Here is a 109,394-nt window from a genome sequence, read left to right on the forward strand (position 1 = left end):
AAAAAAAGAAGAAGCTTTTAAAAAGAAGAACCAAAAGAAAAGCCATTCATGTAGGGTTTTTTCCCCTTTAAAAATAAAAAAGATATTAAAAATAATTGTCAAAGAAATATTTGGTTTATTTAAGATACAACCAAGAGTGAGGTGAAATTTGATACTCATTCAAATGGGAATTCAATTCTCATCCAAACTTTCAAAGTTTTCCTAACAAATTCAAATAATACTCCATATTCATATCTATATTTTTGAAAGAAGACTTGACAAAATATTTCTAAGTCAAAATTACCTTTTTACTGAGAAAATAGATATTTTTTAAATTTATTAAATTTGTTTGAATTTGAATTAATAATCAACTTTTTAGTTCTTTAAGGAAATAATTAATATATTAGGATCCAAATCTCGTTAGGCCTTAAAGACAAGTTTGATAATGTTTTTTTTTCCTAGTTTCTCATCTTTTTGTTCATTTTCTCTTTTTTAATGGATAGAAATAGAACTGGTAATTATTATTTTTTATTTATGTCATTTTAATTAAAAAAAGAAATAAAAATAGGTATTGTAACTATTTTTTGTTTCCCATTCCCTACCAATTTAAATAAAAATTAAATTTTAAAATTAAATAATCAAAATTTTTATCTTATATTTACTTTAAATATTTATTATGCATTTTATATGTCAAAAATGATAAAACAATATTTTTATTTATATTTTGAACAAAAAAAAAATAGGAACAATAAATAAGAAATAAGAAACTTTTGTTTACACAATTTTAAAAACATTTCTTAAAAATAAAAAGATGAGATACATTTGATTGGGTGATGTGAAAACATAAATTTGAAAACTATGAAAATAACTATATTTTTATTAAATCAGTTGTTTTCAAATTTATGTTTTCAGAAATATAGTTATTTTCATAGTTTTCAAATTTATGTTTGATAGTAAATTTAGAAATTGAATTTCAATTTGAAAATTTATTCAACAGGTTTAGTACTATATTTGAAAACTAAATTATCATTGCCAACTAAATATTTGGTTAAATATAAAATAATATTTATTGATTTATTAATATATATGTCATAAAATAGTAGAATTATTATGTCACAATATTATATATATATATATATATATATTTTTTTTTTTTTAAGTTTTAACAAGTTTCAAATTCAGGATTTAAAAACATTTAAAAAGTTATTTTCAAAATTTACACCATTTGAATCGCACAAAACAAATATGCAAAAAAAAAAGGAAAATTCACTTATTCTAGTTTTGCCTTTACATTTTTCAAAAATACTTAAAATAAAAAACAATAAATAAGCCATAAATATTTACTCTTCACCCACATAGGGTCCTAATATTTTAATCGATAATTCCGTCAATTATTTGTACTGTATTTAATTTAAAATATCTATTTTCGAGCTTAATGTTAAGGCGAATATCTTGTTATTTTAAAAATTAAAAAAATGTAGTGCTACCATGTTATTTTTTTTGTAAAAATATTAAATTAGTAGCATATTCAAATGATATTTTATTTCATTATATTATTGGGTTAGAGGCGTGGGGACACAGTCGGCAGAAAATTTTCACGTGTGTCGTATTTTGTAAAACCCACCATAAAACCCGTCAGGTCAAATTTCGTAGTCCACAACTCTGTTCCTCTTTAGGGCTTATTCGTTTTCTTCTTCTCTAGGGTTTTTCTCTGTTCAACGCCAAACTTTTCTCCCAAATTCTTGATTTCCTTGTCTTTAAAGACGGATGTGAGATCAAGATCACCCATTCTTCTGCCATCTTCGAGGACGGCTTGAGACGGGAAATGAATATGGAGGCTCGAGTTAGTGTGGTGGTCGAAGGAGGCCAGAAGGCTCTTAATTCTGCTCCCGGCGCCGTCGTCGACGGCGGCGCCAGGAAATACTTACAGCAACATACCCAGAACAAGCCGTCTTTGAACCAGCAGTCGCAGATTGGCACGGTGCAGCAGCTTCTTGCTGGTGGTATCGCCGGTGCCTTTAGCAAGACATGTACGGCGCCTCTTGCTCGCCTCACTATCCTCTTTCAGGTTTGCTCATTTCTTTATCGGTTTTCGTAGTTATTTTCAAGAAGATTTCTTTATGTACTCCTTGTTTATGGGTTGACCAGGGTTTTTTCTAATTTTGTATGTTGCGTCCGATTTCTTTAATTAAGGGTTGTTGGTGAGGAAAAATTTGGTATTAAATTGTTCTTAGGACTTGGCTTTACTTGACACGAGAAACTAGCCATTGTGTGGATACTGGGATTAACTTGATACACCAGTCTTCTTGTACTTCTATTTTATCTCTTGCTCTGTCCTGAATCAATCTAGTTTGTTGACGTTCTTGCATGATCTAACTTCACCAGGTGCAAGGTATGCACTCTGATGTTGCAGCATTGAAGAAAGCCAGCATATGGCATGAAGCTTCGCGAATTATCAATGAAGAGGGATTCCGAGCATTTTGGAAGGGCAATTTGGTCACAATTGCTCATCGCCTACCCTATTCTTCAGTCAATTTCTATGCTTATGAACGATACAAGAAGGTGAGCCATGGGTTCTATTAATTTTTTTTTCGCTTTGTGCTAATTGGTGTCGGAGCATTTCAATATTTTTATAATCGTCACTTGTCTTTTCCCTCCTCTTTGCAGTTTCTGCAGTCAATTGTTAGGGAAAGATATCAGGGTAATACCAGCGCAGATCTTTTTGTGCATTTTGTTGGTGGTGGTTTGGCTGGAATAACAGCTGCCTCTGTTACGTACCCACTGGACCTTGTTAGGACCAGACTTGCTGCACAGGTTAATTTCTGTTATTGTTGATGTCGCCGGTAGTGCATTGTTGCAATTATGATTATTCTTTACAAAGATTTTTTTATTGGATATTCATGATTCACATTTTTTTCTCCTCCATCTCATTGTTTTCTCTGTGTGTGTGTTTTATTGAAATTAGCTAGTTGTAGCATCCAATCCTTGTGTTATCTTTATTTTGTTTCTTTGTAATAACCCTTTTCTGTATTTGAACTTTACAGAGAGATACCATTTATTACAGAGGCATCGGGCATGCATTCCATACAATTTGCAGAGAAGAAGGTTTCTTTGGCTTGTATAAAGGACTTGGAGCTACCTTGTTGGTATGCAATTTTCTAGTTATACATGTATACCTACATATATTTGCTTTGTTCATTTGACTTAAACGACAACTTTAAACTATGTGGTGCAGGGTGTTGGACCAAGTATAGCCATCAGCTTTTCAGTTTACGAGAGCTTGAGATCATTCTGGCAATCTCGAAGGTAAAGACTTTGTGCTTAGTTATGTTTGGTCATACTATATTTAGAAGTCATGTACATTTTGGTTCTATACTTTTATGTTTTGGCATAATATCATTTGATTTGACACCAGGCCTCATGACTCCACTATAATGGTCAGTCTTGCTTGTGGTAGTCTTTCCGGCATAGCATCATCAACAGGTAAGTGTGGTTTCTTAAATTTTTTCTTATACCTACTCACTTGACTTGATATAGAATTTTGAGATAATTTGCATTGAATCAATCTGAAAAAATGTTCTTGCTGCAATAGTACAGTCTATACAATGCACACTTTTAACTGATATGCGTAATACAGTAGCTATTTTAGTTTACCTGCATTACTAGTGAACTAGTTTGTCTTTATGCCTGCTTTAATTTAATCTCATGATTATTTTAGCAACATTCCCTTTGGATCTCGTGAGAAGAAGGATGCAATTGGAAGGTGCTGGTGGTCGGGCCCGTGTTTATAACACTGGTTTACATGGAACATTTAAACACATTGTGAAGACAGAAGGTCTTAAAGGTTTGTACCGAGGGATTCTGCCAGAGTACTACAAGGTTGTACCAAGTGTAGGAATCGTCTTCATGACATACGAGACTCTGAAAACATTTCTATCACGAATGCCCCCCAGTTCATAGTTGCTTTCAAATGCCCAATTCTTCGATTTGAGTGCTTATTTGAGTCACTGTATTATTTCCAGCTTGTAGTATTCAACGAAGAACAAACTGAGATCCATAGAAATAGGTTACTGGTCAATAGGATAATACTTTAGAGTGGTCAATTTTTATTATTTTTTTGAGGAATTTTGTTGCAGTAAATTTTTGCTTTTACTTTTACTGAGGAGATTAATATTTTTATCTTGTACAGGAAGAGTTAACCAAAGAGTTGCCAGTTCTGATACCATTAAAGGTTGACATTGTATTCATTATCTCAAAGAGCTACATTGCCTTTATTATACTGATTATCATTCTTCGTTAAGAGTTGTCTTGTGTCTGCTTATTCATGCGTTTAAATTGTTCACTGAATGATGCTCAAAAGAAAAAAAAAGAGGTTCACTGATCTCCTGGCTCTGCTAAATTCTATCGTTTGAGAACATAAACTTGTTAGTATCATACGATCATTTGTATATAATGATTTAACTATGATTTGCTGAGGAACTTTTTTGGTGTATCGGAAGTGGTTCAATTTCTCTCATTCTCTTTAATATGCTGTCTGAATATCATCATCTATGTCCGAATATCATCATCTATGTCCAGAATCTAATCAGTATTTGAATCCAACACTTGATCGCCATGTTTTCATGCCTCCGTTGTGACTCGAACATGTCGATCTAGTTAGCGAATTATTTGCAAGAGTTAAGGCTTTTAACAAATCAGCACATGTTTTTTCAGTACACTTCCAGAGGCAAAAAAAGAAAATATTTGGAAGTCACTTATCTCATAATTGGTTAATACAAATGGTACCAACCAAATTCTTGTATTTTTTAGTTGTATAGCCTTATACCTCTATAATTAACCAATTCTTGTATATTTTTTTAGTTGTACAGCCTTATACCTCTATAATTTTGGAATCGCATAACATTGTATAATAAGTTTTTCTTTTCTTTTTCTATTTTCAGTATAACAAGTGGGGTGGAGCATTCACATGATATTTTGGTTAAAGATATATGCCAATTAATTAAACTGATATTCGTTGTTGATTTATGTGTCTTGCATCTCGGAGATTAGAAGTAGGAAAAAATTGAAGGTTTAGATGAGACATTTTTAAACTTTAGGTATATTAGACACAAAATTAAAAATTTCAGAACTATTAGACAATACATTTAAAAGTACAGTCTAACTTAATTATAAAATAATTTGTTAATACAACTGTAAGAATACGTAAGAATGTTTACCGTTTTATCAAAAAAAAAAAAAAAAAAGTCTTACACATAATTTTTGTTTAGAAATTTTTGGAAACTATTTTCAGAAAACAAATTGAAAATTACAAAAAAAGAAAAAAAAGAAAGAAAAAAAATCCAACTATTTTCGTTAATCGACTTCTTTAGCTATCGGAAAGGAAAGTTGGCTTGGAGAAAAAGGAAACCTATTCTGTAAATGATCCCTTAAAGCACCTTCGATTCTTGCTTTCTCTGCTTCAAACCATTTCGGCGAAACGAGTGACGACGCATACCTTTTCTTTCTTATTTTCTCTCCGTCAGGTATGTATTTCTCATCGCTAATTCCACTGACTGTTTTACGATGGACTATCTACTGAAAAATCTATGGATTCTTTTCGATTCTGAGCCGTCTTTACACTTTAGGGCCACAAATTTTGATTTCTGGAAATGAAAATTCACACATTCATCCCTTTCCATCATGCCCAATCCAAACGCGCTATAGTCCTACTGAATCAGTGAAAAGTTTTAGATTGTTGGTAATGGTGCATTTGGTCTGGGTCTATCCTTTTTTATCCTCTAATTTGGTCATCCATCATTTTCTCGCCCTGTATGCTTATATATATATATATATATTTTTTTTTTTTCGAACAAAAAAACTGTACGCTTACTCTGGGTAAGTTTATTCCGAGGTAGAATTAGGGGAAGAAACTACTGATCGTCATTTGTTCAGCTAAATCTTTTGTAAAAAGTAACTGAACAGATGTAGAAGATAGGCCGGGGGAGAGAAAAAGAGAGTGTTGGCAGCATTGCATCTCATTGGGGATGGGGAAGGGAACCAAAAGTAAGATACAAATCTTGGGAATATGTTTTTGATGAACACCACCCCAACAGTATAGGGCTTGTCACAATTGTACCAATGAATTTTCAATTTGAGCAATTATACCTTTTAAGTTGCTTTGGCGAAGAAATTGGCCCCTTTTGTTTCAACTGTAATTTGTTTTAAAGGTTCCACTTGTGAGCATACACGTGGGCTGATTCGTCTCCTTCCAAAAAATGTTAGGTGTCACCCTTTGCAAAGAACATGGGAAGTTAAAATGAGGAGGCTGAAATGTCGGTGTAGGGAGGTGGAAATGAAATAGAGATAGGGAGAGAGAAAATGCGGTATAGATATAGAAACAGAGAGAAGAGAGATGGATAGGGAGAGGTAAAGGTAGAGAGCGGTAGGGACATATAGAAATAAAAGAGACACTATGTTAGTTAGATTTATGAAGATAAAAGAGAAAATGCATTAAGAGAAGTGAAGGGGAGATGGAGAGAGAAACTGTGGTAGAAGATTGAAGTATATACACACACACATATATATTAATATATTGACTGGGATAGAGATTGAGAGATAAAAAGAGAAATTGTCTCTCTAATAATTTCTCGCTCTCTGGAAGTTACTCTCTTTTAACCTTTAATTCTGAGTCTATGTCTAGCATTTTTTTTGTTCTTTCTGATTCCCTTACTCGCTAACACAGTTTCTTTTTTATCTCTCTATCTCTGTCTATGAATCTCTCTTTCTTGGCCTCTCCATCTCTATCTATTTCAATCTCTCTACCACAGTTTTTCTCCATAAGAGATTTTGGCCTCCCTACACCCACATTTTGGCCTCCTCATCTAGTGCTCCCTCTTCGTGTAATCATATAAAAAGTGCGAGATCCTATCATTTTAGGAAGATGGAGACTCATTGGTACATTTGTCTTCTCACATGAGATAGTTTTAAACAGACACACTAGCAGTAATAATGGAAGGGGGCCAAATTATTCACTTATGCAACTTTTGAGGTGTAATTGCTCAAACAAAAAATCTGAGGGTGCAAATGTAACTTGTCTTATAGATCAGGAGTGGGTTTTTGAAAATTTTCCTAATTTTTTGAGAATACTCATATAGTGTCAACTTATTTGTCCCATGCCATGTTTGCCTCCCATCTTCTTATCCATGCCACTCAGATTGGGACCATCATCCCTTGCCAGATTATCTATCCTTAATTCTCTGTTCCTCTTCCACCTCTGCACAAACAGGATACAAATAATGTCTCGAAGGTATGATAGCCGAACAACGATCTTCTCTCCAGAAGGCCGTCTTTACCAAGTTGAATATGCAATGGAGGCAATTGGAAATGCCGGTTCTGCAATTGGGATATTATCTAAAGATGGGGTTGTCTTGGTAGGTGAAAAGAAGGTTACATCCAAACTCCTGCAGACCTCAACTTCCACTGAGAAGATGTACAAAATTGATGATCATGTTGCATGTGCTGTGGCTGGAATTATGTCCGACGCCAACATATTGATCAACACCGCAAGGGTTCAAGCCCAACGCTACACTTATGCTTACCAAGAGCCAATGCCTGTTGAGCAACTGGTTCAATCTCTCTGTGATACGAAGCAAGGCTACACGCAATTTGGTGGTCTACGCCCCTTTGGTGTTTCTTTTCTTTTTGCAGGATGGGATAAGAATTATGGCTTCCAACTTTACATGAGTGACCCGAGTGGAAACTATGGTGGTTGGAAGGCTGCTGCAATTGGTGCCAACAACCAGGCAGCACAGTCAATGCTTAAACAGGATTACAAGGATGATATCACTAGGGAAGAGGCCATCCAGCTAGCACTTAAGGTGCTTAGCAAAACCATGGACAGCACAAGTCTTACTTCTGACAAGCTTGAATTAGCTGAGGTTTTCCTCTCACCTGCTGGAAATGTCAAGTATCAAGTTTGCTCACCAGAGTCCCTAAGCAAGTTGTTGGTGAAGTCTGGTTTGACTCAACCAGCTGCTGAGGCTTCCTAGACTTTATTTTGGACGTAACACCTCCTTTTCGATGTTGCACTTGTGCTTGGCCTGGCATGTCTCATGGTCCTTCATATTACTTGAACTGAACAGCGGTGGTATGTTATGTTTGGGATTGACAGATTATCTTTATCATTTTAAAAGTTTTCTCCTGTCTTTTGTGTAACCGTGTTAGGAACACTGGTCATTGTCTCTACAATGCACAATTATCGAGTTATTTTATTGTGTTATCTCTGCCCTGTTGCTTGATGAGCACTGTAGGGAGAAGCTTCCTTTGTGATAAACGAATATGAGAGGAAGAAGCTGCCCCCCCTCCTAGGCATGGAGAAAGAGACAGAAGAAAATACTTGTGTAAATGGCAATACTTTTCCATTTACGTCTGTTGGAATAAGGAAGTTATCCAAAACTTGCTTTAATTAGAGATATTCTGGAAACTTGTCATGATCATGAAGCATTTTTCTTGAATTGGATACTATTTTAGCAGCGGAACTGAAGAGGATCTGATCCTTTGAAGTGACCTGTACCTGGCTCTCCGTGGCATCAAATTCGATCAACTCGTATGGTTTAAGTTAGGATAATTTGCAACCCGAGTAAATATCTCTAGTTCTACAGCGTCTTTAATGTTTATAAATCATCCGATCACAATATTTAGAAGCTATTGTTTTGGTAAGGCCGAGTTCTTGTTTATGCATGGTTGGTGATATTGACGATGGGACAAAGGCTGTGTTTTGGCATCTGAGCAATGATGGCAACCAGAGTCACAGACAACACACAGCAAGCAAGCAATCAGATAAAGAGGAGGCAAATTTGGTGCCTTTCTTTTTCAATGAGCATAAGAATAGAATAATGAAAGAGCCTTTTGTACTGTGTAATCAAAAGCTGATGGTGACCATCTATATCTATCCTTACGATATAATTGCGTCACCAATTCCTTCGCTTTGATTTAATCATTTTGGGATTTCCAGGTGGAAAAAGTATAAGAATCCCATATCATTAGACACCTTAATTTAAGCCCCTTTTTGGGTTCTCCAAATAAATTAATAAGCTTCTATATCACTCCTTTTGCTTTTTCTAGAACAGCGAATCACTCATATATACGTCTTTAATTAAATATCTTTAATTAAATAGAGATGTAACGATAACCTCGTCAGTCTTGTCTAATTATAGTAAAATATTTTTACCTTATTCAAATATCTCAACTATTTGAAACGGTTGATTTCATCACTTTTACCGAAACTTGCTCGACTCGAACCAATATGATTGAAAATTTACAATTTTTACCTTTTCAAAATTGGCAAAGCTAAGAAAGGAAAAGGAACAAAACATTAGGGGGATTCTTCTTGGAGACAACTAGGGAAAAAGAAGATGAAAAAGCAGTCAAGGGAAGAACAATGATTGTGTAAGAAAATTAAGAATGGCCCACATGATCATTCAATTGGGTAGCAAAGAACAAAAACAATCATCATTCTGTTTCAAGTTTCAGCAAGCAGCACCTTATCAATGGGTTTCCCACTCAATACATTGCAATATTAAACTAGAAAGATTCTTGGGGATCAATGGCCTCAAAAACCCTTATAAATTCTCATCATAATGCATAGAAGGCCTTCATACTTTTCTCTCCTCTATTTCAATCACTTGCTTTCCATTTTGTCATCATTCTTTGCTTTCTCTGGAGTTCTATAATGTTTGAGTTAGGATCGGGTAATCTGCATCCTGAGGTTTAGGGAGTTCATTAATCAGTTTGAGTGATTTTGTTTTGGTCATATATTGATCGCATGCTTACATCTTCCCTAGTCCTTGGGATGCAGATTATCTCTTCCTGATTGACAATTCAGGAGTTGGTTTGATCAATTTGTCTTTTGTTGTCTCCTTCAATTCCTTAATTTATGCAACTTTTCTCAAGGTACTTCTATGATCTTTGTCATTATTTAATAACTTTTGAAGGGCAGGAAAGTTTAATTATGGATAAGTTCTTTATACTAACCTATGTTTCGGAGGTAAGTTAATCAGCCCCATAACCACCTCTCAATCTTATCATGATTAAGGTTGTTTTTGTTGGTATGGAATGGATAAATTTATTATGAAACATTGAAATATTATTTCCTCAATGAGATCATGACTATATGCTAGTTTACGTTGGTCTGGTTTTGCTGATCAATTTTGTAATTTCCATTGGTTTGGTGGGTTTTCAGTTAAGTCATTGGCGTTTAGTTTTTCCAAAAGTTGATTTCTATGTTGGTTTTTCATTTTTCTTAACTTCTTATAATAAAATGTTTCAATAGGTCGATTTAGTTGGTTGTGTTTTTATGTTTGGCAGCTTTGGCTATGGTATCATGGTATCAATACATAACAAAATGATATAATTAACATAATTACAGAGATTATCATTTCTTTTAGTTTAACGTCACAGGATCAAAGCCAAGATGAACTAAGTTCAATGGTGATTGACACTTGTCTCTAATCAATAAGTTATGAGTTCGAATCTTCCTATTCCACTTATTATACTAAAAAACAGTATAAGAGCAAAAACATTACCACTTTCATATTCAACTTTTACGGTGTAATTCTTTTAGCAGCTATCTTTGTATATTTTTATCTCAAGCTAGAATTTTAGTCACTCTCGTGACTTTACTAGAACTTTGCCCTTAGATACATTTTGATTAGGGTAAGACTCAAAATTATTTAAATCAAATATGAAGTATACAATTGTTAATTGAAATTGAAATAATGAAATATATATGGTATGGACATTTCTAAAACAAATTTTCTAAAATTATATTACACGCTTCGCATTGAATTTAAGCCTTTTCATCACTTCTTAGATAAGCGGATTACCACTGGAAGGAGGAAATTACCTCTTCAAATCTTCATATCATGTCGAGGTGGAGCAGCTTGATTATTTCTGTTTGGGGAAGAGAATACCCTGGACACGTGGAGGACCCCTATTGGTGCTCCAAGATGACTCATGAGTCATGCCCAGCTCGGACGGCCGAGATCACCACCACTAGGGTTGACAGATGCTAAGTATGAGGGCCGAGGTGAACCTGGCCGAGGTCCGACCTACCGGGAAGCTCGGTGGGGGCCGATGTGAGCTACTGTCAGCGGCGTGATTATCGGGTATAACCGACGGTCCCGAGATTACCGGGTGTAACCGACGGTCCCGAGATTACCGGGTGTAACCGTCGCGAGATTAGCGGGACTACCACCCATAAGTAGAGGACTTCACTGCACGATCAGGTACGATGATTTCTGACCTCGAACTAAACTGTGAATCCGACCTATACTGACTTGATCGTCGGAGTGCTCACCTTTTTGTGCAGGTCCGCCCAAGTATTCAGATCGGTCTGGAGGCCGAGTTCGAGCTGCAATCTGAAATACATTGTGGTGCATATCCTTGCATAAACAATTTCAATATAAGTATATATGCTTTAACAGATTGATTAGGCTCAGATTGACATCACACATGCCACTCAATTAACATACTACTCTCTCAAAATCATATAATCCATAACATGTAATCTTCCTCATATTCTTCTATGAATTATTTTAATTTTTATTTATAATCAACCTTGTGATTGACAAGTTCATGATTACATACTCTGTCGGAACCTGATGAATATTAATATGGTATCAGAGTCCAAAAGCTCAAACGCCACAATCACTTATTCACGTTGAGACTTGAATATGTGTCCTTCATATTAATGAAGACCCTCTTCTTTACCAATATATCGAGCTACTTCACCTAATTAACCATGGTTAGATAGTTGCTTTAGCACACATCACTCTATAGTATCAGTTGAACCCCTTAAACAACTTAATTTTTTTACAAGCTATCAAACGATTGATATTTAAATTATTTTGACATGTATAATAACCCAGTATTATCATTAAACTTTAATGTAGAGTTTGGATTAGATTTTCTTTTTCATATATAAAATCTAATGTGCAGATCAAAATGTCTTTTTTTAGTGTCATTATTTAGAGCAAAAGTTGATCTTTATCTTTGGTGGAAAGTATATCCCCAATTGGACTAAATTATTTTTTTAGTCTTTAAAGGAAATTGGAGACCAAATCATTCCAGAAAGTAACTGACGTTCCTGTAAACCAACATTAGTGTTGGCTTTGATCCACATTTGAATATATACTTTATTCTTCTATATCTTCTAATTACAACTTGGATTCCTTTTTCTTATAATAATAATGTTATAAACAAAGATATGGTGTTGTTATTATTTTTTTAATTATTAATTTTCTTGAATCATATGCAATGTTTTAATGTCGAATATTATAATCTAGGTACATTATTGAAGAGATCAAACTAATGTGGCAGTTTTTTGTATTAATCATTCAAATGAGATGAAAAAAAAAGTAATTGAAAATTAGATAGGTTATGGGAAATATCGTCATATTGAAATTTATGCCCAACATTACGTACAAAAGTCAATTAAATTTAATTGCTTGAATGGATTTAATTCACAATGACATGAATTAGATAGGCCTAACTTGAATAGATATGATATGAAATTGTTTGCCTTAGGCATCGTCTTTACGACTTTGCTTTTAGTTTCATCCCAAAAGCTTTATACTAATGGAGATAATTGTCGATTATACTCTTCCCTAACCAATGTGAAACTTTTTTGTTTGCATTCCTCTTACTAACCCAACAATATTATCAATAAAAAAAATCGTAAGTTCAAATTCCTACCTCACATGTCGTTGCGAAAAAAAATTCTAAAATAGATAAAGATGACCCATGATGAAAGTCACAAGTTACTAATAGACTACCTTTTATTATTTCTCTAGTTTCTTTTTAAATTTAAAAAATGCACAATTGGGAAACATTCAAAGCTCTTATTCTTCTTTTGGCGTACCTACATTTATTTGGTAACATTTGAATGCTTTGCTGGTAATAACAGCCGTGACTATGTTATTTAAAATTTTGTTTAATTTTGAGCTCCAAACTTAAGATAAATATTTTTTTTAATTCAACGACATTTCAAGTGGGGATCTGAACCTTCAATATTTTAATTAAAGATTTTTGGTTTAGTCAGTTGAACTTAAATGGTTTATTTATTATATATTATATACATTCGGTGTTTATTCGAAAAATAATAAGTTAATATTTACAGAAGTTGATTCATCAGTGCTTCCCAAGGCTTAGTCGTTGCAACATAAAACAGCAAAAATATAGACTACTCATGAAACCATATTTGCCTACCACAACTCACAAGACAAAAAGTATAAGGATAGCTTATAGACTGTTTTGGTCTTTAAATTTATATCTCTACATTCATAAGGTTATATTTTAAAGTTATAAATTAAAAAGAAAACAGGTTGGTCTACGAGGAATCTAGTCAGTTTTAATTGATTTGATTGTTAAGATACTGGTACACATCATCAATTAACAAATCATATACAGCAAGTTCCATTGGACAGTTCGAAATTAAAATTACAGTACAATCTAGAAATGAATATCTGCACAAGAAAGAGTTTATTGGGATAAGTGACTAAAATTCCATTGGACTTGGGAGGAACAGATCCACAAAGGTTGCAAAATTAAATGACTGCATTAAAGATCCTCATCAACCCCATAAATAAATTTTATCCATCAACATGAATCAAGAAAAATAAAAAAATAAAGAGATAAAATCAGAAAAATAAAGATTTCTTTTTTTCCTGATAAAAATGAAAAATCTTTCCACAATCCAAACAAGAAAACGCAGAGTTTTCACGAACCCCTTTTTTCTATCCTAAAATTACCCAAAACCAAAGAGAGAATTTTTTTTTTTCGAAAATGTACAGGAAATTTGTAAATAAAGCTATCCATTTGGAAATTTAATTACCCATTTCGAGATCTGAGCAAGAAAATACTGAGTTCTTGACCTGGGCACTCGTCCGGGTTTATAAGATGAAACGATTCCGAGTCAGAACTCCCCACCACGTGCTCATAATTAGCTCTCATATACATCACCTCCTCCGAACCCGACCCGAATCCGGATGGAATAACGCCCGCCCCGACCGTCGTCGATTGCATAGTCTTGAGCATGAATCGGACCCGATCCCCGGCCTTTTTCCTCGCCGCGAACCCGAGTTTCCGGCCGTTGCAGGACATTCCCCAGACGGGTATCGAACGGAGCGGGCACAACCCGAGCTCGACCCGGCTGCACTCCAGGGCGATTCGGACGAGTCCGAATCGCATTTCGTTGACGAGTTGGTGCGTCAGAATCGGGAACTCGAGTAGAAGAAACGGCTTGGTCCGGAGGCGGTCGTGTTGGACGCAGAACCACACGTGCCCGCGCCGGTTGCCGAAGATTGTTCCGATGACCATGGATTTCGACGGGCGCGGTGCGGCCATGACGGCGGCGGCGGCGAACTTCGGCGTGGCGCTGTCGGGAGTGGTGGCCGGAGATCCTTGGGGGGAATCTTGGTCTTGGGTTGGATCGCATTTGGTGGCGGCGGTGGTTTCGATGTCGTCGCGAAGGGAGGTGCTTAGTCTTTTCTTGGGGGCGGCGGCGGAGGTGGCGGTGGCGGTTGCGCCGGCGGCGGGGGGAAAGAAACAAGGAAGAAGGAACCGACGTAGGGCGTCGATTTTGGCCATATTTTTCTTTTTTTTTTTTCCCTTTTGGCAGAAGAGAGAGGATCTGGGAGTTTTATATAAGGCTCTGATCGGAAATAACTTTTTTTTTTTTGGGAAAAAAGGAGTACAGTGTAGAAAATATATATATATATATATATATCTGACGCGGGAACTGAAATAGCCGTTGGGATTAAATTTTACTTGCTAGATAGCAACACTTGTTAACTCCTGAATGGTCCACGTCGCCATTGCCAGTGTGCTAGATTTGTTAGGTTTAAATCTGATTTTTTTTTAGTATGGTTTAAATCTGATTATACTATTGGTATATTCGATTTTCATATGTGTTATATTATATGTCAAAAAAAAAAAGATACGTGTTATTATATTTTGATACTAATTCAACTTTGAATACTGTTTGTTATTTTTGTTTTCAAATTTATTGGAGGGGGTGGATTACATTTATTTCTTAAACTGTTTTTAGATTTACAAATTTTCAATTTGAAATTTTAAAATGCATAAATATATTTGAAAATATAAAAGTTTTGATAAATATAATATTTTATATTATAAACTTATTTAGGAGATGAAATAAACATAAAATTTAGAGGTCAAAATGGAATTTAAATGGACTTTTATTTTTTATTTTTATCTTTTAAATTTGCTGATTTTGTGAATATATATATATATATATATATATATTCTTTTTGATTAGAAAACAGGTAAGTTGAGAGATTCGAATTCACGATCTCTTGGTCAAAGATAATTATCCGACTTCTAAAATTTTTTTCACTGATCATAAATGTTTTTATTTAATAAATTCACAGTTGTCAACATTATGTTATCATGGTTATTCATTAATCATTAAAACATTTATTTTATCCAATGACAGATCCTCTACTTTTCCACTCCCTTAAATCCTGTTTTAAAATTGAAAGTAGAACAGTAATTAAATATTATTTTCGTAAAAAATTCATGATGCAATCCATGAGTTTGTTGCTTCCATAAAGTTATATGTTTTTTTATATGAAAAATAATAATGATTAAAAAGTTATTTTATAATTGAAAAAATCAACATCCACTTATAATAATATATATAATCAATAAAATGATGAATCCTACGTGTCATTTATAGTAAGAGAAAAAGAAAAACGCAAATATAAACAAGTTTTTTTGTTCCTTAATTATAATTGACCACTCATCAATGATGTAATTTGCCTAAGTTGTTAACACTATATATATGGCTCGAACCGAGGACGGAAGAGATATAGAGAGGCAATACATCCACTACACCACTCACGAATCTTTTGAGTTAAAGCTACTAAATAATATATAATATAAACATTATACTTTTTTTTTCAGAAATAAACCGATCGGGTGGTTGTTTCTTGAAGAGACGACTAACGTTCAAATTTTAAAAAAAAATTACGTGGCGCCACGTCTAAATGGTCGTCTCAGAGACGACCAACGTTTTTTAAAACTACAATATTTTTAAAATAAGTTTCAAAATTTACAAAATTTTTAATATTTTTAATTAAACAACTATATTTTTAAAACAAGTTTCATTTACAACAATATTAAAAAAAAAATCCCAATTTTAGTCTAAACCCATTTTTATCCCACTTAAAAATCACCATCCATGGATTTATCGATTAAAAGCGATATTAAATTTTTTTAAAATCAAAATTTTAATTTGTCAAATAAGATTAATGAGAATGAGAAGGGAGGTGATTTTGGTACGATGTGAAATCACTTGCGCATGAAAAGTGATGAGAGGGTTGTTCGTTCTACCACTGACGCACGCTGTTAACATCGCACGCTGCTGTTATCGAACATGGTCGTTGCGGCAAGCCGTTGACGCCACTACTGTATGTCGTGCCGCCATCGCTAGATCTGTGGAACGCCGTCGCCGCTGAAGGGTTTAGCATCCTAGAAGGGTTGTTTGGTGATCCTCCTTTCGATTTGGGTTTGGGTTCGGTGTAGAATGGCGTATCAATCGGTTGTCATTCTCTTAACTCTTATAATTTCGAATCTCTCTCGGACAGTACCGATTATTGTTCAAGATTGGAAGCTCCTTTTGTTCTTACAAAATTAGAGTTGAAATACCATTGAACAGAAATCTTGGCTCTAGGATTATTGTCATTCTGATTATGATTTGTGTTGATTTTGTTGTATGTCTATTGTCTATATCAATCTCTCTCGCAGATGTGTTAATCTTACAAGTGGATATAGGTATTTTATAGATTGAACTAGTGTAAATTTTGTGTCTTTATTCTTTATTTTGATATTGTTCATTGCTGAAATTTATTAGGTAAATTTTCCTTTCTTAATCACCTCTAAAATTGGCTTAAAGATTCTGTTTAACCCCTATTTTAAAAGCTAAACGATTCTGTAAATTTATTAAAATTCAAAACACGCAATATAATGAAAGTAGAAAGGGAATGAGGGAAAAGCCTTCCCTTTCACCCATGTGACAATTCAACAATAAAACTAGAGTCCTGCTAAAGGTTTTTTTTGTCCATCCAAATGCAAAATATAATTTACATCACACAGTATATATATTAATTTATTAGTCTGAATAGTGAGGTCACCAAAATATATGAAGAATAATCGAAGACACAATTTAAGTCATATAAAAGTCGCTCTTCCTAATTCTAAGATACATTTCCAAAACTATGCTTATTCTTCCCAATCTGAATCAACTGTAAAAGAACAATACATCCAACACACTAGGAAAAAACTGCACACACCGAACAAACAACACAACAACAACAACAAAAAAATCCCTGAATAAAGACTAATCAAAACAATTGACAAGAATCAACTACTGTGTCACAACAAATTTGCAATAACGATTATAAATATTCTATCATCTACGACCCGTTCCTCATCTTCTAACTGCCTCTCGTGTGTCTGATCATGATCATCAACATCACTTTTGGGTAAGAAACCCGCGGCAAAGAAACGAAAATAGAAGAAATTCAAGGTCCCAATCACAGCAACCACGTAGAAGAAGTATTCAAGCCGGTTGTGATTAAGATCATTACCACCGATCCATGCAGTTTTTTTCCCGTCAATTGTAGTGCTTATTTTGCTGATGATTCCCACAAGAACCGAGCTGAGATAGCTGGCCAACGACAAGCTCAAGAAAAATATAGCTCCGGCCACCGTCCTCAGGCTCTCCGGCAAGTGTGTCGTGAGAAGCTCCATCACAGCAATGGCAGCAAAGGCTTCCGTCAGGCCCGACAAGGCGAATTCCGGTACGAGCGCCGTAACATGCAGCCGCGCAACAAATGAGCCATTGCCACCGCCAAGTCGCGGCGGAGCTTCTCGGTAATGCCGGACACGACCATGCAAACAACTGACATGACGATCCCGATCTCGATCCTCCGCTGCATTGAGATTCTCTTGTTCTGTCCGGTCTTCCGTTTCATCATTGCCACATACTTCTCGTAGACAAAAATCCAGATGGAGAGCGCAATCATGGGCGTGAGGTTCATCCATGCCGGCGGGATTTCGAAATGCCGCCCTAGAAATCTGTCCATTTGAATGGCTTGCAAAACCCCAAACGACCCCATTTGCTGCATTGCGATGAAACACGAAATTCCGGCCACCCAAACGGGGACGATCCCTATAACGCATTTGAGCTGCTCCACTTGTTGGACGCTGCACAATCTCCAGTGGCTGACGGAATTCCCGTGCTCGTCCAATTCGGCGACGGGATCAACGACGGTGGCTGCCTTATCAAACACTAAGAACCTGTTCGTGTGAGGAAGCTTGGTGGAATCCGGAATTGTGGGAGGTGGGTCGTGTAAGTTATTTTGGTTATTGGGTTTGGAGAGTTTGGACTTGCGACACGTGGCGATGATTACTTTCGCCATATCAGCAAAGACGCTCCCTTGTGGGGTCTTTCGGATGTAAGTGCCGCGACCGAGGAGGAAGATCAAATAGAGAGGACGAAGCAGGCAGTGGGAATGGCGAAGCCGGTGACCCAGCTGATGTTGGTTTGGATGTAGACGACCACGGTTAGGGCCACGATGAGCGCGATGGAGAAGAGGAAGTACCACCAGTTTAAGAAGCTTTCGAGCTTGGCTCGGCCCTTGTAGGTCGTGGTGTCGAACTGGTCGGCACCGAAGAGATGTTGCAGGGTCTTATTCCGCCGGCTCCGATCACTAGTAATCCAAGGCCGAGGTAGAGGAAGGCGAGTTGCCAAGGCTGCGGCTGTGGGCACTTAGCTTGGCTGTGGCTGCAGCTGGGAGGCCTTAGCTCAGGAAGACCAGCGCCTAGGGTCAACACTCCCATGCCCTATTATTAACATATTGGAATATTCAAAACCACGTGGAAAAAGTTCATTATTATCGGAACATTATACTCCTTTTTATTTATATAATAACAAAAACAAATTGATCCCACGTCATTTTTAATACGCGATGATAATGTCACAAGCAATGAATGAAATGGTCGACAAAATATGGTATTCTCTAATTCCATAAATTTTGTCCGACCATAACATTACAACAACACGATGCGAATGTCAAAGACACGGTTTTCTTTTTTTTTTCTTTGGAGTACACAAAACCCCTTTGCTTTTTTCACATTTCCCATTTACTCATTCCAACTCTCTCCACTTTGTACTTCTACTTCTACTCCAAATTAACCCAACACGTAATCTTTAATAATAATTAAAAGCTTATAAAAGTATAAAAATTTAACTATTATAAACTTATAATTTGATATTAAATGGATAGGGTTAAGAACCTGGAGAAAGTTTGATGATTTACTAGAAACGGTAAGACTTGTTAAAATTTTGTGAAGATGGGAACGTACGAAGAAGGATGCGATGGAGCCGAAGAGGAGAGTGTAAAACCTTCCCAAGTAAGCATCGGCAAGAAAAGCTCCGGCGATGGGAGCGAAATTGGTGGTGCCACCCAGATGTTGATCACATTAGCCGAAGCCACGTTGTCCAAATTGTACATCGTGTGCAAATACAATATCAAATTCGCCACCAAACTCATCGACGCCAATTTCTCAAACGTCTCATTTGCTATTATACAATAATAAACCAAAAACCAAATCACAAACCGAACAAAAACAAAAACAAACAAATTTAATTAAATTTATGTATTAATTAATTTACCAAGTATGAATCTCACGGCTCTCCATCCTCCTCCGACGGCTGCTTTTGAAGGAGCAACGGGTGGAGGATCCAAGGAAGAATGATCAATGGCGTCATTCTCCATATATGTTTCCCCTCTTTTCCCTCTATCTCTCATATCTTTTTTTTTTTTTCTTGTCTGAAACTTTGCAATGTTGTTTCTTCCTTCGCTTCATTTCAACACTCGCTTAGCTGCAGGTGGGTTCCTATTTTTAGGGTCTCTCTCGACAGGATCTCTCAGGCTGCCAAGTAGTAACGACTCAAATTTTACATAATTAATTTCCCTATTTTACAAAATGATCGAGAAAACATATATGATTGTAGATGAAGGGACTTCTAATAATAGGAATCATCCAGTACACGAGAGACAAAGTCGCCACCGCAAGATCTTTGAAAATTTTGCCCCTTTAAAACCATTGTTTCAGGGACAAAATGAAAACAAAGAGAGAAAAATTTCAACCCAAAATCCATGAGGATTATTCAACGTATAAAATAAATTATTTAAATCGAATGCTTGTTTATAAATGTCTGGGTGGTGTAGTTGGTTATCACGTTAGTCTCACACATTAGAGGGTCTCGGTTCAAACCCGGGCTTAGACATATTTTTAAATGATATTTGTTTTTATGGCGCTTCAGAAGTCAAAAGAAAATTTGGACGACCAGGGGTCAGAACTTGAGAAAATGTCAACGGAGCGACTTTTCCATAATCACGGTGGAATGATTTCAGAAATAATTCGATGTACGTGTGAAATACAAAAATGTTGAGTTTTCAATTCCCACACGCGTTGTTCAATCTCTATTATAAAAGGAAATCCAAACCCTCGAGTTCATGAAAAATTTTGCTTTCTAAAAAGGGAAAATTGATTGAAGATAAATATGGTTGATGCAGCGTTTATTATAATCCCAGTGGTCTTTTTTTCCGTTTGTATTGTTTTCACCGTGTTGAGTTTACTTTGCGGGTTGAGCGTTGGTGGCGGTACCAGCGGAGGCGGCGCTGATTTTGGTGGCGGCGGCGACCACGCAGGAGGAGGCCATGATCTCGAAGATGGAGGTGGCGGCGGTGGAGGTTATGATGGAGGTGGCGGTGGTGGAGATTATGATGGAGGTGGCGGAGGTGGAGGCGGCGGCGGCGGGGGAGGTTGTGATGGAGGCGGTGGCGGCGGCGCCTCTGCTTGTTGACGATCATCTTTTCTTGCAGTGTTGGTCGCGTATATATGTTAGGATTTAGGAATCAATTTCAAACTATTTGTGTTAGTAATTATTTTTATTGAAATAAATTTGTTTGTTTATTATTATTATTCTTTTTTATTGCTTCGTTTTACTTTCCACCAACAATATATCAATCCTTTTATTCTCTCGAATTCTTCGTTAAGGAAGAATTCAATAGAATTTATTATAACATTTTTTCTAAGATTTTAACGGTTTGCCTTGTCTTATCTACACAATAAAATATTCTAATATAAATATAGGTTTTTGTAATGTAATTTTGGGGAGGCCGATCGAATCAGACAATTCATATCGGACCTGACAGATTATGAATAGGAATTATTGACTTGAGCAGCTGAATTAAAGACGGCCTGAGAACCAATAAAAATAAAGAAATCAACTCAATTTGTGAGAGGGGTGAATTATCCATCTCGTGTTGCTTGGGTTATAGAGGTAACTAATTTGGCATTCTCAAGTAAACTTGGGGAGCACACTTGCGTGATGTTTTGGAGCAATATCACTTGCAAGTCGACAAGGTCTGGTCACAGGGAGGGCGCGACCACACTTGGGCCATGTAGGTGTGACGCGACTCTGGGAAGGGGGTGTGGCCAAATATGGATTGTTCATCTTTGCCTCCTCCAATCATATCTCCAACAATAATTCAATTTATTAAGATATATATTAATTTGAATATTTTGAGACGTACTTGAATTAAAAAAAAAAAAAGCATAGGTACAATAATCAAGTATACCTTGCATCAATTTCATTTCCCAAGTAATCATTGGTGCGTTAAAAGCTCACACAATATAGTATAAAAGTGTTAATATGATATATTACTATGTGTGTAAATATTTTTATTCTAAAAAAACTGTGAATGAGACGTTCCTTTCAATTTTGTTTAGAGCTAAAACAGTTTAGTAGAGCTAAAACAGTTTAGTAGAGCTAAAAGAGAGCCAAATTCCATGTGACAAAATTATGTGTGTTTATTAGCTCTAATTATTTTCAGGTCAAATAAAGAAGAGGTGAGATTCCGAATCTAATACTTTTTAAAAAGTTACTAAGGTCTTAATTAGTAGAAAAGTAAATCACGAATATTGTCTTTTATTTGCTGTGAGAGAGTAAGCTTATAAACATTATTGTTTCTTAATTATTTTCTGACTTTTTGAATTCTAAATGTTTGACAGTGATTCATATTTTATGTTTCTCTTTTTAGGAACGCTCTCAAAATTATAAATTTATAAAATTAGTTTCTTGTTTTCTTATTAACATTTCAGTTTTTCAAAATATAAAATAAAAATATTATTTTTTATTTTACTTCTATATTGTTTAATAAATATTTTAAAATTATCTAAAAAAATAAATATAACATTAAATTTTCAATATTTTATTCAAAAATAATTTTTAATGTAAAAATTTTGTCTTAATTTGTTTTGATAACAAAAGAAAGAATAATAATAAAAAAATAATGACTCAACATAATCTAATTTTTTCCCTATAAATAGGAAACAAGAAAGAAAGAAAAAAACATTACCAAATAGATCATCAGTGAGGTTGTAAAGTCGTAGAGTAAACCATTCAAAATTTAAACAATCAAATTCAAAGAATTATACAATTGTAGCATAAAGGTTCCTAATACTATTAATTCAAGTCACAGAAACAAAAATATTATTGCAAGATTTTGTTACATATGTTCGGGTGGTGCGGTTGGTTGTCACACTAGTCTCACACACTAGAGGTCTGCGGTCTGAGCACAGGCTCAGACAATACATTAAAAAAAAAATAATTTGTGAGTTCTGATCCAATTTAATTTGGTACAAACTTGATTTTTATTAAAAATTAATAAAGTTTTGAAAAGTTTTTACATTGTCTTTTGTATAATTAATGAATTTACAGAAAGTGAACAAATGTATTAAAATTGCGATATTTATTTAAATCTAAGGTTAAGTTTAGATGAGAATGGATTGGTCTATGATAAAAAGCTGAGTTGTTTTTCCTATATAATTTTCTTTAAAAGAAAGAGAGAGAGGAAAAAAAAAAGGCTTGAGAATTAGAACGGCGTCTCGGTGGTGTAATTAGTTGCCACGTGGCACGCGCTTAGTCTGCGCTGGAACTGGAAGTTTCCGGTCAAAATTTTTTTTTTTCCTTGTAATTTTTTGTGCGAAAACTTGGAGGAATATATTTTGAGAAGTTGAACACGCATCCTCCAAATAATAATAAATGCCGTTGTTAATTAACGTGTGGAATGCAAATATTTGGAACTTTCAATTTTTAAGCACACACACGTTACCCAATCAAATGTGTGGTGTGTGGGTGGCGTTCATTATAAAGGAAAGGAAATCCATATTGCAATGGAAGCTTGAAGTTGATAGCAATTTTTTGGAAAATTTACAAACCAATTTCAACGAAATCTTTCAATTTTTTATTCATTTCATATCAAAAATATGGTTGATGCACCGTTTATTATAATCCCAGTGGTTTTTGGTTGCGTTTTGATCGTTGCCCTTGTTTTGAGTTTGCTTTGCGGTGGGGGCAGAGCTGGTGGCAGATCCGGCGGAGGCGGCGCTCATTTTGGTGGCGCCGCCGGCCACCACGTAGGAGGAGGCCATCATTTCAGAGCTGGAGGACACGTTGGTGGCGGTGGCGCATGTGGCGGCGGTGGCGGTGGGGGCTCTGCCTGTTGATGACCGCCCTTGCAGTGGTAGCGGCATGTATATTATTAGGAATCAATCTCTCCTGTACAAGTGGAGAAAATTAGTAATTAATTTTGCGTAGGTATTCTTTTAAATTGTTGAATTTGTGTGTTATCTTATTATTATTAAGGTAAAATACATTTTTAGTTCAAATAGTTTTAAAAGGTCCATAGAATTAAATTTTCGTTAGTTATACAACTAACGGAATTGCTGACGTGACATGGTAAATTATATATTTATTATTTTAAAATTATATGATAATTTTTTTCTATTTTTATCTCATTTTCTCTCTCTTCCTCTTCTTTCCCCCTCTCTTCCCTCTCATTTTCATTTGTTTTTCCACTACTTTAATCTAGAAAAAAACAGAGTTTTCTTTGTAGTCATTCCTGATCAGAAGATCTCAAAGCATAAAATCATTTACATTCGTAATGCCAACATTACGAATGTGAAACTCCAAATCTTGGAACACGCCCATCAATCTCGCCGACAGGTAATTCACACTCCAACTGCACTCTCACCATGGTGCATTGGGCAGCAAAAAAATGCTTACCGCAAGTGTACAGGTCAAGTTTTAATAAAAGTGGTAAGTAATTACCGATATCGTCCACTGGATTGGGTTTCTAGTCACTCAAGTACTACGGATATTAATGTCCCATTTTATCTAGAGAAACAATTAGGAATTTCTTTTGACACACAAAATAAAATAACAAGCGAATAAGAAACTCTAAAGAAAGCTCTTATGGAGAACGAGTCCAAGGGAGTGATTTCACCCATTGAACCTACAAGCGGACAAATCAAACATGTCAAGATTGAATATGCAATTAATCTACAAGTCAAGAAATCAAAAATCATAACTGTCTCTCTCGAGCACAATTAATTCTCCCACTTATCAAGAAACCAATATCCTTATCGCGTTTCATTAACAATCAGTGGCTTAAGTCTAAGTCTTTTTAACAACCTCTAAGATAATTCTAAATCTCTCGATCTTAGAACTACCTCAGTAATGCATTCAGGTTCCAATCTAAACCACCTCTCTCGAGCGTAAGATTCAGATTTAGCAACAATTAATCCGTGATCAAGAGAGATTAAAAACATTAAGCAAATAAATGCACAAATAGATTAAAAACAAATCAATCAAGACAAATGTTAATAAATCCAACTCATAAATCCAACGGCTATGTCAAACCCTAGAACAAGAAGATTAGCTACTCATGTTCACGAAAATGTAATAAAATCTCACGAAGAGTTTCATAATAAATCTAGAAAAGATAAGAGAAAGGAGAGAAAGTAAAGTTGTAGTGTCGATTGACCGTCCCCGACTCAATCTCCACGATCACGAGCCTTCGAAAATCGTCTCCTCACCTTCTTGCCTCAAATCTCGAGCCAATCCTCTCCAAATTCCAATTCTCCCATGTGAGACACCCCCCCCCAAGTCCCCCAAAACGGCGCACTCATATTTCTCTTAAGTTAGGGCATCGCTATATAGCGTCATGGCGCCATTAGTGAGCACCATGGCGCTGTCCCAGATTTGTGACAGACGTGCAAGTTCGTAGCGCCATGGTGCTGCAATAGAGCGTTGCGACGCTGTCATCGCGAAAAAGGCTTAGGCTTCGTCTATAGGGTGCCATGGCGTTGTATCTAACGTGGCGTGGCATTGCTTCTTCGGGATTTTGCTACAAATTCTGACGTGCAGGCGCCATGGTGCTACATGATGGTGCTGCGGCACTGATGTGGCTTAATTAAACTCCTCTTTTCGCTCTAGTTTTCCCTCAATTGATTGCTTATGCTCCAACTCTTTCTAATAATTTGATCCTATAAAAACATCAGTTATGCATGTAAATAAGTTATAAATGACCGAAAATTATTAAATAATTTCCACCCGAATATCATTAAATGTGGTGTATAAAGTACACTATCACCACAGTGCCGCCATTACAACCACCACCACTACCGTAGAGGGAAGAGAGAGAGAGGGGGGGAGGAAATAAGGGTCACGACTGGAAAAGGAGAGAGAAGAGAGAGGGGAAACAAGAGGAGAGAGAGAGAAAATGAGATAAAAATATAAAAAATATAAAAAAATTATCATATAGTTTAAAAATAATAAATATATAATTTACCATACCACGTCAGCATTCCGTTAGTTTTACACTAACGAAAATTTAAATTTAGGGACCTTTAAGAACTATTTTTCAAGGTTAATGACCAAATTGTCACTTTTTGAAACACAGGGACCAAATTGAAATCTACATTAAAACTTAGGGCCTAAAAGTGTATCTTATCCTATTATTTATTATTTTCAATAAAAAATCTGAATGGTGCTTGTCTTTATTTCTTCACTATGGTGACAAAGAGAACGATTATGACATTTTTTTAGGATTTTAAACAAGGTTAGGAGAAATCTTCTTTTCGTCCTTTGTTTGAAACCAATATATTGTATTGAACTTTTGATTGCAAGATATAAAAGGAGTAGATATTATTAATCCCATTTAAGCATAGTTTAACTTGTTAAGATATAATAAATAGATCAACCATCAAAATATCGTGGATTCGAATCCCCACCCCACGTGTTATTGTATTAATAAATAAATGTTGCTGTACTAAAAGTAATCATATACTAATTAAAGATAAAAGAGAAATGTTTAGCTCCTGAAAATCTCCTCACCCGCATGACCAATCTTGACTTATCATTAAATGTTTGACAACTAAGAGAAAAAAAAAAAAACAAAGACTTTTCTTAAAAGAAAATGATGGAACTTTCCTTTTTCAATCTTGTTCTGAGGAATGAGGAGTTATGGAGTGTTCATGAGTTGGATTGGATTAGGTTCAAATACTTTTTTGACCCAATCCAATTGTTCGGGTTGTAAATTTATTCAACCCAAACAACCCTTATTAAATGAGAAATCCAACCCAACTTAACCAAATCATGAAATATTTTGATTGAGTTATTTTGGGTCATTCGGGTTACTTATTCAAATTATTGTATAATAAAAAAAAAGTAATGATAAGATGTTAAATATTTATTTATATATTGTCTAACTTGAATCAAGAGTCGCAGTCCGATTTTTATTTATACGGTGAAAAAGGTATACTAAAAGTGGTTGATCTAAAAGAGTAAAGTTTAAATATAACGTGAATAAAATAAAAATTTTAAAAATAAGGTAGATTTGAAAATTTCTTAAAACGCAGCAAAATTCCACGCGGAAAATTAATTACACATGTTCCGAACTTCGTTTTAAAAAATTCAAATAAATTGGATAATAAACTTGTGAACCTTAAATAAGATTATTATTATTTTTTCTTTTTTTGAAAAATCAAGTAAGATTATTATACCTCAAACCAATAGAATTATATTTCATGTTCATGTCTAACTAGCTAGCTATGCATTCAACTTTCTAGCCATCACCTTCTCAGGTTGAAAATTACTTACTTAAACCTATGCGATCAACATTTAAATATTGAAATGTTTCATGACTGAAATTTGATTTGAGAGATTTTGATCCAAGATTCAAAGGATACATACATATAAAATATATTTTTCATGTTCAGGTATTACCTTTATTGAGTAAGAATTAATAATCAATATAATTCACCTATATACAAGGATAAGAATGTATCTAATATATTATATGAGATTAACATATTTTTTAGTTTTCACGTACTCGAATTTTGTACTCTCTATTATCTTGTTCCCAACATCTGTAAAGTCTCACATCTTCGGATCAAGATTTGGAATCTAAATTAGGCACCTAGAGTGGTCATGATATTTCCTGTATGACATGGCCGTGTTATATCTATTAATATTCATGAATGTTCATCTTAAAGCCAATTGACAATGAGAGAAGTAGCTCATATCTATTATAAACCATTGTAAGGTTCATTTTCATAGTATCAGAACCCAAAATGCTCAAACGAGCAACCGATCAAAAAATGGGATCTGACCAAGATTGATGAGCCAAAAAAAGCTATGATCTTGAGGCGGCATGTTAAGGATCCCACATTGAAAAGAAAAGTCACATGAACTACTCTTCTCATTGCCAATTGGTTATAAGATGGAACCTCATGAATATTAATAATACAAACTTAACTTAAGTTATACTTTTGAGAGTGAAGACAATATATATCCTTTCAGTATGTTTTGTGTTCATTCTCTCTTGTTTCTTAGGAAAATATTCTATGGGTTTTATCCGACCTAGGATTGCTCTAAGTCGAGCACGGTTAATTTTAAATTAGTTTTTATGATCAAGTCATCGAAGAAGAAGGTATACCTTATTTATATAGATAATCAAATTTTCTAAATATTTCTTAACAATATATTTCCATTGATTCTCAAAATCCATCACTCATATATCACAACAATCTTATTCTCCATGCATGTCATATATATATATATATATTCCATGTTTCCTCGTTTCCACGAAGTAAACCCTATAAAGTCAAACTGTTGAATATATCAATATTCTCAAAAATAATCTTAATACTATATTTTTCCTCAAAGAACAAACATTTTGTTCCTTAGTTTATGACCAAGTAAAACCAATATTTGATTGGTCAACAAATTACCTTAACTTACAAGTTTCTACCTCTCAAATTTCCCAAGTCAACTGATCTCACCAGAAGTTTTATTTATTTATTTATTATAAAAAATGAGACTGAAAAACAGGGTTGGATCCACGGATAGTTTACAGTATTTCGAGACATTTAGAATTATTACTAAACAATAGATTCAAAGTTTTAAAATTTAAAAAATATGCATTAGCACAACAGATTAAGGGTGTCCGCGTGGATTCTTGCAATTATTTTTGTTTAAAAATTTCTAGTTATTATATATAGGAAAAATATATTTTTATACTTTTAATCTCCAAAGTTTAAGAAATAATTTTAAATAATACTTGAAAGAGCTCTGATAGTTAAATATTTATTGGACTATGATTACGTGGTAATTTTAAATTAGATGGTAAAAATATGTTAATTTTATATTATATTGGATTGATTCGACGGTTGAAATGGGATTAAATTATCTTCTCTCTTCTCCTTCTTCTCTCTGTACTCCTTCCTTCTTCTCCGGCGGACCTTGCCAATACCGTCCGACGACTCTCGCTTTGTCGATGCTGCCACCAACTGCTATCGACATCCACCGACAGACCGTTTCAGATATGGAGTTTGCTCCAGATCTGAAAGCTTCGAAGTCAAATATGGAACGAACGTTTAGCTGGTGACGTGGTAAACGACAAGTTGGCCGTCGGTGTAATTGGTGTTGGCGACGACGGCGTCGACGACGCTGGTGGTAAAATTGACCTGAGACCCAGAAGTGGTGACATTCAGGGGAAACTGGCGGGCGTTGCTGTTTCCGGCCTGGGTACGAAGAGGGTTGCTGACGGAATGAAATTGGGACATGGAAACGAAATTTGGGAGGACATGGAACTGAACCAGCTCAACTTTCTACTGGTCGGAGAGGGAATTGAGAGTTCCAGGTTTCAGATTGGCGAAGGCGTTGTCTGGAGGAGTAAACAGAGTGAGGCCCTGCCCTTGGTTGGAATTGTTGAGCTGATTATTGATTTGGTCGCTCTGTTGTACGCTTTTGAGGAGTTTATTGAAGGTTGTGAACTGGTCGGCCTTTACGAGGATGACCGTGATGTTGGTCGGACCGGCGGGGCCCGGCGGTTGAGTCGACAGAGCAGAAACAAAGGAACAGAGGAAGGCCAGAAAGGAGGGAATGGGGAGGAGCTTCTTCATGATTGGTTTTGATTTTGTTTTTGAGCCATCGGAGGGAGAGGAGAACGGAATCTAATAAGAATGATAATTTGAAGGAATTGAATTGGTTTGGTGGGAGGGAAGAGAGGGGATTTTGCTCGAGGAAGCAGAAAAAACAGAGCAGAAAGTGAAGGATGAAAGGTGGGGTTTTTGGTTTGGTGGGGATTGAAAAGTGCAAACATTTTGGTTTTGCACCTGATAAGTGCAAGGTCTGCCGGAGAAGAAGGAGGAAGGAGGGAAGAGAGAAAAAAAAGGAGAACGGAGAAGATAATATAAAATGTATTTTTGCCAAACGGTCAAATCAACCTAACATAATGTAAAATTAATATATTTTTACCATCTAATTTAAAATTATCACATAATCATACTCGCGTAAATATTTAACTGACACATAAACATTCTGTTAGGTCAACGATCAAAGGGTTTCAAGGACCATTTATAATCATTTCTTAAACTTTAGAGATTAAAAGTGTTCATTTTGATACTTTAGGAATCAAAAGTATATTTTCTCCCATATATAAATATTATTCAAAAAATATAATTATTTTTATTCATTTAAAATAGATAAAAATAAATTTCATTTTATATAAATATAAATATGTGAATTTTACAATATATGTATATATATTATTTTTATTCATAGTAAAAAATTCTTTATATAAATATGTTAATTTTTTTTTTAAAAAAAGAAAAGATATAAGTTGCCATTATATATAGGTCATTTTTTTTTCTATAAATTATTGTATCGATTTCTTTTTCTTTACAAATTATAAAATTTTTTAGATTCAATTGTTTTTTATATAATTTTTAAAAGGGAGAAAAATGAAAGTAAAAGAAAAAAACTTTAGAACACCAAAAAAACACAACTATTTGAAAGACTATGGGCCGCGGCTGACCCATGATTGATTTTGCATCTCACATTCCCCAAATCCATCAACCTTAATATTGTCAATGTCAACCAAATTGGATAAGATAATGATGTAGAATATTTTTAAAATGTATATATATATATATATTATTTTATGAGTTAATTTCGAAAGGACCAACCGATCGAACTGATACTGCTCTGTAGAAATTTCCCCATTAAAATTCTGCCATCTAGCACTTTATAAAATTGATAAACTTTATACACACCCGTTTTTTTCTCAAGTAGACTATGTTCATGTACGAGCCTCTAACCATTGAACAAACCCCTATTCCCATTGCGTTTTGCACGAAAAATGTCAGGTCATAACTAAAAACAGAAGGTCAAAAATTGTGTACAAAGGAAAACCAAAACTTTCAAAAGACTGAACTATTTGGGCTTACTTCAAACTTACCTATATAACGCAGGCGGCGCTGCACCTAATTTTCATAGAGATGGTTCGAGCAGCGTACATCGTGTCGCCCATTCTTGGGGTTTTTATTATTTCTTTTGTGATATTTCTATTGTGTTTGGTTTGCGGGAGGAAAGTTTCTAAGGAAAAAGCTACGAGTCGAAGTCGAAGTTATGTTGAAGATAGAAATCGAATTGGGATAGTTGTGGATGATGGGATCATCAGCAATATGGGAACAAGCAGCACGTTTTCGGGTGGTAATGGAGATGGGTATAGTGGTTGGGGTTGGGATTGGACTTTTAGTGGTGCAGGAGATACCTGCAACGACGGAGGAGGAGGCTGTGATGTCGGAGGTGGCGGTGGAGGTGATGGAGGCAATGATAATGGTGGAGGAGGAAATGGTGGTCTTAGTGGAGGAACAGGTGACATTGGAGGCGGAGGTGGTGGAGCGAGTTCTCATGACGGAGGTGGAGGCGGAGGGTTTTCTGACCACCCTGGTGGTGGAGGTGGAGATGGAGAAGCAAGTTATGATCATGACAAAACGAATCTTGATCACGATGGAGGTGGAGGTGGTGGTGCAGGTGGAGAAGCGAGTTATGATCACGAAAGAATGAGTCAGAATCACGATGGAGGTGGTGGTGGAGCAAGTCATGATCACGGAGGAGGTGGAAGTGGTGGTGGAGGTGGCGGTGGAGGTGGCGCAGTAAGTTATGATCACGGTGGAGGTGGAGGGGGTGGAGGATCATCTTTTTGGTGAGACCTCAATTCTAATCATTCACTTTGTTGGTTGTAGCATAAATTGTGATAATTCAATGTTGTAAGTTGGAAATGATTTAACAAAATAAGTTTTTGAAAGTAAGATACATTACAGCTATGATTATAAAGTTTAATTTATTTATTATTTGTGTGTACATATTTATTTTCATACTTTAGTAATGTGTTGTGGAGTAATAATATATATGTATGAAGATGTGCTATCTTCCCTTTGGCATTCAAAGAAAATCAAAAGGGCAATACGCCAATCTAGCTACAAAAGTTTGTAGCATGACTAAGAGGTAAGAGTCTTACAAAGTGAAAAACTCCAAGTATAAAACCAAATCAAACTTCTTGAAAATTGAACGAAAAGTTATTTGCATTTTGAATTGCCCTCCAATTGCTCAAGTCTTCGCAATCATAGCAAGTACCTTTTAGAATGAACTTCACAATGGGTCAATTCAAGTGTGAAACTTGATTTTATATTTGAACTCAATTTGAACATATCATATTAATAAAACTCATATTTCCTTGCAGATTATAAGATCGAACAATTGAGTATACAAAATTAAAAAAAAAAAAAAATCCAGGGAATAACTCCCTCCTAATTCTATTCTACCGGCTTCATTGCCCTAACTTTCATCAATAATCAATAGTGATTATAAAGCAATTTTACAATCGCCCAACAATCAGCTATATCGTTACCAAGCAATAAGAGATGAGAATTTCTAAAGCTGGGTGAAACCATTTCATGTGCCAAAGCTGCGATCACCAGCGTCTCCGAGTCCAGGAATTATGAACCTGCAAGCATCCATCGAATTAATCAACATTAACACCGTGTGTAACATTTGCCTCAAGATTCAAGCATATATGGTAATAATAACGAACCCTTTGTCATTAACCGTCGGGTCAATGATTCCGGTGTATACTTGTAGCCTGTAAGATCACAAACCCCTCAAAAGATTAGTGAAAGACTTTGGTTTTGTGTTAAAAATTGAATCAAATAGTATAGTGGTTACCCTGGAAACTTCTCACTCAGCTTTTGAAGGGCAGGAGGGGCAGCCACGGCAGATATCTGCGATATGGCAATTAAATGATTTCAGATAACAAAACTAGAGTTTGCATCTCGTATTTTTATACTACACATGAAAAAAGTCGGAAGAGGGATGCGAAATGACGAATGAATTATCACCACCGTATCACAAAGAACAAGTTAAACTGAATATGATTTTGTGAGAGTTATTTACATAAACATCAACAAGGTTGCACAATATTCCTTCCTGACTGCTGCTGCAGTGCAACTGTGCAAGCCATGATGCATTGAATTTTTTGGGCACACAATCACATATACAAATACAACTATTACTATAAAAACACGATAAAAGAAAAAACAAGAGATCGGCTAATTCCCATACCACTTTTATTTGCTTGTTGCCAATTCCACGTTCCTTTAGGAGGTCGAGAGCTGCCACTACTGTGCCACCTGAAATTTGATGTCGGCAAGAAAAACATATTAAAGAAGATAAAAGAACATGGCCATTCGTTGGCGCAAAATTAACTGTACGCACGTGAGATTTCTGTGGATGCGATAACATTCTCAAACAGTATGGTTCCTAGATGAGATTGACATCACAGGTATGACCAAGAAGTAAAGAAAGCGGAACAATTAATACTAGGACAACTGAACGGCAAAAAATAAAACGTTCAATTATTATACAGAACCTAATATTAGTTTTTGATCAATCAAACCACTGCCAAGTGCCAAACAATACAAAAAGGAAACAACATGAATTGGCCCAATAGTAAAATGGGATAAGCCGATCCACATTGCCATGAATTTTAACTCTGCCACTCATATATAACATTAAATATCCTATGAAAATTTCAACGTCAATTGTTAGGCTCAAGAAATTATCGAGTGAGATTAATGGAATGCATAAATTAGCCTAGGCACCTATGGTTATTGAAAGGAAACAAAAGGATTTCCATTAAATAGTAGAATACTAAACCTGTTGCAAGCATAGGATCGACCACAAAGATTCGAGAACCTTCTGCAAAATTTTCAGGTAACCTGCCAAAGCCACAGAACATGAATTCGTGAAGAGTTAAATATTAAGTATTAACTACTCGTATGAAATGAAAATCTTCATTATTCATCCAGAATTTTATTAGTGAAACAACGGGGGAAAGTTGAAAAAGCTTTGCATCACGGTTATAAAACAGAGATGACAGAAAGAAGTAAAATCTTGACTATACATGAAGAAAAGCATGGAAACCCCAGAAAAAATAGGTGCCAATAAGAAAGTTATATGTTATGTGACTAAGAAATCTTACTTATTAAGATATATAGTTGGTTGAAGAGTCTCCTCATCCCTGCTTATCCCTGAATTTGAAAGAAGAAGATAGTTAAACAAAGTTACAACATAAGTTTTTAGGGAAAAAAAGCGTATGTATTGATTGTGCTATGAATTAGTCCAACAACGTGAATGCTAGTAAATCCTTGACCATATCCAAAATTTTACATATATATATATAACACATAAGAAATCAGCTTTCGTTAATATTTAGAATCAACGTACACAGATGGTACAGTTTACTGTAGAGAACTTCAATGCGTGTAACTTCCCTTACCAAGATGGTACAGTTTTGTTGCAGGCAACACAGATGATGCGTGTTCTGCAAGAGCTAGACCAGCTCTGAGGATAGGAATTACCTGAAAAAGATAAAAGTAAAATGAACTTTCTAGCTTATTATTTAAGACATTCCCACCAAAATAAAATAGCAAAACTGTATCTTTTATTTATTTCTTAATAGTGTTGTTATCCTTGTAATTATTCTATTATATTTTTTGAGGTGGTTTGAAACAGCAACAAACTGAAAGACATTAATAAAATGTCCGAAGCCAGGAGAAGAATGGGTAAAAGAATCTAACCGCCACAGGCTCTCTTGGATCAATAAACTCAACTGAGGCAACACCCATGGGTGACTGTATCTCCCCTGTTACAGTAGGCTGATATAGATAGAAACACAGATGTGTAAATGGATTACAAATAAAAACTAAACAACCGAATGACATATTTATTCAATAAGACACATACAACCATAATATCAAACTGAAAACAGTAGAAATATTTCACAGCAAATTATACAAATTGCTGAAGAGTTGGTGTTCATTACAATTTTCAGGAACATCACAAGTAAGGATGCATCCAAAGGAGGGAAAAATCAGCTTCCGGGGTCAACAAGACACATGATGGAGCAAAGGATAGTTCTCAGATAGAAGAAATTGGCATGAAGAAACATCATATTACAATTTACAAATTCTGAAGCTTGTACCTTCTAGGTGTAAAGCATGTTTCTTTTTTTACTTCTAGTTTATACTATATTTTAAGGTAAAAGATGCTCTCCTCTTGAACGTTCCTGCACAATTATCTTAATTCATGTTAAAACATTGATGTGATTCAACTTTCTTATTAAAGACATGCCAAAAGTGAACTCTCAGATTTTAGTAAACAATCGTAAGTCAATTATTTGCATTTGTCTAAGCATTTAGTTCATGATTTCACTTGATAAACAGAAGCTTGAATACAATAGTCGAAGTAGTATCAGAACTAACCAACCAGTCCCTTGAAGCTTCATAAATAAGTAACCTCCCCAGCTCTGCCATAGCATTTTCTGCAATAAATAAAGCGTAAATCTCCAACACAGATTCTTGATGGCATCGGCAAAAAAAAAAGGTTCAATAGATAAAATAGCCCTCATAGTCCACAATACACAACTCAACTAACTTGATCATCCTACAGTTTTTCAATTGAAAACTTCACCTCAGGAGGAGGCTTTCTCATTGCTGTCCTCATAAATGAGAAAGGAATCCGATGCTTACTACTCCCAATTATGACTAAGCCTTACTAAAACAAACGCTCTAAGAAGAAGGGAAATTAAATCCAACCTCCGGGGCACATTCGCTATTAAGATACATTAAACAATACGACAAGATATCTTCCAGAATTGCAGGAATACTCACTAAAAATGGGACAAGGAGTTTGTTCATTCCTCAAAACTGAAACCCAGTGCTTGATCAACGGATGAGGTGGAACATAAACCTGTAAATCCACCGACTCCACATAATCAATTCAAATAAAAGTATATCGTTACGATCTCCTAAAATCCAATCAGTGCCACATTCTACAGCATTCTAATCAGCAGAATTTGATCAATACATTTCATCATACAAAGCCTCACATTGAGCAAACCGCCAAAACGTAAATTAAGATAAGAGCAAGCACTAACAAGCATTCTATCGTCTGAAACTGGCTTCGGCTCGGTGGCCATGTGAGCTTTCATGGCAACAAAGCTTCGGCGCCGGATTCTGGAATATGATAACTATTGGTAAAACAAACATTGGACATAAATGAGTAAAAGATTGGGAGAAGCGGCGGGAGCAAAAAAGGAAAGAGAGAGATTACGAATACCTTATAGGAATTGAAGGCAGAAGATGGAAAGAGAGGGAGTAATTGAGGAGAATTAGGGTTTTGGAGGGGAGAAGTGGGGCCAAAGCGCGGTGTTCCGGGAGAACACCGGTGAGGAAGATTTATGCGGCACGAACCCATTCGTGGAGTAAAGATTCGCGCGATCTTAGCGGAGAGACACACTCACTCAGATTCTTCGCTCCGCTTTTAGGAATAATAATTTGCTTCGTTGTAACAGTTACAGTCGTGGGCTGGACCCAATACTTTTTCGTTGGGCCGAAAATGATTCTAAGGCCCAATTATTTACCACATGCCTCGGGCCTGTCGTTCGGAAAAATTTCGGATTTTCTTTTTGGTATAGTAAATCACTTGTTTTAAATTTTAATATTACAAATATAGGGAAGATAATTGACATAAATCTCCTATCAATTATTTCTTTTACTTTCAACCATATTTGTCAGTATCTCGACATTTCCATCTATATTTTCGTATGTCTATATGTTTGATCTGTAAATCTACCTTTTCATATTATTGCAAAAAAATCGACGAAATATGAAAAAATATCTATAAATATCACTAGATATAATATTAATAATTGTTAACTTACCTAAAAAGTGTAAAATTTTTATTGGTTAATTTAAATATTTCTTATGAATTTTTTTATTTTTATAATCTTTTATAAAAATATTCATCGACATCAACATTTTATGGACATTTTAAGTATAAATTTAAACGGCAATGGGTGGAAATTTAGTTAGGGATGAATGGAAATTTAAATGCACTAATAAATGTATGTGCGGTTAAGAGTTTGAATATGGAAAGTTAAGTTAATTTATAAGTCTTCTATTATCAACAATCGTAAAAAGAGTTAATTCACCATTTTTTTAAAAATGTTATTTCTTCTTTTGATTCTGGATTTCAGTCGGTATATTGACCCATGGTCGAGATTTTATTTTATTTTATTTTTCTATTTTCTTCTTATTCTTTGTTCTAGTAGAAACAGAGTGAGTTGTGGTGAATAGAAAATACCTCATAGGTAAGTATGTGAATTGACATTTGAGGGAGAAAACGAATGTAACTCTAGATAAGAGGAGAGTGATGGAGGTTTATTAACCTCTTGTGTAGCTCTTAAAATTTTCGAGGTAAATTTTTAATTTTTCAAAAGCTTACATAGAAGTGGGGGTGAACATAAATTTCTCCTCGTTAGCCAGACACTGAAATTTAAGTCTCCAACTGATTTGTTTCTCTCTCTCTTTTTTTTTAATCTTCATGATCAGGAGAAAATAAAATTTCTTGGTGTGGAGAGGTTTCAACACGTCGACATTTCTATTGAAAAACCTCTTTTGTGACTATTCTTTTCGACTATAAACGATGGAGATATATAAAAAATGAGAAATTGGTAAATGCTGTTAGAAAAAAACAAAGTAAATTAATAATAAAAAAATGAATACATAAGCTAAATACAATAAGATATAAGACGAGATTCGACCACCTCCTACATATTGAAAACTTTCTGCTACAAAAAAAATTAAGAATACCCACCGCATTTCTATTGACATATCCATGTTTTCATGGGTTCGACATCGACATGAGGGATAAATGAACATTTCCATCATAGTACAAGAAAATCGACAAAATATGAAAAATATCAACAAAATGTCACTAATATATACATAATATTAATATTAGTTATTTATAACTCATTTAGAAATGAGAAAATGTTTATTTGTTAATTTAAATATTTTTTACGATTTTTTAATTTTTCTAACTTTTATAGAAATATTCATCGACATCAACATTTTATCCATATTTTTATGAAAATAATACCTCGACATTTCTATGGACATCGACATTTAACATGTTGGTTATAATTCAATGAGAGAACAATCAAGGAGAATTGACAATTTCTCAAGTTAAAAAAAAAAAGGAAAAAATGGCGAATTGACAAGAAAGTACTAATTGTAGTGGGACACGGCTCAATTTCCACTTTACAATTTTGTTATAATTACATTGTCTCGTCTCCATCAATTAATTGAGACCTACTATCGTAATTTCCAGAACCCAACCAGGTCAGAAAAACTTATTGCCCAAGATATATAATATAGATTTAGTCACACTTCTTTAAAATAAATGTCACAATTATCTTGGGTCCACATGTGACCAATAAATGTCACAATTATTTTTTTTATCTAAAAAATAAAGAACTCAAGATAAGAGAATAGAATAGAGTATCGAAGAAAATCAATGGAGAAAGCACACCAGCCCGTGAGTGATTGAGAATTTTTTAATTTTATGAATAAAAAAATTAACCAAATTATATATATATATATATATATATATATTATTGATATGGATGATTGAACCTCGCAAGAGAAGGAGCACATATCAATTACCTCTAAACTATATATTCATGTTGGCAACTTATTTATAGAATGTTATCTTTTATCGTATGATATGTTCTAAATCAAGTAAGGAATAGACTCATCGCATGACAGATTGGAGGATATTTTGTCTATATCACCTAAGAAAGATGGAGATGACAAATATACATTATTCATCCCTGTTCCCGCCCATACTAAAAAAAACCCTAACGAGGCTGCTATTCTAGAATTATTTTTTGTTTACAAGATATTGCTAGTGTGTTAATTACATTTGAGACTTATGACAATTTTAAATTGTGAATTGATTTGTTGTATTATGATTTTTTGATAATTTGTATTATGAATGATTTGAAGCAATGTCATGGAAGCTCTTCTTTGGAGTGTTTGGTTGGAGTGTAACAACTACATTTTCTCTAATATAATACATTGCAATTTTACACTCATCTTTGGGATGATTCTATAATTTAGCCTCTTCTTGGACATAAAAATCTCCTCTCTTTTGTAATTACCACCATTTCTTGAAGCACTTTTATTTAGTTTTTTTTTAATATTTCTCACATACTTCTCAATACGAAGCGGTATCATTTTCAAAAAATCAAAAATAAAAAAATTTGTATTATGAATTATGAAACGTTAGGAAATAACAATTTTCTTTTTCAAAGGAGATTTACCTTTAATTAATAACTTTCAATTTGAAATTCCTTATCCCACACTGAACCGATCCTCAAGAAAATAAACGAGAAACATTTCCCACACAGAACCGATCCTCCCGAGTTTCCAATGAAAAATCTATATCCCGCTCCCCACAAAATTTTGTGCAAGATTTCTCAAAAATAACTAATGAAACGGGAGATGGGGATGGAGAAGTCATCCTTATCTAGACCCGACATAACTCCGCTTATGAGTCATGGAAAGAAGACCAAGCTAGTAAAAGACGCGTCTAGGGTTTAGCAGCCCTTGCTATCAATACTAAAAGAATGACAAGTACTTGCCTTAAGGCTTGTGCTCTATCAATAAATGAAAGTAAAATAAAAGACCAAAGTCTTGGTCTTTACCAAGTCAACGAGATTTAGCCTTTAAAATCTCAAGGAACCCACTAATCAAATAACTCATACTCATAACCATGGCACCGTCAACTCTACTCTCGCCCCATTTCTCCCAAGCCCATCCAAACCACCCACTGACGCATCACTCCGACGGCCGGGATTACACCTGCCACGCCTGTAACACCTCGGGTTTCGGCGCCCGATTTCAGTGCCACGCCTGCCCCGTCGACATCCACGTGTACTGCGCCAATTGCCCGGACGAATTGATCTCATCATTCCTCCACAGCCACCCCCTGACTCTGGCGCCTAGTACGGAGCGTCGGATCTGCGACGTCTGCCGCGGACCCATCGGCGGCATGCTGTACCGGTGCCAGGACTGCGGCTTCGACGTGCACCCACTCTGCACCCAGCTCCCCGAGGAGGTCCGCCACGTCATAGACCACACCCATAAGCTGAAGCTCAAGAAAGTGCCGTCTGGAAATTGCGCTGTTTGCGGACTCGATTGCTCTTCTCTCTGGGTCTACGGCTGCGACGTTTGTGTAGTCAACACCAATATCCATCCACAATGCCTTCTGAAGCCGTACCGGAGTGACACGTTACCCGTCCCGCCGGCCGGCTCACGCGGGATAAAACATGCGCCGCCACCTCATTTTCCCGGTGGGTTTTTTGGGCCGTATGGTTATGGTAATTATGATCCTAATTCTATGAATCTGAATGGTTTTGGTTTTGGATATGGAGGCGGCGGCTATTCTCCTCACGCCCATGCTTCTCCTTGGGGATTTCCATATTATTACCATTTCGCTCCTCCTCCATCGCCGATTTATTATGGACATGTTCCAAGTACTCATCAACCACATCATGGTGGCCATGGCCATACACCGCTGTCCATTGGGGGATTAATGTTTGGGAGCTCCATGTTTTCTCTGGTGGAGAATTTAGCGGCAGGTGCTATTACTGAGTTTCTATTCGGGTCCGATTAATCATCTTTAATCCTTATCATGGCTTTTATGTGTTTAAATTATTGAAATTTCCCATGCCTGCTTACTGTTGTTCTTTCTTTTAATTTCCTCAGTTCCTTCTCATTGTGTTCATTAATGACCAAAAGCACCCTATAATTCAAATTTCCTTCTCTTTCTCTCTTTCCGCAAATAGAAGAATATGGTTCTAATTTATTTTAGCTTTTGTTAATTATTAGTTCGTATATAATTCCTGCCATAAATTGTGAAAGCGACATCATCACATTCTAGATAAAATTTACCACAACTTTGGAATACTTAATATACTAAAAAATTTTATTTGATATGTACCATTATAAAGTTCTGCTCAACTAATTTTTTTTTTTTTAATATCTCTTTCGACTAAAAGATGGAAGTTTAAATATTGCAACCTCACTTGTTGTTTGAATAAAAAAAAAAAGAAAAAAACTACCGTGTTCTATTTTACATGCATGTAGATACTAATATAATGTTCAAAATCTATCTTATTTTTTTTATTGTTAAAACCTCAGGTTATTGCCCCTCCACCCGGGGTTATATTTTTAATTGGGTTCCATGTGGCTTGAATTCAAGACTTCAAGAATATTCTTTGAGGTCCAAGCTATTTAAGTTATCCGTTTGGATCTTGTAACTTCCTCACTTACCATGTAAAAAAGATGACCTAAAATAAAAATAATTAAATCCAAAATAATAAGACAAAATTTATGATATATATATTTAGTAGATTCTAATAATAATATTATGAGTTACAAGTCTATTGAGAATAACGTAATGGAAAATACATGGAGTCATGTAGTATCACCTATTATATATATATATTTAGTTACAAGGAATATGAATATGGATGCACTTTCAAATAGATGAGTATACAAATAAATAATTAAAATCGTTTGTTCAACGTACATGCCAGCATAGCCAAAAAGAAATAAATCACTTTCTTTAAAAGAAATTATAATCCATTTGTTCAACACTAATAGCATTATAAAAAAAACACTAATAAGCGTTAAAAATGACGTCATCCAGATACAAGCTAAATTATTTACAAAGGATTGCATTGAAAATAAAAAGAATTAATTAAGTAATTAAAGGCATGGATTAAGAAAAGGATTACATTGAAAAAATATACATACAAAACTGAAATTATGTATTCAACAAACAACATTACATTTCAGAATGTTTCACAAAGTATTCCATATTTTTAAAATAAACTATTAAATCTAACCATACATAGAAACCACCAGCTCAATGCCACAACTCATACAGGAGTAGGGAAAAACTTTAGTAGTAAAGTTCACACAGTCATCCTATCTTTATAAATACCCAACACTATTTTTAATATAATGCGTGACAGTCCACGTAAAGAAAAGAATGTCCATATATACTTCCGTAATACTAATAATTTTTCCTTATGTCAACTATCGATCACATTTTAACACAAATTATATTAAGAATAAAAAATCAGAGACGACTAATAAAAATTAGGTTTCAAAAGTATATGGACATAGAAATTAAACATAAATTAATATATATAAAACCAAGTCAAAGTCTTTTTATGCAAATTGCAAGTCAACTAAAGAAGCACACTTCCAAAAACGCGTCTTTCTCCGCCTATATCCCACAACTCTCCGAAACCCCAACGAAAAAAGAAAGATCACACCGATGGCGCCGGTGCCAAAGAACACCAAATCCCATTTCACCCATCCCAACCACCCATTGCTCCACCACTCCGACGGCCAAGATTACTGCTGCGACGCCTGCAAGACCTCCGGTTCCGGTAGCCGGTTCCGATGCCACGCCTGCGATTTCAACCTTCACGAATACTGCGCCGACTGCCCCCAAAAACTGCCCTCATTCCTCCACCGCCACCCGCTCGCCCTTGTAGTCCGTAAGGCCCAAGGCGCGCGCCAAAATGACCGGATCTGCGACGTCTGCCGTGGCCACGTGGAGGGGCTGTTCTACCGGTGCAAGGACTGTGACTTCGACGTGCACCCACTTTGCACCCAATTGCCTAACCAACTCCGCCACGTCATCGACCCCAACCATTCGTTGAACCTCCACAAGCCGTCGTCTGCGAGCTGCGCCGTTTGTAAAATTGACTGTTCCTCTCTTTGGGTCTATGGGTGCGATGTTTGTAGACTCAATATCCATCTCGATTGCCTTTTGCAGCCCTACGGCTCGCCGTCGGATCCGTCGCCGGCTGCTCCACCGGCGAGTCGGTGTGCCTCACGTGGGATACCGTTTGCACCGCCGCCGCAGTGGGCAACCGGGCCACCTCCGTTTTCTTATGGGCATTTTGGTAATTTTGGGTATGGGTACGCCGCCCCTTACGGCGTTCCGGATTACCCATTTGGATTTCCTCATTATTACCATGGATCTATGTATGGTAATGCGAATATTCATCAGGGAAGTCAAGGTGGAAATGTAGTGGGGCCACCGCCGCCGCCGCCGTCGGCTAGTAGTGGGGGTAAGCTTGGAAAGTCAATGTTTGCTTTGGTCGGAAAATTGACTGTCGGTGTGATGTCTAGCTTTGTTTTTGGGAGCCCTTTTGGGGTTTTCTAGTTATGATGTTTCGCAATCGCAAATTGATTACTGTAGGGGAAGATCTTTGTCATTTCGTTTGCTTTGTTTTCTGGTTCTGTTACGACGCATATCTTAAAATTAAATGAAAGCTATGCGTCGTCCATGAATAAAAAAGTTGATTAATTAGATAAGGGTAAAATAGGTTAAGTTTCTAGTTGGTCCAAAGTCTAGAAAATTGAAAGTTTGACTTCAGACTTTTATAAAATGGTTCGAAAAGCTCTCTCTAGTTAAAATCACTACTAAAATATTTGCATCAACGTTGAGTTGGTCAATTTTAAGTGATCCATCACTCAAGCATTTTTTAATTGTGATTTTTTGTTTGGAGATATATGCGAAACTCACTACCTCTTGGTTAGAGATATATGTCAATTACCGTTGAACTACGTTCGTTTTAAAATTCAAAACTATGATTTTTTGCATAATGCAATTTACACATATGTTAGTGTTACTGTTACACGGTCAAATAATCAAATCAATAGGGAGTTCAATATACAAAATAAAATTGTAAAAAATTAATATTGATTGTTGAGATTGGATTACCAGCTGGAATGCATGGAAACGTACTTCCACAGTTCCACTCCCACATTTGGTTAGACATGAAGAATATGTTGAATATACAAGCAGAAAAAACTATATTGATAGGATAAAAGAAAGCAAAAAAAAAAAAAAAGAGTATTATTATGAGGGAGATCAGGGTGTATTACTGTATTAGCTATTAGTAGTGTAATTTGGAGTTCGAATTAATGGTGATCTGAGAAAGGGGAATATTAATAAGAGTGGACTTTGGTAAAATGGGAAGGGGAAGTGTTTTTAGGGTGTAATAATTAATGAGTTGTAATTATGTATAAATTAAAAGGGTTTAATTGAGTTGATATGTGAGGGTACATGCTTTGATATCATGACTTAGAAGAATAGAATGAGGTAAAGAATTTTCCTAAATAAAAATTATTATATATTAATAACTAATATATGTAAGGGTTGTTTCACAACAAAATTTTCACACAAATGTCCATTTAGATGAAAATTTTAACTTTAGATTTTTAGGATTTTGTGACGTTCGAGTAGGGAGAAGGGTACATGAATGAACCAATACCACATCCGATTAAGAGGGATCCTAAGATCATGGAAGAATGGTCAAGAAATATTTAAAAAAATTGATAGTCACTATATATACTAACAAAATACACCTTTTTCTTCGATAACTCCATTGTAAGAACTCCAAAATTATGGTTGGGTGACCTCCTAGTTGCTTTACTAGGAAGTATATGTGAGTAAAGACAAAGCATCCTCAAAAGGATTCTTGTTGGTTTGTAGACGGTGACGCAATTGAGTCGCAGAGGAATGCTGGGACGATTAGGATCGAATCCTGATTTGAATCCTGAGCCTGGGGTGTTACCATTTTCTTTTGTGACTATGTTACCCTTTTTTTAATTTCAACCATCCACATGTATTATGTTTTTCTTTACTGATACTTCCCGTGTATGTATGTGTGTTACATATATATATATATATATTTTTTTCCCAATAACACAAAACATTCTTATATTTATTAAAAATTTTATATTTCTAAATTTATTCTTGCTTAATTTTCGGGCAGTTCTTGTTTAAATTTTCTAGTGCATATTATTTTTTTTTCGACGTTTTATTATTATTATTTTCAATAGTATGATAAACATATAATACTCCAGAAGGTTATATAATATATTATTTTAATTGCTATTTAATAACCATTAAATTATATATAATATATTCCAATGATCATTATATAATATATTTTTCATTTTAATCTTCTAATATACAGTATGATAAAGATAAACAACTCTTCCAAAAGATTATATAATATATATTTTTCCTTGTTACATACAGAAGTGGAAGGTTATATAATATATAATTTTGTATTAAGCTTCAAGTATGATAATAGTATACTGTTAAGGGAAGAAAAATACAGAACGGACCAAGCGACAGAAGGGGAATTGTTGAAAACCGTCGGCCCGGGCCAACCGGGCCGACTTGTGGATGGCGCCGAGCACCAGGTCTCGACGCTGAGGTGTTCTCGGCCTTTGGCCAAGAACCCTAATTCGACTCCCCTCGATCCTTGTGCCCGCCTGATCTCGACCCTTAATCTGACATTAGATCCACGACGAAACACATGGGCCCAGAAGTCGAGATCTGATACTAGGGTTCAACTTCTGTAAACCCTAGGGAGATTAGGATTCAACTTCTATAAATAGGGAAGTAAGCCAAACTAGAGGTATGCCTAAACCCCCTACTCTCCTCCTACTCTCCTCACTAGACTTCTCCGATACTGACTTAAGCATCAGAGCCACGCATTAGAGCCCGTGTGGCCAAAGTCACAGCATGACACCACCTGGAACGGCGACTGACGACGAGATCGGCATCCTCCACGAGCGGTGCTTTGTTGCCAATGTTCGTCCATGATTAGCAGCGAGTAGATCGGTGTGGTGTTGCCGGCTGAGGGAGGTTGCCCATTCGAACTGATCAGAGTTTCTATTGTGGTTGGTATAACTTTTGTGGGAGGCGGAGCTCGAAGATCTGACCGAATCAAACGTTGTAGGAGAACGAGATGGAGGATACATATTACGTGGTGTTGCTGGTCGAGGGGAGTCGCTGTCGTCTGATGCTGCTTTCGTGGTGGTCGCCGACATTATTCTCGCTGGAGGAGGGATCGAGGAGGTGACGCCGGTTTTCTTTAGTGAGAGAAAAAGAGAGAGATTAGACTTTGATGGAGCGAGGGAGTGAGGGAGAGAGAGAGAGGGGTATGTGAGTTTTGAGAGAGGAAGAGATTGGGGTTTCATATTGAAACTAGGATAAAAATGATATATGGGACCATGGGAGGTGACCTAATTTTATTTTTTTAATATTTTTAATTTTTTAATTAATTCATTTATTAAATGGGTAGCTTGATAATATTTACATGTATCCTTCTCTATTTGGACAAATTTATAAATTAGTAAGATTTAAGCCATTTATGTAATTAGTTCCTTGAAAAAGTCTATATATATGTACTTATTATACTCATCTTTATTTTATTGTACCTTTGGACTGGTCCAGCCCATCCAATTTAAAAAATAAAAATTCATATTCTTTTATGGATTAATTAGACTATGCTAGGTCGATCAAACGTTTTTTGAGTCTGGCTTGGATCATTTGGATTGGGCTTAGGCCGCTTTTAAGCTTGGGACCCAATGATGAGTAATCAAAGAAAATGGTCCAGTTTTCCAAGCTGACCACACGCCCTTGAATTTAGTAGCTACAATGATTGGTTGCCAATTACTCGTAATCGAAGGAACTTACTTGGAAAGGTTATCAAGAACAACTATATTTATATGGTTATAATTCCCTTTTATCATTAATATACTTAACTCTCAAATTCTTCCAAAAAAAAAAAAATTATTAAAATTACCAAAACGAACATAACTCGGTGGTAATTGGCATATACCTCAAAGAAGTTGTTAGTTCGAATCTGTTTCTCAACATGTTGTACTAAAAAAAATATATTTTTGTTCATTTTATTGAATTTTGTTTTGATGGGTGGGACGAGTTTACGTGCATAATAAAATAGATGATAACATCTATATTAGTATGACACCTTTTGGATCAAACAAAAATTAAAGTTACAAATAATAGTTAAGCCAAATTTGATAATATATTATGGTACCATCATGAAAGTTGTAGAAAGTTATAGAGATACAATTACCCTAACAAACAGGTAAACTTGTGATTCTAAATTAACAATGTTTAGGACGAATGTTTAGGAAAAAATAACACTTTTAAAGTCTACGTTTTCTATATATATATTTTAGTTCAACCGTGCATGGTAAGGACTTGAATGTCCAATTTTTAGATAACCAGATGAGAAATTGGACTTTATATTTGAATTATTTTAAAATAGTGATGTGTGCAATTAATATAGGTCAAAATTGATGGAGACATGTTAGAAGATGCAGTTATTATATCCGTACCAATTTGAATTTGAATTTTGTAGTTTTCCTTTTCTGGGGAACTCACGTTTTGTTTTGCAACTCCTTTTGTAATCAAAGAATTCGAAAGTTTCAACTTTGAAAAAAAGGTTTTTTTTTAATAACACTTAGCACTAATTCTCGAGATTCCCACCGTAAGAGTCAGATAATGACAAACAAAATGGATAGCAAATTCCATCATACTGCATGGATGGAAACATGAATTGCAGATGAACCGAAAATGCAATACACAGAGACAAATATTAAAGAGTAAAGACAACAAGTGAAGAAAAAAGGTAAATTTTAGGCTTGTAGTTGTATTTGAGAAGGCTGGGATTGGGCATCTTGAACAGTGATTTGCTCCTTGCTTTTTCCCCACAAAACGCTGTAAAGACTTGTCACCAGCAACAACGTACCTAAAATACTGTCAGTTTCCAATAACACAGTCTTTGATTACAATTTACATAGTAACAAAATAATAAAATTGATATGAATACAGTAATTATAATATAAAAAGATCAATTATATTGAGCGAGAGATTACCTTCCCAAATAAATGCCTTCAGATAAGAAAAGTTGGGAACCAATAATGGTTGCGACCAAGTCCAAAGGTGTGGTCATTGCATGAAACACCGGACCCTTGTGTTTAATTACCCAACATTGAAGGGTTCCCAACTATGAAAATACCCTGTCCCATCTAGTAATAATAATTATTAAAGTTTAACTAGGTGGTAATTGATACATGCCTTTGTCTGGTTAAGAGATCATTTGAATTCCTTAATACTAAAAAAGGCTTTAATTTTTTTAAGAAGGGGAAGGAATAAGTAGATATTTACGCAGTAGATGAGAGAAAGGAGAGTGATGTTCCAGCACAAGATCCATTGGGAAGGGTGTGTGTCGATGGCAACAGCTATAACCAAGGACTGAATGGTGCTCATGGCTGATTGAAGGCACACGAAAGTGAGTGGGCAGGGGAAATGCTTCAAGAAACGAGCCTGGAGAACGAACCAAATGCCGGAACAGATGCTGGAGAGGGCCAAGAAGAAACAACCCAAGAACCATGTTTTTGCAGAGCCGGCGGGGCGATGGGGGGCCTGAGTTTGGGCGTGGTGGAAAAATTGGTGCGTCAAAACAGGCTCGAAATAGGGGCCCTTGTAAAAAGTCAGAATGGCCACGCCCCCGGTGCACACCACTATGCCCACCAGTTTCGCTATTCCACCTCCTGTCCTTATCTTCACCTCCTCCATTCTGCCATATAATAAGAACTAACTAAATTAAAGAAAAGAAAATAGCTTAGCAAGATTAAGACACATGTACTATCCAGAATTACCTGAACAAGAGAGCAAAGAAGAAAGTGGTGACGGGAATGCAGTTAGAGGCAGCGGCGCCAAATGTAGCGGAAGTGTAATCAATCGCCACGCCATACGCCTCCAAAGCAACAGTCATACTGATTACATCATTATTAATTACTGCAAAATTAATGGAGAAAAATTTTTAAATTGAGGAGCCAACCCTATGAGAGCGATTCCAAAAATCTCGCAGAGATTTAGTAGCGACACCGGCGGTGTGGCCGTCCTGGCCCTCCTTCGAGGAGATCATGAGAAAATTGAAACGAAAACAAATTAATTAAAATTTGCATATATTATATTCTATGTGATGAGAGATGAATTAATAAATAAAGAGCTAGGTTGAGGGTAGGGTACCATTTGAAAAAAAATGGTGAGGGGGATCAAGAGAATGGTTCCAGCGGCTTGGCGATAGAAGAAGAAGACGTAGCTGCTCATGCCCGACGTAAAAGCAGCCTTCGACATCAGATTCATGCCGGCGAATGTAAGTTGGACCACAACTGCGGCAATGTAAGGCTTTTTTGAACCCATGCCTGTTACCTATTACTAACAAATTGCAGTTGCAATGCTTAAGAACTCTGTGATTTTCTTCTATTAAGTAGCGCGCGCGCACACAATTTAATTTTAAAATAAATAAATAACCGCCAGCTAGCGCAAGCTGTAAATTTTCCATGTTTACGTTGGTGTACGTTGGAGGCTAGGGTTTAAACTACGAAAAACCACACTTTTAAAAGGAAAAATACTATGAAAATTAAGAGGGAGAAATTCAAAAGCAAATATGAGATTTAATGGTGGGCAGCATAGAAATATGTTTTCACTAGTATGTGGACCTAAGTAGGGGTCTACTTTGATCGGTTCGATCAGTTTCGAGGCTAAAACTCCCACCAACCGATCGACCAAATAGGTGAAGCTTCTGCTGAGATCGAACCCACGGTTAGTTTGGTCGATCAATATTCACCAAACCAACTTTTTTTTTTATTGTACATTTTATATTTTTTTGTCAAACCTCCTAACTTGAATCTAGCTTGAAAAGGGGGCTGCGGGGCAGCTTTGTGGCAGATCTGAGCGGCAGTTGCACCGAATTCGATCGACGAGAGTTTTGGGGGTGAGACTAGGTGTGACGATTGATAAACTACCACTCAACTCAAAAGCTTTAAGTTGATAGGTTTGGTAAATTTAATTCATTTATGATATCTAACATGTTTTCACGAAACTTAAAAGATTTTTAATATTTCTTTTCCTTTTTTAATTTAAGGAAACTTAAGATTTCTATCTTATGTCATTTTGTGAAATTACGTCTGGTCTCTCATTACTTACCTTACCCTCAAACCATTATTATTATTATTATTATTATTATTTTTTTTTAGGAATACCCTCAAACCATTATTTTCAGCCTTTGTACTTGCAGTTTCCATATTTTACATTCTTCCTTATGTAACTTTTTTTTTTCTTACATTCAGTGTGTAACTTATTTTCCTAATTTCTCTTTATTTGCAAATAAAAGCTAATAATATTATTATAGTATAGGCCATACTCACTCACCACTTTTATTATCCTCCAAAAAACTTTAAAGAATATGGGTAAAATACAACTTTGATCTGTAAGATTCGAGTTGAGTGTCAATTTTACCCCTGAATTTTTAGAGGGGATCACATTTTAGCTGTCGAGGTTTGCAATATAGTTATAAATGGTTATGTTAGACAATTAATTCACCTAAAGAAATGCTGATGTAAAGTTAATGATCATAATTATTTTTAAGATGATGTTAACAAGATGTGATATGTCATTAATATATTAAATATATTTTTATTAGGTTCATTATGTGGAGTTTATGTTCCAACCTTTTTTTTAATGGAGCAAATTTTTTTTACTGAATATGTTTATGATTTATTACTAATTTTACATAAAAAAAAATAAAATGATTCAATTAAAAAACAAAATTTACTTAAAACAAAAAAACATTAAACTATATTCTTCTTACAGCTTCAATGTTCTGTTCAAATTCATTTCTTGAGCCGGTTTTGACGGCTTAATAATCTATTTAGGTGGGTATTGATTCAGAAGACGAAGTTGACACATATGATAACATAATATAACTTGGGAAATTGACACATATTACCTAAAAAAAATTTTAGTTTGTATAGTAACATTTAAAAAAACATGCATGTGACATTTAATGTATATATTAAAAATGTGACCTTATCTGAGATCCCCAAATTATGAAAACTCGCCTGTATACTAATAGTTATGATGAATTTCATAAAGTTCGTGCAAGTTTACTTTGAACCTGCCCGAGTTTTTCGTCATGTTTGAAAAATATGTTTTCAACAAATTAAACAAATCCACAAATTTTTGGGGTCAGATTTGTCAAATTCGCATGTACCTTTAGACACATACAGGGATGAAGGTTTGAGAGAAAGTTTGGCATTTAAAGTGATTCCAATTTTATATTCTGCAAAATGATTCTGGGAGATTTTTGTTTGCTTTACTTTGGAAGCAGTTTCGTATATAATAAAGGGTTCATTTATGTAAGTTTTTAACCCTTTCCCTCTCTTTGCAAAAAAGATGCATGTATATAAATATATATAACAATGATTCTTTCTTCTCCAATTAATTGCGGCAAAGGCAGTTCTACAATTGTGGCAAAAAATGACAACTGTACCTGGGCATCCCTACTTTTCTTCTCCTTGGCGTTTATTCAAGGTGTTTTGTTTCCACACTTTTCTTCATCCCACTTTGTTTTTTCAAGAGATTTGAACTTCATTTAGAGGAGGTTTTAATCTAGCGAATAACATAATTGTTTTAAATTGGTTTAATTCCATATATTTATAACATCAAATCAATCATTCAAAAGAGTGAGACTAAAATAATAATAATAAATCAGTTTTATTGAAGTCCAAATAGAGTGGCACGTGTTAGAGAGGTGTTTAAGTTTGTTGTGTCTCATGTGGCTTAAATCACAAAAATGAAAAGAAAAAGAAAAAGAAAAAGAATAAGATTTGTAAATTGTTATATTGTTATAGGAAGATAAAAAGAATAACCAACCATAGGAGGGAAGATCAAGACGCGCTTACCAGGTAAATTAAGCCTAAACCAAGCGGCCCGGGCCGACCATGGTCGACCTGGCCGACCCGGGGTCGACGCTGAGCACTGCTCAGCACCGAGAAGCTTTTCTTGGGGATATCAAGAAGACGGGTACCCTGTTATCCAAGCCTCGAACCAGCACTACAAGAGAATCACTTATATACTCACCCAATAAGGAGAAGTACACACTTTGCACTTTCCAATATAGAGTGGTTGTGAATTTCATCTTGGGTAGACATGTTTCCAGCTCCCTAATTGAATATGTTCCCAAACATTGCTCATTCCCAACTCCCGAGACCAAGCAAACTTTAAAGCACATTTTATAGGCACGAAAGGGAGAGCTCATCCTTGAGTACTCACCGTCCTACTACAAAGAGATGAATCGTCTAATGCAAATAGAGGTTTTCATGCATCAAAAAAACTTTTCCAAGTCACAAAGGAGCTAACAAACTGAAAATACTTGCCAAACACTATCAGTAAGATGGAAATATTGAAATATCTCTATTAAATAAACAATGTAAGCAGTTCAAACAACGCGCTCTTCGAAAGCTACAACAAGTGATTCTCTCACCTCCCCCCTCCCTCGAAGGTGGGGTTTAGTTCATGATAAAAGAAAATAAAATAGTGGGCTTCAGCAGCGGCGAAGAACCCTCAGCTCAGTGATGATGAAAGGTCCAACTCTTTCTTCTTTAGCTCATTCCTCGAAATGGGTGAAGAATGTTCCCTATATTTCTATCCAAAAATGATTCTTTCCTTTTTTTTTGTCCTCTACTATGTGGCTGGGCTCCCACTTACTTTTATACCAGATCCTGATTTTTAGGGCAGCACCTAGAAGCTGTACGGACACAGTTAAAGAATTGGACAGAGAAGTTAATTACTATGCAGTCAACAGATGCGAGAGCATCCAACATGGAGACGTTTCTCGAGCTCTAGCATTCCTACAGCAGCCTTCATGGCACCCAGCTTCGGCATCCTCAAATATGCAAAAACAATTCAAAATATCAGAGAATTAGCTCATACTTATTCAATTCAAGGTCATTGAGGGATTTAAATATATATCTAGATGACTTCTTCACTCAATTCCTCTCTTTTCCTACTAATTAACCACAGACCCTTACGTTTACACATCAAAATTACCCAAATTAGACCAAAAAAACACTCTCTTTTGGAGAGTTATCAATGAGTCATTTAAAATATTACCACAAATAAAGAGTCATGAGAAATTCTCCAAGAAGGGAGAGTTTGAGAGCTAAATACTTGTGTATCCTTTAGAGAGTTTGAAAAACTTGTAGAGTGATTCTTGAGCATTTCTGTGTGAAAGAAAGCTGAGAGAATAATTAGGACTTGTAAATTCTTGGGAGATTATCTCTAGCATTTTAGTAGAACCTACAACGGTAGCAGAGAACTGAACATAGCTCACATTTGGTGAACTAGTATAAATCTGACGTTTAATTTTCCTCTCCCTAATTTTTATTTATCGTTCTTGTTGCGTAGAAGTTTTAGATTATTTTATTTATTCTTTTAATTTGTAAGTTCAGATTTGATTTGAATTTCATTTTAATTGGAACCAGAATATGATCTAGGAATAACTAACAAATATTGTATGTATTTGTGATTGAGATAATTATTAGTTGACTGCATTATTTTCCCAACAATGTTCATCTAAAGATGCTCATTCACTCATACGATGAAAAAACAATCATTGCTTCAGATGCAATTTAGTGGTTAGAGTTTTTGTCATGCATAATTGCTCTAACCTTAACCATAATCTAACTGTAGTTTTCTCCTTCAAAACATCTTGCAAAATTCATTTGACAAATGAAGATGAATTATTAGAGTAATGACTTTTCAATCTTTGTGATGTTTTTCCTCTTGTATCTAAGAATGCATGCATCTTATTATATCTCATTAATGATTCTTCTAGGTAATTCGCTTGGACAAGAACAACCCACATTTTATTTTGCCATGATAAAACTCTAGTATTGCGATTCAAAAGTGGAATCTCATGCTTCACACTTACCATGAATAAAGATATTACCAAACTAATCTATTAAATCACATCTTATACCACTTGTTATAATGACAAAGATCCTCAAATCTCAAATCACACCATAATAATAAACTATCCAATTACGACAATGGCAAACTATAAAGAGATAAAAATGGACAAAGAAAACTTACCTGGTTCGGACTAAGCTAATATTAAACTCACTAAAACTAATTTCCAAATAGAAATTAATTAGAAAATATTTGGACTAGAGGTGGATACCCACAAACTCACTCATGCGTAAAGCAAAGAGGAGGACTCCTTAAATAGGCTATCAAAGCCGTGAAATTCTTTTCCCTTTTCCATGTAGTAAAGTTACTGCCACAACAGCTGTCACAGAAGTCTGCACAGCTACTTTATTATTGGGAGAGTAATTGATTTCTGATTTCATTTCAACTTCACAAAGCTCTGGAATTGCTTCCTTTATGTTGTGGATGCTTTCAACTGCATAATCTGCTCCTTTGCTTCTCTGGGAAGTGCCAACCTACACAAAAATTATGGACACAACTTTAGGCTTTGTTCGTCGTAAAACAACTCTCGGCTTTTGTTTTCACAACGGTCTTTGAGAGGTTCGTAAGAGTTAATGTTATTGTGTATATTGAAATTAACTATTCTCATGAATATCAAATTTAAAATTTAGAACGAACGACTTCTTTTAGTCTAAAATGAAGGCTATCTATAGTTGAACTTTTCTCAAATAGATTTCCAATGAATTTTTGTTTTGAAAAATGGATCACTCAAATTATTAGAAAACTAGAGAAGATCATGAATTGAGTCTTCATTTAAAATTTCTGAATTGGTTAAATGTAATTTTATGACTAATTAAAATTTTAATGTCAATTTTTTTATATGGCACTTCTAAAAGTGTCTTGACCAACTTACGCAAGATAACTGCGGGTAGATTCCAATTGAATTTTGTTGTGATATAGATCAAAGTTTTATCTAAAATAAAAAATTACAGTCTGCAGAAACTTGGAAGTAGAGAAATGTTTGAAAAGCTAATTCTTCATTCAGCAGTAACTTACCAGCACAGTTTGAAGCCCAAGTCGCTTGCCTGCTTGAAGATTGCGGACACTATCTTCAAAAAACAATTGAAAAAACAACACAAAACAAAACAAATCAAAATCACAAGCAAATTTTTTACCACAAAATATAATTTTCAAGATCATGATCATCTTCTTACTGTTCTTTGGGGGTCAATATTTGCCATTTTGAGGGCCCATTCAATGGCAGCTTCTGATGGTTTACAGACAATGGGTGTTTTGGGCAACCCAATCAAAGGGCTTGGCTGAGAAAAATGGGCAATTATGTCAAAGATTTCACTGCTTGAATCCTGTTTTTCACCTGCAGAAACAGGCCCTCTTTGAGTGGGATTGAGGGTTTTAAAGCAGATGATGCCTTCAAAACAGTCTTCTAATCCAAGTTTGTTAAGTACTTTGGCTGTGTGAATTCTGTCTGCATTGGTAAAGATCTGTTTTTTCCACACAGAAAACAGAGAGTGGTTTGTAAGAGAACAGTCAAGACATAAAAGGGTTGAATTTGAAGTTCTTTTTCTTTTCATTTTTTTGGGAATTCTTACAAGTTTCCTGACGGGGAGGCTCAGCAGAAGGCCTCTCAAAATGGGATCAGGTTTCAGATTGTCATAAGGCAATCTCCCATGAACAAAGCTGTCAAAAACAGAAAATTAGATCACGAGTATATAAATAAAGATATATAATATCATATTAGTACGACGAGCCTCCTTCGTAAATATTATTCATTTTTAGTCTAAAATCGCTCAAATTTACTTAAAAGTATCAATAATAAAGATTTATTTATTATTATTATTATTATTATTATTTTTACAATGCGTATTAAATTCTTAATATTTAAAATCGACTATAGCCGTTGGTCAATAGACTATTTGCCCGATTGGCACGGGCTAGATAGTAGTTTTGTGAGGAAAATATTTAGGTAGCAGACTTATTTCCTATTGAGAGTTTGACAACTAAAAAAGAAAAATACAAAAGAACTTTTTAGAAAAACAATGAACCGTTAAACATGGAATGGAACATAGAGATGGTAAGAACATTGGTAATTTTTCTTAAGAGCAAGTTTTACAGATGAAAGAGAAAGTTTGACACAGTGGAGGCTGCGAACTGCGATTACCATTACCCAATAGCCTGCAAAATAGAAGCAAAAAAGAACATCGACTTGAACAAGTACTTCAAACAATCAAAAGCACTTCTTTAGAACAAAAAACTCTAAAAAAAGGGAGAAAAAAAAAACATGCCCTGAGACCAGCCATTGTTGTTCCATAATTCTTGTAAAGAAGGTTATTCAGCTCTGGGATTTTGCTCTTCTCTATCCCAAGCCTTTCAGCAATATAAGCTGCAAAAGAAAAGGAACCATATTTTGGTGAGAATAAGGTCTTAAAAAATGAGGGCATTGTCCGATTTTAGGACAAAAACAGACATAACAGATAGATAGAAACCTTGTATATTGGTTTTGCAAGCTGCTGCCAAACCAGAGCTAACAGGATATAGGGTGTCATCCAGATCTACAGGTTTTAAAACACACATGTTAAACTTCTCTGCTTTTTCAGCAATTGAATAGTAATGAAAATGGCAAGAAAAAGATGGTAAAAGAAAGGAAGAACAACACAACAACACATAGGTTTTAAGTGAAAAATAGTGATGACTCTGTTTTGGAGCTCAGTTTTTGTCAGTTTAAATGAAGTTTCGGTTCCAGATTTTGGAGTGAATTAGGGTGACCCATATAAAAAATCTTGTAATGTGAAAGAAGAAGGCTTACCAAAAAGAAGACAATCAAATTTTGGCATTTGAGCCTTCATGTAACATTTATCAAATTCCATTATCTTTTAGAAGGAAGAAGGAGAAAAGGGGGAGGAGAAACAGAGGGAGAGGGTGGTTTATGCAAAGGAGCAATCCAACAAAGTGAATTTGAAAGGATAGTGCAGTAGCCACTTAGTCCTCAACAAACTGTAAACAACTTCAGGTGGCCTTGAAATTCAAACCAATGAATTTATTACGTTTTGTAGTCCTTTTTACTTTTTTAATCCTTTATTATTTTTCTATCATAAATGACAGAACTCTAAATGGATCTTTGCCTAATGTATAAAGATAAACCTGAAGATAAGGGATGATTGGTAAGGTCTTTTTTTTTAATAAGTAGGATTTAATTGAATCATAAGAATTAAATTGAAAATTTGAAAGTAATAGAGACCAAAATAATATTATGCTAGAATTATAGAGATCAAATTAAAATCATACAACTCGACAGCAAATTGATAGAGATGAAAATTGATGTGCAGAGACAAGAGTCGGATTGGTGGTGGTATAAGGCTAGTGATCAAATCTCAAAAATCAAACTCTACATAATTTTTGTTTGATATCCGACTTTGCTTAATTGATATTACATTAGTATTTTTAAAAGTTTATAAATCAAAACAAATATATTTGGAAAGTTTTAGGGAGAAGATTCGGGACTACACTCGAATTAAAATTTTTGTTCTTAGGAACCAATCAGATATTTTTATTCTCACATTGAAAAGAAAGCAAGAGTCCTATAATTAAATGGGAAGTAAATAAAAAGCAGTCTCTCTTCGAAGAAAATAGAGACCAAAGCCTAACGTTAGTGGGGCCCACCGCTAGCGTAGCGACGCGGATTTGCTATAATCCGGATCTGGGGCCCATTCAGATTAGACCCGGTTTTTCCATTTTTATGTATTCTTTTCGTTTTTTTCCTAAAATGGAAAATTATTTCGATTACCGCCAGAGGAAAAACAAACCCCACTCTCTCCGGACCGGTGGTAACTGTGCGCTCTCCTTTTTTTCTGTAAAAACTCATTTATTATTCTCCCGCTTCCGAAATGACGCCTCTGCCCCTAACATTTGAGGTAAATTACTTTCCCACATGGGTAAAAGCCACGTACGCTTTGATTTGACGAAAAAGCCCCCATTGAATACAGGAAATTATGTATAGGTAGCTTTCCTAATCGAGTGCTTCACTAATTTGTAGCCTCATGACATATCTTTTTGCTAATATAATTCAAATTTGGTTAAAAAAACATCCAAACTCCAAGTAATACAAAACATAGACTTACGGTTGCATTTTTCATTTTTAGAAACCGAATAAAAGTGACTAAACTTCTAGGATAACTCATGAAAGCTCATTGACCAACCATGAGCCATGGCTAGCCGTGATGATAGGCACCGGCGGATCCTGGACGTGCCCCCTGGAATTTATAATATATATTAACATTGTATACAGAATTTATCAAGATTATTTTTTGCTCCCTTGGCAGCTTCACGCCCTGGATATTCCGATTGTTCCTTCCTAGCGTCCCGTGTTCGAACCTGCCATTTGGCTTGATTTTATTTTATTTTCTTTTTATATTTTGCAATGATTTTTTCAAAATATGTGTTTTTTTTTTTTTTTGACATCTTTGACTTTTTATGATTTCTTTTTATACTTCTGAATTGATTTTTTAAAATATGTTCTCTCAATAAGTAATTTAAATTTTGTGTCCAGACTGAGAAAGAATTAAAAAGGTTTATAGTTTACCATTATGCATTGAATACCCATTTATATAAAAAATTCAAAAATTAGACGTGCATGGCCTTGGAGAAGTTATATATTGGGTGCAAAATATAAATAAATAATTAAATAAATATATATACACACACACGACGATCACTATGACAATTGATCATATATATAAAAAATTGAATTTTATGCTTATAAAACCTTTTCGAATGTATAAACTTAAATTAAAATAATCTTTTATAAACTTAAATTATTATATTGAAGGTCTGTGAGAAGTATATATGTACACACATTTTCATGATTTAGGAAAAAACTGAGCAAAAAAGAGATGCAAAAGTTGAAGCAATTTGATTTTCACAATTATAGTCCGATCTATAAATTTTGTTGAGGGCAACTTTATACTAATTTTTAAGTGAATCATTCACAAATTTATAAAAGTATGACTTTGAAGTTGACAAGTTATTTTGTAAATATGCTATAAGAATGTGATCTCAAATTAAATATTACCCTTGTAATTAACAATTATATCTATCCAAAATTACTATTAATTTTCTTAAATGGAGATGATGAACCCAATCAATTTTCTTTTATAATATCTTTGTGACTTAGATTCCAAATTAAATTTACAAGAAGCTATAATAAAATAAGAATGATAATAATTATAGGTATAAAAGCAATTCAAACATAACAATTTTATATTCTATTTTTAAGTTTTTAACAACTATTATATTTAAAATTACCTTGAATAGTTAAATTCATAGTATATATAGTGTAAAATTAATAAAAATGTACATTAAACAATTAATATCTAAATTGTCGACTTCTTTAGCTTTTCTAAAAATTGAAACTAAAAATTATATAAAGTCAGAACAATTTAATATAAAAAACGATGATTTAAAGAGAAGAAAAAAAATATTAGTCCAATAATTTATAGAAAAAACATTAACTATTATGTAACCATAATGTATAAATTGAAAACAAAAATCAGTCTTGAAATTGTGGGCAACAATTAGAAAAAAACAAATATGACATAAATGATCTACAAATTAAAATAATTTATTTTAGTCTTAGAAGAGTAGGTAATAGCTATCCAATTTAAAATTATGATTAAAATGTTTCAAAAACTATTTCTCTTATTTTAGTTTTTATTAAAAATTGACATATTTATATAAAAAATTTACCATCTCTTTTTATTTTCATGTTTCATTTTTTAAAAATGGATTTGATTTTGTTTTTCTTATTTAAAAATAAAATTGACAAAAAAAAAATCTTTATATTAAACTCACGTCAAACTGAATAAAAAATTAGAATTACCTTAAAAGAAAATAAAAATAAAAACTTTCATCAAAAAATAAAAGAAAATAAAAATGTCCAAGGGTAGATTCAAACACAGGCGCGATAGGTGGAGCATAAATTTAAAGAAAACCTAATAAAAAAGCAAAAGAAAAAAAGAAAAAAGAAAAAAAAAAGGCAACAAGTTGGAAACTGGAACATGGAGCGCGCGGCAGAGAGGCTAGGTATACATTTAACACCACACTACAAATGATTATGATAAATTATGGTGTATTTTTGTATAGTAAATCTAGAAAGCCAGGGGGGCTCCAGCCCCTCGACCCTTCATAATTCCGCTCCTGATTATAGTGCTACACAATTGATAGAAGCAATGTTTTTTTGTCATTCTACATGTCTATAAATTGATCTAAAAATAAACTACGGCAGTATTGACTTTGTAGTATTAAGAAAAAACATCAAATAGAGATCTTTTAAATGAACTTTCTAATAAGTTTGAATAAATGAGTTTTAAAGAACTCGAGTAAATCGAAAGTAATGAGTTCAAACTCCATGCTGGTCACTCACCTTAAGAATTAATTCTGTATGTTTTCTGACACCAAATATTGTGGAATTAGTCGATTGCTCTGAGAAATAAATCAAAGCTCGTGTAAATTACCCCACACTAATGGATATAAAAGAATAATGGTAAATAAATAATAAAAAGAAAACTTCGAATGAGTCATTATCTACGCTTAAGAACAACTTGGTGTATATTGTAATATTTATATGTACTTTTTTTAATTAATTATTCATTTAAAACAACCGGCTATACAGCCTTGTTGATATATTAAAGTTCTGGTTGTTAGATATTTAATTTGTTTCTCTCAATAACGCTTTACTTTTCAATATAATATTTTAATTGAAACGATGTGTTCATGAAATTCTATGAAGATATTCAAGAGAAAATAAAAAGATACAATACTCATCCAAAATGCAAGTGCAAGCATTATTCGGGAGTTGGTGGATAGATAAATGGAAAGAATTAAAACAAGGAGAGAGGGGCAGATCCAAAGGAGACATCGTGCATGTTAAAGAGTTAACAATTAACACGCAAAGTAAAGAAGTAACTCAAGAATGAGTTTATGATTTGATTTCTGTGTGTCTCTATAGGGTAAGCTCCCACCTTTTTATAGAGAAGTGAGAGAACTAAATTTAGAAAACAAAACTAATGAGAGATTGTGTTAAGAATATAACTTGACTTTGACAAGATCATGGAGTTAGTTGTTGGTCTTGTGACTTGCACTTCGTAACATCCCCGCAAACGAGAGGGTGGGAAAAACAGCCCGAGTTTGGAAAACAGATACGCAAACTGAGAGTGGACAAGAGGTTTGGTGAGGCAGTCGGCGACCTGATCAACAGAGGAAATATACCGAACATCAAGGTGGTTATTAAGGACCTGATGGTTGAGCCATGTAAACATCTTCCTTGAGAGTGTCATTCAGAAAGGCATTATTAAAACCAAGTTGCCTAAGTTGCCACCCAGAAGAAACAACAAAAAATAGAACAATATGGATGGTGGAAGCCTTAACAACTGGGTTGAAGGTTTCAAAATAGTCAACACCAGGATGTTGGTGGAAGCCTTTTGCGACAAGACGGGCTTTGTAGCGCTCAATGAACCCATCGGAAGTTCGCTTGATTCGAAAAACCCACTTGCAACCAACAACATTGTGAGCTGTGGAGGATGGAACCAAGGTCCAAGTATTGTTGCGGATCAATGCTGAAAGGCCTGCATCCATCGCTGCCTTCCACTGAGGCGTTTGAAGAGCATCAGAGACCTGCGTTGATTCAATTAGTAACCAATCCTGGGCAGTGGTGGCAGCCCATATTTTGGGTTTAATAATGCTAGATTTCACACGGGTAGGATGAGAGTTCTGTACCGGTAGGGGAGTAGGGTCGGACGAGGCCTCGGGTTGGGGGAGGTGTAGTAATGGAGGATGAGGGTTGAGAGGTTCAGTGACCAGTGATGTTATTGGTGGCAGCGGAGAGGAGATAGTTAGAAGGTCAATGATTGTCGATGGTATTTGTGGCATTGGAGAGGATATAGCCAGTGATTCTAGGGCTGGTGGTGGAGGTGATGAAGAGAAGAGACAGGGAGAGGGCGAGGGGGTTGGGTGACAAATTGGCAAGGTCAGAGGATATATGGGATGTTGTTGGTAAGACAACAGTAGGGCAGGAGTGGTGATTAGCTAAGCCAGTGGGTATAGGATGTGTTGGGATGGAAGAAACTGGAGTGGAAAGGTGACTTTGGGCAGGTGGGGAGAGAGGTAGAGGTGGTGGCATGGGAAACCAGGACATTGTTGATGAGGCCACAGATGCAGCGAGAGGAGAGGTGGCAGACTTTGTTTGTCCAAAGCTAGAGGTGAATGGAAATTCAGTTTCATTGAACTGGACGTGCAATGAGATAAATACTTTTCCTGTTGGGCTGAGACAACGATGACCCTTGTGCATTGGACTAAATCCAAGATATACACATTTCATGGTATGGAACTGGAACTTTTGGCTGTGATATGGGCGTAAATAGGGGAAACATGCACACCCAAAGGTCTTTACAGATGTGAGATCAAGTTGCTTCTCAACTAGTGCTTCTATCGGAGACTTGAATTTTAGAACGGCCATAGGCATGCTGTTTATCAAGAGGGTGGCAGTAAGAAACGCATCCCACCAATAGTTCAACTGCATAGATGCTTGAGCGAGAAGTGTGAGACCAGTCTCAACTATGTGTTGATGCTTTCGCTCTGCCCGCCCATTTTATGCTGAAGTGTATGGACAAGAGACTCGGATCTGAATCCCAAGATTGCAGCATAGAGAATGAATTGGTTGATATTCGCCCCCACCATCGGATTGGAGTGTCATCACCTGGGTCTTGAATTGATTCTGTATCAAAGATAAAAACAGTTTAAAAGCTATAATTGTATCACTTTTCTGATGTAAAGGAAATATCCATGTGAACCGACTGTAATCATCCAAAAAATGGACATAATATCGAAACCCGTCTGAAGAGAGGTGAGGTGCCGGTCCCCAGAGATATGTATGAACTAGTTCAAACATTCCTGTAGCATGAGAGTGAGAGTCATGAAACGGTAAGGCATGAGATTTTCCAAACTGACATGCATCACAAAAACTTATTGGTTCATTAGTCTTGCAGGGAAGATTACAAGTTCTAATGATGTGATATAAGACTTTAATGGAAGGATGTCCAAGCCGTTTATGCCACACGGTTTTGGACACCACTACATTGATGTGTTCAGCAAAAGAGAAAGAAGGAGTTGGTTTCTCTGAACTGAGAGTATTATTCGATAGAGATACAACAGTGTGAGCAAACAGCGGTGCAGTCAATGTGGGAGCAGCGGGTGGTGACCAGTTACTTCTATCAAGATGATAGAGGTCATCTTTAAGTGTTTCTTTCAGCAAAGTTCTTCCCGAAGCCTTGTCTTTAACCGAGCAAAAGTCAGTATGGAATTCAACAAAGACGTCATTATCTTTAGCTAGTCGTGAGACACTAACAAGGTTTTTAGCTATATCAGGAACACAGAGAACATCTTTCAATTTTAAAGAACCACCTGAGGCATGGATATTAGTGCTATCCAATGTGAGAGATAGATAACTTATTGCCATTTGAGACAATTACATTTTCGCTACCTGAGTAATCAACTTTTTGCTCAACATTGTTCGGGTTGGCTGTCACATGACTTGTAGCTCCACTGTCGGCATACCAACTAGGATCAAAGACAGTCTCAAGGGTAGTGACCGTGGTAGAAGTGTGATGTGCAATAAACACATTGGGTCCAGAATTTGAGGGGGTGAAATTTTTATGTTGGGTGGGTTGAGGTCCTGTGTTTTGATCAAAACGATAGTGACAAACGGCAGCAATATGCCCTATCCGATTACATACCTGGTAGATGGGTCTATTTCCACTGCTTCCATTGTTGCTGTTATTACTTTCCCATCGACCTCTACCACGATTACGTTGACCAAAACCTCCTCGTTGATAACCACCGCCACGATGAGTATTTGACCCATGATTGTTGTTTCCATTATTGGTCCGCTGGTTGGTTTGGAAGTTTCGCCCATCAACATAGTTCATTGAGGGTGTTTGAGTCCGGTTGATCGGGATGCCACTTTTGAGGGAGTTTTGTATTCCAACCGTTTCTCGTATGTTAGAAGCTCTGCGTGCATTTCTGACCATGATGGATTTACTTTGCCTTGAACGGCCACCACGATGGAATTGTACTCTTCATCTAAGCCTATCAATACTTGTGAAACCAAGTCTCGAACAGAGACCGAACTACCCGCTAGTGCCAAATTATCAACATGACTTTTCATAAGCTTTAAATATTCAGTCATTTGTAACGAGCCCTTGTGGGTTTGTTGAAATACCTGTTTTAGGTAGTTTACTTCCGCTCTGGATTGGACGCCAAAAAGTTCGTGAACTGCTGTCCATAGTTCTCGCGACGTGCAAAAACCCATAACTTGCATGGCTACGTCCGCTGTCATCGAGTTGTGAAGCCAACCCAAGAGTAGTTGATCTACTGCGATCCACGCCTCGTACGCGGGGTTCAAAGTCGGGGAAGATTGCGACGAGGTGCTGCCTTCTATATTTGTAGGTGTGTCTGTTGGAACAAGATGCATGGGAGGGCATGGCTTGTCTCCCGTAAGGTTGTCAAATAGCTTGTAGCTTCGCAGGATCGGTAAAGCCAAATTTTGCCATATAGAAAGTTTCCTCTATCCATTTTAATAGAGGTGATATGATTAAGTAGTTGATTCAACGGCGGACTGGTGAAGACAGCGCCACTCACTAGTGCTGGAGGAGTCACGGTTGGAGTGGGTAAGTTGGAGATCGTCATGACCTGCTCTGATACCAAGTTAAGAAAACAATTAACACGAAAAGTAAAGAAGTAACTCAAGAAGAAGTTTACGATTTGATTTCTGTGTGTTCGACACTGTAAGCTCCCACCTTTTTATAGAGGGGTGAGAGAACTAAATTTAGAAAACAAAACTAATGAGAGATTGTGTTAACAATATAACTTGACTTTGAGAAGACCATGGAGTTAGTTGTTGGCCTTGTGACTTGCACTTCGTAACATAAAGTACGTTTGGTAGGCCGACAGTTCGACTAGTTAAGAGCAACTCTAAGTTTAAAGAAGAATACAATCACTAAAGCAACCGTTGAAATGAAAGCAAAATTTGTTGAAAGGTGGAATTACACTCATATAAAAAATTGAAGAGACGGTTGTTAGTTAACAAGCTTCAACTTTGTCTGACACCATTTGACATTGCAATTAGGGGTGTTCACGGGTTGGGTTGGGAGTGTTTTTGGGACCAACCCGAATTTTCGGGTTGGGAATTAGTGGGAACTGACGGGTTGTAAAACGATGGCCAACCCAACCCAATCCAATAAATTCTAGTTGGGGTGCGGGGTTCTTTTTTTTTTAATTGATTATTAATTTACTTTTGTTTTGTTTATAACATAGATCAAAAAAAATCAAAATCTTAATTTAAGCACAAATTCAAATCCTAATTGAAACCAACATGTAAGTCCTAATTTAATATAAATATTAAAAGTTTACATTATCCAATGTTTATCTAAAGTCCAAATTCAAACAAAAAGAAAAATTAAATTCTTAAATCTTTATTACAAGCAACAATTGACATAACGATAGACAAACTAAAAGAATTTGTTTAGAAAGGTGAAAAAATGGGAAGGGAATTAAGGTTAGAGAGAGATGGGAGAGAAGAAGATGAAATTGAAAATGTTAGAGGAGAGAGAGAACCAAAGATTCAAAATGGGGAGGAAGGAATTAAAAGTTGAAACCCTAAAATCAATGGTAGTTGAGATTTAATGAAATGGATGGATAAGATTGAAGGTAAAAGATAAGATTTTAATTAATAATTATTAATTTATTAATTAACAAACTAAATCATCATTTTTCTTGTCAAATTAATTTATACAAGGTAAATTTAATAATATTAAGTTTTAGTTGAGAAAAGTTGAAATGTAAATTTCAAAAATTAAATTGAAAAATATTAAGTTTTAGTTGAGAAAAGATAAAAGGTAAATTTAAAAGGTTAAACTGGTGTCTAATTTCATGTTTAAAATAACTGAAAAAAATATCTCCATTTATATTTAATGTTTTAAAAGAATATTATTACTTATAGTATTCATTATAAAAATTATAAAAAAAGTATATACTTTTGACGCAACATTTATTACAACATTTTTTCGATATTGATCCATTAGCATCTATCCTAGAATCTTGTTTCTAAAAAATTTGAGAGATCTATAATTTTTTAAAGAAAAATAACAATAATATATATATATATATACATAATTTTTTTGTCAACACCTAATATTTATTCCCTTGTCAATATTAAATGGATAAAAATTCTTCCGTCTATTCGAAGTCAAGTCTTCGGGAAGAGTCGTGGTACAGCATACATAAAACGCTTCGTTTTGTGGCTATAAAGTATAAACCTCGGCGTTCGGAATTAGAGTCCTGATAGGAGAAAAATGGGTCCGGCGACAACCAACGTGAAACCCAAGTTCTCCCACGTCCATCCCCACCACCATCTGATTCACAACACCCACGACAAGTCCAATTACATCTGCGCCGCCTGCAACACCTCCGGCTTCGGCGACCGGTTCCGCTGCCTTGTCTGCGTCGCCGACATCCACGTGTACTGCGCCGATTGCCCCCCACACCTCTCCTCCTCCCTCCACCACCACCCACTCCATCTCGATCTCAATCCCAACCACCACCGTCCGATCTGTGACATCTGTCGCGAATCCATCGCCGGCATCTCCTACGTGTGCAATCTCTGCGACTTCCACGTCCACCCACTCTGCACCCAGCTCCCCAACGACCTCCGCCACGTCATAGACAACGCCCACAAACTCACCCTCAAGAAAGTCCCCTTTGGAAGCTGCGGCGTTTGCAACACTGATTGCTCCTCTCTCTGGGTCTACGGCTGCGATATTTGTAGACTCAATGTCCACCTCAGCTGCCTACGTAAGCCCTACGCTCCGCCGGGGAGTGGCAGCAGGACACGTGGGGTGCCACATGGACCGCCTCCTTTTGCTGGCTATGGTTATGGAGGGCATTATAATAATTATGGGCTCCATTGGCCTTCGCCTTGGGGGTTTTATCCAAATTACAATTTTGTGTATCCGCCTCCCGGACCTGATAATCCATTTCCTACACACAATGATATTCCGAGTCCTTCGCCGGATAATGGAGGCGGTGGACATGACCCGCCGCCGTCGGCGTCCAGGTGGGGATCACTGCTTGGGAGTACGATGTTTTCTCTGATTGGAAGTATAGCTTCGGGTGCTATCAATGGCTTTCTTTTCGGTTCCACTGGTTTTTGATTAATTCCAATTCGCCCTTTTTAGTTTCTTCATCTTCTCCTCTTGAATTTAGAAACTTCCATGGATTCCGTTGATTTGCTATTGAATTGTAACCAAATGCCAAATGTTATGTTTGTAGTGCACGCAATAATAATGTAAGTTTTTGGGGTGAAACTACCCGTTTTAGAAATGGTAATAGTTGGCAGTTCCTTTATCTATTGAATTATATAAGACGGGATAATAATGTAATAATGCAAGTTCATTTGCAGCTTCAATTCTCCAAATAATGGGAGATTAATTATTTAATTTAATTAAAAGACCTAGTTGGGTTGATATATGATAATTTATTTTTACATTTATTAAAACGGAAAAGATATCTCTTTGTTTTGTATCAAGGGTTATTGTTGGTAGAGATCTCATTTGGAAACTTTCCTCTTCTCTCTCATCCTCATTTTCTATTTGTTTTCATTTATTTTTGTTGAGTCCGCAAGAGGTGAAAATAAAGTCTCACCTTCATTGGGAAGAGAAGATTATAAATATATATGTGATAGACCACGTCTTCACTCATATGAGATCTTTTAAATAAAACTAAAAAGGAGGTTACGTCCAAAGCGGACAATATTATACCATGGAAATTTGAAGGGTCCCTTATCCAAATGGACTCCCAACGTTTGGTATCAAAGTCATGGTTTAAACCTAGTTGTGTCGATGAAATCTTCGAGTGTCGTACAAAAAAGTGGTGAGTCTCGAACGATGTAGTCGTGGTGTAATCCGTGGTTATGCTCTAGTCCGAGAGTACTTGACGAACAAATAATAAACTTGAGGAGAGGTTCGACAACACGTTTTTCGAACGGAGGATTATTGGGTTTGTAATGAGTGCAAACAAAGTCTCACATTAGCTACGGAAGGACAACATCTCCATTGATATGACGTCTTTGGTGTGAAACTAAATAAAAACCTATCTTAAAAATTTAGGGACCAAAATGTATCTTACACTAAATTTTATTTTATGATATGATTTTACCAATAAAATCAAATGTTTGGCAAATTTATTGATGGCGTCATTGGTTTAATTAAAAGACTAAAAACTGAGAGATAAATTGTATCTTGACCCATTAATTAACTTATCTTAACGGAATAAAAATATTTCTACAGTGATATAAAATTATAATTATAATATGTATCTACCAATATACTGTGAGTCAGGAGGGTTATGTATGATGGTGCAATTTTAAAGTAGTACATAAAATAAAAACCAAGTAAAAAAGTCTCTACATCTACACGCCTATTTGCCAAAACGGCAAGTCAACAACCAAACGCTTTCTCCCCTCCACGAAGCCAACCAAAAAACAGATAATTAACCGGAGAAAGATGGCGCCGGTGCCGAAGAACACCAAATTCCATTTCACCCATCCAAACCACCCTTTGCTCCACCACTCCGACGACCACCAAGATTACATCTGCGACGGCTGCAAGACCTCCGGTTCCGGTAGCCGGTTCCGATGCCACGCCTGCGATTTCGACCTTCACGAATACTGCGCCAATTGCCCCCAAAAATTGCCCTCCTTCGTCCACCACCACCCCCTCGATCTGGCGGCGCGCCAAAACGACCGAATCTGTGACATCTGCCGGGACCCTGCGGAGGGGCTGCTCTACCGCTGCAAAGACTGCGACTTTGACGTTCACCCACTTTGCACCCAATTGCCTGACCACCTGCGCCATGTGATAGACCCGAAGCACTCGTTGAAGCTCCATAAGGCGCCGTTTGGGAGCTGTGTGGTTTGTAAAATTGACTGTTCCTCTGTCTGGGTCTACGGGTGCCATATTTGTGGACTCAATATCCATCTTGATTGCCTTTTGGAGCCCTATGTCTCGCCGGCCGCTCCACCACCGTCGAGTGGGTGCACCTCACGTGGGATACCGACCGGCCGGCCTGGGCCATCTTCATTTCCTTATGGTTTTGATCCTCCTTTTGGAAACCCTAACTACCCATTTGGAGGCCATCCTTACGGCCACGCCACCCCTTACGGCGTTCCCGATTACCGGTTTGGGTATTATTGCGGATTTCCCCATGGATATCCCTACAATTATTATGTGAATCATCATCAGGTAAGTCAATATGGATATACAGCGCCGCCGCCTCCGCCGCAGTCGGGAGGGGGAAAGCTTGGAAAGTCGATGTTCTCTCTCGTCGGTAGACTCAGTCTCGGTGTGCTGACTAGTTTTATTTTTGGGAGCCCTATTGATTTTTATAATTAATTAAGGATAATAAACTTAATTATGTAATTAGCGGGGTAAGTATATCTTTTTATTTACCACCACTAAAAATTCGAGAGCTATTATTTTTTTTTCTTTATACATTGTTAATCTTTCTTAGCTTTCAAATTTTTAATGGTGATAAGTAGAAGATACGTAGTAAGTACCTAAACTTATTTGTGCTAGTACAAAGATGTGTGTTTGTTGTCTGCTTTGTTGTTTAAGAATGTTTATGTATTTTTTTTATTTTAATTTAATAATATGTGGAGGTGAGGATTCAATCTTCGATCATTTGATTGAAGATATATGTCTTGATTAGTTCAGATTGGACAATATTTATGCTATATTTTTGTGTATCAACCTATACAAAATGCATATATTGTGAGTGAATGATGTGTCCTCTTTTTTTTTTTAATTTTTTTGCCTATATGAACAAAGATTATAAAATATTTTGAGATGTTAACGTTGATACACTATATCATATTTTGGTTTATTTGGTTAGAGAGAAACAACGGTTGAGATACCTCCAAATCTCCATCCCATCTATGAAACGACATAAAAACGGCTGCTTCATCCTGGTCTACTAAATTTCATTTTTCTAATTACGACATTTCCACTATTTCTCTAAATTGGAGCGCTTTCCTTTAGCCCCCTTTGCTCGCATGTTTCTCACATACATTTTGAAGGAATGGTTCGTTTATATATATATGTATATGTATATACATATATATACATATATATAAAAACGAAGATATACATATACATACATATACATATATATACATCTACATATACATATATATATATATGTATATGTATATCTATATATATATAGATTGTTTATAAATCAACCAGCTTATCTTAACAACTAATGAAATTTTTTACTAGCTAAATTCTAAAAAATTAATTTTAATTAATAGGAAGTTGATGCTAAGTTTGAGTTTGAGACACTTGATTGATTTAATTTAGTTCAAGAACCTAACTTTGTTTTTTAACCCAAAAAAAAAAAAAAATCATATGTATGAGCAAATTAAGTCTAAGTCGACCTTATTGTAAAACTCCAAACCTAGGATTCAAATTCATCAGTACCCTATCGTCTCTGCATTCCTTTGCAATTTGGATGTACCTCTTTCAAATGTAGTCTCAGCTCTATTATTGTTTTTATTTGAATTCTATCAAATTTCATAACAAATATATGTTTTATATTTCATTTGACACTATATATGAATACATTTTCAACAAATTTTCTAATGAAAATTTATCAAACGGTGAAAATTATTACATTTTTTAAGTTTAAGATAGACTTATCCAAGTTTAAATTAAAGTGCCTTTGATAATTTAAAAATTTAGCATAGAAATTGATACACATCGCTAATTTAGCGTAGAAATTGATATACATCGCTAAGTTCAGAGTTAAAAATTGATCTTTTCTTATATTTTTGTATGTATATAGTTGTGCCTCCAACGTTAAACTTTGAATCTGCCCAGCAATGTGACTCTTTATAAGAATAATATCTCAAGATATGTATAATAGATAGGTCAAGCAATGACCAGCTACAGTACTGTTTTTATTTCTTTTGTTTTTAGAATAGCTAGAAGAGAGAAACAATCATCGATTGGAAATTCAATTTTCTGCCCCTCTTTTTCAACTTAGATAATAAAGTATTTTTATAAAATAAACAATATTTTTTTTCCTGAAAACAGTGTAACGAAAATTTAAAATGTCCTATCTTCAACAAATTTTTTTTTTTAATTTATGACTCATGTCATAGACAATTAAAATTCATGTCATTCATCCTTTCTAAATTAACATGAAATCTATTACAAATGGACCAAAATTAGAATTTAGGAGACATGTTTCTATATCCGCATTCATCCTCTCTAAATTTTTAATTAATACTAAGACTAATAATTAAATTAACTTGAAGAGATGACTTTGTGTTCAAATAAAATAAGCTATTTTTTATAAACTAAAATAAGCTTTGACTTATTAATTTATTAGATTGAGTCAGTAGGACGTGTAATGGATATCTTCAAGAGTAAGAGAAAAATTATCAAGGAGAAAAGAAAAAGGGATTCAAAAGCTCAAGCCTTTTGATTTTGCGCATTTATCATCAATCTGATATTTTAATTTTAATTATATGTATATATTTCCAGTAATTATACATATACATGTATTTTTTAAAGAAATATTGTTTGTCTCTACCGACATATCTTCTTATTTTTGGAATATCTTATAATTTAGTCATCTTAGAATATGCGACGGCATTATAACTTTTACGTATACTCATATGACCGTCTACAGTAAAATGGGATTTCTATCAAAAAAAAAAAAAGAAAAAAAAAAAAGGGATACAATATGATTTATGTACAAATATTTTTAACTTAAAGAAATTCAGATGACATTAATAAAGTTTAGTTAATTTTTAATTCGAGTAAAAAGTCAGAACTTTATGGGACCCACGCTCAATTTTGTATATTGTAAATTTGGAATAGTATAGCCAAGTCCATTCTAGATTGCATGCATTCCTTATTCTAGATCCAAATAAGGGAGTCGATTATTTTTTTAAAAATAATGTTATTAGTTTTTTTTTTTTCAATATGTGATTTAAATATAGGTTCTCCTAAAAGTGAATAAAATAAATAAATTAAGATGAAAATTAAGTTCAAAATTTCATTTAGGTCCTTGAATTTTTTAACCTAATTCAATTTTGTGTTTTTGCTTTTAAATGTTCGATTGATTTTTTATTTTCTGAGAATATGAGAATATGTGTTAGTTTCTATATATTATCAAATCTTTTTATGGCAATTAAGAAAAGTATTATGTCGTGGGATGGTATATAGATCATTGAGTTCTATCAAATTTAAAAATGGATGATTATCTAAGGTTTCTTTAAAATCTACTACCATAGTATAGTTCAACAGGTTAAGGTACATGCACAATGAGCCACTCATAATAGTAATTGTGGGGCTATTATTTTTTTATATCACTAAAATTTCAAACTGGAGAAAATTTTATCGTAAATTGTTTGCATTTTTCTTATAATGTCATTGTCAGTAGGTTATATGTTTTTATTCTCAGCCAATTAGGGACAATGGGAGATCTAGAACTCTTGATTTAATCTTTTTAATAAGATTGTAATATCTATCATGAAAAAGACCTTTTAAATTAACATGTATAAAATACGAACCGTGATTAATAAAGTCTAAGTCTTTCTATATTAATTACATGGAAAAAAACTCATAAGAAAGTGCTCATCTGTTTAACAATTCAAATTGAAGACCTGATCTCTCCCCAATTATCTTCTCTGCAGGAGCGTCTCATCTCTGAAAAACCCTAACCCTACCCATTCCTTTGCTTTTGCCAGTCCCAAAAATGAATCCATATGGTTATAATTATGGCTATGGATATTATCCTTATCCTGATCAAGGATATCCTAAGTACCACCAAGATGTTCCTCCTTATGGTTACACTTATAACTATCACGGATACATGCACAATCCTTATCCTTATCAAGGATATCCTTATTATGTTGCTGCTGCAGCCCCTCCTGCTCCTGCATATTATCATCAGCAACAAAACTATGGCTCGAACTCGGGCGGGATTCTGTCGTCGATGCTATCTTCTGTGGTTGGGAATATGGGGGCTGGCTTCATCTCTTCTCTTCTGTTTAGCTAAACAAAAACCACAGGTTTCTGAATTTCAATTCTCTTTCTAATTCCCATATGATCTTAAGAATAAGGGTTATTGTTTATGGTTTTTATGAGTGTGGAAATCTTTTTGTTGTTTTTCTTTGGGGTTTTTGAAGTCTGGAATGTGTTTGGATCAAATAAATAATGTCTGTGTTGGGGTTTGAGGTTTTGTCGTTTGGTATTGAATATAAGATTGCTTTGGTGTTGTGTTTTTGTGTTATCCCATGTTCGGTTGTGGAATGGATCTAACTAGTTGCTCTGTAAGTATGTAGGGAAAAAAAAAAGTCGAACTTAGAGTCGGTTTGATAACATTATCGTTTCTTGTTCTCGTTTTCTAATTTTCTTAAGATTTCTAAGAATTTTGCAACTAACTATGTTTCTTGTTTATATCTTTTTTTTGGAACATTTTTCAAATTGTATAGAAATTTTGGAAACAACAGACAAGTTTCTTTTTTCTTATTCCAATTTGTTCCAAAACATAAATAAAAATATTGTTTTTTAAAATTTGAATTCATGGAGATTGGAATCATGCAATTTATATTTCTTTATTAAAAATAAAGAAACAGAACATCACCAAACGAGTCATTAACTAACTTTATCGTAGTAAAATGGTTGAAGTATCATTCTTTGAGTTGAGCTGATTTATTGTACTAATTGATAGCAAGTAGCATGCATTGAGTTTGTATTAACAATATTGGCTAAAAAATGTTTTTAAAATGTATATGTTTTTGAAACACACAAATCATTCCGTTATGTGCATGTTGTTATTTTTTTAACAATTATGAGCATGTTGTTACTTTTTAAATCTTTATGAAAGCAGCAATTTTGAAATCTTAGCCAAATTAAGATTTCAAAATTCAAGTTTTTTTTTCTTTTTGAATTCTTCTTTATAGAGATTTTAAATCTAGCTTGGATTTCAAGGATGTTTAAAAACAAAATAAATAATGAAGCATATGGAAATTGTGAGCATAAACAATTTTAAGCCTTTAACTTTTGTTTATTTCTCATTTGGTTTTTTCCTGAAGTATTGAAAGTTTGATTCCAAAACCACACAAGATTTTAAGTATCAAATGGGCCGATACAAAAAGGAATATGGTAGTGCAAATTTAAGGGTGTCATTGTGAAGCAAAAAGTATTACTCCAAAATGATCGTATGGATATTGATCAATATTAATTTCCCCATGCCAAAAGCTGGTCTTACACACAGATAATTTCTTGCCTTAATTTCCAGTTTGAAAATAAATTAAAGAGAAATATTAGCTCGTGAATTTGAGAGAATTTTGAGAACATTTACACTCTTCCGAGGATTATATTAACGGTTTATTTAAAACACTAATTGGTGTTGTTCGAGTAAAGAGACGGATGAACAAATCAATACTTGATCGAAAAATGAGAGATCATAAGACTGTGCAAGTGAGATTAATAAAAAAAAAAATTAAAGAATCGATATATATAGTTGAGTCCAATTAGATATCAACTAATCTCACAAGTCAACCACATGACCCTATTATATTTGACTGTCAAGGCCAGACATAAGATTTGAATCCATTTAATCTGAGGAGAAATGATCATCATCATAAGATGTAATCCATTATCTCTAAATTCTTTTGAATTTCTTTAACCCTTTAACCTTAACATATAGTAATATTTTAAAAAGTATATTTTTGTGTGTGATAGATTTGCAAATTTGATAATCAATTTTACCACCTATAATAATTTTCATTTTAAGTATGTTAAAATTTCTGTTTTAGGTTCAACATGAGTGGTATTTTGTTAACATTTCAAAAATGTTTTGTTGATATTTTAATGGTGTATTGAAAATATTGATTACGCCGCTATATAAATGGGGTCCCTGTCCCATAGCTGCACAAGCTTAATGTTATCATAGCTATCAAGTTAATTAAATTAATCTCGATTATAATTTGGACTTATTAGTCACGAGCTTAATTTATTGGTACTTGGTCCGTCTCTCACTCCCACTTGTTGTACTAAAAAAAATAATACATATATGTATTATTACTATTCATAGTGTCTTTTTGAGCTCAATTATTTTTTTTATCCGTCAAAGTGAACATAGTTTAGTAGAAATGGACATCTACCTCCAATCAAGAGGTTGTGAGTTCGAAACCTCTCTCCCCCCACATGTTGTACTGAAAAAGAAGATCGATAACATCAAACGACTTTTAAAAAGAACGAACAATATTATAAAGAGAAAATTACCGAAATTAAAACTACATAATTTAAGAAAAATATAAACCAAAGAAAACAAAGTCAAAAGTCTTTATTTTGGCCAAGTCCAAGAGGGTGTTAAGAAGTCACAGAAACGCGTTGTTATTGTTCATTGTTCTCCGGTTCTATGTACAGTATTATGAATCAGCCGTTTCCTCTGTTCTGAAAACTGAAAACTGAAACCCCAACGGAAAGAGATCTACGGATCCGGTGCCGCAAAACAACACAGCCGCCGTCGCAGGTGCCACACCGCCGCCGGCCGCCTGCTGCTCCTGGAGAGACCGGGTCGGGTTTGGCAGGAGTGTCAGAGGAGCAATCCGTCGGGCCAGGGATGACGGATCGGTCCCTTGGCACCGGGCTCGCTGATTCAATCCACTGCTTGTCATACTTGGAAACGCTCGTTCCAAAATTTTATATCAGAGGGGCCGTGATCAATTTAAGGGTGGATATTTCCTACTGATCACTATTATATTTTTGTCAGAGCTACCGACATTAGGAACTAAATTGATTTAACAATGTGATTATTGGTAGATTAGAGCAGGTATCTCCTATCGACCATTATTATATTTTTGCCAAATCCTTACAAGATTGAACTTTTTTTCAATTATTCGTTAGGGATATATGGAGAGAGAAGATAGAGGAAGTTTGAAGGATTATGTACGTTGGTCATGCATCAAGGGAGTTAAGGATAAGGTGGTTTAATCTAACTAGGTATGAATTATCTATTTGTAATTAATTTCTTAAATGAACACATAATTGTGAATTACTGGTTATGTGGCTCTCCACAGTAAGTAACCAAATATTTATGTTGGTAAGATGTTTGTGGTAGGTGCTAATCTTGGATTGCATTTAGGTTGGAATAAGGATGGTTCGGGTTAAGTTATTTGATTGTCAAAGCGGCATCTTTAGACCACTTAGGTACTTTTTTAGCTGGTTTTAATTTCATTTGTGGTGGAAAAGATTGGTTTCAGTATTTTATATATATACATATACACGTTTTTTAGGCCCTTAGGCATTTGTTAGGCTAGCTTGTTCGGAGTACACAAGGAGTAAGCGATGTGTTTTAGGTTAAAGTTCGACAAGTCCTAAGTCGCTTTATCGTGAAAAGACGTACTTGACATCTTTAGGCTGCCTATGGATACTTTTTTTTATCTAGTTTGAATTGCATTTAGGATGGGTAATTAGGGATCATTTCGATTACTTATATTTTAGGCTTTTAGAATAATTCTTGAGCATTAAGATCACTTGGACATTTTTTTTTCTTTGTTAAACAGTCATAATATTTGTTTTCTTTTTTCAAGTATTTTTATGTGCTATATTCATGAATGCTTTCAAGCCATTGAAACGATAAAGAGATTTGATAGTGTAAAACATATGGAGCCTTGTAGATCAATTCGGTGTACTATGTTTATTATGCATGTTGTAAAGGAATTTTTTTAATAATGTTATATTTTAAACTTATACCAAATATATATAAAATTAGAGAGACAATTTATATGCCAAAATAAAACACAATTAATGGTCTTGTGTTCTAAAGGTTAATTGTTAACTATTAAAATTTACTTGAATCCAAGATCTCTAAATAAAAAAGTAAGTATATAGCCAACTGCATTAAAATGGTAGTTGTGTTTAATTTTGGCATATATCATCTGGCACAATTTCAACCAAAAAAAAAGTCATGCAACTGGGAAAGCATGAAGTGACCTCTAATTTTCTAAACATTATTTTTAGAAATAGTTTGTTACATGATATATATTTGGAATAAGTTTAAAATAAAATATTATTAGAAAAAATTCAAGACGGTAAAAGTATAAAAAACAATAATAAATAAATTAATTAAAGGTTGAAGTATCTTCTATGAGAAGCTTAAGGAAATAAAATCAAATAGAAAAGGAAGGAAATTCGAGTATGATGGGATGGCATGCAAGTTATGAAAAGGGATGAAAAAAAACACATTAAAGTCATAAGCATGTTTTTTTTTTTTTTTCTAAATCTTAGCCTAAAAGACGTCCTAAACTTGCGTTGCGATCACGTTGCAACAGCTTTTGAAAATGAATAAAAAAATTATACTATAAAGAAATGGTGAGGGTTGAAATATGGTTTTAACCTCACTTAAACTCCTATCTAATTCTCCAAACCATGGAAAGCTTGAATTTAGATTTTCAATTGCAAGGATGACAATATTGTAAATGTAACATAAACTAGATCGTATAGATAACGAACAGAGAAAATTACCCGACATTTCCAATAAAATTAGACATTTGTAACACGTTTCTACAAATGGGTACTAAAATTTATAAACTTCAATACTGCTGGAAACACTAAAATTGATATTTCAAAAGACAAATAGGTACAAATTCAAAGGCAAAAAGTGAAACTGAGACCAAAAAGATACATGTAGTACAAATTCAAGGTGTCATTGTGAAGCTAAGTTATTACACTTCAAAATGATCTCACCATGGATATTTTGATATTTGGTATCATATTTCCCCATCCCAAAGCTCTTCCACACTTCTATAAGGGCTTAGAGTTTCATGGACTGCAAACTCCCCACGAAGAAGCCGTTGCTGCATCATACAAACAATCAAAGAAATGAGAGAGCAATTTGGGGGTTTGAAAATAAAGTTATTAAAGGGAAATATATTTGCAGGATCCATATGTATGAATTAATTTTTTCCAATTTTGGTTTGGATGGTATGGTTTATTCATCTTTAATATAGTATGGGAGCGAGAAGTCTTGTGTTTAAATCCGTGCATTGTTATTTCCTCTCTATTCATTATAATTTTCACCTATTGGATTTTGTTGCAGTTTTTTTGCTTAATCTTCTGGATTAAGTGATGGTTTATTCATCCTTAACATGATATTAAAGCGAGAGATCCTATGTTCCCGACAAGTAAGGACAAGTAAGGGGGGAAGTGTTGAAAATTTATATATATGAATTAAATTTTCAAAATAATATTTAATTACCTGATGAATTTGGGAGAATTTAGAGAAGAGCTCTGGAGGAATGGACCAGTCAAATAAGCTAAGGTTTTCAATGATCCTTGATTCAGTGACACTCTTTGGAAGGACACTGTGGCCACTTTGAATGCCCCATCGCAGGGCTACTTGTGCTGGTGATTTGTTCAGCTTCTCCCCAATTTCTATCAAAATTGGCTCCTTCAAGATTTCACCTTTCAACCAGCTCCCTGGAGATCCCAATGGAGAATATGCAGACAGATGAACGGCCGTGGATTTGCACAAGTTGTGAAGCGCAGGCTGCTGCCAAACTGGGTGGCATTCAACTTGGTTAACTGCAGGAGGAACTTTTGCAGATTTCAGCAGATCTTGGAGCTTCTTCGTTGAGAAATTGCTCACTCCAATGGCTCTAGCCTGCCCTGATGCATACAACCCTTCCATCGCGTTCCATGTTTCCGCTATACACAACGGCGCCATCACCTCGGGATTGAACCCTCGCGACCCGGGCTTGGTCCTGAATGGCCAATGAATCTGTAGTCAACATGTCACATCAGCGTTACATTCGAAACCAATCAGCAGTTGGTGCGAGTTTAAGAATAAATGGTAAGAAAGGACCTACAAGATAGAGGTCAATGTAATCAAGCTGAAGGTGTTCTAAACTTTTGCTCAACGCTTTTGACACATCTTCAGGCGCTTGATCGCTGCACCTGTTGAGGTCGAGGCCAAATAACAACAAGAGTGCGAAAGAATATGAGATTTCGAATCTCCGATCTTTAGAAAAGTTACTCATTAATAAGCACAAAAAAGTTTTTATCTAACCATTATTTTTTAATATGAAATATTCATAGAGAAAGAAGAATAGGAGAAATGTTGGTGTGGTAATAATACCAAAGTTTAGAAGTGATGAACATCTCATTTCGCTGGACTACCCCTGTTGAAAACAGCTCCTTTAATGCTACTCCTACCTGCAAGAGAGTTTGAAAGAGGGTACAAATATTTTTTTAGAAAATGCAATTTTAGGCCCACAGATTTGTAATTAAGCTTATTAATTTGCAATTCATTCTTTTACTTTCCACCCCCTCTTGAAAAATACTTTTTGAATTCTATGTTTTGTTAGCACAATTCAGAGTGGAAGTTCCAATTCACGGCCCAAAAATATATGCTTTAACTAATTGAACATATTCGAGTGCAACATTACGAAAAGGTAATTTGAATATGGAGTATGGAGTTAATTAGGGAGGGAAAAAAGACCTCTTTTTCGTTATCATAAACATGAGCACAATCAATATGCCTATAACCAGCCTGCACACAAAGAAACAGAGACACACAGCGTGTTAGAACTTAGAACTTAGAACAACTATTTTCTGATGAATCAATCAAATTTCTGATGGAAAAAAAGAAAAAAAGAAACCTTGACGGCGGCCTTGACGGCTTCCCCGACGACGCCGGGAGGGGCTTTCCAAGTTCCAAGGCCGACGGCCGGAATTCTGGCCCCAGTGTTCAGATCAAAATGCAAGGCTTTCTCCATTTTTTGCTGCACCAGAACCAAAACCAAAACCAAAATGAACCAACCACTGTCAATCACATTTCCAACCTTATTTATTTATTCTCAGAGTTTGGGATGAGCAGAATTCAAGCTGGTTTTACCTTTTTTGGAGTTGATTTTTCTTTGAGCCAGAAAGACTACAGAATCCAGAAAATTGAAATTACCTTTCTTTTCCTTTTCCTCTCTTTGTCTTCAATTGTGTAGCAGTTTTATGGATGCCAGTTTTTTTCCCTGAGAGAGTTGCGCCACCAAATGGGGATCTTTGGTTTTCCCATTACGCTCTCTTTTATTTACAGCGATATAAATTAACAACTGTTTTTAACCACAAACGAACTTCACCATCCAAAGCCATTCATTTCTCTTTTTCAAGGATGTCTAGTATGTATAATCTTCTTTGATGTTGATAATGTAATGATTTTTCCACGTTTAATAAAAATAAAATCCTGGATTTAAATGATGTTCGAACCCTACTACAAAAAAAAAAAACCCTAGATTTAAATAGTTGAAAACGAGGATGAAAATTCTAAGTATTAGTAAATAATGATTTAATGACCTTAAATAAGTTATAAATATACTAACATTTTGGGAAATTATAACAGGTGACACATAGTTTTTCCATATTTGTAAATATAGTACCAGAAATAAGATTATATAAATACAGTAATTTTAAAGAGTGTATATCTATCATAGTATCATACACATCTATTAGTGTCTATTAGTTTAGTCTATCGCAATAGACACGGGTAAACATCTATTAATGTCTATCGCTTGGTAGACATTCGATGTTAAGAGATATATTGATAAGTTTTTTAAAAAAATTATGTCATATTTACTAATATTTTTTTAGCTTGTGTGTTAGACTTGTTATTATTTTGTATCACATTGCTCCCTGTTCCTAACTTTTTCCAAATTTGTGGGTAAGACTAGTGTTTTCTTCTTCTTCAAAATACCACCTTTGGAACAACCCCGTCCCCTAAAACTTTAAGCACAATATAGAAATAGGACCCAATAATTACTACAGAATAAAACCATAGTCGGAATGAACCAACTTTTGAGCCACATCCAAGATGATCATTCAATTCAAACATCAATTATTTTCGTACAACTGCCATAACGAAACATGGTGAGAAGGATTTTTCTCCTTTTACCCCTCCAAATAGCAGCTAACAGCTTTAGATTTCCCCATCCCAGAATTCCTCAATGGTCTTGTAGACATAATTCTCATTCGCAAATGTGGTTCCTCTGAGTAGCCTTGCCTGTCAAAATGAAGAACAGAGTGGACCGGACCTCAGTACACTATACTATTAACTTTGTGGCTAGAAACACAACATTTGTCATTAAATTATAGTACAACTCAAAACGAATACAAGAATCTAAATATATTTACTTACCTGATCGAACTCGGAGAACTTGGCAAACAAATCTTCAGGTATGGACCAATCAAAAACATCGAAATTCTCTTTGATCCTTGACTCGTTAGTACTTTTTGGAACCACGCTATGACCCTTTTGTATTCCCCAGCGAATGGCCACTTGTGCAGGACTTTTACCAAGTTTTTCTGCAATCTCTTTGAGAATTGGATTCTGGAGAACATCACTCTTAAGCCAAGTTGTTCCAGGTGAACCCAATGGAGAATATCCCTGAATTAAGTTGAAAGTAGTCAAGTGTCAGATATTATATATAGTTTGAAACTATTAAAAGCCAGGCCATATTCCACAGTCATGTAGAGGTAAACTAATGTTGGTGTGCATTGGATGGATAAGGGACTACTACAGCAAAATCGGTCAGGATTTTGATACTCACAGTTAGATGAACTCCTTTTGATTTACAAAATTCATGTAGTTTGTCCTGCTGCCATGATGGGTGACACTCCACCTGATTGACAGCCGGAGGAACACGAGCTATCGCCAGTAAATCTGCAAGTTTCTTGGTCGAAAAATTGCTTACACCGATAGCTCGGGCTTTTCCAGAATCAAAGAGTGCTTCCATGGCTTTCCATGTGCTTGGTATGTCCGGTGCAACAAGGTTTTCAGGGCTAAAGCCAGTAGATCCCTTTTTCAGCCGAACCGGCCAATGAATCTTCAATGAAAGAAGTTATATTAGAGTAGCACCATCAATGAAGTATCCTTACATAAAAGTGACAGATGAAAACAAATAAACATGCGTTCTACACTAGCCAAGCTGAAGAGATACAATAATTTATCCAAGATTGTTTAATTATCCTTCAACATATGCAAAATTGCTTTCTCAATATGCAAGATAACATTAGAGCGATTCATTGCTAAAACATACTGCTGACTTAAAGGAAGGAGCTTTTAATGACAAATTTTTAGTGAACTCCTGCAATACATACAAGGTATAGATCAACATAATCGAGCTGCAAGTCGCTTAAGGTTCTGTCAAGTGCTGCAGGAACATCTTCTGGAGCATGATCAGTACACCTGCAGATCATCACTCCATTAAATAACTTGCAGTTCTCCTCTTTTGTTCTCTTTTTATAATTATGAATAAATAACAAATCATGATCAGTAATTAGGGTCCAAATAAGGTAAGGATTTAATAAAGAAAATCACATAGATATTACAATGTTAGATAAGCAGAAAAGTGAAAATTGTAGGAAGTTCCCTAACACTGCACATGAGAATAACATGGCACCAGAAAAACTAGAAGTTTAGAACAAACCAGAGTTTCGAAGTGATCCACAAATCCTCACGCTTAACTACACCATCTTGAAAAAGTTTATTGAGAACCGAACCAATCTGCCACAGACAACAATATGTTAGACCTCTTCAATTATCAAAAGTCCTAAAAGCTTAAGCTACAGAACCTAAATCTAGAGAGTTAAATACAAAGTGAGCAGAATCTAACGGTAGCAGTCTAGATTATATTGCATAAAATAGACTGAAAAGAAATCTTCAGATCAACACGTAATAAGTTAGTCCAAGACTATAGGTCCCTAATTTCAAGAAAGGATATACACTGTTATTATGAAAAAAAGAACTTGTAAAGGTCCACTGTAGAGAATCGTAATCGGTCACACAATACATGAGCAGCACAGATACATAACAAAATGTCAAAGAAAGCCAAGCAATTGCTTCCACCTCAATTAGGAATCGATTTAATTACCTCCTTCTCATTGGCATATATTTGAGCACAATCAATATGGCGATATCCGATCTGCAGCAATAACAAGCACTCAATTTAGATAAACTGACAAATAAAACATCATAATCCGGAACAAAACTTCAGCAGTATAAGTTAAAAAAACAAATCTCTGTTTTAGCAGTGTAAACAAAAACATCAGTTTAGACACAGCTGCTCAAGTTCATGGGGACATGACTAGTAGTTCTAATTTTATCACATTCCTTCAGTACAAGTACAAACAAACTTCTCGAAGCATCTATCACCTTCCAGATCTTAATTATAAAATCAAGAATCCTATCGCCGACAAAATAAATGCAGAAATCGGGCGATTAAAATTAGCAAGCAAACAGATAGAAGGTGAAGAATACAATAAAACCTTGATGGCGGCGGCAACGGCGTTACCGACGAGACCTTCCGATGCCTGCCAGGTTCCGAGTCCGACGGAGGGGATCTTGGCCCCGGTATTCAACGAGAAAGACGAGATTTGAGCAGCCATTTGCAAGCTCTCACGGAGAAATGGGAGTTGAGTTGGAGGAAGCAAAATTAAATTGAAATGGAAAGAAATAAATGGCTAATATGACATGGATGTTTTTCCACTTTTATAGTGCTTCGTTTGGTAATTCGTTACAAATGACGCTCCTTTTGGTACACTTTTTTTCACTTTTTTATTTCCCTCGAAGAAAACAAAAAAAATCACTCTCCTTTTTGGGTTCTTCCACCCATAAATTGTGGATGTGGATTGTGGACGTAGATGGAAAATATCAATATTTATAAATATATATTAACAAACGAGCAAATTTTTTTTTTTTTTTAATCAAACATGTAGGGGTCAACAATCGAGCATATTGATGATACCTAAAACGTCGTAAGTTCAAATACTCATCTCACATATTGTATTGAAAAAATAAAGTACTTTACTTATTAAATTTTTTAGCGTATTTTTTAAATAAGTTAAAATTTATTATTATTGATAATTGATATTATATCTATATTAGTAATATTCTTTTTTATTTATCTTTGTTTACTGTATAATAGAAATTATGATTCACTCTATATATAGATGCGAATATTTAAAATGTCATTGTTTTAATTATTAACCGATATATATGACTTTTTAGTCAGAGGTTGGTGTTAATTATCGTTGAGTTAGATTCATGTTGAGATTCACGGATCATATATTCGTCATTATTTGACTAACTCCTAAATATGTTAGTTTATTGGGTAGAATCCACTTTTTATTTATTTTTTATTGAACGGAGGATTTTTCGAATTTTACTTTAGGTTAAAATATTATTTTGGTCCTTGTACTTTCAAAATATTTATTTTGGCCCTGTATTTTCAAAATATTTGTTTGGTCCTATACTTTAATAAAATATCTATTTTGGCCCCTTAATTTTATTTCTAATTTTATTTTTTCTATCACAATTCCAACACGACACTATAGTCAATATAATCATAACTTTATATTAATTGATTTCCATTAATCTGTATAATTTGTGTAACACTCAAGCCCAGGATTCGAAATCCGGATTTGGCTCTAATTGCCCCAGCATTCTCCTGCGACTTGGCCACGTCACCGTCAACTAGGAGGTCACCCAGTCGAAGATTGCTTCAAATCAAAAAACGCTGCTCCAGTTCCCTTACGAAACTTTCGTTATTGGGTTAGCCATACACTTCACATGTTTCTAGCGATTCACATGGCATCATCAAATGATACAAGTCTTGGATAAGAATCTACAACGCACTAGAACGCCCTTGTTGACGATCCTTTACTCCGACAGCATCTAGGGTTCCTCGAACAATGTGATATCTCACACCGGGTAAATCCTTAACCCTTCCCCCTCTTACTAAAACTTTGGAGTTCTTATGATTGAGAGTTACCAAAAAAGAAGGTGCACCTTATTAGTATAGATAGTAACTATCAATTTTTTTAAGTCTTTCTTGACCATTCTTCCATGATCTCTCTTATTCGGATATGGTATCGGTTCATTCATGTACCCCTCATTTCTATTCGATCGTCACAATTTGTGTAAAATGTTTGAAAATATAGATTAAAATAGTCACTTTTAAAAAGTTTAGATATAAAATGAACATTTTAGAAGTATCAAGACTAAAATAAATCAAAGTTCGAAAGTTTAGAAGTCAAAAGTGAACATTTAAAAAAATATAGTAACTAAAACAAACTAAAATTCAAAGTACAGTTTAATTCAATTGTAGTTGACACTTACCTCTAATCAAGAGATCATGAATTCAAATCCTCCCCCGTACTTTAAAAAATACTTACATAACTTACACGGTTTCGAGGAACCATTTCCCACGGCTTCACTGCCCGGCTAGGTTTCTTTTGTCTTTTCGAAGTACTGGGCTTTTTATTAAAATTTTTATATATTTATTAAAAATTTTAAAACTTTGGAGTAAAATTTTTTTATAATATAAATTGAGATCTGAGTTAAAACTTAAAAGTAACTCAATTTTTTAGAATAGGTAAATAAATGTTGGAAGAGAATAATATTTTGCTTTTTTCAAATAAAATTTTGAATAAGTAATTTAAATAACTCAAGCCCACGTGAATATTTTATAATTGAATTGGGTTGATTAATAAACATTATTTGGTTCAAATTGTACATAATTAACAACTTGAACTAACCCAACCTAAAGACACTCCTCTTATGCTACCAAATAAAACCCAATCATGGATTTGTTCTTTTTAAAAACAACATTTGTTGTATTTTTTTCTACTAAGAGAGACATTCGTGAAGCTAAGATTTCAGAAGTCAGAGAGGCCACATGCCATACATGCATGAATCCATGTTTGAGATTTAAGAAGTAATTATGAGGCCACGTGCAAGATATATGCTTGGAAACCTTTGACAAGGGTTTTATGAAAGTTTAAATATATTAATGGATTTAAATACTATTTCGATTCATGTACCATCTATATCCTAATTCATTTTAGTTCTTGCGCTTTCAAAGTATCTATTTTTAACTTTTGTTCATTCTAATTTTTATATGTTAGCTTTATGAGCTTCGATCATACCATATATTTCGAGAATTACAAGTTTTAATATATTGATAGTTTTTGTTGTTTCAAAATGTCTATAACGTATAACTCATAAAAGTTAATCTCACACATTTTAAATAAATATATTCGGAGTTTAAACGAAAAAGATATACTCAAAACAAGTTGGAGAGGGAAATCCTACGTGGCGGATGATATGAATCAGTGGATCACTTAGAAGTTCACATATTACATCAACAATTTTGCTGACGTGGTGGATAATGTGGAAAAATCACGTGGTGACATGTGGTGCATTCAAATAAAATTAGAAATAATAACTTCTAAATTTTCCCCCCAATTTCCACAAATCTCTCAATCAACAAATTCTTTCCATTTCCACATATTTTTCTAAATCTCCACAATTTTCTCCGTGTTCTTTTCCTTATTTTACTTTTAATCTCCACTATTCATTCCTTTTTGTCCTAGATCTAGTGGCTAAATTTCATCCACGATGTTGATGCAGGATTCTGTCAAGCTACCGAAGTCGGCTATATGTGATAATTGGACTATTTGACGAGGTACAACCTTAAGCAAGATAGGACCTACAAAAAGGGAACAAAATACTCCGATACTCAAGTCAATAAGGTGAAAGCTTAAATAGATCATTCCTGGAGCAAAATTGAGTACTTAAATGAGTGGTGGAGTGTACATTTTACCCACAAGGGGAGACATGGTCATTGAAACTGCTCCAACCGGCGGTTATGAGTTGTCATGCCCTAGGTCTGAGTCCTTAGGTCGATTGAAGAGAACTTTGGTTGATTCTCCGATTAGCTTTATGGTCTTCAGCTCGGTCCCCAAGAGTAAGTCGATTTTCTACATTGGGTTAGTTGGACGGATCTGGCCTTACCGAGCTAGCTTGATCGCTCCAAAATGTCATGTATTTTTTCCTCCAACACATGAAATTTGATTTAAAGCCACAAATTCATCCTTCCTCCACACACCAATTATTAAGTAAAAATCTCTCTCTTCAAATTATCCTCTCAAAATTTTCAAAACTTTCAGTCTCTCGTACACAAAAATTTGCTAATCTTTTTGTAAGAGATACATTAGAGTGTGACTTTTAACCATTACTTAGTGCAAAAATTTGTATGTTCCTTGTGTTATTCGTATGATTTATTTTCAATTTGGGTTTTGTATTAAGGTGTGGATACACCTTGAGTTATGAGAAAACGAAATTAGTTGGATACCGAACCAATAAAAAAGATTGTGAGACTTCTCGTTAGCTTAGGATAAAAAGGTGGACATCGATCTATTTGGTTCTCACTCGTAAAAGGGCTGACATAGTAAAATATCCAAGGAGCCTTGAGCTAGGAGTGAAGTAAGAATTTCTGAACTACTAATTTCTGGTGTCATTTCTCTCTCTAATCTTTTAATTTACGCATTTAAATTACGTTTGATTTTTACACTTCTCGTTACTCTTGAACTCTATTTTCTTAAAATAAAAAAGTTGGCAAGCAACCATATTCGCCCCTCTGTCATACGATCCTACACTATAATTTCAAAATGTTTGTTCTGGTCCCTAAACTTTGAAAAGGTGGCATTTTAGTTTTTATTTGAAAAAATTTAGGACAAAATTTATAAACAATGAAAATTTATTTAGTGAGTGAAAATATCATGCTAAAATTGTGATAGAAAGAAATAAGATACAAATAATTGAGTGAACCAAAATGATCACTTTTAAAAGTAGAGAGATTGAAATAGACATTTCGAAAGTATATGAACTAAAACAAACAATAGTTAAAATTACAAGTAAAAAAATAACACGTTAAATGTACATGAACTAAAATAAACCAAATTAGTCGAAAGCATATGGACTAAAATAATATATACATACATCCATAAAAACATATTATACATATACATGCATACATATGTATTTGTTGACTCACCAAAGAAGGTGGTCAAGCTATAATGTCCATTATTCTTCAAACTTATGTATTTATGCTGTCATTATATAGTGATATCACTACAAGAAAAACGAACTTTTCCGACGTCTTTTATCCCGATGCAAATAAAGTCGTTGGACAAACATCTCTTTCTCGACCAAATAAAAATTTTTCCTAACGGATTTCTAAAATAGTCCACAAATGTATACTATCTCCCGACTATTTTAAAAGACCGTCGGACTATATTGTCTTTTAATTTTTTTTCAAATAATATAACTCTCGACTATTTTTAAATATAGCTGGAAAAAGTTACACTTACCAACGCTTTTAAAAATAGTCAAGTAAAATCGAGTAAAATTGACTTTACCCGACTATTTTAACTAATCGTTGCCCCATATTGTTTTTAAATTTTGCTTTTATATATTACAACTCTTGCTTTTCTTTTTCAAAATAGTCGTGAGAAGTTAGTTTTCCCACTAATTTATATATTTTTCGACCTATGATTGGTTGACACTTGGCACCTGATAAATCATGACCTCCAACTGATGTCAATGATGTCATATAATACAATAATAATGTGGTTGATTGGCCTGGGTGTGGAACTATACCTAACTTGACTTATTCTATATATCTAATTAAGTAGGATACTACTCATGTACGACGTGATTAATTGATAGGGTAATCATAATTTCACATAATTATTGACATTTATAATACAGTAATTTAAGTATAATTTGCCAAGCTTAATTCAACTTGAGGAGATAACTCTTTTAAAAAAAAAAACTTGTGGAGATAAAAAAAATTAAACATTTCTCGTTAAGATATAAAATAACATTAACTGAAATAAGAAGTTCTAATCTTCCCTCCACCTATTTTTAGGTAATAAAAAAGGCACAACAACATTTCTTTTAACTAAAATTATATCAATATGTTTTTGTTTTATAATAGATGTAGAATGTCGGTTGTTTTACTTTAAAAAAATAATAATTTAAAAAAGGTTTGCATACGTAACTTTTTTTTTTTTTTATAATTTATTGTTCTACCTTTTCAAACGTATTTTTTTTATTGAACAAGTTATCTTACTGCAAAATATTTTTGATACAAATGAAAATAACAATGTTTTAAAAATTCGTATGATTATTTATTTTTTCTAATAAAATTCTTAATTTACATGTTTATATTTTTAAGATATTATATACAAATAAATAGATGATAATTTATACCTACAACTTATATTATTAGGATATCCTCCAAAGATATACTAAACCTTAATCATTGATCAATATTTAGATTGATCCTATTGATTATACCTTTATTAATTCATCAAAATCATTTTTTAAGGGGTAGAGAGATTTAAATTTGTGAATGACTTTTAAATTAATCAATATTGTTAATTGAACAGCCACTAATAATTCATTCTTCTTTTAAAAAAATATTATATCAAGAGGCTAGACACCTGCATTTTTTTCATAGAGATTTTAGTACAGATGGTATTAAATTTTCATCTATATGTGATATTTCTATCAACATTTCTATGTGTCAATGGACTTGACATCGACACTAGAGGTAAATCAACGTTTTCATAATATTGCAAAAATACCGATAAAATAGGAAAAGTATCAACAAAATATATCACTAATATAAACATTAAATTAATATTGATCATTTTAAATTTGTTTAGGAATCATGAAATGCTTATTTGTTAATTAAAAATATTTCTTATGAATTTTTTATTTTTATAATCTTTTAAAAAGTGTTAATCGATATCGATATGTTTATCGATATTTCCATGAAATTGATATCTTGACATCCTCGTCACCATCAACATTTAAAAACTTTAATAGTATGTTGTCTTTTTGCTATATTTATTAAGTTTTTATTTGATTAAATTAGGGAAAGTTCTCTCATTAGCTCATTTAATTTCTTTTAGGTAGGTTGATTATTGATTTTTTTTTTCAATAACAACATGTAGATGGAGATTCGAACTCATAGTTCTTTTCATTGGAGATCTATGAATTAGGCTCAGGTGGACAGTGCGGATAGTTTGTTTGAATTTTTTATTACGCCAAATTCCTTCAGATTTTGAGACTAATGTATGTTTCATTTTTGTAATGGTATACACACACAAATATATATGTGAAAAGTACTTAGGTATTTAAAAAAATTTATAAAGTAAAATCGTAAAAGAGAAATGCAGATCTATTTTTTAAAAAAACTAAAAAAAAATGTTTTTAAAAAAAATGTCCAAATTTTAGTAGTGATATATATATATATTTTATTAAGAAATATAAAAAAGGAATTATCCACGTAGGACTGATAGTGGGTTTACACTTTACAGTTTTGTTAATTAATGAAGAGGAATTATGATGCCCATAAGAAAAAAGGAAAATAATATCAGGAAAAATGAAAATCCACGTAGGACTGTCAGTCAGTACTAAAGGCTAAAGCTGAACAAAGACGGCCCCACTCTGCAGGAGTTTTTCTTCTGAATAATCAAGTAATTAACAAACTAATTTGCTTAAAGCTCATAACCAAGGGGAAAAGAAAAACTGGTAATTCCTTTATTTCTTCAACTCAACGATTTGATGGGGTTTGATTCTTCTTGCAATCCTCTTTCACACTAAATCCACATCCTGTTCTCCTCTGATTTCTCTTTCCCTTTCATCGGTTTCAGACCTCCTGCCTGCTCTGTTAACTCGGAAAATTTTACAAGAGTATTGCAAGGTTGAAGGCCATCGGAATTCTGTTTGTTTTCTTCCGATTCTGTTCAGTTTGACATTTGGAATTGATCAGATTCCGGGCGGATTTGGGTTGATTGGAAGACTCTGACACCTAGGTTTCCAATTGGGTCCTCGTTTGGAAAAAGGACTCGCCGATCAGTCCCCCGGGCTGGGGGGTGGAGGTGGAGAAAGATGAAGGATTTGATTGGGGGGCCGGGGACGAAGAGTGGGCTAGCATTGAGGATTGGTCAATCCGCATTTGCTGCTGCTTCAATAGGAGTTATGGTTTCTGCCTTGGGTTTCTCTGGCTTCACTGCTTTCTGGTATTTCCATTTGCTTTTCCTGCTCTTTCGATTAACTACTTAACACGCGTCGGTTATGTTTGTTTATTTTAAAGGTTTTTATTATTCTTATTGATAATTCCTATGATTTTCTTAGAAGACAAGTGTCTGCTTCGTCATATTGTTGAAGAGAAGCTCCTACTTTAGATTTAGCCTCTTTCTTATAGTTGATATACGATTTAAGTTCATTCCTCAATTGGGTGATTTCGATAACTGGGAATTTTCTTATTAAAAGAGGGGAAATGGAAGAAGATTGTGAAATAATGATGTGCATCCGTGGTCTGTGTTCTTTGTAAAGCTTTTCTGAGTGTAGAGTTTGACTTGGATGTTAGAACTACTTTGACCATGTTTAATCTAAGGCGTTTTTCCAAATCCAACTTGTCTCAAACTATCTGTTTATTGGTGAAAGCAATGTGAAATCTGCAAAATTCAAAACGTTGCATTTTCAAACTTGTGTAATATAATACAAGAGTCAAGAGATTCGATCTGCACTACTGAATCTATATCCTGAGATCTTATGTTTGGGTACCTATTTAAGATCTCTCATCTAAAGAGATAACTTTCTTTTGTGTGGAAAGGGTAGGGACTCATTGATTTCAGTTTTATCGCATACCGAAGTAAAGCTGGTGTAAATACTACATACATTGTTTAAATCCACAACTTGACTAACCGTGTATGTTTGCATTTAGTCTGCTGTTAGATAGGATTTCTATTATTGAAGCGGATGAATTGTTTGATGGGTCATTTCATTAATTTTAAACAAGGAACACATCGGAAAAGTTGATGGAACATGGAGACTTCCAATAACTATCCTGTTTATCCTCATAGACTATACTGATAAGAATTATTCAGACTGTCTCATTCTAAAACCATTCTATTGTAAATTGGTGGGAACTGCCATGATATGTTATTTTGTTGCAACTTTTACTTGAGGTTAGCATGAGAATTGAGATGTCATTTTGAACTTTTTACTTTTCTCGTGACTATAGTAGATGAGAAATGCCTATGTTTAGGAGTATTTCAGTAGGTCAATAAAATGGCAGACGGCAGTGCTGCTCCTAACCTGGCTGAAACAACCTCTTTGTATTTGCACCTTAAAAATCCTTAAAAATTCTTTTTTCCCCTATTCTTCTAATTGGTAGATCTTGTGTAGCTGGGAAATATGTGACTAATTCTAATTACTACCGTTTTAGAATTATGATGTACATTTTTCTTCACAATGTTGACTGATTTTTATTTAAATTTGCGATTCAGCTATTTGATTGCATCAATGGGCCTTCAAGTGCTTTGGAGCTTTGGACTTGCATGCCTTGATATGTATGCTTTGAGGAGAAAAAGAGACATTCAAAACCCAATATTAGTCAGCCTGTTTGTCGTTGGTGATTGGGTATTTAGCTTATCCCTGAGTTTGTTAATATTTCTAATTCCTTTAATTGGAAACAATAATGTCCTTGTTGGCCTGGACTGCCTCAAATTATCACTTGTTTACGTAACTCTGTGTCTGTGTGTTTATGAATGTCTTCAGGCCCCCTTCACCATTCTGATGCCTTGATCCTGCTAAATCGTTATCTGAGTTTTGCATTTTGATAGAAATACTGCATTTAGCGATGAAAAATGTTTAGTTACTTATAATATTTTATGAGGCCTGCATTTAAATGGAGTCATAATCCTGCAACCCCCACCATACGCATATATTTTGAAACCATGAGCTATTCCTTCTGGTTGAACTTTTGATTATTTAAATTAGATTGCCTCTCGATGAAAAAGGGCCAATTATTAATTGATATTTTTGCTGGTGTTTATATAACACAGTTGTCTTATGTCCTCTCTAGGTAGCTCAATTAATTAGATTGCCACTACTTATTTAAGATGCTACTTTGGTTTCTCATTTGGACAATTTGGGTTCTACCACATCTGCCTTTCTAATCTCATAACGCGACTCAGAAATCTTTGATGTCTTCTTGTTGCTTCTAGCCTTTAAAATGTTTAAATTGGTTTGGTTTTAGTTGAAATATAGACTAAAGCATAAACTATGCAGGTGACAGCCACTTTATCCCTTGCTGCTGCGAGTTCGTCGGCAGGGATTATTGTTCTATATGCCAAAGATTTGGACGTCTGCAAGTTCCATAAAAATCTTCCTTGCAGCATGTTCCAGATCTCCATAGCTCTTGCTTTTGTTACCTGGGCTCTTATTGCTATGTCATCACATGTCATGTTCTGGATTTTATTAGCCTCAGTCTAGAAAACTCATGCTTGCTTCCTTTCTTTACTGATAAAAAGCAAGCTTTTTGCCGTATTTTTTCCCAATATCATCTGTAAATAGTCTCGTTTTTATAACATTCATTTTTTGACATTTGTCTTGTTTCATGTGCAAACTCTTTGTTTTGAAACAAAGAGGAATTCTTTGAGAACAAAGAGATTGTTCCCATTTTGCTCTGGTTTTTATGATTAATTCATTCTCGACCTGAGCATCTTACACGGATGACTCATAAACAATATACCCTCTAGTTTGATCTCATTGTTATCAGAATGATGTTGCTTTTTCTTAGGAAGATCTGTGATGTTGCTGCTTTACAATGAGAATCTTTCATGACCATTAAATAATACATTTTCGTTGTCATAAAGGACCATGAATTTCTCCTAGGCGATTACACACTTTTGGAATTCGATGTCAGAATTTAAATGGCCTAAGGCATCGCACAAATACTTAGGATCTCAGAACATGTTTCCTAGGATTCTTTTACAGTTGTCCATCTCTTAATGGCAGTTAAGGTTAGGGCAGCAGGGTGTATCACACTCTTCTATGCTAAGGTTTGATCCACCGAAATTCATTATTTTTACAGGCAAACTACTTGAATTTAGAATAGAAGATTAGATTTGAATCTTACTGTTAGAACTGAAGAAGATCTTGTTCAGTGTACTGTATATTCTTTTTTAACAAATATAGAAGGGTTGAAATATGAAGATTATGATCTTTCAACTAAACTGCATACCTTAATAAGACAAAACTTAATTAGAGTCTTTCTTCCCATGATGGACACCTACTTTAGAAATTAATTCAATGTGTTTCCTGCATCAAATGTTGTAAGGTTAGGCAGTTATCTCGTGAGATGAGTCGAGGTGTGCGCAAGTTGGTCCAGACACTAACGAATATAAAAAAAGAAAAAAATAGAATCTCTCTCTCCGTGTGAAAATTAAAACTAGATCTGTTGAAGCTTTTCATTTGAAGATTTCTAAGTAATCCATGTCAGTGGGGGTGGGGGCAGGGCTGGATTTCTTGCCTTTTTTTTTTCCCTTCCTTTTTCTTTTCTTTTTTCTTTTTCAAATAGAAAACTCTGTATCCAAACAATACATTTACAGTTAGCCAGTATTTGGAATATCACTATTAAGAACAGTAATAATGTTGTGTAGCTCATCAGCAACTTCTTTCATGGCAGGCCTGTTCTGCCTCTTTTCATCCAAGCAGGCTGCTGCTAGAGACCCTACTGCCTTAATTATCTCCATTTCTACTCTGCTAGCTCCCTCTTTAAGCACAGGATCAACAACCTCCATCAATCTGTCTTCTTTGATAATCTTCTTGAAATAAACTACTAAATTTACATCCTCCTCTTCTCTATTAAAATCAATGGCTTTCTCAGAAGTTAACAGCTCCAACAAGACAACTCCAAAACTATAAACATCACTCTTGTCCGTCAATTGAAAGTTAAGATAATATTCTGGGTCTAGATAACCTAATGTTCCCTGAGCACCAGTTGTAATGTGGCTTGATTCAGTCATTGCCAATCTAGAAAGCCCGAAATCAGCAACTTTAGCATTCAGTTTCTCGTCTAGTAGAATATTGCTTGTTTTTATGTCACGGTGATAGATTCTCCCCGTGGCTGAAGTGTGGAGATAAGCAAGGCCCTCAGCTGTTTGGTGTGCGATGTAGAGTCGACGATTCAATGTCAGTGGTGGCCATTTGCTTGAACTCGTATTCCCATGGAGGTGATCAAATAGGTTCCCGTTGGAGATATACTCATATATTAAGAGGGGTTGCTCGAGTTCAAGACAACACCCAAGTAGACGAACGAGATATCGATGGTTCACCTGGCAAAGAATTCGAACCTCGTTTAGGATTTGATCAATACCCTTCGTGCAACCCAACTTGGCACGCTTAACTGCTATTAAGGTCCCATCATCTAGGTTGCCTTTGAAGACCTCCCCAAAGCCACCAGAGCCAAGCAAGTTCTCTTTTGAGAAGTTGTTTGTGGCCTTTGCTATCTCTTTGGTTGTGAACATCCTCGCAGATTTGCCACTGCTGCTGACATTTAGAATCACTTCACGAACTTGCTTCGAACTCAGTTTGTTCTCTTCTGGATTCCGTCGTCGTCTTTTGAAAATTATAAACATGGTCGGAGCTCCAATCACCATTATGATTACTCCCGCCATTGCTGAGAAGGAATAAATTTATACAGCATTGTTAAGTATGTTCATTCTAGTTTCATACTCAATAGGAACCATGATTTGCCTTGATTTGTACCTCCAAAAACAGCAGGCATTTTCTTATGCTTGTGCTTGTGAGTTCTCTTGTTCTGTATTTTCACATCTATGTCAAAGCAAAGATATTATTAATCTCAAACCCAATGGGGTGAAACTTAGAAGTAGCTGAAAAATCGAAGCCAATGATTATATATTACTCACTGTTGGTGACACACGAGCCATTTACAGGATTCCACTTAAAAGGTAGCTTGCAGAAGCACCTCCTCTGGCCGGCATTTGCAGGGTCCGGCATACACGCAGAATTCTCCCAATTCCGGCACTCCATGGCCAGTCGGCATGGTGGCTCTCGCGGCAGCGCCCATTGAATCTCCACCCCAGGTTCCGGCCACTTCTTCGCGGGAACTCCATTTAAATTCACAAAACTTTGGTACGCGGAACACCGCTCCTTCCTCACCCTGATCTTATACGCCGTTATGGATCCTCCAGTTGTGTACCAGCAGCACGTCGGCGACGCCTTACACGGCGCCATTTCCACCGGATTCTGTCTAATGAAGTCGTGGCAGACGCTATTTGGCGAACAGTTCCAAGAATTCTCCAGGACTTCCACGGAACAGTTGAAGAGCAGGACGGTATTCCTGCTGGAAATGGTGAAAGGATGGCCATCGTCGAGCCAAAAGCCGTGGCTGCCAAAATCGGACGAAACGCAGGTGTTTTTAGCCAGCCCCGGCGGCCGGATGATTAGCCTCTGTGTGATTGGATTGACAGAAGTGATCAAATAGGAAGAGCCATTCAAAGACTCGAACCAGAGCAAGCCAACAGTGCATCGGACTCTGTAGAGCGGGTCACCGCAGTCCGGCCGGGTGCTGAGCGGATAGGGGACTGGGGTGCGGCCACAGTCCGGGCAGCGCTTGGCCCCCGCCAGACGCACCGGAGAGCGGAGGAAGACTGGGAGTAATAAGAGAAGAAAGAAAAGGGAGAGATTTTTGACCATTTTTTGATGGGAATTTGAAGCACAGACTGCAGAGAAATGTGATCAATCGCAGAGAAGATGGGTCTGCATGCTTTGGATTCGTGAACTCATAAAACTACAAAAGTTCTGAACTTTACGAGTGGACTGATTTGGTCTCCCAATGCATCGAAGAAGAGCAAAAAGATTACACAATGTTTAAATTCTTCTCAATCTTTTTTATACTTCGAATTAAAGTTTGAAACTTTATGCAGTATAATCAACGGTTGAGGTTCAAATCCTTACTGAACACTACTATCAAGGATAGTAGCAAGCAAAATGAATAAGCACATGCCCTCATCTATTTTTTTTTTTAATCTTAAATTACAGGAGTTAAAGATTTTTAAATTTTCTTAAATTTTTAGAATTGACTAATTATATGTATAAAAAAATTAGAATGTAAAATTTTGCTGTAAAATTTTTTGGCTCATGTTTGATTTGGTTATAAATTATTATAGTGCTTTTTTTCCCTTCTAAAATGGGCGTTGTAAAGTACCTTTTTATTAGATATGACTAAATTAATATATGAATTAGGTCAAGGAGGTGTTCAGAAGTACACAGTCTCTTATAAAATAGTGATTTTTTTTTTTATGAGTATAAAATAGTGATATTTACTCTTTGCAGAATAAAAAAAATTGTGATATTTAACTTATGCCCAAATATATAAATTTCGACTATGCTATGACAAATCTATCAATCACTAATGTTTTTGTTACTTTATGGTAAGTCATACATCATAATCTGTGGAGTCCCAAGTCTTTATTCTGTAGCAAATGATTTGGAATATATGATGGGTTTAAATTTTTGGGATGCAGCAGGTTTAAAATTTGTGTTTTTTTTCTCTTTAAGGATTTTTTTTTTTCACGGGGTGTATACCATGAGCTATATTCAACATAAACATTTAAGCCATTATTATTTTAATGTTCACTAATACCGAGATATGATCGGAAAAAATCCGTAAATAAGAGAGATATGTTAGAGGATGAATTTTTATAAATAAGAAGTTAACGATGAAGATCGGATCTTGTCCTCACCATCATTGAAAAATTGAGTTTTTTGTTGTCAAATATTTAATGGTGGTGAGAACAAGATTTAAGGAGCGAGATATTTTCCATACCATTATTCACTACGAAACAAGAGCTCTGTTAATTACAACAAACTTCACGTGTTTTCACAATGTTAATATTATAAACTCGAGTGACTTTGTTTTTGTCTTTGCTCATAAGATCTCGTATTAACGAAGATAATTGACTTCACCATGAATGTCCTCTTTCTCTAATCAATACGAGACTTCGTTTGCACCTTAGAACAAGCTCTTGATTAATTCACGAGCTAACTGCAGAAGGGTTGTTACTTCAATGTAAATTAAGACATGAATACAATGATTTGAAGTGGGTTGTGTTAAAAATAAAAGAGACATCATGATGAGATGAATTGGATGAAACCAGTGCAAGGAAAATGGCTTAAAGAGCAACATTCCTTGGAGGAACCAAAAAGAACAAATTCCAGTACTTTTGTCTCGCCGTGGTCCGAATTCTTAAGCATGATTCTTCCAATCTCACTCTCCAAATTCCCAGGAGCCAACCTTCCCTCTGTCTCTGCCTCCTTCTCCTTCTTCTTTACAAGTTTTGCAACCAAACTCTTAAACTAAAATTTGGGTACGGTCTAGCTTTTCAAACTCATCTCCCTACAATACATTGATTTTATAGTTAAAGACTTTTCAAAAGTACTACTTTCATTCTATCGACTTAGATATTAGAATTCTTTTAGAGAACGTTTAGCTGGGAGCTCATTGATTCCTTCAGGTCCTGATCGGATACAACAATACTGTACCGATGTGAGTTAAATAATTTATGTCATATCTTTTTACTGAACTTGAAGGTAGATTTTTACTATTTACAAGTATAATTAAGATCTAATATTACAGTAATTCTTAAATATATATAATGTAAGTGAAATGTTGTCATGTGTATTAATAATTAACCTTATTGTTACACAAAAGCTTGATTATTATAGTAACTCAACAATAATTGATATATATCTTCAATTAAGAGGTTGCGAGTTTGATCTCACATCCCACACATATTGTATAGAAGGGAAAAAAACCTTGATTATTATTAGTATGACAATAAATTATTAATATGAGCTATTTTTCTTTTTCGTTAGAACCATATATCAATTACCGCTGAACTATGTTCACTTTGACGTTGAATTTTCTTTATTAAGAAAAAAAAAAAACATTTTTTGTTATTCGATCGCTTTCAATCCATAGCACTCTCACTTCTTCAATCTTTTCGGCTATTTTTAGTTTAGGTAGTAGTTGGATAAGAGATGAGAAGTTATTCATAATCTGGGTATATTTTTACACCGAATTGAGTTATTAATTAAGTATATTAATATAAACGAGTTGTACATACCTAATTAAAAATAAATTAATGCATCAAAAGTAATGTCCACCTCATAAAAAAACTAAATGAATTTTCATATCTTTTAAGCCCAATCCTAGTTTAACAAACAAAATTCCTTCGCTTCAACTTATCTTCCACCGAAAAATCATGAATTTGAATATCCAATCTTATATACTCCATAAAGAAAAAAAAAATCTCCATTTTAACTTTGAATTAACAACACGCGACCCTTTTGGCCTTACAACCTCTATTCACAATTGACATACACACACTCCAAGCTTAAAACGCACAGTTCTCCCTTTGGAAGATTTCTGCACACACAAACCACCATAACCATTACCCCTTACTTTCAAACGGAGACAGCAACAAACACACAGTACCATTTAAATCAAGTACCGAACAACGACTAAAAACCTTAATTAAATTACCAAACAACCACAGACGACACAGCAACAGTTGATCCACTGTCGTAATCAAAAAGCAACCTCCTTTGCTTCGATCAGGTAGCAACGCCACGAGAAACCAAACGACACATCGGAGACTGAATCCCAGAAGAAGAAGAAGAAACATTATTATAATTGTGTTGTTGATGATCATCAGCGGGAAGCCTTACATAAGAAGCCGAGGGAGACTCACAGAACCACGACGGCGCTTCATAATTAATCTCTTCATTGTTGTTAATATTACTACTCCCATTTCTCAACTGTACAATGGCTTTGTAAAGGAATGGAATTAGACCCTCCATTTCTCTCTCTCTCTCTGAGGAAGAACAAGAGACACAGAAAAAAGGGTTGGTTTTATAGCAGTAGCCAAATTAATAAAGATTTGGGCATTTGATGGCTACTGAAAGGTATATCCAAACCACACCCATTTGCAATTTGCATAGTAATCTCCCACCAAATCTTTCTTTATTATCTCTTTTGTTTATTATTATGTTTTAAAGGTTGTTTTTTTTCTTCTTTTTCTCTCTCTCTCTCTTGTGTTGGCTTTTGAAACAAGGCTGGTCGGTAGTTTATATTCATTTGTTTTTATTTGCTCACTTTTGTACATTTGTGATACACGTATTTCAAGTTTAATATGTATATGTATAGAAGTGAACGCCATAAGATTTTTGAGAAATATATGCAAAATATGATATATAGTTTATCGGTAAGGATCAAAATTAAGTTAAGATTTATATAATTACATATGATTTTGTATGTTAGAAAAGTAAAGATATAAATTTTTGAAGTTCTCTTTGTTATATATATTAGACTTTAGTTCATTTTGGTGCAGGTACTTTTAGAACGATTAATTTTAATGTCTCTGTATTTTTAACTTTTATTTATTTTAGTTATTGAATTTTCAAAACGTCCATATTAGTCCTATAGTGACCATTTTGGTCTATTTTCACTTCTATCTTATTTCTTTCTATACTAAATTTAGCACGAAATTTCTTGAAATGTCGTCATAAATTTCTAGTAAAAGGATTTTAAATTAGGAACCAAAACGTGTAGAAATTGATATTTAAACCTATATTTTAAATAAAATGTCGGCTTTTTTTTTAATAATTTGGTGAGACACACTAAGGAATAATGAGAAGCTTCTTTTATTTCTTTGATGTTGTATTAGACCATGAATATATGAGTACAATTTACGTATCTATTTAATATAAAGAAACAAAAACTCTTAATGTTTATTAATATGAAAAATCAAAGTAACAAAATTGAAAGTAGATGTTTGTGGGCACTAAAAGAAAAAAGGAAAGAAAAAGAATTAGATGTTTGTGGAGATTGTGATTATTAATTTGAAAGTTGCGACTCCACTGCACCTATGAGAAACATCTTTTTTGTGACTTTAATTTAGGTTTTTCATCTAAACCAAAAAAAATTATTTATGTACTATTTGACACTGATTTTTTTCCCTTTCTATTTTTAGAAATTATACTTGTTTTATCACTATAATCTTAAAGACATTTGAATTCTTAGTAAAATTTTAAAAATAAAAATAATTTTAGAGACTACTTTTTGTTTTCAAAATTTACTTTTTATAAAAGGTTGATAAACAAGATTAATGAATGCAGTTGGTAAGCTTAATTTTCAAAAATATAAAATTAAAAAAATGATTATAAAATGAATTTAATGTTTTGGGAGAATAATTTATTTATATGCATGTAGTGTAAACAAAACAAGAGATCTAATATTACATAAGATATCTAAAAGATAAAAGAAAATTTTATTTCGGATCTTCTTTCTTTAGTTTTGAATTAATGTTTACGAAGTAGTATTATGTTTGTTTGGTAGATTTTGCAAACCCACAAAGCATAAGATATTTAGCAGCAAATTGTTTGTTGGATTGTCGATTTATTTATGTTGATTAAATTGGTCAATCTCCCATTTTAATTAACAATTAACCCATTCATCTCTCAATTGTATATTAACATATATAGGTTTAGTACATAATTTTTCTTGTAAGTCTTAGCCTAATAGACAAATGATGTTCTAAACAGAAAAATCTATCCACTTAATTAAGATCGAATCCCTCCAAATTCACATGTATTCTGTCAAATATACCCCTATAAATTGATATGATATATAATATAAAAAATTAATTACCAGTGGTGCTACAAGGCCTGCACAAACAATAAGCAATAAAAACCAAAACTTTGGATTCCAGACTGTCACATTAGAGCACAAAATAAAGCTGTATACACTTAAAATTAAACCCATATGATATTGGAAGTGAAGTGACCCAAAACTTTACTTCATCAAGATTATCACCAACCAATTCCATGATCGAATGAGAGCCGTCGGATGAAGTCATTGCTCAAATCATGAGGCAAATCATGGGGTTTGAAAATGATCTAAGCCGTCCCTTTCCATTCCCATTTTGAAGAGAGAATAATGTTTATACATAAATTCAAAGTAGAGAATGATCTCAAGCAAAGACAATAAGGCTATGGAAGAGATTGGGTGAGATGATGGGAAGAAGTTTCATAACCTTTTTTGAATTTCTTGCAAAAAATTAAAATAAATCAAATGGAAATTGGAAGTTTATCGCTTTGAGATGAAAAATATATCCACATACATAGTGTCAATTTACAATCCTGGAAATTAAAGAGAATATATGAATGATCTTAAAGAAAAGCCAAAAATTGTAGAGATATATGGCGCATGTAAGATAATAAACTAATATATAATCTCCATATTGATTTGGTGTGTATTTAACAAATTAAATTATTCACTTATAAAAAAAATCGGTTTCTTGAAACTAATTTCAAGAACAAATATAAATAATATTGAACTTTCAGTTTATAGAATCATGGAGGTTTGAATTTTCATATATATATATATACTACTCATTTTAACTTTCAAACTTTGAATTTTAATTTGTATCGCTCTCAAAATGTCTGTGTTAGATCCTAAAATTTACATTTTGTGTTGCATTTAACATAAAAGTTTAAGTCACTTCGGTTTAAAATCCAATATTTGATGGATACATAACACAAATAAATCCATCATAACATAGAATTAAAATTGAATACAGTGATACTTGCGTTGAGCAAATGAAGTTAAAAAACATACCACTTATAATCATTGTATTTGAAACTCAAGCGTGTGTTGTTGTAGGTACGGTTTCTATTAAATACAAAATTTAATTAAAAAAAATAACTAAAATGGATTTCTATAGCAAATTTAGACCCTTCTTTTAAGCTAATATATGAATGGAATTAAAATGTAAAAATTTGCTACAAAGGCTTTTCTTTGGAGATTTCTTATGTCATATTTCCTTGTGAAATTTTATGAATGAGTAGTTCATAGATACATACACAGTTTTCTTGGTTTGATAAGACCCATGAAACAAGTTTTATTATTAAGCATTATTTTAACATCAATATCAAGATGGTTATTTTTCTTCAGGAAGAAGGATCAATAATGAAGCTTGCAAATCAAGCACCAAGGATTAAACCTTTTCATTTGATCAAATCAGATACAATCGCCAGAGAATTGAAAGGTTAACCCCCAAGATGTAAGATGCCCAAATGATTGTTCACACTCACAGTTTGCTTGGGAAAGTTTCTCTAAATTATGTTTTAATTATTTCCACAGCTTGTTTTGGGGTTTAGAGAGATTTTTCAAACCAATCAATATTTGGTCAGTGTTCCCAGTTCTGAAACTCTCTTCTCATCGATGTAGACACACCCAAAAGTGGACTACAGAAATCCTGCCTTGTTGATATGAGTTAAAACAAGATTTCTGTTGAATGGTTTACCTTTTCGCTCGAGAAAACCGTATACATCGTGTTTTCAAATAGGGTGGCTGACCCATCTAGTTCTTTTAGCAGAAATGATTCCTCTAAGTTTGACAGGATCAGAAAGGAAAGAGGCTCTGTAAAAGAAATAAAAACTTGTTTTCCCATATCTTCCTGCTAAAACAATGATTCATCAGATGTCTAGTGAGAGAATAAAGCCAGGCAGCTACTAAATTAATAATTTCAAAGATTGAATGTTATGTTATCGCTAAAAAGCTTCTGAATATAGCAAAAGAGCAGTAACAAGAATCTGGCTACGTCCCACCGAACAATGTTAAAAACTAAAAAAGCAAGTCTTGCACCATGCAAGTTTTGAAATCTACTGCTACTCAACTAAACTTACAAGTGATATTAAAGAACTTGGTGATATAAAGAAAAACATTAACCAGATCGTCAGTGTCAGTGTCGTGGTCTATGTCGAGCGGTTCAGCTTCCTTCACATTGACGACTTTTTACGTTTAATTGGATGGTTCAGCTTCAGCCAGCATGAGCGTGTGCCACCAACCACAAGAGACATTTTGTGGTAAACATCCTTCAATGGATACCTTGGATGGAATGTTGCGATCGATTGAATCTCCAAGACCAAGCTGCAATAGGTGAAGGATGTTACTAGCAAATGCAACAGGAAGTTTCAAAAGCAACTTCATTAAGTTGAAAGAATCAGTACCTGGCCATATTTATTCCATCCCCAAGAAAATAACTGGCCATCGTCTTTAAGATTAAGAACGATCAAGGACACAAGATTAGAACATGAAACAACTCATAAGAGGACAATACAGTGGTCTTTGAGATCACTTCATCCCATATACTAGTAGATTGAATAGAAAAATCATACGCATACCGTACCTGTTAGTACAGCATTGTGACGAGCGCCACAAGAAATTTGTTTTGCACGCTTACTTTCCAAGATTGGAGCGTCCAAAAGCCTTGGTATAGTCTAAAATAGAAAAATAAATTCTATTAAGACTAAGGACTATTTGAATGCTGGGTCTCTTACATTTCCTCTCACATTCTTTAATAGGAAAACCTCTAAAAGTAGTGGGGAAGGAAGTAGACATCTCCCAGTTACAAAACAGAGATTTTGGTTACTAAATTCAATTATAAGCTTTGTTTTGTATGAGTAGAACAAAGCAATGAGGCTTTGTCTCTCAAATTTCCTTGATTTCATAAGAGAACTGGTAAGCTATGGTAAGCTATAATGTCAGCAATGAACAAAAGTCAGGTTAGTTTGATTGTTTTACCAAAAGGAGGTATGATATCTATATTGTTTATTTTCTTGTAAAGACCCCACCAAGCGGACTGACAAATAACAATGGTTCGACAGTTCTACTAGGTCGTTCTTCATTCTCTCCTGTTGGCAAAACAATCAAACTAACCTGACTTTTGTTCATTGCTGACATTATAGCTTACCAGTTCTTTTATGTTATCTAAATTGTTTATTTTCTTGTAAGACCCCACCAAGCAGACTGACAAATAACAATGGTTCGACAGTTCTACTAGGTCGTTCTTCATTCTCATCCCAGACACAATAATACTGCTTAAATTGTTAAGCAAGTTATTGAGTTCATGGAATTACTCAGGCATCTAACTCGATTTTAGGAACAGAAAAAGTACCTCACCCTGCTCAGCACCAGTTCCCAGCTGTCCAAACTGGTTCCCCCCAAAGGCATATATAAAGCCTTCGGCAGTAATACAAACGGTATGCCATAGTCCAGCAGAAATGCTCTCAACTTGGCTACCCGATAAAGAAGACACACATGTCGGTCTCAATAGATCATTGGTGTTCCCTTGCCCACACTAGTTCAATATAAAACAGTTACATGAAGATGATGAACATTATCGTTCATGCAGTAATAAGCAAGACGTCTAAACACAGTATGATTGCTTGGGTACTTTGTTGCTTATATGTAGGAAAAGTTACTGTTGAAAGAGATATTAAATAGCTTATAACAATAATATTTTCATGAAGAGCCTCACCATAGAAAGACAACAGGGAAAGAAAGCAGACCTGTCCATATAGTCCCCATCCGAAAGTGAGAAGTGCACCAGTATCTGATACATTAAGCATATAAGCAGAGAGAAACAAACAACCAAAGAGAAATACTGATGGCAATAAAGCTATGGTTCTAGAGTTTTTAAATCAACTTCACAACTTTCAGATTAGCCCAAAATGGTTACCAGTTAGTACGACGCTATGGCGACCTCCGCAAGCAATCCCCTTCACATAATTTCCAAGCACTTTACCAGCAGCAATCTTAGATCCTTGATAAATTACTGAAGACCTATCTTTAGCAGAAGTAGGCAATTCAATGCAAGGTATGATATGAGGGGAAGATACCATCTTCACCCGAGAACCCAAACCTAACTGTCCTTCACCTCCATGGCCCCAACCCCACACCTGTCCCATATCTGAAACTTCGGTTAATATAATGATGCATCAGGGTGTCTTTTTTCTTTACATCAAAAATCTTCCATAGCTTCGTACTTGATATAACCTACAAAACTATGTAGTGTAACCACAAAAGGTAAAATTACACCTGAAAACTATGAGCATGTGGGTGGCTCCTGCATCAGAGATTTACCTGATAGGACGAGAGTGTGACGTCCACCGGCTGCAACTGCGGAAATCTTCACTCCAGGCCCAAAGTTTACAAGACAAGGTAATGCAGTAAAAAGATCATCTCCTGGGCTTGAAATTTCAGCATCTTCCTTCACTGAATTGATCTTTCTTCGCTTCACAGTTTCCTCTCCAACCCTTTTGTTGTCGAGTTGGGAATCCATTCTATCAACTATCTTCGCTTCTTGAGGTCCTCCCACTAAGAATATATACAAAAAGATTAAGTATATCATAACATATTAGCTTAAACATGTTGGTCTAGTAGTAATTTAATATAATATCAGAACAAGAAATCCTATGGTCAAACTCCTACAATGCCAATTGTTATTAGTAGTTGATGTGATGAGCACAAACCCAAGGAGAGTGTTGAGAGTATATACAAAAAGATTAAATATATCATAACTTACCAGCAGGAAAGTGTTGAGAATATATTTAAAAGATTAAATGAGTATAACCTACTTAGCTTAAGAATTTGGGTTTAGTGGCCACTCACTACTAGTGTGTTTTCAACCAAATATTAAACCGCTGGATATAATTCTCCGTCGGTTTACACAAGGACTTGAAAATTTACCTTGATCAGTTGTTGGTAGACCTTGTTTCCCTGTAGAATCCTTTAACGAACCTCCTCCAATGGCCAAATCTCGCAATGTTTTCATTGAGGGTATGCACTCGCTCCAGCCCCATGTGTACACTTCACCATTCTCTGTACGTTTACGGTTTACAAAAACTTTCTAAGCAAAGAAGTGTTCTTTCCTTTGAAGAGAACATGTATCCATCTATCTTCAGGACAATCTATCGTCACTCATGAACATAACATATTCGTAGAAACAAGCAATCATCTGAAGTTCCCCTACAAATTTTGGTTGCAACAGCGAATAGAACAGTACCTATAACTGAAACACAATGGGCCCAACCGGCATCGGCCTTCACTACCAAAGCCTCAGTTGGGAGAGGAAAAGCCTCCGGAGTCTCCTTAACAATGTTTCAGCTCCAAAAATATTCAAATCAATTCCAAGACCAAGCAAAAAAGAAGGAAAAAAAAGATAAAAAACAAAATCAAAGAGATTTTTTCATTCAAACATCCGCATTAGCATTACCCCATGTTTTCCTGAAGTCAGATAACTTTGACCTTCCTCATCCGCCGCACCCCACGTAATTAGTTTTCCAGACTCTAAAACCCAAATTACAAACAGTTCATCGACCAAAATTGGAACGAAACCCCAAATTAAAGATAAAGAACAGAGAGATTTCAAAGATCGATAGCATTAAAACCTGAAATGGCCATCGCAAATCCACAACCACCACCGCAGACTTCCTTCCATGAATCCCCGCCGTCGATCGAACCCGGAAGCCGGACTGGCTCCGGCGAGAGCATAAGAGATTTATCCTGCAAAGCTCCGGGAAGATACCCCCACATGTAGACGGCCGCATCGGTTTTCTTCGCCATTTTTGCACCGTTCTCTCCTCCTGCATTCTCCTCCCTAATCCATCCAAATCCAAAGCTGATAAATAACTCACAGAAATTCTTATTTTAATCAGTAACAAAAATTTTTATTTCTACGAATAACGGAAGCTTTACTTCATCTTTCTCTCTCTGTTTCCGATGCCTCTGCATATGGAAATTCAGCCACTAGCGGAAAAGAAAAATGAAAAAGAATAAGAGAAGAGGAAAGAAAAATAATTTAAAAGGAATGGGCCGTATCAATTACAGAGATGTAACAAGAGCCACGTCGGATATCGATGTGGTCAGTGGACACGTGGAGAAATCAGGACCGCGTGAGAGCAATCTTTTGAAGCCACAAGATTAGGGTGGAAGTTTCTGGAAGCCAAAGACTTTCTGGAATCTAAACATACCCAAATGCTTCCCACGTGGGTCCGACATTTGTTTATTCCGATTTGGAGTCCACCAGACACGTGGAGATTGCCACTTCTCAATCAACGTTTTCAATACAGCCACGTATGCCACGCCTGTCACACTAAGCTCATTAAACTATAATAATATTTTTCTGTTCCAAAAATGAATATATTCGTTTATTTTAGCCATTGGCATTGCTTAGATAAAAAATTGAACCCAGCCTAACTCGACGTATTAAATTATTTATTTGTAATATGATGATAATTCTTATAATAAAGAAGTTATTCCAAATAATATTTAAAAGATATTTAATATGGTTGTCACATGTAACATCGTTTTTTAGATTTTTTTAATTATTATTTGAAAAATATCACTTGAACTATCGAAGAAGTATTATTTAACACAATAATAACTTGTGACAAAGGAAGGAAACACAGGAATATTTAAATGAATTATTAGAGACTATATAGCTCTTTTATTACATGTAAGAAAATAACTGAAGTAAAAATCTATCAATTGAAAACGATCTCTAAACTTTATATCTTTCTAAATGTCTCATTCAAACTATAAGTACACAATTATTTTAGTCTTTGTTTTAAAATGTTCATATAATGTTGATAAAGGTTTTTATTTCATACATGTTATATTATATGAACTTGATGATGTATTAGTTCGAATTTTCACGGTTCTCATTTAAAATATAATTTCTGACTCTATGGATCACTGATGAAGAAGCCCATGTTGGTGGCCTAAGTCCAGGCTCTGGGCTGCTACACTGGGCCCATCCCAGTTGACCAAATTATGTAATGGGCTTGCTTAGAACTCTCAACGAAAACTAAGAAATATGGCTAGGGAAATCTTTAGGAATGTATACTCACATGTTATCGTTAAGCAAAATCGTCAAAGTTTTTCTAAATTGCATCATAGTTTTAGGGGAGGTGTATAATTTCTTATTTATCCCTCCACACATTTCATGTCCATATTACCCTTGCAATCTTTCTCCATTTTACCTTTTATGTCTCCTAATTCCGTTAAATCTCTCCTAAACTAGCAATGTTATCGAGTTAATATTGAAACCACCCTAACTACAAGATTTACATAATTCCTAAAATCTTTCCACAAAATTTAAACCACAAAATCTAATTATATCATACTTAATATTGAAACTACATTCAAGTACAAAATCTATATAATTTCTAAAATCTTTCCACAAAATTTAAACCACCAAATCTACATATATGATTCAAACAAGTTTAAAATGTGTTTAATTTTTTTAAACAAACCTAACTAATTGGTTTGAACATTTCACTGTAATCAGCAACCTTAAATACAGTGTTTCTTTAATATTCTTACACAAAGTATCATTAATCCCCACCCATTTTAATTTTACATTTTTTTCAAGAATCAAATCAATCAACGTGGGAACATTATGCGATCATTGTTAGCCACAATTTTAGTTGGGAGGAGCACAACAATTATCAAGGGTTCATTACCGGGCACGTTTCAATTCCATTCGATTTCACCCTAGAACAACTCTCTGAATGTATCTCTAGAGATCTTCATTTTCTAGAAGGAAAAAAAACGTCTTTCACTTTTCAGAAATGGTACTGGCAATCCGATAATTATGAAGCTGTTAATAGATAGGGACATGGCGTGGGCCATATCCCTGTTGGCGGATGTCAGGTGCAGTGATTACGACATAGTTGTAGATACTGACCCCGTATATAACACCATCTACGGGGTAGTGAAAGTTCAGACGCCGAAAATAGATTGAAAACTATCTGCAGAAAATAGTCATATTTTGCATCACATAATCTTTCTTTATCACTAAATCGGAACAAAGATCAATGCATAAAATATGACAAAAAGGTAACCAAAACCAACAAAATCAAAAATGCATATTAGCAATCAAGGAAACATATATTAATATTTACCTAGGGAGAGATACGATGGATGCGTAAATATATGGCTACTAGAGGTTATCTCACAAAATAAGCAAGAGACGTCAATACAACGAGGTAGATATAGGATTCTATAGAGTAGATGACCATTTTGACTCGGTTATCATTGTCCATCAACATTCATGACTAATATGTCACGATTATTACATTCTAAGAAGCTGCATTTTAATTCTTGATATATGAGAATTAGTCATCGAGTTACTGAAACATTACTCGACAGAATCTTCCTATTGCAGCAAACCCAGTTCTTAGAAAATTAGATTATTAACGAAAAAAGAAAACTCCACAAGATTCAACCATTGAATCAAGCCCCAAAAAAAATGTGTCCGGTAGAACCAACAAA

At 34.8% G+C, this 109,394-nt stretch overlaps 14 protein-coding genes, 1 long non-coding RNA gene, 1 other non-coding gene and 1 pseudogene across 25 annotated transcripts; 8 read left to right on the forward strand and 9 right to left on the reverse strand.

Annotated features, from left to right (window-relative positions):
• The first annotated feature begins 1,630 nt into the window (after positions 1-1,630).
• LOC148213318 (uncharacterized) lies at positions 1,631-4,082 on the forward strand. Its single transcript, XM_088118009.1, has 7 exons — positions 1,631-2,047; positions 2,365-2,541; positions 2,647-2,793; positions 3,024-3,125; positions 3,215-3,285; positions 3,395-3,462; positions 3,698-4,082. Exons 1-7 carry the CDS (start codon positions 1,805-1,807, stop codon positions 3,937-3,939), a joined length of 1,050 nt encoding a protein of 349 aa, XP_087974135.1. The 5' UTR covers positions 1,631-1,804; the 3' UTR covers positions 3,940-4,082.
• Positions 4,083-7,246: 3,164 nt separating this feature from the next.
• LOC148213319 (proteasome subunit alpha type-4) lies at positions 7,247-8,236 on the forward strand. The gene has a single exon (XM_088117529.1). The coding sequence runs from the start codon at positions 7,254-7,256 to the stop codon at positions 8,004-8,006; it is 753 nt and encodes a 250-aa protein (XP_087973655.1). The 5' UTR covers positions 7,247-7,253; the 3' UTR covers positions 8,007-8,236.
• Positions 8,237-9,663: 1,427 nt separating this feature from the next.
• Positions 9,664-11,569, forward strand: LOC148213320 (uncharacterized). The gene is made up of 2 exons (XR_015791401.1): positions 9,664-9,909; positions 10,829-11,569. It is a non-coding gene; the product is annotated as an uncharacterized LOC148213320 (long non-coding RNA).
• A 2,095-nt stretch (positions 11,570-13,664) lies between these two features.
• Positions 13,665-14,604, reverse strand: LOC111019486 (MIZU-KUSSEI-like protein (Protein of unknown function, DUF617)). Its single transcript, XM_022295889.2, has one exon. The coding sequence runs from the start codon at positions 14,602-14,604 to the stop codon at positions 13,846-13,848; it is 759 nt and encodes a 252-aa protein (XP_022151581.2). The 3' UTR covers positions 13,665-13,845.
• A 2,808-nt stretch (positions 14,605-17,412) lies between these two features.
• On the reverse strand, positions 17,413-19,820 carry LOC111019435 (protein NRT1/ PTR FAMILY 2.8 pseudogene; annotated as a pseudogene).
• Positions 19,821-20,261: 441 nt separating this feature from the next.
• On the forward strand, positions 20,262-20,335 carry TRNAV-CAC (transfer RNA valine (anticodon CAC)). The gene has a single exon. It is a non-coding gene; the product is annotated as a tRNA-Val (tRNA).
• Positions 20,336-31,962: 11,627 nt separating this feature from the next.
• LOC111019403 (uracil phosphoribosyltransferase) lies at positions 31,963-36,123 on the reverse strand. 4 transcript variants are annotated; one of them, XM_088126356.1, is made up of 12 exons: positions 35,924-36,123; positions 35,694-35,834; positions 35,476-35,554; positions 35,068-35,126; positions 34,384-34,461; positions 34,083-34,164; positions 33,786-33,834; positions 33,461-33,522; positions 32,867-32,934; positions 32,471-32,526; positions 32,340-32,387; positions 31,963-32,252 (listed from the first exon to the last, which is right to left on the reverse strand). In XM_088126356.1, the coding sequence occupies exons 1-12, from the start codon at positions 36,059-36,061 to the stop codon at positions 32,201-32,203; spliced, it is 912 nt and encodes a 303-aa protein (XP_087982482.1). In that variant the 5' UTR covers positions 36,062-36,123; the 3' UTR covers positions 31,963-32,200. The 4 variants fall into 4 exon arrangements, with proteins under 4 accessions (XP_087982482.1, XP_087982485.1, XP_087982491.1 ...); XM_088126359.1 differs by having other exon boundaries at positions 35,742-35,834; positions 35,924-36,121; XM_088126365.1 differs by having other exon boundaries at positions 35,742-35,820; positions 35,924-36,065.
• A 3,272-nt stretch (positions 36,124-39,395) lies between these two features.
• On the forward strand, positions 39,396-40,482 carry LOC148213321 (uncharacterized). The gene has a single exon (XM_088126369.1). The coding sequence runs from the start codon at positions 39,425-39,427 to the stop codon at positions 40,325-40,327; it is 903 nt and encodes a 300-aa protein (XP_087982495.1). The 5' UTR covers positions 39,396-39,424; the 3' UTR covers positions 40,328-40,482.
• Positions 40,483-41,910: 1,428 nt separating this feature from the next.
• Positions 41,911-43,158, forward strand: LOC111019463 (uncharacterized). The gene has a single exon (XM_022295856.2). It carries the CDS (start codon positions 42,002-42,004, stop codon positions 42,899-42,901), a length of 900 nt encoding a protein of 299 aa, XP_022151548.1. The 5' UTR covers positions 41,911-42,001; the 3' UTR covers positions 42,902-43,158.
• A 3,916-nt stretch (positions 43,159-47,074) lies between these two features.
• On the reverse strand, positions 47,075-48,805 carry LOC111019432 (WAT1-related protein At5g64700-like). Its single transcript, XM_088123954.1, has 5 exons — positions 48,605-48,805; positions 48,232-48,485; positions 47,687-48,149; positions 47,446-47,576; positions 47,075-47,326 (listed from the first exon to the last, which is right to left on the reverse strand). Exons 2-5 carry the CDS (start codon positions 48,345-48,347, stop codon positions 47,206-47,208), a joined length of 831 nt encoding a protein of 276 aa, XP_087980080.1. The 5' UTR covers positions 48,348-48,485; positions 48,605-48,805; the 3' UTR covers positions 47,075-47,205.
• A 4,548-nt stretch (positions 48,806-53,353) lies between these two features.
• Positions 53,354-56,378, reverse strand: LOC111019431 (uncharacterized protein C24B11.05-like). 4 transcript variants are annotated; one of them, XM_088122469.1, is made up of 8 exons: positions 56,172-56,378; positions 55,852-55,917; positions 55,651-55,748; positions 55,527-55,540; positions 54,958-55,045; positions 54,562-54,849; positions 54,404-54,456; positions 53,354-53,862 (listed from the first exon to the last, which is right to left on the reverse strand). In XM_088122469.1, exons 1-4 carry the CDS (start codon positions 56,230-56,232, stop codon positions 55,529-55,531), a joined length of 237 nt encoding a protein of 78 aa, XP_087978595.1. In that variant the 5' UTR covers positions 56,233-56,378; the 3' UTR covers positions 53,354-53,862; positions 54,404-54,456; positions 54,562-54,849; positions 54,958-55,045; positions 55,527-55,528. The 4 variants fall into 4 exon arrangements, 2 of the variants coding, with proteins under 2 accessions (XP_087978595.1, XP_087978570.1); XM_088122444.1 differs by having other exon boundaries at positions 55,479-55,540; XR_015790220.1 differs by lacking the exon at positions 55,852-55,917 and having other exon boundaries at positions 54,958-55,540.
• Positions 56,379-67,832: 11,454 nt separating this feature from the next.
• LOC148213322 (protein VACUOLELESS GAMETOPHYTES-like) lies at positions 67,833-69,182 on the forward strand. Its single transcript, XM_088125931.1, has one exon. It carries the CDS (start codon positions 67,975-67,977, stop codon positions 68,860-68,862), a length of 888 nt encoding a protein of 295 aa, XP_087982057.1. The 5' UTR covers positions 67,833-67,974; the 3' UTR covers positions 68,863-69,182.
• A 7,823-nt stretch (positions 69,183-77,005) lies between these two features.
• On the reverse strand, positions 77,006-79,644 carry LOC111013569 (NADPH-dependent aldo-keto reductase, chloroplastic). Of its 2 annotated transcripts, none has more exons than XM_022288037.2 (7): positions 79,451-79,644; positions 79,152-79,274; positions 78,992-79,042; positions 78,629-78,705; positions 78,360-78,447; positions 77,750-78,271; positions 77,006-77,348 (listed from the first exon to the last, which is right to left on the reverse strand). In XM_022288037.2, exons 2-7 carry the CDS (start codon positions 79,266-79,268, stop codon positions 77,262-77,264), a joined length of 942 nt encoding a protein of 313 aa, XP_022143729.1. In that variant the 5' UTR covers positions 79,269-79,274; positions 79,451-79,644; the 3' UTR covers positions 77,006-77,261. The 2 variants fall into 2 exon arrangements, with proteins under 2 accessions (XP_022143729.1, XP_022143728.1); XM_022288036.2 differs by having other exon boundaries at positions 79,388-79,644.
• Positions 79,645-80,279: 635 nt separating this feature from the next.
• On the reverse strand, positions 80,280-83,013 carry LOC111013741 (NADPH-dependent aldo-keto reductase, chloroplastic). Its single transcript, XM_022288262.2, has 7 exons — positions 82,807-83,013; positions 82,413-82,463; positions 81,969-82,045; positions 81,640-81,727; positions 81,090-81,365; positions 80,678-80,926; positions 80,280-80,542 (listed from the first exon to the last, which is right to left on the reverse strand). Exons 1-7 carry the CDS (start codon positions 82,924-82,926, stop codon positions 80,459-80,461), a joined length of 945 nt encoding a protein of 314 aa, XP_022143954.1. The 5' UTR covers positions 82,927-83,013; the 3' UTR covers positions 80,280-80,458.
• Positions 83,014-89,889: 6,876 nt separating this feature from the next.
• LOC111013568 (CASP-like protein 5B2) lies at positions 89,890-93,059 on the forward strand. The gene is made up of 3 exons (XM_022288035.2): positions 89,890-90,417; positions 91,690-91,822; positions 92,474-93,059. The coding sequence occupies exons 1-3, from the start codon at positions 90,287-90,289 to the stop codon at positions 92,675-92,677; spliced, it is 468 nt and encodes a 155-aa protein (XP_022143727.1). The 5' UTR covers positions 89,890-90,286; the 3' UTR covers positions 92,678-93,059.
• Positions 93,060-93,553: 494 nt separating this feature from the next.
• On the reverse strand, positions 93,554-95,905 carry LOC111013717 (Protein kinase family protein). Its single transcript, XM_022288224.2, has 3 exons — positions 95,116-95,905; positions 94,955-95,020; positions 93,554-94,865 (listed from the first exon to the last, which is right to left on the reverse strand). Exons 1-3 carry the CDS (start codon positions 95,903-95,905, stop codon positions 93,796-93,798), a joined length of 1,926 nt encoding a protein of 641 aa, XP_022143916.1. The 3' UTR covers positions 93,554-93,795.
• A 6,858-nt stretch (positions 95,906-102,763) lies between these two features.
• On the reverse strand, positions 102,764-106,951 carry LOC111013720 (ultraviolet-B receptor UVR8). 3 transcript variants are annotated; one of them, XM_022288226.2, is made up of 12 exons: positions 106,815-106,950; positions 106,508-106,716; positions 106,333-106,406; positions 106,123-106,207; positions 105,807-105,938; positions 105,201-105,434; positions 104,797-105,027; positions 104,627-104,670; positions 104,233-104,415; positions 103,465-103,555; positions 103,286-103,329; positions 102,764-103,205 (listed from the first exon to the last, which is right to left on the reverse strand). In XM_022288226.2, exons 1-12 carry the CDS (start codon positions 106,817-106,819, stop codon positions 103,077-103,079), a joined length of 1,461 nt encoding a protein of 486 aa, XP_022143918.1. In that variant the 5' UTR covers positions 106,820-106,950; the 3' UTR covers positions 102,764-103,076. The 3 variants fall into 3 exon arrangements, 2 of the variants coding, with proteins under 2 accessions (XP_022143918.1, XP_022143919.1); XR_002601749.2 differs by having other exon boundaries at positions 103,109-103,205; positions 104,238-104,415; positions 106,815-106,951; XM_022288227.2 differs by lacking the exon at positions 104,233-104,415 and having other exon boundaries at positions 106,815-106,951.
• Positions 106,952-109,394: the final 2,443 nt, after the last annotated feature.

This window comes from Momordica charantia (genome assembly GCF_013281855.1).
Source record: "Momordica charantia cultivar OHB3-1 chromosome 1 unlocalized genomic scaffold, Mcharantia_2.0 BLBB01000001.1, whole genome shotgun sequence".
In the NCBI taxonomy this organism is placed as follows: Eukaryota; Viridiplantae; Streptophyta; class Magnoliopsida; order Cucurbitales; family Cucurbitaceae; genus Momordica; species Momordica charantia.

Coding starts and splice junctions, on each gene's coding strand:
- LOC111013720 (XM_022288226.2), bottom strand. Junction 106,407..106,507: donor ATTTGCGATGGCCATTTCAG/GTTTTAATGCTA, acceptor TTTGGGTTTTAG/AGTCTGGAAAACTAATTACG. Junction 103,556..104,232: donor CTGGTGCTGAGCAGGGTGAG/GTACTTTTTCTG, acceptor TTTCTATTTTAG/ACTATACCAAGGCTTTTGGA.
- LOC111013569 (XM_022288037.2), bottom strand. CDS start 79,268: ATGGAGAAAGCCTTGCATTTTGATCTGAACACTGGGGCCAGAATTCCG. Junction 79,043..79,151: donor CCGTCAAGGCCGCCGTCAAG/GTTTCTTTTTTT, acceptor CTTTGTGTGCAG/GCTGGTTATAGGCATATTGA. Junction 78,448..78,628: donor TTCATCACTTCTAAACTTTG/GTATTATTACCA, acceptor CGACCTCAACAG/GTGCAGCGATCAAGCGCCTG.
- LOC148213321 (XM_088126369.1), top strand. CDS start 39,425: ATGGCACCGTCAACTCTACTCTCGCCCCATTTCTCCCAAGCCCATCCA.
- LOC111019486 (XM_022295889.2), bottom strand. CDS start 14,604: ATGGCCAAAATCGACGCCCTACGTCGGTTCCTTCTTCCTTGTTTCTTT.
- LOC111013741 (XM_022288262.2), bottom strand. CDS start 82,926: ATGGCTGCTCAAATCTCGTCTTTCTCGTTGAATACCGGGGCCAAGATC. Junction 82,464..82,806: donor CCGTTGCCGCCGCCATCAAG/GTTTTATTGTAT, acceptor TTATTGCTGCAG/ATCGGATATCGCCATATTGA. Junction 81,728..81,968: donor TGGATCACTTCGAAACTCTG/GTTTGTTCTAAA, acceptor GATGATCTGCAG/GTGTACTGATCATGCTCCAG.
- LOC111019431 (XM_088122469.1), bottom strand. CDS start 56,232: ATGGAATTTGATAAATGTTACATGAAGGCTCAAATGCCAAAATTTGAT. Junction 55,918..56,171: donor ATTTGATTGTCTTCTTTTTG/GTAAGCCTTCTT, acceptor TAAAACCTGTAG/ATCTGGATGACACCCTATAT. Junction 55,749..55,851: donor TTGCAAAACCAATATACAAG/GTTTCTATCTAT, acceptor TTTCTTTTGCAG/CTTATATTGCTGAAAGGCTT.
- LOC111019432 (XM_088123954.1), bottom strand. CDS start 48,347: ATGACTGTTGCTTTGGAGGCGTATGGCGTGGCGATTGATTACACTTCC. Junction 47,577..47,686: donor AAAAAATTAAAGCCTTTTTT/AGTATTAAGGAA, acceptor GTATTTTCATAG/TTGGGAACCCTTCAATGTTG. Junction 47,327..47,445: donor GAAGGCATTTATTTGGGAAG/GTAATCTCTCGC, acceptor GGAAACTGACAG/TATTTTAGGTACGTTGTTGC.
- LOC111013717 (XM_022288224.2), bottom strand. CDS start 95,905: ATGGTCAAAAATCTCTCCCTTTTCTTTCTTCTCTTATTACTCCCAGTC. Junction 95,021..95,115: donor TGGCTCGTGTGTCACCAACA/GTGAGTAATATA, acceptor GCTTTGACATAG/ATGTGAAAATACAGAACAAG. Junction 94,866..94,954: donor AATGCCTGCTGTTTTTGGAG/GTACAAATCAAG, acceptor ATTCCTTCTCAG/CAATGGCGGGAGTAATCATA.
- LOC148213319 (XM_088117529.1), top strand. CDS start 7,254: ATGTCTCGAAGGTATGATAGCCGAACAACGATCTTCTCTCCAGAAGGC.
- LOC111019463 (XM_022295856.2), top strand. CDS start 42,002: ATGGCGCCGGTGCCAAAGAACACCAAATCCCATTTCACCCATCCCAAC.
- LOC148213322 (XM_088125931.1), top strand. CDS start 67,975: ATGGCGCCGGTGCCGAAGAACACCAAATTCCATTTCACCCATCCAAAC.
- LOC111019403 (XM_088126356.1), bottom strand. CDS start 36,061: ATGGGTTCGTGCCGCATAAATCTTCCTCACCGGTGTTCTCCCGGAACA. Junction 33,523..33,785: donor CCAACTATATATCTTAATAA/GTAAGATTTCTT, acceptor TGGCTTTGGCAG/GTTACCTGAAAATTTTGCAG. Junction 32,527..32,866: donor GCAACAAGCAAATAAAAGTG/GTATGGGAATTA, acceptor GCCATATCGCAG/ATATCTGCCGTGGCTGCCCC.
- LOC111013568 (XM_022288035.2), top strand. CDS start 90,287: ATGAAGGATTTGATTGGGGGGCCGGGGACGAAGAGTGGGCTAGCATTG. Junction 90,418..91,689: donor TCTGGCTTCACTGCTTTCTG/GTATTTCCATTT, acceptor TTTGCGATTCAG/CTATTTGATTGCATCAATGG. Junction 91,823..92,473: donor TGTTTGTCGTTGGTGATTGG/GTATTTAGCTTA, acceptor TAAACTATGCAG/GTGACAGCCACTTTATCCCT.
- LOC148213318 (XM_088118009.1), top strand. CDS start 1,805: ATGAATATGGAGGCTCGAGTTAGTGTGGTGGTCGAAGGAGGCCAGAAG. Junction 3,126..3,214: donor GACTTGGAGCTACCTTGTTG/GTATGCAATTTT, acceptor TATGTGGTGCAG/GGTGTTGGACCAAGTATAGC. Junction 3,286..3,394: donor TCATTCTGGCAATCTCGAAG/GTAAAGACTTTG, acceptor ATTTGACACCAG/GCCTCATGACTCCACTATAA.